The sequence below is a fragment of the Amborella trichopoda genome, chromosome 8, assembly GCF_054954075.1.
Source record: "Amborella trichopoda isolate Santa Cruz 75 chromosome 8, AtrichopodaSantaCruz75HAP2 v2.0, whole genome shotgun sequence".
Lineage (NCBI taxonomy): Eukaryota > Viridiplantae > Streptophyta > Magnoliopsida > Amborellales > Amborellaceae > Amborella > Amborella trichopoda.
In genome coordinates this window covers 30,245,480-30,389,658 of record NC_142343.1, presented here as the reverse complement: position 1 = coordinate 30,389,658, position 144,179 = coordinate 30,245,480, and the positions used below count along the sequence as shown (strand labels likewise).

The 144,179-nt window shown below is 35.2% G+C and overlaps 3 protein-coding genes, 1 long non-coding RNA gene and 3 pseudogenes across 58 annotated transcripts in view; 3 read left to right on the top strand and 4 right to left on the bottom strand.

Moving 5' to 3' along the window:
- Window positions 1-24,786: 24,786 nt before the first annotated feature.
- Window positions 24,787-39,318, bottom strand: LOC18423650 (tRNA-specific adenosine deaminase TAD1-like; annotated as a pseudogene). Its single transcript, XR_016061452.1, has 9 exons — window positions 39,059-39,318; window positions 38,350-38,470; window positions 35,375-35,461; window positions 34,892-35,298; window positions 33,208-33,535; window positions 32,425-32,544; window positions 31,948-32,031; window positions 31,486-31,604; window positions 24,787-28,626 (listed from the first exon to the last, which is right to left on the bottom strand). The product of XR_016061452.1 is annotated as a tRNA-specific adenosine deaminase TAD1-like (transcript).
- On the top strand, window positions 25,637-28,417 carry LOC18423649 (uncharacterized). Its single transcript, XM_006828247.4, has one exon. It carries the CDS (start codon window positions 25,637-25,639, stop codon window positions 28,301-28,303), a length of 2,667 nt encoding a protein of 888 aa, XP_006828310.2. The 3' UTR covers window positions 28,304-28,417.
- Window positions 39,319-42,918: 3,600 nt separating the features above from the next.
- LOC110008123 (uncharacterized) lies at window positions 42,919-56,287 on the bottom strand. Of its 3 annotated transcripts, XR_002282653.2 has the most exons (6): window positions 49,232-56,287; window positions 48,787-48,917; window positions 45,038-45,137; window positions 44,044-44,944; window positions 43,502-43,907; window positions 42,919-43,413 (listed from the first exon to the last, which is right to left on the bottom strand). It is a non-coding gene; the product is annotated as an uncharacterized LOC110008123 (long non-coding RNA). The 3 variants fall into 3 exon arrangements; XR_016061044.1 differs by lacking the exon at window positions 48,787-48,917; XR_016061045.1 differs by lacking the exon at window positions 49,232-56,287 and having other exon boundaries at window positions 48,787-49,215.
- A 10,660-nt stretch (window positions 56,288-66,947) lies between these two features.
- On the bottom strand, window positions 66,948-94,139 carry LOC18423653 (tRNA-specific adenosine deaminase TAD1). Of its 50 annotated transcripts, XR_016061021.1 has the most exons (12): window positions 93,943-94,125; window positions 93,232-93,355; window positions 90,345-90,532; window positions 89,606-90,175; window positions 88,012-88,187; window positions 87,861-87,943; window positions 87,077-87,196; window positions 86,241-86,328; window positions 85,973-86,091; window positions 83,063-83,567; window positions 76,330-76,420; window positions 66,948-72,360 (listed from the first exon to the last, which is right to left on the bottom strand). XR_016061021.1 is itself a non-coding variant. In XM_088874169.1 (10 exons), exons 1-9 carry the CDS (start codon window positions 94,100-94,102, stop codon window positions 85,981-85,983), a joined length of 1,620 nt encoding a protein of 539 aa, XP_088730295.1. In that variant the 5' UTR covers window positions 94,103-94,125; the 3' UTR covers window positions 66,948-72,360; window positions 85,973-85,980. The 50 variants fall into 50 exon arrangements, 28 of the variants coding, with proteins under 28 accessions (XP_088730295.1, XP_088730296.1, XP_088730314.1 ...); XR_016061023.1 differs by lacking the exon at window positions 83,063-83,567; XR_016061022.1 differs by lacking the exons at window positions 66,948-72,360; window positions 76,330-76,420 and adding an exon at window positions 80,599-80,793 and having other exon boundaries at window positions 80,896-83,567.
- LOC110008201 (uncharacterized) lies at window positions 80,812-83,355 on the top strand (annotated as a pseudogene). Its single transcript, XR_016061451.1, has 3 exons — window positions 80,812-81,683; window positions 81,810-81,923; window positions 82,181-83,355. The product of XR_016061451.1 is annotated as an uncharacterized LOC110008201 (transcript).
- Window positions 94,140-135,280: 41,141 nt separating the features above from the next.
- On the top strand, window positions 135,281-138,321 carry LOC18423654 (uncharacterized). The gene has a single exon (XM_020673759.2). The coding sequence runs from the start codon at window positions 135,577-135,579 to the stop codon at window positions 138,208-138,210; it is 2,634 nt and encodes an 877-aa protein (XP_020529418.1). The 5' UTR covers window positions 135,281-135,576; the 3' UTR covers window positions 138,211-138,321.
- Window positions 138,322-140,516: 2,195 nt separating this feature from the next.
- LOC105421518 (tRNA-specific adenosine deaminase TAD1-like) overlaps window positions 140,517-144,179 on the bottom strand; it is a 9,286-nt pseudogene continuing 5,623 nt past the window's right edge. Inside the window, exons 5-9 of the transcript XR_016061019.1 lie at window positions 143,420-143,591; window positions 143,269-143,351; window positions 142,502-142,621; window positions 141,165-141,303; window positions 140,517-140,814 (exon numbers count right to left, since the gene is read on the bottom strand). The product of XR_016061019.1 is annotated as a tRNA-specific adenosine deaminase TAD1-like (transcript). The remainder of the gene's footprint in view (window positions 140,815-141,164; window positions 141,304-142,501; window positions 142,622-143,268; window positions 143,352-143,419; window positions 143,592-144,179) is intronic.

Below are 144,179 nucleotides of genomic sequence, written 5' to 3'. Positions count from 1 at the left end.
GCACTAATATTAGGCTAAAAAGACAGGTAGAAAAAGATAAAATAACTGGTAAAAAAAAAACTAGATAATTTCCGTGAACAATTTGGATATGAGATCCTAGTCATTGGTTATAATTCTAATAAGAAGCATAAGGATAAATCATATAAAAAGAAAAATCTTTTAAAAATAAAACTTAAAACTTTTTAGAAGGAAAGATCCAAATTTCCTAAAGAAAGTGTTTCACCCCGCCACATATATATCCATCGCAATTTATTCAACGGAGCCACAATGAACGGTGTGTGGTCCGTGGCAGCTTCCTTGTGTTTTTTAACCACAACGGACCTACTATATCAGTTGCGGTCTTTTAATCCATGCTGTCCGAAAAAATCGGACAGTGCCGAGCCTATGGGCGAAAACACTGTTCATTTTCGCCCATAGTTTTGTGTTGAGCCTATGGGTGGAAAAGGTTGTTTTAATGTTGAAAACCCTCTAATGGATCATCTCGACATCGAGATATATGAATATGAAAAAAAAAACAAAAGAAAAAAATTTGAGCCCCAAAAATAGTGCATCTTGCAGCATATATTACCTAGACCATTCATTTTCAAGATTTTCATATATTTATATATCAACTTGATTTTAACCATTTTTTAGTTTAAAATTTTATAATAAGATATGAAAATAGATTTTTCAGATAAACCTAAGGATTTTTTACTCCAAAATTTTATGTTATAATAAAATTTGGAGGTACACGGGGTCGTTTGGGTACCTGAAAATCTACTACGTGATACTAGATTACAAGGAAATATGATATTTCCATTGTTTGGGTACAAAGAAATATGACATTTCTACTGTTTAAGTACATCTTAATAGTAAGGAAATAGAAAGAGATTACCCTAGATTACCCAAGATTTCTCAAAAAATCACTAAATCTATTAGGCGCATTGAGGAGTGAAAAATCTATTATCAACTTGATGGGTAATGTTTGGAAATCTTTGGCATGCGTCGCCCTATTCCCACTTAAACAAATATTTCAAAATCTATTACCGACTTGAGAGGTAATCTTTGGAAATCTTTCACGTGCGTCTCTCTGCCTAATCCCGCTTAAAAAAATATTTCCCTCTGTCAAGTCTATAGTGTATTGTCCACTCAAAAAAATATTTCCCTCTCTCAAGTCTGCGCTGTATTGTATAATTATTAAAGTAAGTAGAAAGTGAAAGTAGGGATATGAAAATGGGAATCTAAATTAATTTGAACAGTTGTACGAACTTATTGAGGAACAATTTTCTATTGCAATCATAATAAAACAATTTTTACATCCCTCTATCCCTAATTTGGATGGTAGCTAATAATTAGTAAGCGGGGAAATCTAAATTGATTCGAACAGGTGTAGAACTTGATAAGGGACAATTTTTTAGTGAAATCATAATAAAAAAATTTCTACATCCCTCTATCCCCAATTTGGGTTGTAGTTCTCATTTGAAACCTTTAGCTCTCATATAAAACAAAAATAATAAAAATAATAATTGGTAATCGATGAGAAATTACACAACACAATCATAATAAAAAATTTCACTCAACATAAGCCTAATAAGAGATTAGTAAAAGCTCAATTGAAATAAAATAATAATTGATAATCGATGAAAAATTACACAACAGAATCATAATAAAAAATTTTACACAACATAATCCTCATAAGAGATTAGTAAAAGTACAATTGAAATAAGATACATATTTGGTCTCCTCCAATGCTTCAAATTTTATACTGCAATTACCAAACCTTCTAGTTTACTAATCAAACTTCTTCCCATTTTTTAACTTATACCATTAAGATTTTGATTTGGTATCATAAATTTATTGCTTATTTGAAATTATATATAGAAAGACATTTGAAAGACTTCTATAATAAATAAATAAAAATAAAGCTTATCACAAAATTCCAATCATATTATTCCAATGACTTATCATGTTGAAACCAAAATCTAATCATTTTAACTAAACATAGCTATATTTTCATATCTGATTGGTAATGCATTTCCCATATTTCTTCGAGACATAGCCAACCAGTAGTAATGTATTTCCCAAGTTGCATCTAAATACTACCCAAATATTGACAATCCATTTGCAGATAATGTATTATGCAGTAATGTATTACGTCAGTAATGTATGTCACAGACAATACATTTCTAGGTATCCAAACGGCCCCTAATTAAAATGTTTAAGTTCACAACCTTATAGAAACCACACCCTTTAAAATAATATGATTTTGTTAGTATTTCTAAATTATTATTTTGTAGAAAGAAAGAACTTGTGGATCGAGTCGAAAAGACAATTGTTTCTGGCCGTTGGATTTCACGAGGTGGTTGAGATCAGTGTTCGAAAAACCGGTTGATTTAGCTGCTAACTGACCGGTTAGATTGGAACCGGCCAGCGACCGGTTTTGGTGGTCACCCGCTATTTTAAACGTTAAATAGAATATTACTACAAGTTTTATCAAATATATTATGATGGTTTATTGAATAGATTTAACAAATGTTTTTTATATGAATTAGGGTTCCATTTATATGAATTAGGGTTCCATTCCCGCCGCCAACTTTCTTTATGAATCAGGGTATTAGGGTTCCATTCCCGCCGCCAACATTCTTTTCTTTATGAATCAGGGTTCCGGTTCCATTCCTGCCGTCAGCATTCTTCCGAATCTTTACTTTTAAGAATTGTTATTTACTTTTAAGAATAGTCATTTCATTGGTTAAGGGAAAAGTTTATATAAGGTTGCAACCTTAAAATGTAGAATTACAATTGCACATCAAAAATCTATTGTAAAGGCTATTTTAATGTTGAAACCTCTATTTAATCATCTCGACATCGAGATGTATGAATATATAAAAAAAATATTTTTGAGTCTAAAAAATAGTGCATCTTGCAACACATTATCTAGTCCGTCCATTTTCAAGATTTTTATATGTTTATAGATCTCCTTGATTTTAACTATTTTTGGAGCTTAAAATTTTCTAATTAGATATGAAAATAGATTTTAAGATAATCCTAAGAAGTTTTTACAACAAAATTAGATGGTATGATAAAATTTGGAGGTGCGCCTTAATTGGATTGTTTAAGGTTGCAACCTTATAGAAACCGCACCCTTGGTTCAAAAACCATATGCCATTTACTACTTAGTTGGTAAAAATAAGGGTTTATAACATTTTTTTTTTTATTTTCTTTTAAGAGAAAAAGATCATTTTTTTTAAAAGATCATTTTCGTTAAAGAAAAGGATTATTTTTTTTGAAAAAAAGAGTTGGTCAACTCGATTTTCTTAATACTATTTTAATATTCTTTACATTATGGTAAAGCTTAAAAAATATTTTGGTCATTGATAATCAAGCCCCTTCTAGAAAACCGAAGTCTTTTCTTGTCCCAACAAAAGAAGATTATAGTTTCTAGGATATTTTGAAAAGGGTACAAAATAAAACATATACAAAAAAGAACCTTCAATATTTGAGCTAGAATATGAAATAAATGAAGTCAGGAATGAGTTGATAGCTTTAAAAGCAAGGGTTCAAATCTTAAAGTTAACTCAGAACCCTATCAGCGAAGCAATTGAAGAAGAAGAAGAAAAAAGATAAGGTGAATTTGATAATCTAATCACTGAATATAATATTCCTTTACCACCTGAAGTTGAAGACACCTTCCTAAGCTTGAAACCTCAAAAGCTAGTATGAATATAATAGAAAAGGTCCAAAATTGTAAATATGTATTAAAAATACCTATAAGATGAAATCGACTCGTTAAAATCCATTTTTTCATTAATTTTCAACTTCATTTGAGTGTGGTTTGTTTTAATTACATCCTTTATATGCTTTTCATATTTTAGTAGATTTTTTGTATCTTTTTACTTTTTTAACATTTTTTTAATGGTTCCAGAATTGTCCGGTTAGAGCGGTTGAATCAACCGATTTACCAGTTAGGCAGGTTAAATCGCTTTCAAGCCGTTGTCCGGTATACCGTTTTGGTTCGATTTTACAAACACTGGTTGAGAGAGTTGACAGGTGTTAAAATACGTGACTATTAGGTGTTTGGCAGTTAGTGATGTTTAGCTAGTTATAACTGCCCTAACGAATCATATCTCTCAACTCAAAAGTAAAAATTCAAGAGAAAAGAGTGTTCTAAAGTTGAAAAAGGTGTATGCATATAAAGAAAAGAAAATTCAAATATTAAAAATAGTATAAAATTGTAACAACTTATCTTGACTATCTATTTTCAAGTGTTTATAAATATGCTTCATTTGTATTTTTTTTGAAAATTTAAATTTCATAACTAGAGTTGAATATATATTTTCAACTCATCGGAAGATCTTTGACATGAAAACTACATCTTCCAATAAAATATAGATGAGCTCCTTACTTGAATAGTAAAAGGTCATCATCTTATACAAACATCACCCCTGATCTTACCCAAATTCTGGAAATAACTATTTTCTCTCTCTCTCAATAAAATTTTCAGCAATAACTATTTTCTTTCACTAGAAATAATGCAATTGCGGTGCAATAAAAGCTTAATATTTTTAGTGCAATAGTTATCACATAGATATTTTGTTGTTAGGTATTATGAGGACTAATTTACCCGGCACAACCCTATGCACCCCAATTTACCCGAAACAACAACTTAGTATAGCTAGAAATAGGAGGATCTATCCTTCCATGTAATTTTCAAATCCTCCACAACATGAAAATTTCAGCCCTCAATTCAGTCACACTTTTATTTTCAACAATTCAACACAATATTCGTTGGTGAAACAATGGAAATAACAAGTTTTTTAAAAAAGATAAGCCAAACTTGATTTATTTGTTGGGATGAATTTTAAAAGGTGGGAACCAAACTTTTTTAGTGACCAAGCGTAATGTCAGATTTGTCATCACCAATCAAAAACCAATTTACCATCACCGAGTGCAAGAGTACAGAGACCCCAAGCTATCCAAATTTGCACAAAGTGGTTCGAGTGCAATGATATTTGCAAGGGTCACATCCTCAATGCACACAATAATCTGATATGATACATAATCATTGAATAACTGACGATTTTTCATTTTAAATTATTTAGAATTTAAGCTCACTTAAAATAAGTTCATCTTCAGCCAATCGTGTTATAATCTCAACTCAAAAGCCATGTTCTCACTATATTAATAAGATTCGTTTTTCTCACTTTAAATAACGTTTTTTACCTAAATTTCTAGCAACAACTACTTTTTTCTCTCTAAAATAAATCTCTAGCAATATCTACTTTTTCTCTCTCAAAATAAAGAGGGTATTAAAGGCCCACTATTTTAGTGTATTTAGTAGACAAGATGTCATAGAGTTCTTCTGTTTTTAGGTATGGAAAGGACTGGTTTGCCTGATACAAACTTATGCACACTCATTTTAATCATGGGGTGTGATTTGTATAAGGTTGAGGCCCTAAACAATTAACTAAGGCGTACATTCAAATAGTATCAAAAGATGTCACTTCAATACCCAAAATCTTTATGATAACCTAAAATTTATTTTTATTTCTAATTATAAGATTTAAAGTTTAAAAAATAGTGTAGATCAAGCTGAGCACTTCAAAATCTTGAAAAGTTGACGATCTATATCATACATTACAAGGTGCACTATTTTCAAGACGTGAAATCTATTTTTTCTGTGTCCATGTATTTCAAGGTCGAGATGATCGGATTTGAGGGTTTTTCGACTTCAAAGCAACTTCTTCTAGTGAAGTCCATTTTTGAAGGCGCATCTTATTTTGATGGTTTGAGGACTTGATCTGATATAAACTCTTTCCTTTTTTGATGGTTTGAGGACTTGATCTGATATAAACTCTTTCCTTTAATCAGTATAGAGCAAATATGGTCTAGAGACAATACTTTATGGGTCGTTTGGGACCCTAGGATATGCAAATCCAGGTTTTGATGGCTTAAGGTTGTTTAGATGAGTTTTTGAGACCATATCCTAGATATCCAAATCCTCAAAACCACTCATGTTAAGCATTTGCTCATTCTAAAAAAAACTTGGAATGTGCAAATAGGGAAAGCTAGCTTTTTTTTATTAGGGTCCGTGCCTCCTCCCTCTTTTTTTTACTCCCTTCTCAAAATAATGATATTATTTTATAGTTATAATATTTTATATTAAATGTTTACTATTATTATAATAATAATAATAATAATAATAATAATTACTATTATTATATTATATAATTATAATATTATGTGTATTATTATTATTCCAAATATTTATCATAAAATATATTATAATATTATAATTAAATATATTATAATATTATAATTAAATATATTATAATATTATAATTAAATATATTATAATATAATCATAACATTAATACATTTGTGTATTATTATAAATATTTATCATTGAAAATTTTTAGTTAAATATATTTTATTATAATATAATGTTGTTTTCTTGTTATATTAATATAATATGATTTATTACTATATAATTATTATAATTGTGATTATTAATTATAATATTTATATGTATTATCATTTTTATAACATCTATTATGAAATATCATAAACGTTATGAATATTATATTTCAATAAGTATTATTAAAATATAATAATCCTATAATAATAATAATAATAATAATAATAATAATAATAATAATAATAATAATAATAATAATAATAATAATAATAAATAAATAAATAAATAAATAAAAATAATAATTACAATAATAATAATAATAATAATAAGAATAATAATAATAATAATAATAATAATAATAATAATAATAATAATAATAATAATAATAATATTATTATTATTATTATTATTATTATTATTATTGTTATTGTTATTATTATGGTTGTTATCATGATTGTTATTTTTATTGTTGTTATTATTATTTTTTATAAAATATTGTCAACAACATTAATATTAATATTATTATATCTAAACAGGGTATTTGTTATATGCCAAAGGCACCCAAACGACATCTATCCTTGAAGCATGTTTTACAAAATACTGGAATTTGCGTACCTAGGATTTAAATGCATGACCAGCTTTTGCAAATATTAGGCCCCAAATAGCCCATTAGCATGCTTGAAAATAGGAATATCCATCCTTATTTGTGATTTTAAAATCCTCTACAAAATTCCAGCCCCCATTTCATCCGCACCATTATTTTAAAATTAGGAAGTTGGTTATCATCCCTGCTCTTTAAAGGTCGTCTGACTTGATAGGACCCCCTTTTAGTCTTCAGATATGTATAAACCCCTTAGAGGAAGTTTGCAATTACCCTACATGCTATGTCCATTCCTTGCAGGAAGCTAGTCACTCTACATGATGCATCCATCCCTTGAAAAGGAATGAGTTACCCTACACAGTACTATAAACACCTATTTAAAGTCAACTACCCTATATCATCTCTAGTGATAGGGTTTTTTGTTATTCTTACTGTGAACCCATTTACCACGATCAATAAGATAGTTTAGAAATCAATGCAAAATTATATCTTTTGAATTAAACTAAAATAAGAATATAATGATAAACTCTCTATCCCAAACAATTCAACAATGAGGATTAAACACTAAGAAGAAGATCACCACCGCAGAGAGCACCCTAAAATTGCCAAATATAATACAAGCAACAAAAATAAAGAGAAGGCTATAAAAGAGCATAGTAATTGTGTTGTAATCCTCTTATATCTTTGTTGGTTTATAATTATTTATTTGCTGACAACTCCTTTTCACATAGTTGTTCTTCTTTCACATGATTAACCTTTTTACATCCTATTAAATGTTTGGTAGAAGGTTTTGGTGTGATAGTGAGGCTGAAAACGTAAGATTTTTACTAAGGTTTCATTTTCAATGATAAACAAGAAATGTAAAAAACAGTAGAGGGAGAGAATTGGGTGCCTTTTAAAAAACAGTAGAGGGAGAGAGTTGGGTGCCTTTTGGTAAAAATTGACTAGAGAATAAGGAAATTTTAAATGTTTATTGAGAGAAAATTATAGAGTGAGGAAGGCTGGGTGGGAAATTGCGTTTTTTATTTAATGCTCTCAAGTAAGAGCCATTTTATAGTTTTTATTTTTTTGTTTGTTTAATGAAAAACTAGTGATTATCGACTCGTTGGATATAGTCATCTCTATGATGAACCATGTAAATTCTAGTATTTTTTCTACGTTATTTCTTTCTTGCTTCTTTTTTTTTTCGTCGTAATTGTTGGTTGCTTGTTGCTAGATCTATTTTCACACTATTTATTTGTCAAAAAAATCAAGTCATTGGGTTTTAAAGCTGCCACGCACAACAATTGTATCTCAGGAGTATATGCTCGCCTAATTCCAATCGTGTCTTGATTTCCACCACTAGAGGGTATTTACTACATTGAGAATGCAAAAATTTCTCATACATTCGAGGTTACATAAAGAGTCTACCCACTAAACAAAAGAAGACCTCAAAATTCACTCTTTGAATCTATGTCCACAATTCCTTCTCTCCAACCCAAAGTTTAAAATAACGAATCGATCAAGATCTATAATCCGGCGTAGTGAACCAACTGATAAAAGAAAAATCGAGAATAAAAAAGTTTGGCTGATTCTTGGTTCTGACTGAATTGGATAGCTTTGTAAGATAATCGGGTAAAACGAGCCAGGTCTTAGAGGAACCGGCTGTTGGGTTTATGTGGCATTTAAGGGCCTTATGAGTGTGTATTGAAATCTTTTTATTATAGTGAAATATAAACTCAGTGGGAGTGTGGTCTCTCAAAGATCATACTAAGCGAATGATGTTTGCTTATACTGGACTGTGCTTATTGATCTAGGCCAATCGGTTGGAAAACCCAAGGTACCTGAGAATAAAGAATTAACCGAGGAGGGTTTTGGGTTAGCCCTTGATGCGGTCGGAGCTTATGCCTAAATGAGTGAGCCAAGGGACTGTGTGACCCTTGTGTGTGATGGTAGGCCTACTGAGACGGGGGTCAAAACCTCATCCATGTTCCATCCCACGACTTGCATATCGATAGATTGTTCGGAAAAGCTAGACATCCACCTTTGGGTGAAGCGTATGCATGTGCGAGAGATACCCGTATGCGTCATAGAGCTGTAGTCACATCAGATCGTGGTGACCTTGACTTGTCTCTAGGGGATGACTTGTAATCCACAGACTGGGATTGCGACCCTTTGATTCATCGGCCTGACTTTGGTGACCCGCTAATGAGCCCCTGCTTGGACTCTGGGTCATGGGAAACACTGGGTCAGTTCGATAAAGCTAGTGTTGCCTGTAGTCCACAATTGAAGGTGGAGTACTCCATAATTACAAATTGAATTCCTAAAACCATATGGATCATTTTCCCATCATATTAATTTAATTGTCTTCATTTTATTATTGAAATGATTTTAGTTTTATTATTTAAATTTTTATGAATCTCTCAATATTTTATTTATGAATTTTGGACTTATAAAAATACAATTATTGATTTTATAAAATTATAAATATATATATATATATATATATATATATATATATATATATATATATATATATATATATATATATATATATATATATATATTAATTTGTTTTAAAACTATTTATAAAATTCCATGTAGGGCACAAAGTGCACATGGGCCCACCATGTGGCATGTGGGTGGGAGGCCCACCATGTGGCATGGGGGTGGGGGGCCCACATGTGCCACATAGGGGTGGCACGCCCCACCCTTTGGATGCTTGTTATTTGCTTTGTGTTGAAGTCTTTAAGTTATGGTAACTTTGATTTGTGGCATGTGATCAAATCTTGGAAGGGAAATATTGACTATGACTTATTTTGTTTTATAGCAAGTTTGCTTTAAGCGGATATGGACAATTTGAATAGATAGTAAAAAATTGACCTCATCTTATTTATATTTGGTAGTATTTATTTGCTTGATAATTTTTGACATATCCTTATGGAATATGTGAGACGGAACATGCAATTTTATGGAATGCATGATATTTATTTTATTTAAATATATTGATGGGAAAATGGTTTAAAGAAAGGGGGATAATAGTCCAAGCATTTTTCAAAATGTTGATGACCCATTTATGGAATTGATGACTCAAATCTCTCACCCCACAAGTCACCTTGATCAACGGTCTAGATTCAATCTCCTGAAAGAGGCAAACTATGAGAAAACCCTAAGAAACCCTAAACCTAAATATTCACTATAAATAGGGGTGCTCTCCCCTATGTCTACACACCCTCTCTCTCTCCCCTAATCTCTCTCATCTCTCTCTCTCTCCTAGAGGGGCACGCCCTACTCTCTCTCCTCTATATTTCTCTTTCTAACTTTCTCTCACCAAAACTCTAGATAATATACTCTCTCCTCTATAGACCTAAGGAGAAACTAAGGGTTGGAAAAATTAGAGGGAGCCTAAGTTAATTTTGGGGCTTAAGGTTTATTAGAGATTTTAAGGGTGGTTACCTAGTTTGGCCGAAATCAGTTATCTCGGTTCGAGATTGAAGCTAGACCGCAGATCCAGTGCCATTGGATGTAGTGACTCGGTGTGGGGTGTAAAAACCCGGTTGAGGTAATCTCCGACATCTTTTATTTTATTTGCTTGATCTTAGATTTTATATTCTCTAACATAGTATTGGGTTGTATGAATGGCATCAAATAATTGAGGTTTATTTTATTGATGTGCTATTTATTTTTAGAATATTTATTCTTTGTAATAAGACCTTCTGTGAGTGATCTTATTGCCAAAAACATATGGGGTGATTATTAAAAAAAAAAAATTTGTATTTCTCGACAAAAGATCACATAGGTCTTTCTTTCATTGGTATCAGAGCTAGTTTTACTTGATTGTCATTAAGAGTCTTTTCTTATTTTTGCTTGAGAATAGAAATATATGGTTGATCGTACCTTCATTTCAAAGATCCTACAAACCGAAAGGTTTGATGAGACCAATTTTGTTTCATGGAAAAGAAAAATCAAATTTGTGCTCTATGAGGAAAACTTGCATGAGGTACTCTTTAAGGACCGACCTCGTCGTCCAATTGACGACTCATATCAAGTCGTTAAAGATGAGTACCCCAATTGGAAGAAGAGGAATTTGAGATGCAAACACATTCTTTTATTTGTCATGATTGACTCATATGCTTCTGAATATGAGTTAATCTATACTGCAAGTGAGATTTATGATAAACTTGAGAGAGAGTATGTTGAACCCTCTCTTATGAAGCAAACAATGGCGATGAGGAGGTATAATGAAATAAAGATGGCAGAAGGTACCAAGTTTGCAAATCATGTGCACGTGTTTCGTGCGCTAGTAAGAGAGCTAAAAGACACAGACATGAAACCTAATGAACCTATGCAAGTGACTCATCTTATGAATTCCCTTCCTAATTCATGGGAGACCTTCATATCTTCCATCTCAGCCAGAAGAAAAGCACCAAAACTGGAGGAGCTCATCACTACAATCAAAGCAGAAGAGGAGAGGAAAAATTCAAGGCAACTAGTGACAACAACTTCAAGGGAAGTTGTGCATATGATAAAATGTTCACCTTCTATTAAATTTAAGAAGGGAAAGGGAAGAAATCATTTTGGAAAGAAAAGAGATTTCAAAATGAGATATTTTGGAAATAAGGGAGCAAAGAGAGAGACTAGAACTTGCTTTATTTGTAAGAAAGTGGGTGATATAGTCAATAGTTGTCGATTTAACAAATCTGGAGGGACCAATAAAGAATCAGCATGTGTGGTTTTTTAGTCTATGCTGACTGACCCCTAGGGAGCCTCTTGGTGTCTTGACTCAAGTGCTACGGCCCATGTCATAAACGCCAAGGATGATTTCCGTTCTTTCACTCCCATGGGGCCAGGACAACAATATATTTACATGGGAGGAAATCAAAATATTGATGTTTTTGGGGTTGGAAATTTTGAGCTAAAACTGAAGAGTCGGAGCACCTTGATCCTAAAGCAAGCACTTTATGCTCCTGATATGAGGAAGTGCTTAGTTTTGGTTCCTAAGATGTTTATGGCTGGATTCATAACCAGTTTTATTGGGGAGAAAGTGGTGGTCAAAAAGGGGAAAGATGTGATCATGACTGGACGACTTGTAGATGGCTATTTACTATTGAAATTAAAGAGAATATTGCTTATATCTCGTCCCCTAATGAATTGGATGCTACTCTATGACATATGAGGTTAGGACACATTAATATCAAATACATGGAAAGAACTTAGGAGAAACTAAGGGTTGGAAAATTAGAGGGAGCCTAAGTTAATTTTGGGGATTAAGGTTTAGTAGAGATTTTTAGGGTAGTTACCTAGTTTGGCCAAAATCAGCTATCCCGATTCAAGATTGAAGCTAGACCACAGATCCAGTGCCATTGGATGTGGTGACTCGGTGTAGGGTGTAAAAAGCCCTGTTGAGGTAATCTTCGACATTTTTTCTTTTAGTTGCTTGATTTTTTATTTTATATTCTCAAGCACAGTATTAGGTTGTATGAATGGCATCAAGTAGTTGAGGTTTATTTTATTGATGTGCTATTTATTTTTGGAATATCTCTTGTTCGTAATAAGACCATCTGTATGTGATCTTATTGCTAAAAATATAAAAGGTGATTGTTATTATAAAAAAAAAAAAAGGAAAAGAAAGAAAGAAAAAAATTGTATTTCATGGCAAAAGATCACATAAGTCTTTCTTTCACCTACTTGTTCCCAATGTTTTACAAGAATTGAGTTGGCCCCACCCAATTCTTGATTTGGATCGAGCCAGTTCTGATCTGAATCACCATTTTTTCAAATCCTGCACCAAAGTTTGGGAGGGAAGATCTCATCTATTTGTGAAAGTAGGAGACGCCTTGTATGAGAAGGTTCAAGGATCTGGTGCACACGGCTCATCAGTGTTTGAAAAGGCGCCTTCCATTTATGGATGGCATGGTTAACTGATCCAAATGTGCAGAACAAGTAGGGGTGGCAATGGACCCGACCAAACTTGGGACCCGACGGGTAGACGTGACCTCGGGTTTGGATAAATTGGACTCGACGAGTCGGGATGGGTCGGGCCTGGGTAAAAAACCTAGACCCAAACACTATTCAGGTTCGGGTCTAGCTGGACCTGACCCTTACCCATAAACCGTTGGAGATTAAGTACTTTACTTTAATCCCTATTCATTTAGTTGTACTAAGGATTGATTCTTGCCAATTTTGACTGAATTGGACAGTTTTGTAAGATAATCGGGTAAAATGAGCCAAGTCTATAATCGGGTCAAACAAGCCAGGTCCTAGAGGAACCCGCTTGTTCCCAATGTTTTACGAGAAGTGAGTTGGCCCCACCCAATTCTTGATTTGGATCCAGCCAGTTCCGATCTGAATCACCAGTTTTTCAAACCTTGCACCAAAGTTTGGGAGGGAAGATATCATCTATTTGTGAAAGTGGGAGAGGCCTTGTATGAGAAGGTTCAAGGATTTGGAGCACACGGCTTGTGAGTATTTGAAAAGGCGCCTTCCCTTGATGGATAGCATGGTTAACTCATCCAAATGTGCATAACAAGTAGGGTGGCAATGGACCCGACCAAAATTGGGACTCGACGGGTAGATGTGACCTTGGGTCTAGATAAATTGGACTCGATCGGTCAGGACGGGTCTAGCTCGGGTAAAAAACCTAGACCCAAGGACTATTCAGGTTCGGGTCTAGCCGGACCTGACCCATACCCATAAACCGTTGGAGAATAAGTACTTTACTTTAATCCCTATTCGTTTAGTTGTACAAAGGATTGTATACAATAAGAACTTATAGTAATATTTAGCTATTAAATGACAAATCAAACGGCTTGAAATCTAATGGCGGTTGATTGTGCTCTTGTTGCCAGTACTATGGATATATGATAGTAAGAAAAAAGGCAAAAAAACAAAATGAGAAGCTCATAGTCGCCAGACTCGGGACTTGACGCGTAGAATTGGAACTTGATGGGTACGGGTATGGGTCCAATTTTTGGATCCGACAGGTTGGGTTTGAGTTCAAAACCCGGACTTGAGTACTATTCGGGTTCGGGTCCGGGTTCAGGTCCAGCCTGAACATTTAAAAGATTTTCTTTCGGAACACTCTTTTCTACTGATTTTTTTTAGGCACCATAAGGTCGCAACCTTATATAAACTTATGGAAAATTACAAAAAACCCCCAAGACCACACTTTCTATGCAACTTACCCCCAACCTAACTTTTTCTCTCACTTTTTCCCCAAAACAAACTATTCATGCAAATACACTCCCAAGGGAAAAATTTCATTTTTTTTAAACAGAAATTCCATTCCCGTACACAAAAATCTTTGGCCAAATTTGACATTGAATTTTGAACCCCAGTAGCACATTGTCAGAGCTCATCATCGCATTGCTGGACCCATTATTCCAGAAGCTTAAGTATTGGATCACCCTAAGACACCTACCAGATCGAAACTGAGTACTACCAGACCACCCTTTACATAGTACTAGAGCATTGGAATCCAGTAACATCTACTACCAGACTGCCCTTTGCAACTGCCAGATCGGTATAACTCCAAATTTTTACTATCGGACCGTACTTACAAAGTGCTAGAGCCCTGTAACTGTAGAAGTATCTACTGTTGAACTACCCTTTGCAACTGCCGGATCCTTGTGACTCTAGAAGTTTTACTGTCAGACAGCATTTACATAGTGCCGGAGTCTTGTGACTCCAGAAGTATCTACTGCCGGACCGCAATTATATAGTGTCGAAGCCCTATGACTCCAGAGTGCTCTACTGCCAGACCACACTGACAGTGCTGGAGCCCTGTAGCTCCAAAGTGTTCTACATTCGGACCGTACTTACACAGTGCCAGAGCCCTGTGACTCTCGAGTGTTCTACTGCTAGACGACACTTACATAGTGCTGGAGCCATTTAATTACAGTAACATGTACTACTGGAGTGCAAGTGTGATGTGCCAGACGACCTTGTTTATTTGATGGACCCCTTTTATTTTCTAGAAACTCTTTCTGCTGTATCGCCCTCATGGACTGCGGGACCCTTTTCTCTCTCTCTGTCCCTCCACCTTTTTTTTTTCTTGTTGCTTTTCAGTGGTGTTACAAGTTAAGTAATAATAAGGAGAACTAGAGTTACGTGTTGGCTTTAGGTGGTGGTGACACTGTTTTTAAGTGGTGGATGAATTTGATGTCTAAATCCGTTTTGTAATCACTAATAATTTGCAATAGAGTTGCAGTTTAGGGAGAGACCAAATATCATCATCATTGAGAGAAACAAAGAACATACATAACCAAATATTTTTGAACCATTTCTTTTTTTAAAAATACATATCAAACTAAAAAATACTTATCAAGTTAAACATCAAAATGCCTACCCACCATATCCTATATTTAACATCTGTTTCAAACATTCATATGAAATAAAAAAATACATATCAAATTCAACATCAAAATATATATCAACCATATCATTTACTTAACATATGTTTCAAACATACCAATCAAATCCAAAATACATATGAAACGTCACATCAAAATCAATATCAAACATATTCTTTACTTAACATTTGTTTCAAACATACATATCATACTTAAAAAATAAAGGTAAATTTCTCCGCCTCAACCCTTTTTTTGGCCAACAAAAATGCCCTTTCTCCTCACATCGGGTTCCTCCATAGTCCTTCCCTCTTGTGCATTCCCATCTCTTTGCGATCACAAATTCCACCTCGATTCCTCTTGTAACCCCGGTGCTTGAAACTGATCAATTTTTTTCTTTGTTCTCCTCTCTTTCCTCCTCGCTCTCACCATCATCGTGGCCTTCAACATCCTCTTCTCCATCATCATCATCCTCTTCGCTTTCTCTATCATCGTCCTCCTCACTTTTACTTTCCACTTCTTTACCCCTAGTTCGTGTTGTCTCCTCAGCCCTTGTTTCTACTGGAGTGTTGTTCAATAGCAGATTATGAGCTGCCTGTACAAAACGCTTGGGTTCATTGACTAATATTTCACCATTAAGTCAAGCATGTAGCATCTCTATACAGGTATGTTACTGCAAGTAGACAATAAAAAGATAGAATAGACTATTAATTTTATTTTTCAAAAGTTTAATACATATTAAGACAATAAAATAGCAAAATACATAAAATAAATAGTATACCCTATTGTCATCATGGCTTGTGAAGGATTGTACATGTGATTGAGATTGCAATGGGGGGAATATGGTTTTTTTTTTAAAAAAAATCTCTGCATAAACATGTTGTACCAGACCATATACTCTTTTGTATGCACTCCACCAAAATTATCCTGGGCTGCCTTAATAACATTACGTTCTCGTTGCTGCCAATCTTTTACCTGCATGCACAACTATTCAGCTCAATTTATGAGTTGTCTATCGACCTTTTCCCTCCTATCTCACTTGGGAGGCGTAACAGGAATCACTTGCACGTTCCCAAATTGGGAGGTGTAACAGGAATCCACTTGATACAATGACCCTAATGGAAAGGGATTGCTTTATGATCTTTCTCAGTTCATCTTGAGCGTACAAGGTAAGTGTTGTAGTCCAGGTTTCAGTTTGCAAGCTACGGGTGACCATTAGTTTCATAATTTGTCTCCTAATCAAGTCAACGCACTGGAGAATTAACATGTCTCGTGCTTCTAGAATCCACTTGTTATATGACTTAACCACATTGGTTGTTACTTGGTTATATAATTTATCCCTGAAAGTGTGGCCCAACGGGTCAACGGTCTAGCGATGCTTCCATGAACCACTTGAATACGTCCTTAGAAATTGATCTAATTTCACTCATCTTCTCAAAATACTCTTGTGACCTGTATGCTCTACATGCTCCGATAAAATATTTTACAACTGCCTTCTTAATATCATTAGGTATGTCTTCTACTTCATTCTTGAAATTTTCTGCTAAATGACGCTCACAGAAGGCCTAATGGCATTCTCAAAAACATGATAGACAATATCAACTATATCAGGGTGTTTATAAGACAAAAACAATGATTTCACGATATGTGCCAATAACAATACTTAGAGATTTAATGAACCATAATCGATATCCACAATAGCGAATGCAATGAGAAACATTTGTTCTTCCCCATCAAGTGAGTTGGCAGCAAGTAGAGTTCCAAGGTATCGTGCTTTCAATGGTGTCCCATCGAGAAATATAAGTGGACGAAATCCCCTTTTGAAACCATGTATTAAGCCATAAAAGCTTAAGAACAATCGACAAAATCTGCCATCTTGTCATACTTGTCTTGTCACGTAACTGCTAGGATTCGTCTCCATCACGCGTTTACATATGCGGGTAACTAATTGTATGCCTCCTCTTACAAACCATGTATGTCTTTGATGGCTATATCTTTCTCTCGCCAAGTCTAGCAATAGGGTAGCTCTAACCCATAATCTCGAGAGAAATCATTCATGATATCTTTGGCCTTATAATGTGCATTGTCACTTACTTTATCATTGATTAATGGTGCAACACATCTTTTGGAGGCTTTTTTCTGTATATCATTGTTTGTCTCAATATTACATGAGTGTTCTCTTTTCCATGTTTTGATGCTAAAACATTCGTTCTGCTAAACTTTGAAGCATATATCTCTCATTTGTATCCATCACCCTTGCATGTCGCCCTTATGCGATACCCCTCATTTTTAACAATACGGTATGTGAAATGGTGTGTTATAGCAAACTTGCTAAGGGCTTCTCGGAAGTCATCTAGAGATTCAAACTGTTGCCCTATACTGGTTAGTGCATCCTCCCATGATCTAAGCAACCTTGGTGAATTGCTTTGTTAGAAACAAAATACAAAAGCATTAGAGGATTGGGGGGTCTGACCTCTTCGATTACCCTACTATTACGTGTTGTACATCCACCCCTATGTTCACTCTATTTAAATACATAGATAAACACATTATTCTCGCCTTCATGTGCGTTCAACATCCTCTCAATATCATCATCAATGAAGAGGTTCAGAATAAACCTTTTATTTCTCAGGATAAAATACCTCAATGATATCAAGTGCACGTCAAGTGAGAAATGGCCTGCTATGTACTTTTGTATGTCATACCTAGTTCTACTGTCAATCATAAATGTACATGCATCACCACCAATATATTCTAAAGTCCCAACGACACTTGATCAGAGCTCTCCACCAAAAATATAATAAATCAATCTGCTATCATCTATTTTTTTATCCTACACAAGATTTGTAATAATTTACACTCCACACATTGCATTACAACATCTTAATATTGCCTTTAAACTTGCTCAAATTTGGTAAGTTCAAGCTAGATTTTTTAAAAAGAGCTACAATTAAATTTTAACAAAAGGTAGGCATACTGCAATCTTAACGATTTTACCCTGTTAATATCTCAATTTTTTAGTTAATGAGTGAAAATATTCTTGAAATAAAGAGCCTCAAAAGATGTGACCCAACTTTTAAGATGAACATGCAATTCAATGTTTTTACAATTAAAAAAACTAATTCATATCCAAGTTAACAGAGCTACTACTAAAATTAACAAGAGCTATATATATATATATATATATATATATATATATATATATATATATATATATATATATATATATATATATATATATATATATATATATATGTGACAAACTAATTTTAACAATAGAAATATAATGGATCATCAAATAGGAAACAATTGATGCAAAGAAAACCAACAGAAAACAAATATAGATAAACAAACCCAAAATTTACTACCACCAAGAGTATTCAAGCCCTAAGATCACAATACAGAAAAATAACAAACTCCATAACAAATAAATAAGAAAAACATTCAATAATTTTTAAGCCATGAGCAATCAATTTAAGATCAAACGACCGAATGATTTTCAATCTTCCTAGATAGTCACAGAAAGAACCAATTGATGCAAAGAAAACCAACAGAAAACAAATACAACAAAACAAACCCAAAATGTCCTACCACCAAGAACATTCTAGCCCTAAAATGACAATAGAAAAAATAAAAAGCCAAATTCCATAACAAATTAATAAGAAATTCTTCTATAAATCTTAAGTCATGAGCAATCCATTAGTTCATTGTCAAACACAATACATTTCGACAAATAAGAACCCAACAACATATTTGGGGCCGAGAGATTAATCTAAAAATCAGCTATATATTTTTTTGTAAGAAATAAGTAAATAACTCTTTCGTATCTTTGATGGGGCTGATTTGGGGCCGAGAGATCGAGCTAAAAATCGAGCTTAGGCTTTGGGGACTTGGGTTGAGGTGAAGAAACTGATAGTTGTTTCATAAAGAGAGGGCCCTGGATTCAAGGAGACAATAGAGAGAGAGAGGAAGAGAGAGAGAGAGGGTGGGACTCGGGCCTTCAGTCCTTCGAAGAGGGAGAGGAAGATAGCTCGGCCCGAGAAAGCGCGCGAAAGAGGGAGGGACCTCGGGCTTGGAGAGAAAACGAGAAAGAGGGAGACAATGTGAGTGAGTTTTGTGGACCGTGGGTCCTCTTTGCAGTAAAAAATTAGATCTTTCAGGGAAATGGGAGAGAGAGGCGTGGGTAAAGTAAGGGAGGGTAGTTGGGGGGGGGGGGTGGGTTAGGATATTTACTAAGAAACTATGTTATGTGAGAGAAAAGTGAGGTTGGGGGTAAGTTGCATAGAAAGAGTGGCCCTGTTTTGTTTTTTTTTTTGTTTTAGTTTCCTAAAATCTTTCCTTTACACATGCAACCACGGACATGGTGTGACTCTAATTGAAAGTTTCCATATTTCCACAATGGAAAAGATGTGAGTTTAGAAGACAACATGATGAAAATAGGAGATCAGATTATATGAAAACTGAAAGAACGACCTATGTGATCTTTTATTGGGGATTTTTTTTATTTTTTTATTTTTTTATATCACCCCTTTTCTTTTGGTAAAAGATCACTTACAGTTGGTCTTATTACAACAACATATACTTCAAAATAAAATCAACATGGTAATAAAACCAATAGCTTAAAACTTGATGCCATTGAAATAACTATGCACTATGCTTGAGAATAAAAAATAAGATTGCAAAAAATAAAAGAAAAGAGTGTCGGAGATTACCTTAATTGGGCTTATTACACCTCACACCGAGTCACCACCATTCGATGACGTGGGATCGACGATCTTGCTTCAATCTCAAACCGGAAAAGCAAGTTTAGGCCAATCCACACCAATAAAGCATGAACTCTTTTGATCACCAACTCAAACCCTAGGTGAATTCCTTTAGCAACTTAGTTTGAGAGAGATGGATTTTTTTTTTATAAACCCTAAAACCCTTAGCCATAAATCTATAGTTGAGAGATAAGAGAGTGAAAAATTCTATAACCTAAACCCTTAGGTTCTTTCACAATGAGGGAGAGAGAGAAATTTTTTTTAAGAGAGAGAGAGAGAGAAATTCTAAGTGGGATATAAGAGAGAAATATGGAATTAGGTACAAGAGATAAGGTGTAGAGATTTTGGATAGAGACAATCCCTTTTTTATAAGCTTTGAACAAGATTCAGATTTCTTAGGGTTTTCCTTGGCTTGCCTCTTCTTGTGAGATTGAACATTGACTGTCGATTAAGTGTGACTTGTGGGGTGAGAGAACTGAGCCATCCATTTCATAGATGGGCCATCAAGATTATGGAAGGTGCATGAACCCTTATCCCCCTCTCTTAAATCATTTTCCCATCAATAGAAAAATAAGTTAAATTAATTTTAATTAAATATTGTGCATTCTATAAATTAGCACATCTCTATACATATTTTCCATAAAATCTATCAAAGATATACCAAGTCAATATCTACTTTCATATTAAGTCAATATATGGTCAATACATAATCGATCCATAATTTGACCACATGTCACAATTTAAAGTTACTAAAACATAAGTTCACATGGACCACCAAACTTTCCATAAAATAGAAAGTAGTATGAGGTGCGGCATGCCACCCATGGGAGGCACATGTGGGCCCCACCTTCTAGAAACATGGTGGGTTCATGTGCACAATGGGCCACCATGATTATTTTTTTATACATTTAAAATTAACAAAATAATTTCTAGTGAATATTAAAACATTGTAAAATCAATCTCTTTAATTTCATAAATCCAAAAATTATAAATAAAATATCCAAAGGTCCATAAAAATTTAAATAATAATTCTAAACTAATCATTATCATAAAACAAACACATTTAAATTAATTTGATGGGAAATAGATCCATATGGTTTAGGAATTGAATCAACAATTATGGGGCACTCTACCTTCAACTGTAGACTACAGACCACACTTGCTTTATCAGACCGACCTAATGTTTTTCATGACCCACAGTCTAAGCAAATGCTCATTAGTGAGTCATCAAAGTCTGGCCGATGAGCCAAGGAGTCGCAATCCCAGTCTGTGGATTATAGATCCTTCCCTAAAGATGAGTCCAGGTCACCACGACCTGGTGCGATCACAACTCTATGGCGCATAGAGGGATCTCTCGCACATACATACGCTTAACCCTAAAAGGTGGATTTCTAGCTTTCTCAAACGATTTATTGATATGCATGCCATGTAATGGTATATGAATGAGGTTTTGGCCCCCGTCTCTATAGGCCACTATCACACACAATGGTCACACAGTCCCTCGACTCACTTATCTGGGCATGTTCTCCGACCTCATCAAGGGCTAACCCATGAACCCTCCTCAGTTTGTTCTTCATGTCTAGGTAACATGCTTTTTTCCCAATCGACTGACCTAGATTGTCAAATACAATCCGGTGTCTGCAAACATCATTTACATAATATGGTCCACGAGAGACCACACTTCCACTGAGTTCATGTTCTAATATGTCATTTCATTTTACAAGTACTCGCAAGGCCTTTAAAGGCCACATAAACCCAACATGGTCCTTAGGTTCAGGTCTATCCATCGAAGTGGTGATGACAAGGGAGACAAACATAGGAGCTTCCTCTATCTATCCATCGGCGTGCATTATCTCAACTTGATGGTGATAACAATATGGACTATTGTTTCTTTGTAGCCCATAATATTACAGTATCGAGACGGAAAACATAAGGATTTTTCATCGTTGTTGGCCGTTGGATCAATGTTAGAGCCAATCAACACCCTCCAACAAGGGGAATCATGTTAGATGGCTGCTCATTGGACATGAGTATTCCCATGTTCATTGATCCAATGGTCCACAATGTTGCAGTGGAAGGGAGGTTTAATGTAAGCTTCCTCTTATTAAATGGATCGGGTTTTGGTGTGTCAGCCAACAAACCTATTCAAAAACGTTGTCCTTCAAATATCCAGGTAAAGGGTGAATTCTAAACTCGAAATTTTACAGGTCGATAATTTAGATGACCATGATCATGATATGGAAAAAATTGAATTTTGAACATTAAAAAATGACTATCTAAGATATCGTTCTTGGATGGTTGGTCAGCATTCATTTCTATTATTCACAAATCATTATGTGCAATATTTTTTGGAGCTGCAAACTCGTAAATCTGAAGCGAATATATGTCTAGAAAGTTATACGTGTTTTAGATCCTAAATCCATTTCTAAAATACATTCTATAAAAGGAAGTGTATTTAATTATCTCATTAAACAAAGGGAAAAAGACATCCCACATTCATATACAATTTTGACAAGAGCAAATAAATGTAATATTTTGGAAAAGAGCTTGAGCTTAGTTGGTTATCACTTGACGATTTGCAACGCTACGTCCTAGACTCAATTCTTACCAAGGGTGGGGGTCCTCTCCCCATTGCCTCATCCAAACAAAAAAAATAGATGTAATATTTGTATGGGATTGTACAAGACAATTATTTTTGTTATAAGCATGTCACAGTCATTGCTAACTATTAAATGTCAAATTGGAGAGCTTGAGGTGTAACATAAAGTTTGAGAATTTTTTTTTGAGCCTTGAGTTTTGTCAATGACACACTTACAATCACCCACTTAAAAATCCGATGGACAAGAGCGATTGTGACGTCCTTGTATAAAAAACAAATGGTCTCTATATACTTTTGCTATTTGTAATGCTACAATTTGTTTTTTTAGTGTAGTGTTTTGGAGTAGATTACTGTTATTGTAGAATCCTCTCTTTTTTTCCTTTTTATATTTATTTTTCTTTTTGCAGTAATCTATTGATAGTAAGTTGTACAAGAAGTGATATATACACAATTGAAGTAAGAGAAACACAATGCTAAAGGTAGTAGAAAACTATATTAATGGACTGGGATGCGTAGCAAATATAGAAACGCTTTCCTTTAACCCCAAATGATATTCTGCTCCTTAGGGAGTATACATTTTCATTTACTGCCTCGGGTAAAACCGCACCTAGGATTAGTTTTAGGACCCATATTTTGGAATATAACCTTGTACAGATTATCCTCAATACCTTTTTTTTCTAATTGCACCCTCTAAGCACTTCAAAAAAATATGATGCCTCAAGATTGAATAGAAACTAACCAATTTTATAAGATGAGATCTAAGTGGCAGAAAAATCAAATTTCAAATTTTTATTTTTTGAGAATGATCATCTAGTGATTCTAAGGTTGTTACTAAAATTTCAAATTCAAAAAAATCCTCCCAAGTAGATCATCTGGACGAGGTGGTAGAAGTAAACTATGCTCTCGATAGAGCGTAGTATACATGCTCTTCTTTTAATTTTGAAGCCCAAATATAGGAAATTACTATATTTTGGTTATCTAACTTTCAAAAAGTCACAATATCTGATTATCATACTCCTCCATAGCATGATATAAGATGCTTCTGTAGGAGCATACTGTAAGACAACGCCCCTCAGTAAAAGTATAAATTGGGTGGATTTATTTGATCCAAAATTTTGGCTCCAAGTATCATGAGATGATTATTTTAGTTGAAAAAAATTGGATTTTAAGTTCTTTAATACCTAAATCTTGCCCTCCAAAAATTGGACGGCTCGTGTTTAATCTTGCAATGTTAATTTTTTGAGGCACATAGATCTACAATGTTTTTTCTTTTTCCCTTTAAATTGGTTGCTAGTTCTAGAGACTCTATACCCAAAAAGTTTAGGGGTCCAAAAACTATTCTTGAGTTTTTCCATAGGGAGCAAATAGAAAGTAGGTCCAAAAACATGTCATAGTTGGTAGTCATGATGCTATTCAATTTGCCGATGGGTACAGGCAGGTTAGTGCCAATTTTAAGGTCAAGGTCCTTATTGGAGACGGCACTTACAATATGCTCCTTTGGGAGTATAGTTTATTTCTACTCCTTCCATTGGAATACCGATTTGGGAGAAGTTTTTCAATATTAAATTTTGAGAACCACTTAAGAATCACTTATTAGATTATCTTCATAAACAAAAATTTAAAAATTTGAATTTTCTAACATTTAGATCTCACTATCTAAAAATTAGATGGCCTCAATTCAATTGCTAGACATTCTTTTTTCAAGCGCATAGAGGGGTAAAATTTGAAAAACAAAAAAGGTTAACCTAAGGCTTAAGAGATTATATCTCCAAAATTTGCCGTCCTGAAATTAAATCTAAAAGTCCTAGAGCTGCTTAAGAGGCGTATACCCGAGGGAGTAAACATATATTCTACTCCCGCAGGAAGAAGATATCTTTAGGCTAGTAGAGTCAAAAGCACTCATGTCTAGAATCCATTAAATGGATATTTGATAAGTCTGCATCTGATGGAGGCCCACAAAGAGGACTTGGACTTGGACTTGGTCCATAGTCGAGACTTGAGACAATAGAAGGCTGGCAGGGAAAGAGTTTTGGAATACAAGGAGAGAGAGAGAGAGATTAACCTTTTGGTCCATAACAACCCATAGAGAGAGAGAGGTTAACTTTTGGTCCTTAACAACCCACTATGAAATTCATTAAGCACACCAGTCATAAAACAATGTCAAAACTCAACTACAGCATGAATTTCACATCACAATGCCCAAAATGCCTTTCTTTTATCGTTCACCAATCCCTCACCAAATATACGAGTACCTAATCCCATCCTCATACCATGTTTATAGACCAAAAACATTACTTTTTAAAAGTAACATTTTTCTATGTTTACAATTAATCCATTGAGAACTTGGCGGCTTCAACCATAACAGTAAGGGAGTCTTCAAGTCGTTGTTCCACTCAAGTAAGCGCCGCCAGTCCCAAGTCAATTTTCACTATAATCATGACCTACCCCAATCAACAAGGCTCTTTCGAGCAGTGTACAGAAAATAGACTCGTAATTCGAAACCCCAAAAAAAGTGAGAAAAAGCTTTAAAAGGGGGCAATCTCTAAAAAAAACTTAAAAAAAAAAGAAAAGTCGAAAGGATTGACAGAATCATTAGGAGATAAAATTAGATGAAGAAAGGGGATGCAAAAGTGGATTTCTACCTTGAATACCTCAAGAAAATTTAGAAAAAAAAGAGAAAAATAGGAAAATACCCAAATGATATTAAAAACTAACAAAAAAACAGACAGACATGGACAAATTCCGGATTCCACATATGCTGCCATGATGACTTTGACAAAGGTTAATGCTCTCACAAACTCAGTAACAAAGACGGGAAAAATGCATGCCTAACCCGGCAAAGTAACCGTGTGGTAAAACTTAGTGCTCTACACGTTACTTCTCCTTGCATCTATAAATTCAGGCTCCTTCCTGTACACAGAGAAGCTAAAGTGAGTAACCATTTCGCAGGCCATGGAAATGGAAATGGAAATGGTGATGAGATTTCCAATTTTCATCCTCTTCTTCCAAACAATTGTTTTGGTTCCTCTAATCCAATCATCTGATGGTTTATCAGGAGTAGAACTAGAAACCCAAGCACTCTTGAATTGGAGAACCAGTCTGAAAAATCAGACCTTGGATTCATGGGTTTTCACGACCAACAATAAGACCAGCCATTGTGGCTGGTTTGGCATTCAGTGCAGCAATGGGGGAAGTGTAATTGAGATAAGCCTCTCGAATTCAAATCTCGAAGGTACTCTTGGCCGATTAAACTTCTCCTTGTTACCCCATTTAGTCCACCTCGATCTCAGCTGGAACTCTCTTGAAGGAACGATTCCGCCAGATATTGGTAGTCTTTTGAACCTCACTTTCTTGGATTTGTCTCATAATGAATTATCTGGTTCAATCCCGAATACGTTCTTTTCTGGTCTCAGAAAACTGCAAATCCTAAACCTCACCAGAAATCATATTGGAGGCCAAATCCCAACCAGTCTAGTGAACCTTACTAAGCTTCATGATCTTCGGCTCGGTTACAACTCCTTCACCGGTCCCATTCCTGAACAGCTCGGTTTTGTTTTCTCTCTCCAAATACTCGAACTCTATGAAAACCCACTTTTAGTAGGGCCCATCCCTGGTTCTCTAGGCCAGCTCCAAAAGCTTCAGAGGCTGGATATTAGTAGTTGCAATTTGAGTTCAAACATCCCACCACAAATAGGAGACATGAAAGAGTTGATCGAAATCTCTCTTTCTATGAACCTTCTATATGGCCCCATTCCTCCTTCCATCGGTAACCTAACCAAGCTCACCACCTTGGATCTCTCCTATAACCAGCTCTCAGGAGCTCTTCCTTCGGAGATTGGAAACTTGGGATTGTTAACATCTCTTGATGTGTCGAATAACACCCTCGGAGGCTCATTGCCGAGAACATTATCCCACCTCTGGAAGCTGGAAATGTTCTTTATCGAAAGCAATGTGTTCTCTGGCACCATTCCAGTAGATATTTTTGAGCACGTTCAATTGTTGGGGGCCGACTTGTCTTTTAATAGCTTCTCAGGTACACTACCTTTGGGAATATGTAGAGGGAATAAGCTCATAAATTTCTCGGCCAGCCACAACAATTTCTCGGGGCCCCTGCCAGAAGATTTGAAGAACTGCACGAGTGTGGCCTGGTTCGTAGTCGAGAAGAACCATCTCGAGGGGAAAGTTTTCGAGGCTTTCGGTAGCCATCCTGATCTAATGATTGTTGACTTGTCTGGGAATCAATTTTCTGGTTACATTCCAGAAAACATTGATGAAACAATGCCGAGTCTAACTTTCCTACAGCTAGGAAATAACCACATGGTGGGAACAATTCCCTCCACTATTCACAAGATGAGAGATTTGGTTGTTCTCGACCTTTCTGGGAACAACTTCACTGGTACCATCCCGACCTCACTACCCAATATGGGATACTTTATGATTTCTAATAACAACATCATGGGAACCATTCCCAACTCTGTGGGGAATATGACCAATCTGGTTGTCTTCGATGTTTCGGGAAACAGGTTAAGTGGTGTTATTCCTTCTGGCTTGGGGAAATGTCAGTCGCTTGAAGTATTGGACTTGAGCAACAATAATATGCTCGGAAGCATTCCATGGTCGCTTGGGCATTTAGGGATCCTTCGGAAACTGCAATTGAGCAACAATAGCCTATCAGGAGAGATCCCTTCATCCTTGAGAAACTGTTCTGGTTTAGAGATTATTGATCTTGGTGAAAATGGATTCTCAGGTGTTATTCCTACTTGGATTGGTGGAACCTTCTCATTACTACGCATTCTCCGTTTACGATCAAACAAGTTTACAGGTACAATCCCTCAAGAGCTGTCACTCTTGCGTTCTCTTCAAGTCTTGGACCTCGCAGTAAATAATTTATCAGGTGAGATCCCTCGGACATTTGACAACTTCACATCAATGGCAATCAGGCTACGAGACGTCCATAGCAGTTCCAATGGGGAGAATAATGAGGCAATGATTCTCAAGAAGTATTATGAGGAAACGGTTGTCATTGCCACAAAGGGGCAAGCCCTTCCATATAGCAGGACTCTTTCCCTGGTTACATGCATGGACATTTCGAGTAATAATATTGTCGGGATTATCTCGGAAGAGTTAACCCGCTTGGTAGGCTTGCTTGTGCTAAACCTGTCCAGAAATCACCTAACTGGGAATATTCCCAAAAAGATCAGTGCACTGAAGGAGCTGGAGTCGCTAGACCTTTCGAACAATCTACTTTCGGGTGGCATCCCACAAGGAATCTCGTCCCTGACATTCTTAAGCTATTTAAACTTCTCAAATAACAACTTATCCGGACCCATTCCCTCCAGCAATCAAATGGAAACTTTTCATGAATCGACATATTCTGGGAACCGATACCTTTGTGGCTTTCCGCTTCTTAAAAAGTGTGGAGTACCTACCCAGGTGTTGACTCCCATCCATAATGAAGATGATGATGATGATGTATTTGGGATTGATGTGAGTGCAGGTATGGGTTTCGGCGTAGGATTTGGTGGTTTTTTCTTTGTTCTAGCTGTCATAAGGCCCTGGAGCCATGCATATTTCAAGTTCATGGATCGTATTGTGAAGAAACTGCTACGGGCATCGTAGTGTTGTACTTCTACTGCTCACACACACACATACTCATGTGGTGATCAGATCACATGGCCTTGCACTTGCTTTGATACTTCGATTAGCAATGCAGAAACTTCTTTTGAGTCTCAATTGAATTGCTTCAACGCCAAGATACAAATCCCCATAATTATTTCTGAAATGTTTGGGTAACCTTGTGTGTTTAAGATAATGGTTGGCATTTGAACTGAATTATCAGTTGCAATCATCATGCCGGGCTTGCAGGCTTATAGAACAAGGAACTCTCCATAACAAACCAGAGGCTATTAACACTTCTTTCATGCCACGATTCTTCTTGCAGTCTGTAAAAGATATTTGTTTTGAAGCATTAGTCTATATATGAATTATAAATTGCAAAAGATTTTACATTGAAGTTTATCGACGCTTCTTAATCTATGCCTTATTGTGTTTGAGAAGCTAAATAATACATAATAATATAGTGTTGTATTCAACATAAAGGAACCTAAGGTCTTCTTTAATAAACCATATATATGAAAATAGACGTCTTCATTATCATCTGAGCCTTATCCCAACTATTTGGCATTGGCTAAAATGGGTCACACAAATATATACCCCTATTAAAGATTTCAAAAAGCCATTTGCCCATTTAGCCAATCCCTTGATAATTTATGATACTTAGATGATTGGTTAAATAAACCTTTACATGTGGAGCCACTCACATACAAAAAGCATGTGACTCCTTTCTCCAACGATCCGTATTCAGTAGGCTAGTATTAGTGAGAATGGAAACCACAACGTGGATGACTAAGGTATGGAGGTGCTACCACCAATTGAATAGCTTTTGTCGCGATGTCAACCAATTTATTTGTAAACTTTCCTTTACGAGTTAGGTTTACATTAAAATTGGGGCATGCCTTCACCTTATTGGGGTGTACTTGGGAAAAATAAAAGAATTGTATTTATTTTTATTAAAATGGCCAAGACTCTTCTGCAAGTTCTACGGGCAATCTGGTTATTTTTCCATCAAGAATATCTTTTTTTATTTTTATCAGGTGCATCCTAGGTGAGGTGTGCATAACCCAAATTTCACTGCAAAATAAATTATTGAGAAAAAAATAAAAATAAAATTATTTGAGGCATCAAATCAAGATTAAATGCTTAGAAACTAACTTTGAACAATAGGGCTATAGTTCTCCCAATAGGGTCACATATACTTTATATATAAGTAGAGCCACATGCAAAGGTTCCCCCCTTTTAAGGGTAACACAAATGGGAAATGACATCATGTCACCATTCCATTATCCTACAATGAACCAAACTTATAGAAAATCATGTTTGTGGCATTTGTATGACTTAAAATTTTGTATACACACTCCCTTCATCTCAATAATCAATCTCAAAAGAAAAAAAATAAAAATAAATATTTACACCCTATATATGGTCAAAATGAATCTCATCCAACAATGAATCTAGACCGTCCATTTGGTGAATTTCAACGTCTTGGCTTTTATGAATTCAAACTTAATTTTTGTTTCCTTTTAATGTTGTTAAACTAGTGATAATACATTTATCTAAAAAATTTGGAAAAAAAGAAAATCATTCTAAGGCCTAAATCTAAGTATATCACCAAAACGGACAACTTATGTTAATTGGGCTAAAAAACACTTTCTAAATTGCGTTTTCAATTGTTTTATTATTTATTTTATTTATTTTTGTGATTGCTCATTAGAATGAAAAAAGTGTATATTTTAAAATTTGGATCAAACAAATCCCTATCATGGTTTTTGCAGATTGCTTTATTATATTATTACACAACTGTTGTATGAAATCACTCAACAAAAAAAATGAGACTAAACATGGAAATGCATAAAAGTACCCTGAAGTAATATGGTCTTATTTTATATTCCTAATAAATAGATCCAAAATATTTAGTCCTAACTTTGAACAAATATGAAGTATATATTAAAGATATCAGATAGTATATAATGAGATCGCTTACTTTTAGTACAAGAGGTCACAATTACTTACACTCATCCAATGTAAGTTTCTTTTGAACTTTGAGTTTGGTCAATGAAATAAATGCAACCACCAAATTTCACATCCAACAGTCAAAATTAATTGCGACCACCTTGTACCAATGATAAATAGTCTCATCATATACTTTCCCTGAAAATATAGTTTCATTTTTAAATTAGATTTCCAATTACCTATTTTTAATTAGATGGCTATCTACTACAAGAAGAGATAAAATTAAATTAGATGAGGTATGTACACTGTGTAGGGCCCCTCAATTCAGACTTTTCATGAAACCTCTCATCTCACTTCAGGACTACCAATTTCTTGGAGCCACATTTGGCAGGAATGCAATTCAGAGGCTGATTCTCTAACAAAGTCAGGCGCTACTGAGTGAATTTTTTTAAGACAGCCCATACTCCTTTGGGGGTCCTTGCCCCCTCTTCTACTCAATGTGCAATCCATTTGTCCTTCTATCCCCACCCAAGGTGGTGGTTTTATAGCGCTCCCAGCTTGTTGGGCGGCCATTTTTTACTGTATATAGCTTCCAGATTCTAGGAACCTCATTTTTTGTACACTTATCTCATTTTAATAGTTCACTTTTTCAAAAAAATCTTCAATGTGATACATTCATGTAGGGAAACCAACAGCAAAACAAGTTGAGGCCAGCTCTTCTCTATTGACAGATTTTTCATTTTTGTACAGTCTGTTTCACATAGATTCAATTTTGTGAATGGAATAGTTTACGTACTTGTACATTTTGGGAAAAAAAAAAAAAAGTTCACAAACTTTTACATCCTTTTTTGGACAATTAATGGAAGTTAGGGTTATTCAAAAAAAAAAAAAAATCTATTTAAGTTTGACTAAATTTTTGAAGTAATTTTTCATATAATTAACAACCCTCCACCCCTCTCCCCCACGTATACTTGACTAGAGACATGAACAATAAATTTATAGCTTACATCGAGTTGGAATAAATAGAACCAAAAATGGAAAACGGTGATAAATTTGTTGCACAATGAGCTCCAAATGCCAATTTTCCAATCCATATTGGTTTTGTTGCAACTGAAGGTTATGAGACACAAGCCAGACAGTTATGTAGAAATAATGACTACAAGGTTTAGAAATTTAAAATAAGATGATTAATCAGGCCAGAAAATCAGTATTTTTATTTTTGTCTTCAGTACCTTCACAATCAAGATGAACAGAAGAACATCTCGAGATCTGGTGACTTCTGAAACCAGTTTGTGAAACATGGGCTGTTCTTAAAAATTCTGACAGCTGCTCTGTAATCTTTGGCCATAATCTGTAGGGAGTAAATTGACTCAGACATGCATGAAAGATCAAGATCTCTCTCTCTCTCTCTCTCTCATGTCCGTACCCACATATGTCTGCATACTTGGTGCATGATTGTGACTTGTGAGTGCGCCCACGTTCAAGTACAAATTTTGTACATGCAGCTGTGTGCATGCATGCACCCACACATACATGTCTTTGCTTACACTCACACATCAGAACAAGAGAACTATTTGCTGTAATATTTCTCTGATACATGTGAAATGGAAGAACGCCATACTATTTACATACTTGAATAAATAAGAAAGTAAGCCAATAAAACTAGCAATTAACAAAATAAAACCACATATTACCTTGAGCTCAAGATAAGAAAACATTTCCACTTTGAATCCGGTGGAAGAAACATGTACAAGTGACGCAAAAGCCTCCAAAAGCCGCTTCCAAGAGTAAAAACCACCAAAGAAATGAGAACAAAGAGCTCAAATGCTGAACCACCTTATTGTTCAATAAACTACCAATTATTCTGTTTTTCTTAAAAGTAAAAAGCATCATATTATTTTTTATATTTGGAATGAATGACTTACGATTTGATATATATATCTATATATATATATATATATATATATATTGACTGTTGTATATTAATAGATATACAGAGACAGACAGGAAATAGGTGCCCTATACAAAAATCCCTAGGGGTCTAAAAAATGCTGTATACCAAAATCGAGAAAATTATGTGGGATGCAAGCTTAAAAAATGCCTGCATCAAAAGGAGAAACAGAAAAAGTATAAATTTGACAAACAGCAACAGATGTGAACTGTCTTCCTACTTGCATAGAGAAGACTCTGTAGATGGGGATAGTGCCCCTTTCGTAGAGGTCCCTCGCTTCCTTCCTGTAGTTCCAAGAATGACCTCATGTAAGCCCAATCTGTTCCAGCAGATAGAATATCTACCACAAGAAAGTTCAAGAAATCAGAAGTCACGAATAATTAAGATTAACAAATGAAATTATTTGTAATAATTGAAAAAATTTGGAACATTGAACCCAATAAAGAAAAAAGATCCAATCACTAAGAAATCACGAATCATTAAGATCAATAAATTAAATTACTTGTCTTTTTGAATTACTCATAAAGTACGAGCAAACACAACTCTCATCCTATACTTGCTATTTATTTAGAACATTTATTGGGTAAGTACTAGGTAATGTAGATATTTCGAATTTCATCACATCATACAACAAAAATGTTAAATTTCAAAAAACATATCAACAGCATATAATGAAAAGTGTTGAGCATAATATTACTAAGGGACTATGAAAAACCATAGTCGATTAGGGTAATGGCCATCTGTTTATAAACTCTGACGGGGAAAGAGAGTGGGACCCACATAATTTTCTGGAGGGTCCAACTTTCTCTCTATTCTCTCCCTTTGTATCTATGATTTCACTGGACAGTCACTATCCAATGGACTATGGTTTTTCCATACTCCATTGGTGATTGGGCTATATTGTGATTTCCCATGTGGATATGTTCAGGTTTATCTCACATCACACAGCAAAGTATCAAATGTTTTTCAAATATATCATAATATATAGGAAAGTTTACCATACCCGCACGTTAAAATAGGTATGCCCAGTGGAACATTGAACTTGAAGAAATTCCTTTGGTGGAACCGGAGCTTGAAAAATCTTTTGCTGCCAAAAGGTAAATATTAGCTCAATTTTAATTCTCCTCTTTCATAACTTAGATATAGCACACAGACATTGTTCAGTTTGAAAGGACTCTGCAATTCCTTTGATATTGGAAGAACACGGAGATAAAGAGATTCCGCCAATTGATTCTCTAGATTCAAGCATTCAGCATTCTCGCAAGCTGGTTGCCCAATTGTGATTGAAGACATATATATCGGTTGCTGGATAAAATGAGAGAGTAAAGATCCTAGCAACCAGTTAGAGGAAGAGAGGATCATTAGAAATAAAACAATGCCTATAATTATGCATATTAATATAACATGCACGCAAACATATATATGCACACCAGTGTTACATAGACACGACACGGGTGTCGGTGTCTGGTAAGTGTCAGTGCCAGTGTCAGAGTGTCTAGTACATCAGGCCAAATAGCCAGTACTTCCCGACACATCCGTACATTCCTAATTTATAAACTCTTTTCTTTATATAAATATATATATATAATAGAAAAATAAAAAAGTTAGCAAAGTTAAATGGTATTTTGTTAAACAAAATAAAATGTGTAATACTAGAATATCTAAAGAAAATTTGAATAAAATTATTCTTTTAAAAAATTTATCTATTAACATGTCATACAATGAGTGGTAGGCAGTGCTGCATAAAAAAACCATTACAAACTTTGTTGTTAAGGAGAAAGATTTATTAAATATCATATATGTTAATTCTTATATATGTACCATTTAGGAGGCTACTACGCATGTGGTAAGAGTGATTAACTTGAATCAAGCTATCTGGGGTTCGAGCCACCAGGAAGGTCTTATGTGGTCTTCACTTCATTCCTATTATCCATCTGGTGGCATGACATCATTCAGTCATGCATGGATCACAGGTCATTATTCAAAGCCATGTGGGTAACAACTATGGCTAGTCACGTGGAGGTACCTCACTCATGTCACATGAGAGGTATGGCCTTTTTCCCTTGTGACAAAATGGGATATGCAGTGTCCACTCAGTTGACACTTCTATCAGATGTGTCGACACATACTGTATGACCAGGATATCGTCAGACACGCATTACCCATGTGTCCACAGAGCCTCAAGAGAAGAGTCGACGTAACACCGATGCATGCATGCATGTGCCCATAACCCAAATATATGATCCCACATAAGATACTTAATAAGAAATAACAATGAATGAGGGACCTGATATGAGGACACTTTGAGGCATACCTCAAAATGTGGTTCATCTAAATGCGCTTTTTGCTTAAGTTTCTATCACCAGATGAAGGGTCATAGGCGAAGCAAAACCTGTAGGTATATCAAAAGGATAAATAGAGAAACATAATCAATTAGTGTCATATTCGTAAAATGAAATGGATGGTGATCGGTGAAAAGTGGGACACAGAGAAGCCTGTTCTGGTGCGTCCCACACTCTCCATCACTGTTAATCATTTCAGTGACCATTGATGACAATTGAATGTAGTTTTCAATAATCTATTTGCTTATAGTATACTTTCTTCCTATAAAATAGATATTAATACAAGCTGTAATTTAATCCAAGTATAAGTCCATGATAGATGAACAAAAATAGAAAAGAACAGACCTTGAAGGCCAACAACATTCGAGTGGGCAATCTTGTCTGAACAGCTTACAGAAAGAGTTGTTTCACCACGACCAGGTTTTCTTCTAACCATTCCCAGGCCATGCAAATGAACCAACGAATGGAAAGGAGTGGCAAACACTCCATCTACGTCAATTGTCAAATTATCTGTTCTATGTAAGCCACTATTTTCCAACCGCCTCAACAAATAATCAGGAGTCATAGCAGAAGAAATTGCACCATTACGCTCTACAGGCAAAAGTCTGACAACTATCTCTCCATCTATTTTGTCTGCCATTTCTTTATCACTTCTATTAGCAACTCCCCTATATGGTGTTTGGAGTCCAGTTTTAGAAAAGTTTTCCCAAAATTCAGTAGAGCATTGTCCTGAAGATTCACAATTATTGTCCTAGTAGCTATGATTACTGTCAGGGGATCTACGAAAACCATGATTTGGCTGTACTTGCTGATTTTCAGTACTGTTACTTCGATCTTTGAAACAAGAGTGTGAAATCCCTGCTGGTTGGAGCAAATCCCATGTTGGCAACAAAGGGGAACGGGAAGCATCCCCACCTTCAAAAAACCAAAACAATAAAATGAGAAAGAAGAGATACAAGCAACATGTGATCAGATCAAACAATGATCATGACTAAAATGAAAACTCGTAGCAGATTCATGCAGTTAAAGAACTCAAATAGTCAAACACAAATAATAAAGTCAATGAAGAATTGAAGATAAGTTACAAGGCAATTGGGAGATATATAGATGTAACCGGTAGCCAGGCTTCATTTTATATTTTGCTTGACCAGACACATCACCAACTAGTTCTAACAGCAAGTCTAGGTGCTCATCCATCCACAATTGTTCACATCCAAGATGTTCGTTTCTCTTCTAGGCTTCATTAAGGCACACAATCTCTGCATAGAACTACCTGCCGTGAGCACGAAGCATTTCCTTAGCATGTATACTCCATCACCAAAATACAGCAGTCATGGAACATGCAATTCAATTAAAATCTATCCATTAGAGCACAATTTGTTCATAGTTTTCTGAATAAATCAGTATTTCAGAAGATTTTGAGTCGTTGGGGATGAGTGATGTAGGCAGCTTTCTGAAGTTGTAATAATCTTCTACTTGCATGTTTGTTTGGGGTGATTCAAAGTTCAAAATGAATAATTTTGAGTATTACAACCCTTAACTATGAGAATTTTTCCTAATTTGGACTTTTCGGAGATCATATTTGAAGGCTGCTTAGATAATTAGTGAAGAAAATTGGGCTAAGTAGGCTTAAGTTCAAATAGTAAATTTTTTCTTTATTTTATGTTTGTTTTTTTTTTTTTTTTTGCTGAGGAAGACAGTTAGTTTCTGGGTCTCATTTTTTGGAATCAGAGTCCTAAGTTTCTTGCTAATGTTGATAGGTTTCATTTCCTTCTACAAAAGTTTCTCTAATTGGATCCTTGGCTTCCTAAATATTTCCTAGTTTCCTAATTTTGAAATCGAATTTTTTTAGGTAACTTAGATTACATGAAGCACCACCCAATGACTAGATCAACTGAAGTTGAGAATAAAAATTCACTATTTTTCTTTTAAATGAATTAAAAAAGCTGGTGTGAGGCCATATTTGGGAGTGATTCCTTCACCTCGAGGAAAGATTCCCCAACTGTTTTTGTGGAGAGTGATTCAAGAGCTCTACCATAGGATTGAGAGAGTTTATCTAGAAGGTTAGAACCTTTTTATTCCCCTCTTCTGTAACATATTCGCCTTTTACAAGTGCCCACAATCGAATTCTTAATCTATCGTCCCCAATAAAATTGAGCCTTCCTAAGCAGTAATATCATAGCACAGCTTCCTAAACCTATCACCTAAACCCCTTGCCTATCAACCGTAAACTAGATATTACATCACCTCATCCCATTCAAATATATCAATCACCCTCGTTGGCATTTTTTAACAATTTCAACCCCATCATCACCATCTAATCTTAACCCAAGTTGTTGCCCTAATCACACCTAAACCTTCCCTATCACCTCATCTCCTAGACTTCCCCATTTAGACATTGAATTCCCCAAATCCTATTCGAACTAGAAGACCTGAACACCACCTTTACCCTGCGTTTCTATCTCGGTCGGAAATCAAAACCTTTACATCTCTCAAACCCTAATCTAACTAGAACACCAATCCAACCTCAAAACCCTTTTTTTCTAAGCCCACCTTAGGCGTTACACTCATGCAGGAGCCAAGCCCCTTGATGCTAGGCATCAATGAGGACGTTTATCAATGACTTCGCCAGCCCACATTGGTGGTATAACCACTCTGTGTTATTAACCATGAGTAGTGTGGATTGCAAATATCCAACTGCTGATTCATGTACCATAATATGCAATTATACAATCCCAAAACATAAATTCCATTCAATAGCTTCATGGAGACTCCTTGCATCCCTGGATGTCAATGGATTCTTGAAGAATTTGAGAACTACTCCATGTAATTAATGTATCTTGGATGCAATTCAAGAACAAAGGGAGGCCAATTCAGTGCCTGATTATCAGATATATTGGCTGAGAAGAGTGAGTCTAGGAAGCAAGTGCCATGGACCACAGGCCAATGCAAGTATGGACTCCAACTTTTGTAATGGTCTCTATTTTATTTAAGCTGTTATAGTACATCCAAAAGATGGATTAAAAAACGAACAGAAATGCTTCTCCAACTTTGATGATATCATCGTAGAAGTTAGATATAAACCAATCCGAATAATATTTTCTCTGAGGGAATAATTCTGATAGCTTGTTGTGGTTCTAATGAAACAAATAATTTAGCAATGTCACAAGCCATGAAAATTTTGTTAAGGGGATCATGATGTATTGCTTCACAGATATAGCTTCTCTTACACCCTACCTTAATATTAAATATCACTCCACTGTACGTAACTGTTTTTGTACTTTGAGTCAAATAATTAATAAACATGAATAAATCTATATAATTTTATTCTCTTTCTGTACCTTATGTCCATCTACTAGGCTACTTGACATATTATCAACATAAATTCAGTATTCCTGTATTGACTATGGTACATGAAGATCACTCAAAATAATTTTCATTACAAGCCTTCTTTTAAAAATAAAAAAAAAGCAAAAGAAACAAGAAAAGAAAACCACTAACAAAAATTTTAATATATAATATCAGATTGCATAATATCACAACTTATTCTCTTTTCCTACTTGTGCTTTCTTGACATCACAGCCCAACTAATATTCCATTACATCTCTTCCATACCCAGGGTCAGGAATCAATATTCACTCAATTTCTTCACCAATGAACTACACATATCACTTCTCGTAATACAATAAACATTCATGAATTTGCCTTTTTTTTTATTGGTAAATATTTGAGATTTCGCGCTAAATGATGTTTGTAGTCACCCCAAGCAAACCAAAATTGTTAAAACTGCAAACAGGTCAAACCTCAAGAGACATCTTCGTGCAATAGCTTCTACATGTGAATCATTCACAACATCACCATATCGACTCAAACGTGAGCTCCCAAGACACTTGGTTCCAGTTCCCATTGCTACAACTTGTAATTCTGTTAAAAAATAACAGAAAATATGCACGAAAATAAAAATTACAGACCCAAGACAAGGTTTACTTATTTATTGGTTTATTTTACAGATCAAAGTGAATGACAAAGGTTGTGTCAAGTTTCATGAAGTATACAACCAAAAGGGAATAACCCAAAAAGATAAAAAGAAAAAGGAGGAATATGATTAAGTTTTTCATAACAAGGAAGACAAATAAATGAAGAAGATTGCATTTCAGAAAAAATGCAATGCAAAATGCATGCCAAACAAGAAGAGGCTTATTGTCGCAATGTAAAAGCAACCGAAAAACGGAAAAAGCGAATGAGATACTGTCTAAACTGCAAGAGAAAATAAGGTCATGATTATTTTCTTTCTTTTTTTTTGAATAAATAAGGTAATGCTTGTTGGGTGTCATAAAATTTCTTTAAAATTCATAATACAGCAAGAACTTAAAAACTGCAAACTCTCACTAACTCTGGCACTGGATTTAGTAATATTTTCTCAACAAAGTTGTTAATTGACGCAATACTATCTCAACTATCAGTTAAAATTTGGGTTTTTAACGTAAACTTTAGGGCAAAATTGGGTCATACCATGAGATGGAAAAGACACGAGAAACGCTGCCAAAACAGTAGTTTGACGGCCTTGGGGCTTTTCCCTTTTAGAGAGAGAATACTTTCTTAGATACCAGCTCGCCCCACGGCTCTGAATACCAGTGACTATCTTCGCCAGCATCCATGTTATGGCTCATGCCAATGCAGCAGGAGCGGTCTAAATATTTTGCCTGCCGTGTACAGTTTACTCTTGAGGGATCACAAAATTGGCTAGGACCGGCAGTCGCAGAACAAATTATCGAAGGGATGCTATCGTACTTCAAAGCCCAAATAGAGTTTTCTATTTTTTATTGGGAAATTATGGCTACTATATCTATATTTTCAAAAAATTGGAAAAAAAATCCACCTTCTCAAAACCTCGTCCACACCACACCTTTTTTTTCTATTTTTATAAATTTTTAGACGAAACTACTTTTTACGATAGTCTTTGCACATTAAAAAGCATTACGGTATTTTTAATACGGTAATGTTTAGATACCTTTATACGGTAATGGGAATATCGTATTAATAAATAAAATTTGTACGGTGATATGGTTACCGTATTGTTTTTACAATGAATTATGGTACTCGTAGTACCGTAATACTTTCAAAATTATATACGGTAATAAAGTTACCGTAATACTTCCAAAATTATATTTTTTTTATAAAACCCTATTTTGACGAATTGTTTAGCACTTTCATCCTTTTTTATCTCTCTCATCCATTTTTTATCTCTCATCTATTTTCTATCATATCTTCTATTGTTTATCAATCTTTGGAGGAGGCCTCTGAGAGCATCAAATTTACACACCAACTGGTTTTTAGGTATGTCATCAAAATATTATGTTGTTTTTAGCATCTAAAAAAATATTATGTTGGATAAATAAGTTTTAGATTTATTTATATTGTTGTACAAATAATTTTAGATTTATTTAATGGTTGGCAATCAAAATAATGTTTTCCTATAACACTTGATGTAGTTTGGTTGGACATTATAATTTTTGTTTATATTTTGACAATTGTATTGCAATCTAATGTCCCTCATGCAACCTCCTTACTATTTGTAAGTATTTTGAACTTCTTATAAGTATTTTATTTATATTTCCATCTGAAATTTCTATGCAGTGATTCACAACGAATGTATTGCTGGCATAGGCGTACAAGATGAGCATGAATAAAAAATCGAGCAGCATATGGACGACATCGATCAGGTAAAAAGCCCCTTGAGGATTAACTGTTACAAAGTTGTACTTCAAGATGTTTAGGATTTTGATGATGTACAAGCATGCCGTAATCATCTTATTGATTATGCCATATCACAAAACTTCAATATGAAGTTTATAAAAAGCGATGGGAGACGTGTATGGGCAAGGTATGCTGCAGCTGAGTGTTCATGGAAAATGAGTTGTTAGAGGGTTAATACAACAAACTTCTTCTGGGTGAAGAAGTTCATAAACATGCACTCATGTGTCGACGAAATAATTAGGGTTCATCAGCCACTTGCTCAAAGCCACTGGTGGTAAACAAGATCAAAGACCGGTTGAATAATATGCCCAATCTTATATCTAGAGATGTGGTTAATGATATACAATGTGATCACGGTATCATGTTATCTTACCAACAAGCTTGGCGGGGCAAAGATGTTGCACAAACATATAAATGAAGGTTTTCATATGAAGTCATACGAGGATATCACTAAATATCTACATAAGATCCAAGTCACTAACCCTAGAATCTTAACAATTATTCAAACATATGATCATAATAGGGTTAAGCGTGTGTTTATAGGCAATCGTCCATGTTTGTATGGTTTTATGTTTGGTTGTAGACCGCTAATAGGATTAGATGAGAAATTTTCGAAGGGAAGATACAAAATGATATTATTGGCTGTATTTGGGGTAGATGCGAATGAAAATATATTTCCTATAGCATATGCAGTGGTTGAGAGTAAAAAAACACTAAGTTAGACTTGGTTCCTAGAGTTTTTGAATGAGTAGTTTTAAATTGACTATTGTCTCAGATTAAGCTTATGGGAGAATTTTCATAGAAGATGGCCATATCCCTAGAATGGAACGGCATGCTTACATCGAAGGATCAAAAGGTAATAGACCTGAGGAGGGATAAGTCCAAATTCCTTCATACAGTCACATGGGCACATGATAGTATGTATGAGATCATTGCGGATAAGAAATATGCTCTTAATCTAGCAACTCATACATGCAGTTGTCGGGTGTGGTAGGTTAGTGGGTTGTCGTGCAATCATGCAATCGCCGCTATAGATCATAGACATGAAGATGTTATAAATTTTTGCGGCGTTTATTTCACTGTACCGTGGAGCACATTCCATTCCCTTCAACCCAATGCTTGATGTACTAGAATTGCTAGAGATTGTCTATAAAACTATATGCCGCCAGCTGTAAGGTGAACCACGGGTCGGACAAATAAACATCACAGGCAAACAGAGTACATAGAGATTAGGCCTCTTTAGTGTAGCCGATAAGGGGTTGTGGGCCATAACTAGAAGACATGTAAATCAAGTATATAAAATAATGTAAATAGGCTATTAGTGTCAGTTGATCTTTTTTTGATATGTCATTTTGTAAAGAGGCCAATGCTGATATCAAGCTATCCAATTTCACATCAGATGGTTATAATTAATTAAGCTATCCAATTTCAAGCTAAATGGTCTCTTTAAGCTATCCAATTGGAAGGTGCGTCTTACTTTGATTGTTTAGGACCTTAGCTACATACAAACCACACGCTTACCCGATTCATCTTCAGTTATGGAAGTCTAACAAAAAGAAAAGGAAATGGTAAATGAACCACACATAGGTCAAATATCAAGCAAACGATTCTACAGAGTAAATGCACTCTGTACCATTTCAGGATGATGATGAAATCTCAATATAAAGTTTTCTGTTTTTTAAAAAAATTCTCATTATGGTCTTGTTAGTACTGTAATGAATGTGAAGATCATCACGGTACTAACAATACCGTAATAAGCATTACGGTATTGTTAGTACCATAATGCTTTTAAACTTCATTACAGTCATAAAAAGACCGTAAGTTCACCGGTTTTCCAGTAGATTTTTTACCATTACGGTCTCTTTAAGACCGTAATGTATGTGAAGATCATTACAGTACTAATAATACCGTAATGAGCATTACGATATTGTTAATACCGTAATTCTTTAAAACTTCATTACGGTCATAAAAAGACTGTAATGGTGAAAAGTTCACTTGATTTCCAGTAGACTTTTGACCATTACGGTCTTTTTAAGAGCATAATGTATGTGAAGATCATTACGATACTAACAATACCGTAATGAGCATTACGGTATTGTTAGTACCGTAATGTTTTTAAACCTCATTACGATATTGTTGGTACCGTAATGCTCTTCACATGCATTACGGTCTTAAAAAGACTGTAATAAGAAAAAAAAAAAAATTAAACTTTATATTGATATGTCATCATCATCTTATGGTATAGAGTGCATTTACTCTATAGAAGGGTGTGGTTTGTATATTGTGATATTTGACCTATACATAAGGGTGTGGTTTGTATCACTTGCTTAATATTTGACCTTTACACTGTAGAATCACTTCCATAACTGAAGATGAATCAGGTAGCTTGAAAAATCTTTGTGGTAGCTTGAAAATTTATTTTCATCTCTAATTATGAAATTTCAAGCTTAAATAGTGTATATCAAGAAGATCTATGGACTATGTAATGCATCTTAAAGTGTTTTATGAGTTGCTTCAACTACAAACTATAAGATGGCAAACCTTGCTGACTTTAGAATGTCATACATGTGATGTACCTAATATATTGATATACAAAGCAATTCACATACAAACCAATTGACATACAAAGCAATTCACATACAAATAAAACTTCTCAACTATAGATCTAGCCATGTACATAAAACTATATAGGCACTAATGGCCTCTTTACATAGTTTAAACACCACTACTGGCTTATTTACAATTATGCATTCAACCATGCATCCAGCCAAGTACACATCATGAATGCTTTTGTCATACTGGTAGCTTCTCAGCCCACTGTGGTAACTGCAACTCTGTATCAGAGCTGCTCTGCTCCCGTTTTGCAACACGATGACACAACTCCCATCTGGGCTCCTCTAGTTGAATCGGTGTGGGGATGGGTTTTGTATTACTTGGCCCCTTATCTGGTCGAGAAGGATGTCATACTGGCACGTTATCATCCAGCTCATCATCAAAATTCCCCTGCAACTTTTGGGTCATACATTTTAAGCACGTCTAATGCTTCCCCAATTAGGTTTAAATTTCTTGAATTGCAATAAAAGTTGAGTTGCATGACTGATGTCCTTAGGCTGCATCAAGTCATATAAAATATGAAATTAGATTATTGAGAGTTCTAAATTGCATCAAGTCATATGAAATATGAAAATAAATTATTACCATTCTATCTTCAGCATTATAACCTCGAGATGTGTATTTGGATGGATGTTTTCTAAATGGATTATGGATTAGGGGTCTAGTCATTAGCTTGTACCACTCAATGTATTATCGTGTCGGCTTCCCATTGAACATATATTCATCTGCCTAACAATATAATCTAAGCGATGCGTCCACATATCTATTTTATCTCTTAGCTCATCTCCCTAGTTGTCAAAGATCTTCCCCATTCTCTCCCTCCTCTCCTATTGCAAGGGATCTGCAGGTTTCATTTGGTGAAGTCCAAACTGCCGTAGCACAAGATCTGGCATATACTCCTCATAGATGTGTCTACATATGAGGTATGTGCCACACAAAACAGTCTGATAGACACGAAACCCATAATCTTTGTCCTCTGCAGTTTTCTCTCCTGTTTTAAGATAATCATCGTATGAGGTCCATATGACCTACGTAAAAAATAAGATAATTTTTAATATAAATAACATGCATCTAAAATTAATTAAATTATAAATAAACAAAACAAAATATAACTATATTATACTAACATCATTTATTCGCCCGTTATCAAGCTCCTGTCGCCCCACGAGACCAAAGTTGTGAGTGTTATCTCATTCTTTAGGAGGGGCCCACCTGAGGGATCTAGTTTGCCCTGTACTTATTTTTTTTGGAATTAGGTACAACAATTGAAAATGCTCATACGCCCAACACTAGATTACATATATAAAAAAATAAGAATCACAACAAATATCTATCGAACTTTAAAAAAAATATCAAAACACTAAGATACTACCACTATTAGCAAGAGAGTTGCCGATCCACTTAGGTGTTGATGATCAGCATGAACAACCTTAGACAAGGCTCGAAACAAAAACGCTAACACAGTTGCACCCCATGCATACTGACCAACTACATCGATATCCTCAAAAAGTTGTTAATGGATGGTAGGAACCGGTACCATAAGTGAAATCCGTAAATATTGTGCACCCAACTAGATATAAGAGGTAGGCACGAGTGTATCGTAGAAGAGTAGCGTGGTTATGGTTTTATGGTAGCCGCTTAAACGTGTTCCTCAACCATGTCAATTGGATACTGGAATGACTACGACTAGGTGGCAGCTGTCATATCATACAGACTATATGATCCTCGTAGTTCTCCACTCTTCACGATTACAACTACACCAGTCACCTTTAACCGAAGAATTTTTCATGTATCTTCAAGTGTAGGCATCATCTCTCTGATGTCTACATTGAAGTGCCCCGTGTTCGTCTCTACGCGCCACTTCTCGATAATTGTAGATGATGTGCCACGGTCATGCTGACTCATCAACACTATGGTCAGGTGATACAATCCTGATCTTCTGACCAAATCAATTTGATCGTTGTTCGTTAACGGTCATGAAGAATTTGCATTGGGCTTCTCATCAATTATGAGGGTATTTTCCCAATCCTGAAATAGAATTTGTCATTTCAGATACTAAACTATATATATTGATTAACTCCATGATAGACAAATAATATAATTTTAAATACTTGTACATACATCTCTTCCCAAAGCTTATGTGATATATGTTCTCTTTGTCTAGTGAACAATATAAGAATCTCAGGACCTCCAGGGAAGGGTGCATCTTCTGACATGATCACTGTTCAAAATACCACCATACATAAAAAAGGCATCATAAATAAAAATTCCATGAATTTGGTACCTATATTTAAAACCACTATATCTACAACTTAGACTCTATTCCAAACTAGAACTCATGCTATCAAAGAAATGCCATAAAAGTGTTATTTTTATTTTGTCTTATTGTGATTGATATATGCTAGTTTAGGTTGCACAAAATGCAGGGAAGGATTACCAAATAAGGTAATGACCTTATGTCAAAACATGTCGAACATTTCGACAAGGATTTCAGGCTATTTCGAAAATGATTCATATGTTTTTTGTAGTTTTATTTTGTCTTATTGTGATTGACATATGCTAGTTTAGGTTGCACAAAATGCAGGGAAGGATTACCAAATAAGGTAATGAACTTATTTTTCATCCAAAATACAGGATACCATTACACAAGCTTGAACAATATTTAGTTTCAAATCAAATATTAAACTTTTATTGATCATAAAGCCATAAAAAAAAACCCAAATTTTGATCTCTAAAATAAATATACACCCTAATCTAACAACTATTTCTTACCTCAAATATGTGATGAGGGATAGAGAGATTGAGCTCTAGAAGACCGTAACCAGCAGCCTTCTAATGGCAGAATGAAGATTGTACTTGTTTGAACAAATACGGCAGAGCAACAGAATGAGGGTTTTGCTGTTAGGGTTTATACGCCAAACTACTACAGCAATGCGATTGCCGTAATGAATGTTGAAACATTATGATATTAAGAATACCGTAATGCTTTGTTTTCTCATTATAGTACTATACTTATCGTAATATTTTTTTAAACTATTACGGTATTAAAAATACGGTAGTAATATCTTAATTTGTTATGGTAATTACATTACCATAATGATTAATAATTTACGGTACAAAGACTACTGTAAAGGGTAGTTTCATCCAAAAATTCACGAAAATAGGGAAAAAGGTTGTGGGCGAGGTTTTGGGAAGATTTTTTTTCCAATTTCTTTAAAATATAGGTATATTAGCAATAATTATCTTTTTTTTTATTTTATAAAAATTATATTTATGTGAATTTGAATTATAGTTGTATTTTTATTTGGGCCAACCAAATAAAATAATAAAATATTTGAACCAAAATATTGACGAGAATACCCTTAAAACCAATTTACAAGTAATGTGGTCAACTTTTTTGTTGAAATCGATTTTATTTTTTATTTGGTAATATGTAAATTATCATCATCGTAGTTTTTTTTTAATGCACGAATCCTGGTCTACCATTCTGCCTTATTTCAGGCCATACCCTCAGCGAGGTCATAAGTCCCCATAGTGTTTGGAGTACTACCAACCATTTCGTTTTGAGCCTACCCCTTGTCATTTTCAATCCTTCCACTTAAACTAACTTGCACCTCTTGACAAATGTTGTATTGGGTCAATGCCACACATGGTCAAACCACCTAAGTCTACTCTCTCATCTTATCATCTATTGATGCTGCAGCTAAACTTTGTCGAATGAATTCATTTCGGATTCTATTTTTTTTTATCTTGTCACTCATCCATCTCAACATCTTCATCTCCGCTACACTATTTTATGGGCTTTTTTTTTTCCGCTCAACATTCTGTGGCATAGAGTAAAGTTGGTATCACAGTTGTCCTATAGAACTTACCTTTCAACGTCATTGATATGTGGTAATCACATTTGATAATATTTAAATGAATATAATAAATAAAATATAAAATTCTTTTGTGATTGTTTGATGTGACCATTTTTAATCTGAACCGTTAAAATGATGCTTCTGCACCCTTCCATGACCCACAAGATATGGACAGGAGAGCTTCTCATTAAGGAGATGCTTCTGCACCCTTCCATGACCCACAAGATATGGACAGGAGAGCTTCTCATTAAGGAGAGTGCTTGGTGAGTCGCTACCCAATGGAACGCTTAAAAAGAAAAAAAAAGATAAAGGTTTAGATGAATCAGCCGACACATCAATTTAACACGTCCTCTCTCCAAAATCTATTTTAAAGATGGATTTGAGATTCAGAATTGGAAAAAGTTTATATAAGGCTGTAACTTTGTACTATAGAAGTAATGTGTACCTCAAAAATCCAATACGGAGTGTTCCAAAGTTGGAAAACTTTCCTATTAATCATCTTGATCTCAAGATTATGGTGAAAAAAAAAAATTCCAAGTTGTAAGAATAGTTCATCTTGTAACAAGTTATTTAGACTATATATTTTTTAGATTTTGAATATTTTACAGATTTGCTCAATTTGTAACTTTTTAAAAATTTTGAATTTCGTAATTAATGTTGAACATAAATTTTCAAAACACTACATTTTTTGTTTTTTTTTTTAGACAAATTCAAACCACTATAAGGTTTCTGATGCCAGAACTACATATTGTAGCAAAATTTAGAAGTGCAAACTACTTATATCGTATGCGGTGGGTACAATATACAAATATCACCTAGCACAAGTTTAGAGAATGAAAATCTCAATCATGATAAGTAGGAACTTGAAATAAATACATAAATTTTAAAAATAAAAATAAAGTTTTTTTGACAGTTTCTGACAGGGTTGATTTTCAATTTTTGTGGGGCTACCATTTGTTAACGTCCATCTTCAATGGATGGACGCTATTCTAACAGTGTATCCTTTATGCATAAAATAGTTTTCCAAAAAAAAGAAAAGATGATTCAACCAAAATTCAAAATGAATGGTCTAAAAAAAATTAAAATTTAGAAGAATCCTATTTATTTTTAAAAATTTAAAAATAGTCTCATATATTTTAAAATTGAGTGTGGTTTCTATAAGGATGCAACCTTAAATAATCCAATTAAGGTGTACCTCCAAATTTTATCATAACATGTATTTTTTGTGAAAATAATTCTTAGAATTATCTCAAAATCTATTTTCATATCTAATTATAAAATTTTAAATTAAAAAAATAGTTAAAATCAAGCAGATCTATAAGCATATGAAGATCTTGAAAATGGATGGTCTAGATCATGTATTGCAAAATGCACTATTTTTGGGACTCAAAATCTTTTTTTTCTTTCATATTCATACATCTCAATGGCGAGATGCTTCATTAGAGGTTTTTTTAACATTAAAATAACCTTTTCCGATGGAATTTTGAGGTGCATCTGTAGTTCTACATTTTAACGGTGCAACCTTATATAAACTTTTCTTTTAAAATTTACACTAAAGTCCCATTTTTTATATTATAAAGAGTATTTTAATTTCATTTTTTATTCTATATATTTGATTAAGTTCAAATTTGGTATATCCATATTTATCACTATCATACACTTATAAAAATATTTAAAACATAATTTGAAATGGAACTTGTAGCTTTAGTTATTGTTCGTTTATATTTGTAAAATACTGTTTTATTCAATGTTGTTGGAGAAAAGATAATCAGGGTTTGTAGAAGAAGTTGGCTGGTGTTTACTCTCACAAATTGGATTCTATTGAAGAACATATTTTTCAACTTGAGGTTGAGACAGGGGACAAAAGCTTCCGATCTTGAACACTTTCAAAAATTGAAAGTGATGGATGAGAAATAAAGGATAAAGATAAGATAGTGATATTGTTGTGTGCATCACCAGGGTGCTAAGATGATTTGATGACAACTATAAGTGGCACCAAGAAGGACTCACTTGATTTGAGTATGGGTTCTAGTGCATTTCTTGTCCATGAACTCCAAAAGAAGCATCTCTGGTTGAACATAAGTTGGAAGTGCTCATGAGAAGGGATCAATCAAATGACTGGGGTAATTCATCTTGAGAACCTTCAAGAAGCAAGTCCATGACCCAATCACAGTCCATTGTTCTGATAAACTACTTTGTTTGTTGGGCATGTTGAAAGTAAGACCTATGTTTCTTTTTGCCGGTGGATATAAATTTTTTTTTTTAATCATCTCTTTTGCTTTAGCAAAAAAGATCACTTACAGATGGCCTTATTAGAATCAATAAATATTTCAAAATAAAGGCATCTTAACAATAAAATAAAACTCAACCACTTGATGTCATTTATACAACTAAACACTATGCTTGAGAATAAAAAATAAATTTGTATGAAATAAAAGAAGATGTCGGAGATTACCTCAACCGGGCTTATTACACCCCACACCGAGTCACGGATATCAGATGGTGCGAGATTAGTGGTCTAGCTTCAATCTCGAACTGGAAACGCCAATTTCAGTCAAACTGAGTAAGCACCCTTAAATCTCTAAAAAAACCCTAACCCCAAAACTAATTTAGGCTTAACTCTAATTTTCCAACCCTTAGTATCTTTAGATCAAGAGAGAGAGAGAGAGGGAGTAGGTGGCCTAGGGTTGGGGCGTGCCCCCTATAGGTCATAGGGGAGAGAGAGAGGGTTAAAGAGAGAAATCTTGAGGAGAGAGAGTGGGGCATGCCTCTCTAGGAGAGAGATGAGAGAGAGTTCTCGGAGAGAGAAGGTGTAATAATCCTAAAATTTAAAAAAAAAAAAAAAAAAAAAAAAAAAAAAGCTTTTATAAGTGATGGTCCATATAAGTATGATGGTCCTTAGGGATCATCACCACTTTTGTTAACCTTTTACCTTCCCTTTTAACACCTCCCTTGGTTGGATGGGACTTAAAGCATTTATGTTTAATATAAACGTTACACCTCGTGTATGAGGTGTAACTTAATAAAATATTATTATAAGGTGTTGTAAGAGTTTAAATACGAGAGGCGAGGACTCGCACCTTAGAAAATTTTGAGGACTCTTTCTCTCTAGCTGAATTTTTATTGGAAGCTCCCTCTCAAAATATTTTAGGTAAGTGACTTCATTATCTTGAAAAATAATCCGTTCTTTTTAAAAATGAAATGAAATAATTATTTATGCTTATTATCATGATCTTTAGGCGCGATAAATTTTATGCGCAAGCTAACTCATTATTTTGAAAAATAATATTTTTAAGAAAATTGTGATATTTTATCTATGTCAGAAATTCTAAATGCTGTAAATTCTTAAAAATAAATTTATTTATTTTTCTTGTCTATTGTTAGAAAATTTTAGATACTGTAAAATTATTAGAAATAAATGTGATACTTATGCTGTTAGTAAAATTGTGACATTTCTTTCTACTGTTTTTGAATATTTAGACATTGTAAATTTCATGTGCAAATGACTACCTTATTATCTGAAAACTGATATTTTTGTAATTGATTATAGCATTGTTTGTGAAATATTTATTTCTGAATTGACATCTCATAAATTGTGATAATTTCGTATTCTTGAAATTCTATAAGAGTTTTTTTATACATATTAAATTGTCAATTATGCTAGATTGTCTTTACGAACTGCTACCTTTCTAAATTTGAGCCCAAGATATTTGATTGGTTATTTTTGAAAGTGACTGTTATTAATGGTTTAAGTTAAATTCATATTAATGATTTCAGTGATATGCTGAGTACATGATATTGCTGCTTTCGAATGTTCAAAGAGATTTAGAAATATTTTAAGTATGCAAGTGGACTCATCCGGTTCGTCGGTGAGGTATAAGTGGACCTATCCGGGACGCCGGTATGGATTAAGTGGACTCATCCGGTACACCGGTGAGGTATAAGTGGACCTGCAGGGATTAAGTGGACTTATCTGGGATGCCGATAGGGATTAAGTGGACCCATCAGGACGCTGATGGGGTATATAGGTGACCTACTTGGGACGCCAGTAGGGTAATTTTGTTAAATCTTTTGAATTATGCACTGCCGATAAAATGTTATATGCATTTCAATCATTTGGATTATGTTTAATTGTGAATTTCTGAAAGTGAAATTGTTATCTATAAATGCTAGTGCTCGCATTGTTTTTAATTGACCTCCATTTTGAAAGTTCGTTTATATCTTCTAATCATGATTATTTTGTTAGGATTATGATGATCACTTACTGAGTAGCCAAACTCATCAAACTATGGTAAACATTTTTTTAGGCTAACTGCGGTTTTATTTTGAGTACTCGTCAAGTGCAACTTTGGAAGATATTGTAGTTGTGCCTAAGCTTTCTTTTGTTACTTTGTAAGAATTCGCCACTGTAAATTTGTCTTATCAAGAGATGTATATATGTTTTGACTGTCACATCTCAGGAATAACAGTATTGTAAATTCTTGGGGTATGACAATTATGGTATCAGAGCAATAGGTTAAAGATTCTTAGGAAATTTTTTAAAAAATATACTTAAAATCACATTTATTACGTGTACAGACTGGGACGAAGTCATGATCCAGAATAGCTAAAGCTATTATGGAAGGAATTCACAAAGCTTTGGAAAGTATGGTTACTCTAATGCAACATCAGATGGAAAACAACAATTCACCTAAGCAGTCAGTCACGGGAAATGGTGGGAGTGATATCGAACAATTTAAGAAATTGAACCCACCTTCTTTTAAGGGTGTTGTAAACCCACTGGAAGCCGAGGGATGAATTATGCATATGGAGAAAATATTCAAGGTAATGGAATGTCTTGATGATAAGAAGGTGGCCTTGGCAATTTTTATGTTAGAAGAAGAAGCACAACATTGGTGGCGAATGGCAAAATGAGTATTGGTTAAAGAAAATAAACCCTTAACTTGGGAAGTATTTCTAGAGACATTTAATGAAAAGTATTTCCCAGATTTTATTCGAGACAAAAAAGAAATAAAATTTCTGGAATTAATCCAAGGAAACGGGACAGTAGCACAGTACGAGGCTAAGTTTACTGAATTGTCCAGGTTTGCACCACATATGATTAACAATTTGATAAGAAAGGTGAAGAAATTTGAAAGGGGTCTCAGGCCAGCTATTAAAAGCAGAATATCAATCTTAAAATTGAGAACTTATGCTGAAATAGTGGATCGAGCCCAAATTGTTGAAAAAGATTTCGAAGATTACCAAAAGACGAAAAATCAGAAAATCCATGTTAGACCCACACCATCTAATCGACAACAATTTGAAATGACAAACAAGAAGCCAAGGCCCTTGCCACTTCAAAGCCCAATAGAACCATATAAGAAATGTGGGAAAAACCATGAATCCAGCCCTTGTTATTGGAATACCGGAGCCTATTTTAAATGTGGAAAATTGGGGCATCATATTAGACAATGTCCTAACTTACAGATGCAACAGCTTCCAAAGCAAGAAGAGATAGCTCAAAAGCCTCAGATAAAGGGAAGAGTATTTGCGATCACCGAGCAAGATGCTCAAGCCTCAAAATCAGTGATCCAACGTACTCTTATTATTTTCCAAAAAGTAGCTCATGTTTTGATTGATCTTAGATCTACTCATTCATTTTTGTCATCACACTTTGCATGCCACTTAAAGGTAGAACCAGAACAATTAGAATACATTTTAGAGGTAGCCACACCGATGGAAAATTCAATTAACACCAATATAGTGTACAAATCATGTGTAATAAAGATAGAAGAAAAGGAACTGTTGGTTTATTTAACTGAAAATTCAAGATTTTGATGTAATCTTAGGCATAGATTGGCTTTCTGCATACCATGCAAGTATTGATTGTTATAAGAAAATGGTTACCTTTAGTATTCCGAATCAACCAGTATTTTACTTTAATGGTATCAAAGAAGACTCCCCATCATATTTAATCTCCTGTATTCGAGCTAATCGTCTTCTTCGAAAAGGGTGTCAAGGTTTTCTTGCCTATAACAAAGAAGATAGGAAGGAAGAGATAAATTTGGATACCACTCCGGTTGTCCGAAAATTTCTCGACGTTTTTCTTGAAGAATTGCCAGGATTACCGCCTGAAAGGGAAATTGAATTATTGTCAGGGGTGGCCCCAATTTTTAAGGCACCTTACAGAATGGCTCCTGCAGAACTTAAGGAACTTAAACAACAATTAGAAGAATTATTAGATAAAGGTTTTATCGGGCCCAATGTGTCACCTTGGGGTGCTCCGGTATTGTTTGATAAAAAGAAAGACGGGATCATGAGATTGTGTATCGATTATAGACAGTTGAACCAAGTGACAATGAAAAATAAGTATCCATTACCTAGAATTGATGATTTATTTGACCAATTACAAGGATCACAAGTATTTTAAAAAATTGATCTTACATCTGAATACCATCAGCTTAAGATTAAAAGTGAAGATGTTCCCAAGATAGCTTTTAGAACAAGGTATGACCATTATAAATTTTTAGTCATGCCTTTTGGATTAACCAATGCACCGACTACATTTATAGATTTGATGAATTGGATCTTTAAGCCCTTTTTGGATAAATTTATTGTGGTATTCATCGATGATATTTTAATTTATTCCAAGAATCAGAAGGAACATGAGCAACATGTAAGAATGGTATTGCAAATATTAAGAGAAAAGAAATTGTACGCCAAACTTAGTAAATGTGAATTTTGGCTTGAACAAGTGACATTTTTAGGACATGTCATATCAAAGGAAGGTCTATCAGTTGATCCTTTAAAGGTTGAAGCCGTTGTGAATTGGAAACAACCAAGTAATGTGACTGAAGTTCGAAGCTTTTTGGGATTAGCAGGATATTACAGAAAATTTGTAAAAGGATTTTTTCGAATCGCAACCCCATTGACTCGGTTGACACAGAAAAATGTCAAATTTGAGTGGACAAGTGAATGTGATGAGAGTTTTCAAGAACTAAAAGTTTGATTAACTTTAGCACCTATTTTAACTATTCCTAAGGGGAGTGAGGGATTTGTGATTTATAGTGATTTTCACATAAAGGCTTGGGCTGTGTATTAATGCAATATGGGAAAGTAGTGGCACATGCATCCAAATAGTTGAAAGAATATGAGAAAAAATATCCAATTCATGACTTGGAGCTGGCTGCAATAGTATTCGCTCTAAAAATATGGAGGCATTATCTATATGGTCAGCAATTCGAAATATACACGGATCATAAGAGCTTGAAATACATATTCTCTCAAAAGGATTTAAATATGCGGCAGATAAGATGGATGGATTTATTAAAAGATTATGATTGTACAATCCATTATCATTCAAGAAAAGCTAACGTTGTGGCTGACGCTCCAAGTAGAAAATCTACGGGAGTCTTAGCTCATCTAATGATCCAAGAAATGAGATTGTTAGAGGAAATAGTGGATTGGCACTTGACTCCGTCCATTAATGGTGTGGTAAGTATGATTGCCAACATTAAGGCAGAACCCCAACTAATCCAACAGATCCGATCGACACAAAAGAAAGACCCTCAGCTTATAACAATTATAGAAGAAGTGAAGCAAGGAAAAAGAGATTAATTCTGTATATGTAGTGAGGATTTGCTAAGATTCAAAGGTCAGGTTTGTGTCTCGAATGATGAGAGTGTGAAGAAAACTATTTTTGGAAGAAGCACATCACTCTCGTTATACAATACATCTCAGAAGTATTAAAATGTATCAGGACCTGAAGAAAACCTTTTGGTGGAATAATATGAAAAAAGAGGTAGCACTATTTGTGTCTAAGTACTTAACATGCCAGCGAGTAAAAGCTGAACATCAAAGGCCCGCTAGGTTGTTGCAGCCTTTACCCGTGCCAGAATGGAAGTGGGAGCACATATCTATGGATTTTTTCTCTAACTTGCTTAGAACAAATTCGAGACATGATAGCATTTGGGTCATTGTGGACCTTCTGACCAAAGCTGCTCATTTTCTGCCGATTCGCACGATGTACACTTTGGATCAACTGGCCCAGTTGTACATTAAGAAAATAGTGCGGCTGCATGGAGTTCTGGTCAGTATTGTATCGGACAGGGATAGTCGGTTTACTTCTAAATTCTGGGCTAGGCTACAGTCAGCCATGGGGACGAGACTCACCTTTAACACTGCCTTTCACCCCCAAACTGATGGACAATCGGAGAGGATCATCAAAACCTTAGAAGATATGCTGAGGGCCTGTGTCATTTACTTTACAGGAAGTTGGGATGACCATTTACCCCTGATTGAGTTTGCTTATAATAATAGCTTCCAAGCCAGTATTCAGATGGCACCATATGAAGCCCTGTATAGAAGAAAATGCAGGACACCCATTTGTTGGGACGAGGTGGGTGAAAGAAAGCTTTTGGGGTCAGAAATTGTCCAGATAACCACAGATAAGATAACATTATTTCGTGAAAGGCTCAAGACAGCTCAGAGTCGGCAAAAGAGTTATGCTGATAACCGAAGGAGAGATCTTGAATTTGAGGAAGGTGATCGAATTTTCCTAAAGATCTCACCAATAAAAGCCATTATGAGATTCGACAAGAAAGGAAAGCTAAGCCCACGTTACATCGGACCAATTGAAATTCTGGAAAGAATTGAACTTGTCGCTTATAGACTTGCCTTACTACCTGAATTGATAAATGTCGATAATGTCTTTCATGTATCTTCACTACGAAAATATCAGCCCGACCCATCCCATATATTGAAATATGAACCTTTACTGATCAGGAAGGACCTATCCTTCATTGAGCAGCCAATTTTGATACTGGATAAAAGGGTGCAAGTGTTGCGCAAGAAGGAGATTCTTTTGGTCCGTGTATTATGGCAGTACCAGTCAAGAGAGGAGTCGACTTGGGAACGAGAAGACGATATCAGAGAAAAATATCCCTATCTTTTTCAATAATCAGGTAAAAAAATTTAGAGGACTAAATTCTTTAAGGGGGGGAAGAATGTAATAATACTAAAATTTCAAAAAAAAAAAAAAAAAAAAAAACGAGAGAGAAAATAAACTTTTATAAGTGATGGATGGTCCTGAGGGACCATCACCACTTTTGTTAACCTTTTACCTTCCCTTTAACACGTCCGTTGGTTGCGTGGGACTTAAAAGATTTTACGTTTAATATATACGTTACACCTCGTGTATGAGGTGTAACTTAATAAAATATTATTATAAGGTGTCGTAAGAGTTTAAATACGAGAGGCGAGGATTCCCACCCTAGAAAATTTTGAGGTCTCTCTCTCTCTAGCTAAATTTTTATCGAAAGCTCCCTCTCAAAATATTTTAGGTAAGTGACTTCATTATCTTGAAAAATAATTCGTTCTTTTTAAAAATGAATGAAATAATTATTTCTATTTATTATCATGAATTTTAGGCGTGATAAATTTTATGCGCAAGCTACCTCATTATTATGAAAAATAATATTTATAAGAAAATTGTGATATTTTATCTATGTTAGAAATTTTAAATGCTGTAAATTTTTAAAAATAAATTTATTTATATTTCTTGTCTATTGTTAGAAAATTTTAGATACTGTAAAATTATTAGAAATAAATATGATATTTCTGCTTTTAGTAAAATTGTGAGGTTTCTTTCTATTGTTTTTGAATATTTAGACATTGTAAATTTCATGTGCAAATGACCGCCTTATTATCTGAAAACTGATATTTTTGTAATTGATTATAGCATTGTCTGTGAAATATTTATTTGTGAATTGGCATCTCATAAATTGTGATAATTCTGTATTCTTGAAATTCTATAAAAGTTTTTCTATACATATTAAATTGGCAATTATGCTAGAATGTCTTTACGAACTGCTACCTTTCAAAATTTGAGCCCAAAATATTTGATTGGTTATTTTTGAAAGTGACTGTTATTAATGGTTTAAGTGAAATTCATATTAATGATGTCAGTGATATGTTGAGTGCATGATATTGCTGCTTTCGAATGTTCAAAGAGATTTAGAAATATTTTAAGTATGCAAGTGGACTCATCCGGTTCGCCGGTGAGGTATAAGTGGACCTATCCGGGACGCCGGTATGGATTAAGTGGACTCATCCGGTACACCGGTAAGGTATAAGTGGACCTGCAGGGATTAAGTAGACCTATCTGGGACGCCGATAGGGATTAAGTGGACCCATCAGGACGCTGATGGGATATATAGGTGACCTACTTGGAACGCCAGTAGGGTAATTTTGTTAAATATTTTGAATTATGCGCTGCCGATAAAATGTTATATGCATTTCAATCATTTGGATTATGTTTAATTGTGAATTTCTGAAAGTGAAATTGCTATCTATAAATGCTAGTGCTCGCATTGTTTTTAATTGACCTCCATTTTGAAAGTTCATTTATATCTTTCAATCATGATTATTTTGTTAGGATTATGATGATCACTTACTGAGTAGCCAAACTCATCAAACTATGGTAAACATTTTTTCAGGATAACTACGGTTTCACTTTGAGTACTCGTCAAGGGCAACTTTGGAAGATATTGTACTTGTTTTTAAGCTTTCTTTTGTTACTTTGTAAGAATTCTCCACTGCAAATTTGTCTTATCAAGAGATGTATATATGTTTTGACTGTTACATATCAGGAATAACAGAATTGTAAATTCTTTGGGTGTGATAGAAGGTGTAGTGAATAGGGGAGGGTACACCCCTATTTATAGTACAAAGTTAGGTTTAGGGTTTCTCACAGTTTGCCTCTTTCTTAAGATTGAATATGGACTGTTGATCAAGGTGACTTCTGGGGTGAGAGATCTAAGCCATCCATTCCATAGATGAGTTATCAACATGGAAGGTGCATGGATTATTATTCCTCTTTCTTTAAACCATTTTTCCATCAATTTATTCAAATAAATTAAATCTATTAAAATATCATGCATTCCATAAAATTGCATAATCCATCTCATATATTCCATAAGAATATTTCAACAGATATCAAGTTAATATTTACTATCTTAATTAGATAAGATATGATCAAAATATACCATATTTCAATTTGATCATATGCATCAAGATATACTTGCCAAAAATAGATTTCTTGATTTCGAAGCAATGAGAAGGAAACATGCAAGGGGTGGGGCGTGCCACCCATATGTGGCACATGTGGGCCCCACCCACTCGTCACATGGTGGGCCTATGTGCACTATGAGCCCCCATAAGATTTTACAAAAGAACTTTAAAACATTATTTGAATTTTATAACTTTATAAAATCAATTGCTTCATTTTTGTAAGTTCAAAAAACATAAATAAAATATTAAAAGATTCATAAAAAAATCAAATAATAAATCTAAACTAATTTTTATAATAAAATGAACATAATTAAATTAATTTGATGAAAAATGTATCCATATGGTTTAGAAATTCAATCTGCAATAATGGGGTACTCTACCTTCAATTGTGGACTATAAACCACGCTTGCTTTATCGAACCGACCCAGTATTTTCCATGACCCACAGTTCAAGCAGGAGCTCATTAGCGGGTCACCAAAGTCTGGTCGATGAGCCAAGGGGTTACAATCCCGGTCAGTGGATTACAGATCCCCTAGAGACGAGTCAATGTCACTACGACTTGATGCAACTACAACTCTATAGTGCATAGGGGTATCTCTCGCACATGCATAAGCTTTACCCAAAGTTGGATATCTGGCTTCCCCGAATAATCTATCAATATGCATGCCACGTGATGGATCATAGATGAGGTTTTGGACCACGTTTCTATAGGCCTACCATCACACACAAGGGTCACACAGTCCCTGGGCTCACTTATCTAGGCATAAGCTCCGACCTCATCAAGGGATAACCCATAACTCTTTTTAGTTTATTCTCTATGCCTCGATAAATTGAGTTTCCAACCAACTGGCCTAGATCGTCGAGCACAATCCGGTATCAGCAAACATCATTTGCTTAGTATGGTCCTCGAGGGACCACATTCCCATTGAGTTTATGTTCCACTATAATAAATGTTTTTCATTACACACTCACAAGGCCGTTAAAGGCCACATAGACCCAACATCTCCCATTTGGCATTTGAAAGCGTTACATTCCCTCTTCCTCACTTTCTCTCATCTCCATCTCTCTCACATGTCTTACAAAAACATTAGGGACAACTCCCTTAGTCAGAGGATCTGCAATTATAAAATTTGTAGATATGTAGCTGATCTCGATCTCTTTCAATCTCACCTCACTTCCAAGGTGGATAATGTCACTATATCTTATTTCTTTTACTTCCAAGAAACCGCACTCCCTTCAAGCATAAACACATACCTAGATGTAGACTTCACGTCATCTGGATCCGCGAGATAGATTGCATCTGAATATCCCTCTATTACTATTTCAAGTATCCCTTTATATGTGAGCGCATAGTTCATGGTCCCCTTTAAATATCTGAAAATTCTTTTTACTGCTTTCCAATGCTCATTTCCTGGATTGCTTTGGAAACGGCTCACCAGATTCATGATGAAGGACAAGTCAGGCCTTGTTCCCGTCATGACATACATAAAGGACCAAACTGCGCTCATGTATGGCACTCTCTACATGGCTCTTATATCTATGTCTTCAGTAGGACACATTTTATTACTAAGCTTCGACTTTTTGTCAATTGGGGTAGACATAGGCTTACACATACTCATATCAAACTTTTTCAGTGTCATCTTACAGTAGGTTGTCTGGGAATGTTGGATAGTCTTTTCTCTCATATTTCTTATTATCTTGATGCCCAACACATATGAAGCTTCTCTAAGATCTTTCATATCGAAGTGTTGTGCAAGAAAATTTTTTGTCTCTACTACTAAGGCAATTGAGCAATTAACATATCATCCACATATAACGATATAAAGATCACATTACTCCCACTGACCTTTTGATATATGCTATAATCCTCATTATTTGTAGAGAAACATGTAAGAGCAAGGGTCTCTTGAAATTTTTTGTACCATTGTCGCGATGCTTGTCTCATGCTATAAAAGGATTTATTAAGTTTGCATACCAGGTTCTCTTTCCCTTTCTCCTCAAATCCCTAAGGTTGGGTCATGTAAATTTCTTCTTCTAAGTCTCAATTTAGAAAGGTTATTTTGACATCCATTTGATGAACCTCAAAGTCAAAATGGGCTGCTATAACTATAAGGATTCGGATGGATGGATATTTGGCAATACGAAAAAAAGTTTTCTCATAATCTATCACTTCTTTCTGGATTAAACCTTTTGTAACCAACCTAGCTTTGTATTTTTCTATTTTCCCTTCAGAGTTCAACTTTTTATTAAAAATCCACTTACAACTAATGACCTTATGTTTTCGAGGTAGATGTATTAATTCCCACACATGGTTTTGGTTAATGGAAGCATACTCATCTTTCATGGCTTCTACCCAGTATTCCCTTTCAGGACATGATAAGGCTTCATGATAGGTTTTAGGCTCAAAATATGGATCTTCTCCAACTCAATCAAAATGTTCCACAAGGTAAACAAATTGTTCTAGGTACAGAGGTAATCTACTGACTCGGTTACTTCGTCTTGGTTAGGGTAACGACTCACTTTCTTTAGGGGGATCAGTTTCAGGTTCAGGTTCTCGAACTACATCATTGTCTTTCGCCTCCTCAAAGAAGTCGGCTTATTTTTTACTTACCCTTGCTTCAAGGAATTTTTCCTCGAAGAAGTGAGCATCGCGAATCTCAATGACCGCTCTTGTTTCAAGGTTGTAGAATAGATATACCTTACCATGATCTGGGTATTCAATGAAAATGGATTTGACAGTCATGGGTTGCAATTTGGTTCTATTTTGGTATGGGATAAGGACATGGGCTGAGTAACCCAAAACTTTCAGGTGATCAAGGGAGGGAGTACGACATGTGAAAATTTGGCGAGGAGTAAGTGTGGTAGCATTTTGTGGGAGTCCGACTAGGGAGGTAGCATGTCATCAACACGGCTTTTCCTCAAAAGTCTAAGGAGAGATTTGCATGCCTCATCATACTCCTTACCATTTCAACTAAGGTCCTATTTCGTCTTTTAGCTACACCATTTTGTTCAGGAGTATAAGGCATGGTGTATTGATGGATAATTCCATTTTCAATGCAGAGTTCTTTGAAAATGTCAGATAAATATTCCCCCCCTCTATCGATTATAAGGACTTTGATTTTCAGGTCGGTTTGATTCTCTACCTCGGCCTTATATTCTTTAAATTTTTTTAGGGCTTCTGATTTTGTATGAATAAGGTACATATAGTTATATCGAGAGTGGTCATCTATAAAAGTGATGAAATATCTTTTTCTACTTTTGGTGGTCACATTTATAGGTCCACATATAGTTGGTCCCATCAAACCTTTCGATTTTTAGGATCTCTGAGATGAAGGTACATGCAGCCATATCTTTCTATTCTCAAGCAAAAATAAGAAAATGTTTCTAATGGCAATCAAGTAAAACTAGCTCTGATACCAATAAAAGTAAGACCTATGTTACCTTTTGCCGGTGAATATAATTTTTTTTTTAATCACCCCATTTGCTTTGGCAAAAAGATCACTTACAGATGGTCTTATTACAATCAATAAATATTTCAAAATAAAGGCAACTTAACAATAAAATAAAACTCAACTACTTGATGCCATTTATAAAACTAAACACTACGCTTGAGAATAAAAAATAAATTTGTATGAAATAAAAGAAGACGTCGGAGAATATCTCAACCGGGCTTATTACACCTCATACCGAGTCACCAACATCTGATGGCGTGGGATCAGCGGTCTAGCTTCAATCTTGAACTGAGAAAGCCAATTTTGGTCAAACTGAGTAAGAACCCTTAAATCTCTATAAAACGCTAACCTCAAAATTAATTTTGGTTTAATCCTAATTTCCCAACCCTTAGTATCTTTAGGTCAATAGAGAGAGAGGGAGTAGGAGGCCTAGGGTTGGAGCGTGCCCCTTATAGGTCTTAGGAGAGAGAGTGTTAGAGAGAGAAACCTTGAGGAGAGAGAGTGGGGCACGTCCCTCTAGAGAGCTGAGAGAGAGAGTTATGAGAGAGAGAAGGTATAGAGAATAGGGGAGGGTACACCCTATTTATAATATAAAGTTAGGTTTAGGGTTTCTCACAGTTTGCCTCTTTCTTAAGGTTGAATATGGACTGTTGATCAGGGTGACTTGTGGGGTGAGAGATCTGAGCCATCCATTCCATAAATGGGCCATCAATATTATGGAAGGTGCGTGGACCATTATCCCCCTTTCCTTAAACCACTTTCCCATCAATATATTTAAATAAATTAAATCTATTAAAATATCATGCATTCCATAAAATTGCATAATCCATCTCATATATTCCATAAGAATATTTCAAAAGATATCAAGTTAATATTTGCTATCTCAATTAGATAAGATTTGGTCAAAATATATCATATTTCAATTTGACCACATGGATCAAGATATACTTACCAAAAATAGATTTCTTGATTTCAAAGCAATGAGAAGGAAGCATGCAAGGGGTGGGACGTGCCACCCATGTGTGGCACATGTGGGGCCCAACCATTTGTCACATGGTGGACTTATGTGTACTATGTGCCCCCATGAGATTTTACAAAATAATTGTAAAACATTATTTGAATTTTATAACTTTGTAAAATCAATTATTTCATTTTTATAAGTCCAAAAAACATAAATAAAATATTAAAAGATTCATAAAAAAATCAAATAATAAATCTAAAATAATTTTTATAATAAAATGAACACAATTAAATTAATTTGATGGGAAATAGATCCATATGGTTTAAGAATTCAATCTGTAATAATGAGGTACTCCACCTTCAACTGTGGACTACAGACCACACTTGCTTTATCGAACTGCCCCAGTGTTTCCCATGCCTCACAGTCCAAGCCGGGACTCATTAGCGGGTCACTAAAGTCTGACCGATGAGCCAATGGGTCGCAATCCCAATTTATGGATTACAGGTCCTCCCTTAGAGACGAGTCAATGTGACTACGACTTGATGCGACCATAACTCTATGGTGCATAGGGGTATCTCTCGCACATGTATACACTTCATCCAAAGGTGGATATCAGGTTTTTTCGAACGATCTATCGATATGCATATCGTGTGATGGATCATAGATGAGGTTTTGGCCCCCGTCTCTGTAGACCTACCATCACACACAAGGGTCACACGGTCCCCGGCTCTTTCATCCAAGCATAAGCTTCGACCTCATCAAGGGATAACCCAGAACCCTTCTCGGTTTATTCTCTATGCCCAAGTATCTTGGGTTTTCCAACCAACTGGCCAAGATCGTCAAGTACAGTCTCGTATCAGCAAACATTATTTGCTTAATATGGTCCCCAAGGACTACACTCCCACTGAGTTTATGTTCCACTATAATAAATGTTTTTCATTACACACTTATAAAGCCTTTAAAGGCCACATAAACCCAACACATGTGGCATGCCCCGTAATATAAATGAAAATTTTTTGGAAGAGAAAAAGGGGAAATCCCTTAGAAGGTTCCTGTTTGGAACCCAAGGCCAAGACGATGCCAATAAAGTTGTAGAATAAACATTTAAGTTATGTTGAGGATTCCCCCCTCCCTCTCTCTCCCTCTCCCTCTCTCTTCAGGGTCCTAGTGCACTTTAGGTCCTCTGTGCATTGGATATTAAGAAATCCATTGTTCAAGGGATTGGATGAGAATTTTCTGTTCTCCCATATTGCAATTGTTTGTCTCACATTTGCAGGACATGGGTTTCTGTGTATGTATACATGCATGTGTGTGGTTTCCTGTTTAATTACTTGACCAGACCTTAATTTTGCATAGCTATTCTTTAAGGATGTTACTTGTTTACTATCTTATATTGTTTATCAGGTTTTGAGAATTAAATGAGAATAGTCATTTTTTTGTCAATATTTTATTTCTTTCTTCCTCGATATTTTCATCGGATGGGTTTCTTCTTCTTCTCCATTTTCCTTATTATTGGATAAAAGATTACATAAAAGATAGGTTGATGAAGGAGTCCATCACGTACCGGGCATTTTTTAAGCCAAATTGAATAATATTAGGGAGATGTAGAACTTCTCTAGCCAGGAATTGATGCAAGGCTTGTTGGTTCAAACAATATGAACAAGCATAGCAATTGACTCATTGGTTTGTGATATATCTACCAATATATCCTGGTTTTCTTGAATATTAATTATCAAACAATATGAAGGAGCACAATAAAGGCCTTAGTCATTGTACAGTGAACACAATACTGGCCTCACTCGTATACATGTCAATGCTTTAAGATATTGATTATTTGAAATTTTGACTTAATGGAGTTGGGATTTATTGAGGGCTTGCCCTTAGTTATGGGAAAGGTCTTTATACTTTCCCTACAGCATAGAAGATCTATGTTTTCTCTACCATCCAGCCGCCAACTTTGATCAAGAGAGCCACTCACCGTTTGCTCTTAGATCTGTATTTCAAAGCATTTTATTTTTAGTTTTTTCTTATACAAATTTTATGATTATGACATTTGGTACGTGCCATCTTCTCATTGTGACACACCTATAAAAAATATTAAAATTAATTTTTCGATAAAATATAATGACCAAAATACCCCTTAAATCTTTCAATGGTATTTTGATCATTTTATTTTATTGAGAATATATTTTTTATATTTTTCACTAGTGCAAGTTTAATAGACGATTGGACGTCCAAAATTTGGTGTCAAAATAGTTTATAGAACAAAACTTAAAAATAGAATAGTATAGAGACATGATATTATGATTGGAGCAATCTTAACCCTCCATTCAGAATGAACGGTTGGATAAGGGGAATATATAAGTTTTATGCTGTAGGGGAAGCATAGAAAGCTTGCCCGTTAGTTAAACAATGTGCCTCATTGTATTTCTATTTGCCTATTGATGCTTTAAATTGATTTGGTTTTCTTGATTTTTGACTTTCTGAATTCAAATTTAATTTATGATGTTATCATGAACAAATTTCTCAGAATGTCACTTCTAATTTGGGTATTTAGGTTAGTGGATGCCTGGTTTTGTTGGTACTTAAGTGTTTATCCATTTATTTTCCCATGCATTATTCTCACTCATTTTTCTTGAAATTTGATCGTGTTTGAATTTGGAGTTTTTTTATAGCAATTTACCCAACAAAAAAAAAAGGAAATAGTTTCTTATAGCATGGGTTCACTACTTTAATGGTTTGATGTCTACATTATAAGTCTTGAATTTTCAATTATTTGGTCGTGAGTTTTGTTTAAAGGACTGGGCTTTACTGTACGATATGTTTTATATAATAGTGAGAATACGGAATTTAATGAATGATAAACCACTTTTTACAATCAAATCCAGAAAGATCTTACAAAGAAATCCTCTCTAATATGTTCTTCGAACTAAAACAATTACAATTTTGATAGAGAATAGTGGGCCCACCAAATTCCAATATATCAGAAAAGCTGACTTGAAATTATACAAAAGACAAATAGAAACTAAGAAGCATGAAAAATAGATATAATAGAAAATAAACTAAAAACTAAAAACTGAACTAAATTAAAGAAAAAGAAAGAGCACCTCGGCTAGGCGGGTTGGCTTGAGATACTTGGAATCTGGAGTTGAGACCCGTATCAGAACGTGAGTTGATTTACTTTGTCTTCTTTCTCTTATTTTAAAAACTTAAACTGAACTATATCGAGGATATATTCTTCTTAGGATTGGATGGCTTAGGGTATGTTCTTTTTGAGGCTTTTCTCAAATTAGGGTTTGTAGAGAATCAATAACTAGGATTTGAGACCTAGGGTTAGGATTCTAGGGTTGGGACTCGAGCCTAAGGGGTTTCTCCAATTAAGTTGAGATTGTAGGTTTTATTCTAAAAGGGAATAGTGGGGGGGTTTATATAGGAATTTTGGTAAGCTCCAGTTCAATTAGGATGATGTGTCCTAGGTTATCTTTAGAATTCTAAATCTGATAGGATTAGGCCTCTAAGGCTTCTAATTGGGTCAATCCATCATCAAAACAAAATTGATGCCTCTCTATAAAGTCAAAATAAAACCTAAGACCTCGTCACCTGGTTAGAATTTTATGGACTCCAGAACCGTAGTGATACATGTCACTAAACCAAGCCTTGCTCTTAATGATTCTACAGACTATCTAGTTCTATCTAGTTCAGTAGGGTGGTAGTCTGATTAAATTCGGGCTTGTTTTGGGGTTTGCGATTGGGAGTTTATGAGGTTTTTGTGTTGTTCTGAAAAAATCGAGAACAATTAGCTTATCTTCAGACATATTTGGATAAGTTTACATTAATGTAGCTAGATTAGGTAGTTTTCCTAAGGATTATAGATTAGGTTTTCCTAAGGATTATAGACTAAGTTAGGATATAGTAGGGTTCATCATCCTAGTATGGTCCGTAGGTTATAAGGTTATAGGTTTATGGGAATTTAGGGTTTTGGAAATCAATCAATTTCATAGTAGGTAGGGGTGGCAATAGATCCGGACCCGGCGGGTATATCATGAGACGGGTTTGAGTTTGGATCCAAGTTTTGGACCTGCAGGTAAGGTCAGTTTGGATCCAAGTTTTGGACCTGCAGGTAAGGTCTGGGTCCAATATATGATACTCGAGAAATCTCGGGTTTGGGTCCGGTTATAGCAATACCCGACCCAATAGGTACCCGAACCCATATTTATTGTAATATAATTTAACTTTTGTTTTATTATTTTATATATAATTTACATTTTTAAACCACTCTTTTATAGAACTTACATCGTAAGGTTCTATACATATTTTTGATGTGGGATTAATCCTACACATACAACTACTTTTTTTTATTTTTTTTATTTTTTTATTATCTATCAATATAAGGCATAAAATAATTAATGAGATGGTTTAACAAGAGTCAACATACACATTAAAAATTAATGTGTCTGTGCAGGCTGGCATGGAATTCAAATTTAAAGTGTATGGCAGGCTGGGCATTCAGAGAAACTCACCCAAAAAAAGAAAGAGACAGAGAAAGTGCGTGGCAAGCTGGCGCATTCAAAAATTTAAAGCGACTAAAAACGAGCGAGAGATAGAGAGAGGAAGGGAGTAGGTGGGATTAATCCCACATCGAGGACATGAATAAATTCTAAGGAAGTTAAAAGCTATAAAATGGATATGGTGTGCAAGGTCTCATTGCTCAAAAGAAACCTGTTGGGGCTAGATTAGAGACTGATTCGGATGTGAGTTAAAATTTAATTTTATTGTGCCTTGATTACGTATCCATAAAAATTATTACGGTTTCGGTTTCGGGTTCGGGTTCAGCAAGACCTCTAGGTTTACTGTTGCCCTTGTTTGTGCACCATGTACCTTATTCAAGGTTTAGCCCTAGTTTGTGTGCCTGTTGCCCTTGCCCTTGCCCTTGTTTGTGAGTTTGTTGCCCTTGCCCTTGTTTGTGCATCTTGTACCTTGATCTGCGAGGAACAGGCACATAAATTTGTGTGCCTTTGTTTGTGCACCTTGTACCTTGTTCTGCGAGGAATAGGCACATAAAGCAGAGGTGGGGACTTTTGAATCTTGCACCTTGTACCTTGTTCTGCGAGGTATAGGCACATAAAACAGAGGTGGGGACTTTTGAATCTTGCAGGTGGGATTTTTTACTTGAACTTTATTTCTCCAAACAGGATTCCATAGAATATGGTCTTATGCTTTCTTAATTTCTCGATTTTGGTTTTTAAACTTGTCTACTGTTCCTTTGATCCATTTCCCCTCTTAGGTTTAGAGTTTACTGTAAGACTCTTACTACAAAGGTTGTTTTCTTCCTCTTTTTTTTTTTTTTTTTATATTCTTTTTTAAAATAATTATTAAAGATTTTCAGCTCATTCTTCAAAGCTGTTAGGGAAGGTCAAAACGTGGTTACATTATGTACGGGCTTTCTTACTCCTTTTTTTTTTAAAAAAAAATTTATTATTAAGGATTTTCAGCTCATTCTTCAAAGCTTTTAGAGAAGGTCGAAACATGGTTACATTATGTACGGGCTTTCTGACTCCTCTTTGTAGACACCCAGTTTTGAAATTGACATTTTTCTCTAAATTTTTAGATAGTAAGGCATAAAAATGACTCTTTAAATCATACAAAAAGCCTTAGAATGAGGCATTCGATCCCTAGGGGCACACTGGTTCCATAGGCCACAATAAACCCCAGTCATCCCAAACTACAATCCAACCTAAAATAATCCAAAATTGTCCCTAGGACCCATAAAATCTAGCCTTAGGAAGCATAAATATTCAAAATAGGTAGATTTTCGATAGAAAGCAAGGAGAAATTTAGAAAATCAATTAACAAAGTAAATTTGAACGAAATTGACAAGTAAATACCCGCAAAATCAAAATATCAAGAAAGTCTACGTCTTGCAGAGTCAGTTAGCCATTCGCGACACAACTTGTGGGATAGAAGTTGTAGACTACGCGATGCAGGTGCAACATGGCTAGTTGTTGCTTTTGATTGGTGTAGATCACCACCTTCTAGTTTCTCATACCCATTTGTTTATATTAACTCTTATAATTTACCCCTAAACGACAATCAAATTAAACCCAAATCCCAGGCTGACCTAAACCATAATCCTAACCCTCAAAACCCTTAAGCCCTGGTATATTTTTAGGAGCCTCAAACTTTGATTTTCCAGCAACCATGATCACCTATTTCTAGGAGAAACCCATTTATCCTCAATTACCTAATATTAAACCGCAAAACTTTATTGGCCTCTTCAATCCAACTCATTCAACATCCAAAATAAGTCACTCATTAAACGAAGAGTTCATTCTTTCAAATCAGGCTCTGATCGAGGCTTCTATTCTCGCCCAGCCAGGATGTCTTGGCCGGTCTATTGTAGCACTAGTTCTTGCTTTCGGCATTTATTTCAATATTTTCGACTTTGATGTGATTACATTTGGCACTACCGATGATTCAAAGAGGGATTGATCTCTTAAGTGAGATCTGATTACCTTTGGGTCGGAATTCAATAGGACCTCACGTATAATAAGTTAATTACGTGTAGGGTGAATTTGCACCCGTTTTGGTACCAGATTGGGCTTGGATTCACTTGTATACACTTTCTTTTGATAAATATTTTTAGAGAATTTAAAAACAGAAGGGATTTTGAAAAATAGTGCTATAAACTATAAAACTTCAAAAGCATACAACTTGAAATTGCCCCTAAGATGGAGTTTCGAAAAAAAAAAAAAGTTAAGACAAAAAAAAGACAACAAGGTTAATTCATCCACCGTGGAGCATCTCTAAAATTTCTCAATAAGGTTTGAAAATAAAAAAATGCATACAAATTTTTTTAAAATTTTTAAAAAACATGGGTCTTACGATTTGGTAGACCTTTGGCTGGGACTTTCAAGACTCAGAACCATGAAGTACTCTTTCATCTTCAAATCTCAGCTCGTCTCCTAGCCCAAAGTCGAGTGCTTTTGAGTCTTTGAGCAAAATGCTAGTCTCAAAAAATGCAAGATATTTCCCGTTAGGCTCTTGGAATCTCCTTGGACGTCCAATTTCATTTCTCCACCACCTATCTTTTGAAGTTCAGATGGTCGAGGCCCTTCAGGATTACTTGGAGATTTCCTTAACAATGATCTGTCATACTACCGCCCATGAATGTTTAGCACATCGAACAAACATTGACTTGAAATTTCTAGGACCTTCGTCATTTTTTTCTCCCTTTAATTGATTTTGGAGAAATTTTGAGCGGCTTTCGCCTTGCTTTGTATTTTGTAAGCCTCCTTAGCTTTTGGATTTTTTTGGGGAACTTTTGAGTGCCTATTGGTTTTTGCTTTGAAAGTTTCAAACGTCTCTCTCTCTTATATTTCTCTTTTTTTCCTTTTTCCTTTTTCCTTTTGCCCGCATTGGGGTTCCATTTAGGTTCTGAATCGGCCAGCCTTTTTTAAAAATGTTTGGGTTTCTTTAGGGTACGATTGGCTCATATGTAAATACTGCACAAAAATACTTTCATATGAAAGTGCTATTACAAATATTTGGTTCATGCCTATAAACGTGTGAAAATACATTCCATGCAAAAGGTTCTTACTATAATATGGTTGTTGGGGTTTTTTTCGCTATTTAAAGGCCGTACAAGAGCATGTAAACTTTTGACTCTAGGGATATAGTGACTCTAGCGGAAGTACGGTATGTTGAGAACGTATGCATGTTTTGTAATGTTATGACTCAACCGGGTTTAACGGTTCAGGCCTAGGATAGAGTCTTAAAACCCTTTAGCCCAAGGTATGAGGTACAACCATTGAAGATTTGCAGGGTTAACCCTTGATGATGTCGGAGAGATGCCTAGGGTGGTTTGTTGGCTAGGAGACTTCCTAACCCCTATGTGTTGTTGACGGGCTTAAGAGGACGAGGGCCGAATCCTCATAATTGCCATTGCACAACATTTATATATGATAACCATGTTTGAGAAGTGATCCATATGTCTGTAACATGTACATGTACAGAAGGACAGATGTGCACCATTGCGGCAGTGTGCATTTGTCCAGAGGGACATGACTTGTGCTTGAGGGGCCATAGACTAGAACCGTGTAATCTTTATTTATTAGCTCACTTAGATGGACTAAACATGAATCTCTGTGATAGGTTGTGGGTCATGGGTTCTATTGAGCTGGTCCAAGAAGATTATTGAAGTTTACGGTTGCTTACAGAAGAATCCTGGTTGGTGATGGATTGGATGAACAATTCTGCAATTCCAAATGGTTAGGAAGCTGATGTCTAAAGCTTCAGTATCTAGAGCTTCTCTCCAAATCCTCTCATAAAAGTGCCAAAGTTGGGGACATTGTTTATTTGTAGGGCAGTCTCGTTTTCTGGAATCTAAGCTTGATTGCTAGAAGGGTTAATTTGGTGGTTGAGAGTTTGCTTACTCAGCTCATGGCCAAGTTATATGATTTATGTCTTGCTCCTGCCCGAGGGGACATGGTCATTTGGGAACTGGAACCCAGTGGTGTTTTCTCAATCAAGTCGTTGTATAATTGCCTACTAGTGGATAGATTTATCTCTCTCAATTTCTTTTATTCAAAGGTCCAGGGGTACGAGGCTCCTCTTAGAATGAGAGTCTTTTTATGGCTCCTTAGTTGGGGGCATATTTTAACCATAGACCAACTGCGCATTAGGGGGTGGCCATTGTAAATGCTTTCATTTTGTGTAAACAAGATGCAGAGAGTGTGCCTCATGTCTTTCTCACTTGCCCTTTTGCTCTACAGTTTTGGGATTTACTTCTCGCTAAATGTAATTGGTTCTGGGTTATGCCTTCCCACATCCAAGAAATTTTCCAGCATGGCTGGACTTCTTCATTCTCAGAACTGGGCCTTGTCTTGTGGTGTATTAGTGCGGCTACAGTCATATGGTCCATCTGGAAAGCAAGGAATGCTAGATGTTTTGAGGGAAAATCAAGAAGTGTGGATCATCTTATTTCTTCCATCTTGCAAATTATTGTCTGTTGGGCCCAGGTTTAACCTCACTTTATGCAGATCCAAAAGGAGTTTTTTTAGTCATATTTTAAGGAGCTTTTGACTTTCAAGAAAAGGAGAGTCATTAAGGATAGTAGTTGGTTCCCTCCACTGAGTGAGTGGGTGAAGCTTAACTTTGATAGTAGTGTGAGAGGTTGGTTCCCTCTACTGAGTGAGTGGGTGAAGCTTAACTTTGATAGTAGTGTGAGAGGAAATGGTTAGGTGGCACATTATGGGGGTCTACTTAGGGATAGCTCTGATTAGACCATTTGGACCAATCATGGGAATCTACACCCATGCTCCGCCAATGAAGTAGGTCCTTCTTCATGGAGTCAGCAGACTTGCAGAAGACTATCTTAGGGTGGTCATTGAAGGAGATTCTCTTAATGTGATTAAGTGGTGTAGAGACCCAACCACCATCCCTTGGCAATGGACTCAAATAAAGGAGCATATCCATCTTCATCTCCTTGGGCAGGAGGTTCAATTCATCCATGTCTTTCGAACGAGAAATGGAGAGGCTGATATGCTCTAGCTAGAGGAGTGGAGCCGTGATTTTTATTTCTCTCATTTCTTTCCCTCTTTGCTTTTTTCTTTTCCTTCTTTTGTGATTTTATCTTCTTCCTATCCTGTTGTACTGATCTTTTCATTTCATCAATGAAAATTCATGGTTAACTGTTTAAAAATAAAAAAGGTTCATCTGTTGGATCCTATGATTTGCATTTCCTGGGTTAGATCCAGAAGAATATGTCTGGCTTCATTTTAAAATTTAAACCATCCATGTGCAATGTGCAAATCCTCCCAAAAGTTCTTGTTATCCTGAATAAGCACACCAGAGAAAAAAAAAACTATATTGGCATATCCACAATATGCAACCTAATGGAAAATGGAGATGGTGCGTTGGGGGCACTACTACCAAGAGAGAGAGAGAGAGAGAGAACGGTTAAAAAGAGGAATGACATGCTTAGGGAGGGAACGAGCAGTGTAAGAACAAAATAGGACATTGTTAGAAAGAGAGGTCACAATTAAAGAAAAGTACCATGAAAGAAAAATACTTATCTCTATATGTACGTGAAGTCCCAATCAGCTCTCCTAACTGTTGATCCTATGCATAACATCCAAGGCAAAGTAAACCGCATCACAATTAGAACAGTCAATTTCACCAACAAAAAGCAGATTCGTATTGATGGAAGGAACACGGTAAACATTTATCCGAGAGATCAGATGATGTAATAATTGAGCCAACCTTAGAAATTTTCATAGTAGCACTATCATCAATATGAGTAATATCAGAAAATGGTTTACAATTAAGTAGAATAGACTCATTAATTGTCTTATGATGAGAAGCACCAAAGTCTATAAACCAAGAAGCTGAAGCTGTTTTACTTGAAAAAACAAAGGCAAACATATTGGACAGTTGGGTTGTGAGAGCAATGATTGAAGCAAAAATACTCGGATCTCATCCCGAACATAGTCCTAGTCTATCTTGCATTTCGCATCGCGAATTATGGACCTGTTGCCGCAGAAGATCATCACATACCCTCATCACATGGGGTCGTTTCTTCATGGGCTTAAAGCAATTCTTTAATCAAGTTGCTCCTTTATGTAGCCATACAACTAGCACCACACATCCAAGTTTCATGGGTGAACAACAATATGTTGTTCTAGCTGGCCCATCAAACACAAGCTGGTGCTCCTACTGGAATATTGACTATATTTGGATCTTTCATAACAGGATACCGGTATATCTGAATATCCAAGTAGCTAAAAATAATCAATGGGATTGTTAATACCTCCCACTCAACATAACACATAAAAAATATTATCTCAGCATTCACAAGCCTATGTCATGATATAGTATAGCAAGTCTCATACCAAACAATAACTCAATGCCCGTTTGGTTTCGTAGAAACTATTTTTCGAACCACAAAGATCAACCACACTAGTCTCTTGCTTGTAAACTCATACAAATCACATTATCTAATCCACACATCACGTGCCAAGGAGACCTAACAAGATGGTCATTCTATGACATACTCTATGGTTCATGGTCTTAGATAATCGAGGATTCCAAAGAACTCAAAACCAGGTCATATAATCGGTACTATGAAAACATGAGTCAAGACATTTTGGTAATTGAAAATAGTGTGTAGATTAATGATACCTTTCACATATACATAAAATACTTTCAAGAACCAAAGTTTTTTATTTTATTTTATTATTATTATTATTATATCAAACCTCTTGATGTGATATATTTTCACAAACAATAATTATAAAATAGCACAGTGGTTTTGAAAAATGATTTTTCTCAAATACTTAGTGGACCTCGCAAGACTATGAGGTTTTCTCAAAATCATATCCATAGACTTAGGTTTTTCATAAATGATCATATTTAAAATACATACTTAGTCTTCATTAATCATTTTAAGGCATTCACCTTTAATTACCTATCAAGTCATGTAAATGGCCGCAAAAACAAATCATAACGTCCATCTTGTAATTTTATCCAAAATAAAGCATGACTACAAAATGGTTATAAAAATCTTAACATAACACTTCTTTTTGGCAAATATGGAGATCTTATCATGAGATCATCATCACATGCAAGACATTATATTACTGGATACTATTAAGAGGATGGTCACTAAGACCGGCTTCCATCTGAATACTCCCTTCGTGCTTACATGTTTGAATGAGCCTCACCCATCTCTCGTGTTTTATACTTAGGCTCATAGTCCTTGATCAAACCACATCTCCATGTTTATCACTACTTTAAGTAGTTCTTATAAGCACAAGGGGGTACTAAAACACAAGGTATTAAGAAAAATTAGCTCTTTCAATTATGTTAGCACTTATTGCCTAATGTTCATACACTCCATACATATTCATAAATGAATAGCCAAAATATAATCAAAGAAGTATATTAAAATATAAAACAAAAAGCAATTTGAATCATCTTTTCCCTATATGACCTTACCATGTAATGTGAGATATATTTCATACATCAAAACTATGTAGTGTGGTATCTGAGTTTTCTTGATTCTTTTTTTTTACTTGATGACGAGTTTTTTTGTACTTGAAAGAACACACAACTGATGAAGAATCACTCAGTTATCATCTTTACACGTCGATGAAGCATCCACCACTTCGGCCTTTGGATTATCTTATACATATATAAATGAATACTCTTCTTCATCCCGTCATTCCAAAGATCACAAATTTAATTCTCCCACTGATCTTTAGAGTTTCTATGCTTCCACCAAGTCTCTCTACAAATCCCTACGTTGCGGAAAAACCAAGATGCTTTTACAGGTATTATGTTTCTTCTGCTTTATGTGATTCCTAGATTGAACACTCTTCCCTTAAAATGTCAAATCACGCCAACCTTGTATTATCTATCTCTGAAGTTTTACTGTTATAAATCATACTCATAGCACATTATAAAACTTTTGAACAAGCCCTAAAAGAGTTTCCATATAAGGAGTACAAAGATGTACCTTAACATGCCACATCTTTTAATTTATTACATAATGGAAGATGAACATCCCATGATACAAATACAATATCTCTCAATACATGAGGAGTTTATCTCTGAAACTTTTTTAGTATTGAAATAGATTCAAAAAATAAAAAAATATTGCTCAGTTCCATCCTTAAATTACAACATTTAGTGAGTCTTCGATTTATTGACATTCATATCACAATATAGTTTCCACAATAAAAAATTGGGTTGCGCACCTCTCAATAAAATAATTGTTCCTCTCAATCCACAAAGGATTTTTTCCTGAAACTTTTCTGTTCAAAGCTAGACTCAAAATCAAAGCATAACATCATGGTGTGAATCCTAAATAATATTTTTTTAAAAAAAATTTAATAATTGACATTCACGTTATAAATATATCATAATGCAGAATTCCAAGATGAACACTCTCTAGTAAAATTGTTTTTTCTCTCCACCCTCATAGAGTTTTCCTTTCAAACCTATTTTGTTTGAAAGTACAACAGAATGGTAAAACATATATTTTTACAGGCCTCAAATCACTCTGTTAAATAGGCTTGAAAAATATAGTTATTCACATCTCAGTGAAGACACACCAAACTGTAGAAAATTCAAGATGATCTCTCTCAAATCTAGAATTTTTATTCCTTATTTCCCATAGATATATCTCTCTCAAATAACTTTTATTAGAAACTAAACTCAAAATGATGGTTTAGAAACTTGGTGTAGGCCATAAACATTTTGTTAAGTATATAAATTCAATCATGACCTCCAAGTCATTGAAACTATTTTTGTTATAGAAAATAGCACTTACGCACCCTTCAATAAATTGACTATATCTTTCAAACCACAATTCTTCATGAAACTATTTTTTTTTTAATGTAGACTCAATTTCATAAGTTGTAATTGAATTTCAGCTAAAAATAAAATCATATGATTTGTGGGAAAATTCATGGAACCCAATAGACAGTTCTTGGATTTTGCGGGAATTGACGCCCTTCATTGATGTGTCCATAACTTTCAATTTCCCAAGGATCTCCTATGGAAAATTTACAGGTAGATCCTACTCTAAAAAATACATAATATCACTTAGTATTCAAAAGATAAATGCCTTATTATCTTTTTCATATCATTGTTCCAAAATAGCACAAAATACCTTATTATGTATAGTGTTTTTTCGATGTTTGAACATGCCGATAATTCTTCCAGATGTGTATCACTTGACCACAAAAGTCCTGGGCTTTCTTGTATTTCATTCTCTAGTCACTAAATATAGTGAAATAAATAACTAGGGAAGCAAATAGATCTAGCTCTGATACATATGAAAGTTGGACTACATGCCAATCAGGGTGTATATAATTTAAAAATTTTCTTATTCTTACATTGGCAAGACCACTCACAATGTCCAATTACAAATAAATAACTCTTGAAACAAATAAATAAAAGAAAAGAAATACGGTTCTCACTTGCTGTCACTATTGAATACAATTTCTTAAATCAAAACCTTAACTCATTGCTTTATGAGAAGAGATGACAATATTACAAGTAAAAATTTGGAAAAAGTAAAATTACCGGAGATTATCTCAACCGGGCTTACTACATCCCACACTGAGTCTCCTCTTTCTGATGATGCTTGGGATCTATGATCGGTCTCTTGATTTTCCTATATATGGAAAAACTTTATCAATAGCATATGAATCTCATTTTAGAACCAATAAAAGGTAGGCTTGGGATCCAACCCGTATGAAATAATTTTCCAATAGAAAGTAGGCTAGGAGTAGCAGCAAAACCTTTTACAATCGACTATATTACCGGGTTCCGCTTTTTGACCTAAACCCTCAAGGTCACATGATATAGACATATCATAGTTGGAAGTCATGACGCTATTCCATTTGCCGATGGCTACAGGCAGGTTAGTGCCAAAGAAATTTTATTTTATTTATGAGTTGCAGAGTCCACACAAAAGGTCAAGGTCCTCATTGGAACCCGCACTTACACTATGCTCCTCCTTTGGGAGTACAATTTATTTTTACTCCCTGAATTGAGGAGTTTTTTAATATTGAATTTTGGGAACCACTTTAATAAATAAAATAAAAAATTTAAGTTTTTTAACATTTAGATCTCACCATCTAAAACTTGGACATCGATTCAATCCCGAGACATTATTTTTTTATTTTCTCAAGTACATGGAGGGGTACAATTCAATAAAAAAAAGAAAGAAAAAGAGTTAACCTATCGATTAAGAAATTACATCTCAAAATTTGAGGTCCTAAAATTAAAACTAGAAGTGCTAAAGCTGCTTAAGAGGCATATACCTGAGGGAGTAAATGGACATTCTAGAATAAAATATCTTTTGGCCAATGAAGCCAAAAGTACTCCTGCCGTCTAGACTCCATTAAATGGATGCTTGGTAAGTCTTTGCATCTCAAAGAGACACACAAAGAGGACTTGGACTTAGTCCATAGTTGTGACTTGAGACTTGAGACTTTAGAAGACAGGCAGGGACAGAGTTTTGGAATACAAGTGGAGAGAGAGAGAGTTTAATGTTTTGGTCCTTAACAACCGGGAGAGAGAGATTAACCTTTTGCTTAACAACCCACTAGAAATGCATTAAACACTTCATGAAAGTTGGACTACGTGATCAAACAGTGTATATAAATTAAAGGGTGTATTTTATATAAGGTTGCAATCTCAAACAATCCAATAAAATTGGACTATGCGATCAAGCACAGTATATATAAATTAAAGGGTGTGGTTTATATAAGGTTGCAATCTCAAACAATCCAATTAAGGTACACCTCCAAATTCTATCATAATATGTAATTTTGGCGTAAGAAATTATTAGGATTATCTGAAAATCTATTTTTATATCTAATTATAAATTTATAAACTCAAAAAATAGTTAAAATCAAGTAGATCTACAAAACTATGAAAATCGTGAAAATTGGCGGTCTAGATAATGTGTTGTAAGATGCACTATTTCTGGGACTCAAAATCTTTTTTTTGTCATATTCATACATATTTATGTCGAGATGATCAGCCAGAGGGTTGTTAACATTAAAACAATCTTCTCCGATGAATTTTTGAGATACATCCGTATTTCTACGGATGCAACCTTATATAAAATTTTTCCTAAATTAAATTTTTTTTTATTTTTCTTATTCTTACACCGGCAAGACCACTCACAATATCCAATTAGATACAAATAACTCTTGACACAAATAAATTAAAGAAAAGACACACGGTTGACGGTTCTCACTTGCTACCACGAATACAATTCCTTGAATCAAAACATTAACTCATTAGTTTATGGAAAGAGAATATCAAATCACAAATAAATATTTAAAGGAGTAAAATTGCCTGAGAGTACTTCAACCAGGCTTAGTACACCTCACACCGAATCTCTTCCTTCTGATGGTATACGAGATCTATGATCAGTCTCTTGACTCTCCTACATATCACAAAACCCTCTCAATGACATATGGATATCAAATTAGAACCAACTACCTCTCAATGAGGTATGAATATCAATTTAGAACGAACTACCAAAAGCCTCAATACCTTAGTCTTACTCAAACCCCTTTGGCTTGATCTTTGGAGAGATAAAAACTAAATCAAAGAGAGAAAGAGAGATCTATTAGCAAGGGATCCTTCCTTTGCTACCCAAAAATCAAACCACCACAATCTAACTTTGGCTTGGGCGTGCCAACTAAAAATGAGAGAGAGATAACTTGGGGATGTCTGCCTTGGCTTCGAGAGGTTTTGGTTGGAACGTGCCTCCTTCGAAAAACTTGAGAGAGATATTGAAGCCCTAAGTGGGGCGTGCCACCTAAAGAGAGATCTTTGAGAGATAGATAAACTTTAGAGAAACCCTTGAAGAGAAAATAGGTGCAGAGAATTTATTTGGTGGGAGAGACTATTTTTATAGATTTTCTATGCATTTGGGGTTTGCCTCAATTCGTAGGACCATCAATCTAGGGATATTTGTGGGGTGAGAGATTTGAGTCATCAATCTTTTTGATCCATCAAGATTCAAAGATGTGAGCTAGAGCCTTATCCTCCATTTCCTAAATCTATTCCCATCAAATCTTTAAATAAAAAAGGTATATATCTTCATTTATATTTTAATATATCTAATCTTTATTTCTTGGATCAAACAATATTGATTCAAAGATTTACTAAATATTTTAAATACTCAATGGCTATACACAAAAGATAAGCCAACAAATAAGGGGATAACTATCACCCAATCTTGGCGAACAAGTTAACAAGGTAGTGTTATAGGTGGGGCCACATGGGCCCTACTGAATCCCACATGTTCTAAATTGGATCATATATTTATAGAGGGTCCCATATAATTTTAAAATATATTTTATTTTGTATTTAAAATTTGTAAATATTATATTTTATTTAAAACATTGAAAAATTAATTTATCTTAATTTATAAATCTAAATGACAAAAATAAAATATCAGACGATTCATAAAAATTCAAATAAACATTCTAAAAATCATATATCGTAAAATTAATTAAAACTAATTAATTTTGATGGGATTCAAATATACGGGAGGACTCCACTTTCAACTGCGGAACACGATCCACTTAGCTTTTTCAAACTGACCAAACAGTTCCCATGACTTACAATCTATTGCAAGGGCTCATAATTGGACCACCAAAGTCAACCAATAGACTAGGGGAAACAATGCTAGTTTATGGATTTCAAGTTCTCTCCTAGAGACAAAATCATGGTCATTCAGACCATGATGCAACTATGACTTTATGGTGCATAGAGGTAATCTTTCGCATATATACACGCTTCACATTCATTGGTGAATCTCAATACAGCTATCTATATGATATAATGATGAGGGTTTTAGCCATGTCTCTAAAAGTTATTCATCATATGCAAAGGCCACACAGTCCCTCTTGCATCTTGACATACTTCGACCTCATCAAGGCCTAACCCATTATATCCTTCTTGGTAGATCCCTATGCCCATGTATCTTTGGTTTTTTCCAACTTAGCTGACCTAACACGTTGAACCTAGTTCGAGTATCGACAAATTGCATTTGCCCAGTATGGTCCACAAAAAGACCATACTCCCACTGAATTTATGTTTGACTATATAAAATGTTCATACAAGCTTTCATAAGGCCTTTAAAAGCCACATAAACCCAACACTCCAATCCTAAAACAATGTCAAAACTTAATTCATAAATTTCACATCACAATACCCAAAATGTCCTTCTTTTCTCGTTCACCAATCCCTCACCAAATATACGAGTACCTCACCCCATCCTCATACTATGTATATAGACCAAAGACATTAATTTTTAAAACTAACATTTTTTCTATGTTTTCAATTAATCCAATTAGAATTTGGTGGCTTTAACCGTAACGTACGGAGACTCCAAGTCATTGTTCAACTCAAGTAAGCTACGCAAGTCCCAAGTCAATTTTCACTAAAATCATGACTTATCCCCATCAACAAGGCTCTTCGGAGCAGTGCACAGAAAATTGACTCCGCTAAGGCACTCATACTCGGCTCAGCCATGGAGCTCGTACTCAGCCGATGGCCGAGTTAAGTAACTCGATCGAGTTAGGTAAACCCCAAAAAAAAATAGAAAAAAAGCTTAAAAAGAGGGGAAAATCTCAAAACAATTTTAAAAATAAGAAAAGTTAAAAAGGATTGACAGAATCAATACGAGATAAAATAAGATGAAGAAAGGGATAAAAGATGCATTATTGAAAAAGTGGATTTATACCGTGAATACTACGGGAAAATTTAGAAAAAAGTGAAAAATATGAAAATATCCAAATGATCCTAAAAACTGTCAAAATCTTTTAAATAAATATTTCTAACCATTATGCTAGTGTTTTCTTATCTTTTATATATTTTAATTTTTATTAATATTTTTTAACATTTACTTCAGCCTGGCGAGTTGTACACCTAATTCGCTAAGAACTTGCATTTGTCCGAGTTACTTGGCCCAATCAGAGTGTACTCAGCCGAGCCCCAGCACACTGCTTCTAAATCCTGTCATCACAAAAGGTTATGCTCTCACTTTTGAATTGGAAAACCAGTCTGAAAAATCAGACCTTGTATTCATGGGTTTTAAAGACCAACAATAAAACCCACCAATGTGGCTGGTTTGGCATTCAATGCAGCGATGAGGGAAGTGTAATTGAGATAAGCCTCTCGAATTCAAATCTCGAAGGTACTCTCGGTCAATTTAACTTCTCCTTGTTATGCCATTTAGTCCACCTCGATCTCAGCTGGAATTCTCTTCAAGGAATGATTCCGCCAGATATTGGCAGTCTTTCGAACCTCACTTTCTTGGATTTGTGTCATAATGAATTATCTGGTTCAATCCCGAATATGTTCTTTTCTGGTCTCAGAAAACTTCAAATCCTACCTTACTAAGCTTTGTGATCTTTGACTCGGTTACAACTCCTTCACTGGTCCAATTCCTGAACAACTAAGTTTTGTGTTCTCTCTCCAAATACTTGAACTCTATGAAAACCCACTTTTAGTAGGGCCTATCCCTGGTTCTCTTGGCCAGCTCCCAAAGCTTCAGAGACTGGATATTAGTACTTGCAATTTGAGTTCGAACATCCCACCACAAATAGGAGATATGAAAGAGTTGGTTGAAATCTCTCTCTATGAACCTTCTATATGGCCCCATTCCTCCTTCTATTGGAACCAACTCTCAGGAGCTCTTCCTTCTGAGATTGGAAACTTGGGATCGTTAACATCTCTCGATGTGTCGAATAACACCCTCGGAGGCTCATTGCCAGGAACATTATCCCGCCTCTGGAAGCTGGAAATGTTCTTTATCGAAAGCAATGTGTTCTCTGGCACCATTCCAGTAGATATTTTTGAGCACATTCAATTGTTCCGGGCTGACTTGTCTTTCAATAGCTTCTAGGGTACACTACCTTTGGGAATTTGTAGAGGGAATAAGGACATAAATTTCTCAGCCGCCCGCAACAATTTCTCGGGGCCCCTGCCAGAAGATTTGAAGAACTGTACGAGTTTGACCTGGTTCGTAGTCGACAATAACCATCTCGAGGGGAATGTTTTTGAGGCTTTCAGTGTCCATTCCGATCTAATGTTTGTTGACTTGTCTGGGAAGCGATTTTCTGGCAACATTCCAGAGAACATTGGTGAAACAATGCCGAGTCTAAATTTCCTATCTGTAGCAGATAACCATATGGTGGGAACAATTCCTTCCACTATTCACAAGATGAGAGATTTGACTTCTCAACCTTTCTGGGAACAACTTCACTGGTACCATCCCCACCTCACTACCCAATATCGAATACTTTCTGATATTTAATAACCACATCATGGGAACCATTCCCAACTCTGTGGGAAACATGACCAATCTGATTGTCTTCGATTTTTCGGGAAACAGGTTAAGTGGTGTTATCCCTTCTAGCTTGGGGAATTGTACTTATCCCTTCTAGCTTGGGGAATTGTAAGTCGCTTGTAGCACTGGACTTGAGCAACAATAATATGCTCGGAGGCATTCCATTGTCGCTCGAGCATTTAGGGATCCTTCAGACACTGCGCTTGAGCAACAATAGCCTATCAGGAGAGATCCCTTCATCCTTGAGAAACTGTTCTGGTTTATAGATTATCGAATTTGGTGAGAATGGATTCTCAGATGTTATTCCTACTTGGATTGGTGAAAGCTTCTCATCACTACGCATTCTCCGTTTACGATCAAACAAGTTTACAGGGAGAATCTCTCAAGAGCTGGCACGCTTGTGTTCTCTTCAAGTCTTGGCCCTTGCAGTAAATAATTTATCAGGTGAGATCCCTCGGACATTTGACAACTTCACATCAATGGCAATCAAGCTAAGAGATGTCCATAGCAGTTCCTATGGAAAGTATAATGAGGAAATGATTGTCATGAAGTATTATGAGCAAAAGGTTGTCATCGCAACAACATGGACATTTCCAGTAATAATATTGTCGGGATTATCCCGGAAGAGTTAACCAGCTTGGTAGGCTTGATCGTGCTAAACCTGTCCAGAAATCACCTAACTGGGAATATCCCCAAAAAGAGCAGAGCACTAAAGGAGCTGGAATCACTAGACCTTTCGAACGATCTACTTTCAGGTGGTGTCCCACAAGGAATCTCGTCCCTGACATTCTTAAGCTATTTAAACTTTTCAAATAACAACTTATCAGGACCCATTCCCTCCAGCAATCAAATGGAAACTTTTCATGAATCGACATATTCTGGGAACCCATATCTTTGTGGATTTTCGCTTCTTAAAAAATGTGAAGTCCCTACCCAAGTGTTGACTGCTATCCATAATGAAGATGATGATGATGTATTTGGGATTGATGTGAGTGCAGGTATGGGTTTCGGCATAGGATTTGGAGGTTTTTTCTTTGTTCTAGCTGTCAGAAGGCCCTGGAGCCATGCATGTCTCCAGTTTATGGATCGTATTGTGAAGAAACTGCTATGGGCATTGTAGCGTTGTATTCTACTGCTCACACACATACTCATGTGGTGATCAGATCACATGGTCTTGCACTTGTTTTGATACTTCGATTAGTAATGCACAAACTTCTTTTGAGTTTGAATTGAATTGCTTCAAGGCCAAGATGCAAATACCCCTAATTATTTCTGAAATGTTTGGGTGACCTTGTGTGTTTAAGATAATGGTTGGCATTTGAACTGAATTTTCAATTGCAATCATCATGCCGGGCTTGCAGGCTTATAGGACAAGGAACTCTCCATGACAAACCAGAGGCTATTAACACTTCTTTCATGCCACGATTGTTCTTGCAGTCTGTAAAAGAATTTTTTTTTGAAATATTAGTCCATATATGAATTATAAATTGCAAAAGATTTTACATTGAAGTTTATCGACGTTTCTTAATCTATGCCTTATCGTGTTTGAGAAGCTAAATAATACATAATAACATAGAGTTATATTCAACATAAAGGAACCTAAAGTCTACTTGAATAAACCATATATATGAAAACAGTCGTCTCATCATTATCATCAGAGCCTTATCCCAACTATTTGACGTTGGTTAAAATGGATCACACAAATATATGCCCCTATTAAAGATTTCAAAAAGCCTTTTGCCCATTAAGCCAATGCCTGATAATTTCTGGTCCATGCTTAGACCATTGGTTACATAAACCTTTACACGTGGAGCCACTCACGTACAAAACAAATATGTGACTCCTTTTCCCAACATTCCGTTTTCTTTTTTTGGGGTAATTTAGACAGACCCCAACCCGTTTTTTTCAAATAATTTAGGAGTTAGTTTTTCGAAAGTGTTAATAGATTGGTTTCAGCAGAAATGAAAATCATGGTGACTAAGGCGTGGGGTCCTACCAACAGATTTATTTGTAAACTTTCCTTTACAAGTCAGGTTTACATTAAAATTGGGGTGTGCCTTCACTTATGGGGCGCACTTGGAAAACATAAAAGAACTGGACTTACTTTTATTAAAATGGTTCTAGTGGCAATCAGGTCATTTTTCCATCAAGAACATCTTTTTTTATTTTTATCATTTTTATCAGGTGCATCCTGGGTGAAGTGTGCACAACCCAAATTTCACTATAAAATAAATTATTGAGCAAAAAAACAAAAATAAAATTCTCTTATCCATCTAACTAAGATAAAACGCTTAGAAACTAACTTGGAATAATATGGCTAAAGTTCTCCCAACTATCCTTCGAAATCGGACAACTACGAATAGAGTCGCATATATTTTATATGGAAAAAGTTTACATAGAGCACGAGGCTCTAAACAATCAAATTAGAGGGCACCTAAAAAATTTCACTAGAAGAGGTTACTTTGATCTCCAAATATCCTCAAATTGATCATCTCGACATCAAGATGCCTGGACAACAGAAAAAAAATGGATTTCAAATTTTGGAAATAGTACATCTTGTAATGCATTTTTTGACCATCAATTTTCAAGAGTTTTATAGATATGCTTGATCTAAACCATTTTTGAAGCTTAAAATTTTATAATTAGAAATGAAAATATATTTTAAGGCTGGCAAAGATTTCCAGAATTGAAACCATATCTCTCAGACACTATTTGAAGGTGTGCTCTACTTCGATTGTTTAGAGCCTTACAAACCACACCCTAGGTAGTGCCACATGTAAAAGTTTCCCACCTATAAAGGTAACAGAAATTAGGTTAAAAATGGGTCTATACATGGAAATGCATAAAAGTACCCATATGTAATATTATTTTATATTCCGTATAAACATATCCAACATATTTAGTCCTAACTTTGAACAAATATGAAGTACATATTAAACATATAGTTTCTTTTTTAAATTAGACTTCCTATTACATATTTTTAATCAGATTGCTATCTACTACAGGAACAGACAAAAATTGAATTAGATGAGGTATTTACACTTTGTAAGGCCCCTCAATTCCTCATCCCACTTCAGGACTAAAAGTTTCTTCGAGCCACATTTCGGCAATGCAATTCAGAGGCCGACTCCCTCACAAAGTCAGGCGCTTCAAATGCTAGTGACCGAGAGAATTTTTAAAGACTCGGTCCAGGAAACTCATTTCCGGATTCCAGCAAACTCATTTTTTGTACACTTACATCATTTTAATTGTTAACTTTTTCAAAAAAATCTTCAATGTGATACATTCATGTAGGGAAACCAACAACAAAGTAAGTTGTGGGCTCTTCTCTATTTGTGACAGATTTTTCATTTTTGTACAGTCTGTTTCACATAGATTCAAATTTGTGAATGGAATAGTTTACATACTTGTACATTTTCGGAAAAAAAAAGGTTCACAAACTTCTACATCTTTTTTTACACAACTAATGGAAGTTAGGGTTATTCAAAAAATAGAATAAAATCTATTTAAGTTTGACTAAATTTTTGAAGTAATTTTTCATATAATTAACAACCCTCCACCCCCCTTCCCCACATATACTTGACTAGAGACATGAACAATCTAAATTTGTAGCTTACATCCAGTTGGAATAAATAGATCCACAAACGGAAAACCGTGATAAAATTTGTAGCATAATGAGCCCCAAATGCGAATTTTCCTATCGATATTGGTTTTGTTGCAACTGAAGGTTAAGAGACACAGGCCAGACAGCTATGTAGAAATAACAAATTCAAAGTTTAGAAAATTAAACCAAGATGATTAATCAGGCCAGAAAATCAGTATAATTATTTTTGACTTCAGTACCTTCACAATCAAGATGAACAGAAGAACATCTCAAGATCTGGTGGCTTCTGAAACCAGTTTGTGAAACATGGGCTCTTCTTAAAAATTCTGACAGCAGCTCTGTAATCTTTGGCCACACCCTGTACGGAGTAAATTGAATCAGACATGCATGAAAGATATCTCTCTCTCTCTCTCTCATATGTCCATGCCCACACATGTCCACATACTTGAATAAATAAAAAAGTAAGCCAATAAAACTAGCAATTAACAGAATAAGACCACATATGACCTTGAGCTCAAGGTAAGAAAACATTTCCACGTTGAATCTGGTGGAAGAAGCACGTACAAGTGAAGCAAAAGCCTCCAAAAGCCGTTTCCTAGAGTAAAAACCACCAAAGAAATGAGAACAATGAGCTCAAATGCTGAACCACCTTATTGTTCTTTTCTTTTCAATAAATTAATATTATTCCTTTTTTCTCATAAGTAAAAATCATCATATTATTCTTTATATTTGGAATGAATGAATATATATATATATATATATATATAGGGCAGTGATTTCATGCAACGCATGTATTATAGTGTAATGCAACCATACTTATAGAAAACCATGTTTGTGGACGTCACAATCATGGAATTGTCTACAAAGAGACCATTTGTCATTTGAACATGGAGGTCACAATCATTCTTACTCATTAGTTGTCAAATTGGATGGCTTGAGATATGTCATGAAGTCCGAGAAGTTTTTTTTTTTGGAACTTTGTATCTATTCAATGACAATGACACTCTTACAACCACCCATTTTGAAATTTAAGGGACAAAAATGATTGTGATCTCCATGTACAAAAGATAAATGGTCTCTTTGTGTGTGTGTATATATATATATCAAGTTGACTACTGTATTAATAGATATAAAGAGATACAGATAAGGAATAGATACAAAATTTAGGCAAACCTAGTAACTGGGTGCCCTATACAAAAACCCCTAGGGGCCCAAAAAATGATCTACACCAAAATTGAGAAATTTATGTGGGATGCAAGCTTAAAAAATGCCTTCATCAAAAGGAGCAACAGAAAAAGTATAAATTTGACAAACAACAACAGATGTGAACTATGTCTTCCTACTTGCATAGAGAAGACTCTGTAGATGGGGATAATGCCCCTTTCACAGAGGTCCCTTGCTTCCTTCCAGTAGTTCCAAGAATGACCTCATGCAAGTCCAATCTATTCCAGCAGATAGAATATCTACCACAAGAAAGTCCAAGTAATCAGAAGTCATGAATCATTAAGATTAAAAATGAAATTATTTGTAATAATTGAAACAATTTGGAACATCGAACCAAATAAAGAAAAAAGATCTAATCACTAAGAACTCACGAATCATTAAGATCAATAAATTAAATTACTCATCTTTTTCAATTACTCATAAAGCACTAACAAACACAACTCTGATCCTCGCAATACTTACTATTTATTTAAAACATTACTGGAGTAAGTACTAGGTAAAGTAGATATTTTGATTTTCATCCACATCATACAACAAAATGTCAATTCAAAAAACATATCAACAGCATATAATGAGAAGTGTTGAGCATACTATTTACCAAGGGACTATGAAAAACCATAGTCCATTAGGGCAATGGCCATCTGTTGATAAACTGAGATGGGGAAAGAGAGTGGGACCCACAAATTTTCTCGCGGGTCTAACTTTCTCTCTATTCTATCCCTTTGTATCTATCGTTTCAGTGGACAGTCACTATCCAATAGACTATGGTTTTTCCATAGTCCATTGGTGATTGGGCTATATTGTGATTTCCCATGTGGATATGTTCAGGTTTATCTCACATCACACAGCAAAGTATCAAAATTTCTTCAAATATTACACAACATATAGGAAAGTTTAACATACCCGCATGTTAAAATAGGTATGCTAGTGGAACATTGAACTTGAAGAAATTCCTTTGGTGGAACCGGAGCTTGAAAAAACTTCAGCTGCCAAAAGATAAGTATTAGCTTGATTTTTATTCTCCTCTTTCATAACTTAGAGATAGCATACAGACATTGTTCAGTTTGAAAGGACTCTGCAACTCCTTTGATATTGGAAGAACACGACGATAAAGAGATTCTGCTAAGTGATTCTCTAGATTCAACCCTTCAGCATTCTCGCAAGCTGGTTGCCCAATTGTGATTGAAGATATATATATCGGATGCTGAATAAAATGAGAGAGTAAAGATCCTAGCAACCAGTAGGAGGAAGTGAGGATCATTAGAAATAAAACAATACCTATAAAGAGAAAGATATCTGCATATTAATATAACATGCATACAAACATACATATGCGCACTAGTGTTACATAGACTCCGACACGGATATCGATGTCTAGTAAGTGTCAGAGGCAGTGTGTGTAGTATGTCAGACCAAATAGCCAGTACTTCCCAAAACGTCCGTACATTCCTATAAACAATTTTCTTTATATATATATATATATATATAAAATAAAAAAATAAAGAAGTTCGCAAAGTTAAAATAGTATTTTGTTAAATAAGATAAAATGTGTTACACTAGAATATCATAGAAAATTTGAATAAAACTATTCTATTAAAAAAATTATCTATTAACATATCATACAATGAGTGGTACAGTGCTGCATAAAAAAACCATTACGAACTTTGTTTTTAATCAAGCCATCTTGGATTCGAGCCACCAGCAGAGTGACTGCCTAGAATCAAGCCATCTTGGGTTCGAGCCACTAGGAAGGTATTTTGCGGTCTTCACTTCAATCCTATTGGTTATCACTCTAAGGCCCGTCTGGTGTCATGACATCATTCAGTCATGCATGGCCCACAGGTCATTATTCAAAGCCATGTGAGTAACAATTATGACTAGTCATGTGGAGGTACCTCACTCATGTCACATGAGTAGTATGGCCTTTTTCCCTTGTAACAAAATGGGATATGCAGTGTCCACTCAGATGACACTTCTATGAGATGTGTCGACACATACTATATGACTGGGATACCATCACACGCATAACCCACGTGTCTACAGAGCCTCAAGGGAAGAGTCGAGGTAACACTGATGCATGCATCACATGCATATGCATGCATGTGCCCATAGCCAAATATATAGTCCCCGCATAAGGAACTTCATAAGAAATATCAATGAATGAGGGAGGACCTGATATGGAGACACTTTGAGGCACACCTCAAAATGTGGTTCATTTAAATGCACCTTTTGCTTAAGTTTCTATCATCCAATGAAGGGTCATAAACCAAGCAAAACCTATAGGTAGTATTAGATATGAGGTGCGGTTCCCTCAATTCAAAACAAGATGATTTCATTCTTTTAATATGATGCATGAGTTGTCTATCAAAAGGATAAATAGAGAACCATAGTCCATTAGAGTCATATTCGTACAATGAAATGGATGGTGATGGGTGAAAAGTGGGACACAGACAAGCCTGTTCTGGTGGGTCCCACTCTCTCCACCACTGTTAATCATTTCATTGACCATCGATGACGATTCAATGTGGTTTTCAATAATTCATTTGATTATAGTACACTTTCTTCCTATAAAATAGATGTTAATACAAGCTGCAATCTAATCAAAGTATAAGTCCCTGATAGATGAATGAAAATAGAAAAGAACAAACCTTGAAGGCCAAGAACATTCCAGCGGGCAATCTTGTCTGAGCAGCTTACAGAAAGAGTTGTTTCACCACGACCAGGTTTTCTTCTAACCATTCCCAGGCCATGCAAATCAACCAGCGAATGGGAAGGAACGGCAAAAACTCCATCTACATCATTTGTCAAATTATCGGTTCTATGCGACCTACTACTTTCCAACCCCCTCAACAAATATTCAGGAGTCATAGTAGAAGAAATGGCACCATTACGATCTCGAGGCAAAAGTCTGCCAACTATCTCTCCATCTATTCTGTCTGTTATTTCTTTATCACTTTTATTAGCAACTCCCCTATATGGTGTTTGGAGTCCAGTTTTAGAAAAGCTTTCCCAAAATTCAGCAGAGGATTTTCCTGAAGATTCACAGTTATTGTCATAGTAGCTATGATTACTGTCAGGGGATCTACAATGGCCCTGATTTGGATGTACTTCCTGATTATCACTGCTGTTACTTCGAGCTTTGAAACAAGAGTGTGAAATCCCTGCTGGTTGGAGCAAATCCCTTCTTGGCAACAAAGGGGAACTGGAAGCATCCCCACCTTCAAAAACCAAAACAATAAAATGAGAAAGAAGAGATACAAGCAACATGTGATCAGATCAAACAATGATCTTGACTAAAATGAAAACTCATAGCAGATGCATGCCGTTAAAGAACTCAAACAGTCAAACACAAATAATAAAGTCAGTGAACAATTGAAGATAAGTTACAAGGCAATTGAGAGATATATAGATGTAACCGGTAGCCTGGCTTCATTCTATATTTTGTTTGACCAGACACATCACCAACTAGTTCTAACAGCAAGTGTAGGTTCCCATCAATCCCCAATTGTTCACATCCGAGACGTTCTTTTCTCTTGTAGGCTTCATTGAGACACACAATCTCTGCATAGAACAGCCTGCCGTGAGCAGGAAGCATTTCCTTAGCATGTATATTCCATCACCAAAATACAGAACTCATGGAACATGCAATTCCATCAAAATCTATCTATTAGAGCATGATTTCTTAAGACTTATCTGAAGAAGTCAGTATTTCAGACAGATTTTGAGTCCTTGGGGGGTGAGTGATGTTTCTGAAGTTGTAACCTTTTACTCGCATGTTTGTTTGGGGTGATTCAAAGTTAAAAATGAATAAATTTGAGCATTGCAGCCTTTAACTCTGTGAATTTTTCCTAATTTGGACTTTTCAGGCTTCAGATCATATTTGAAGGCTGCTCAGATAATTAGTGAAGAAAATTGGACTAATTAGGGCTTAAGATTAAATAGTAAAAAATTTCTTTATTTTATGTTTTTTTTTTTTTTGAGGAAGACTGTTAGTTTCTTGGTCTCGTTTCTTGGAATCAGAGTCCTTAGTTTCTTATTAATGTTGATAGGTTTCGTTTCCTACTACAAACGTTTCTCTAATTGGATGCTTGGCTACCTAAATATTTCCTAGTTTCCTAATTTCAAAATCTAATTTTTTTAGTTAATTGTAGATTACATGAAGCACCACCCAAGTTAGGAGTAAACACCCAATGACTAGATCAAATGAAGTTGAGAATAAAAATTCAGTACTTTTTTTTTAAATAAAAAAAAAAAGCTGGTGTGAGGTTATATTTGGGAGTGATTCCTTCACTTCGCAGAATGATTCCTCAACTGTTTTTGCGGAGAGTGATTCTACAACTCTACCTTAGGATTGAGAGAGTTATTCTAACAAGTTAGAACCTTTTTTTTCCCCTCTTGTGTAACATATTGCCCTTTTACAAGTGCCCACAATCGAATTCTCAATCTATCGTCCCCAATCAAATTGACCCTTCCCAAGCAGTAATATTATAGCAGAATTTCCCAAACCTATCACCTAAACCCCTTGCCTATCAACCGTAAAGTAGATTCAAATCTATCAATCACCCCCGGAATTTTCTAACAATTTCGACCCCATGAACACCTAATTTTAACCCCAGTTGTTGCCCTAATCACGCCTAACCCTTCCATATCACATCATGTTCGAGCCTTCCCCATTTAGATATTGAATTCCTCAATCCTATTCGAACAAGGAGACCTAACCACCCTCATAACCCTATTTTCCTAACTCTGTAGGAAATCAAAACCTTTACATCTCTCAAATCCTAACCTAACTAGAACACCAATCCATCCTCAAAACCCTTTATTTCTAAGCCCATCTTGGGTGTTACACTCATGCAGGAGCCAAGCCCCATGGTGCTAGCATCAATGAGAATGTTTATCAATGATTTCGCTAGCCCACAAGGGTGGCTCCTGTATGCAACCCAACCATGATAAGACCATATCAAAAAATTGAAGGAAATTATATTATGATACAAGTAACAAACCGATGATTGCTACATGTCATCTCCATCATTAGTACTCAACAAGGGATTATGGAGATTGGCCACAATTTCTCTCTGTCCACTCAAGGAGGAAAATAGTTTATACCCACTCTCTGTTATTAACCATGAGTAGTGTAGATTGCATGTATCATACTGCTGATTGTATGCAACATGTACCATAATATGCAATTATACAATCCCAAAACATAAATTCCATTCAATGGCTTCATGGAGACTCCCTTGCATCCATGGATGTCAACAGACTGTTGAAGAATTTGAGAACTACCCCATCTAATTAATGTGTCTTGGATGCAATTCAAGGACAAAGAGAGGCCGATTCCGTGCCTGATTATCAGACAGATTGGCTAAGAAGAGTGAGTCTAGGAAGCAAGTGCCTTGGACCACAGGCCAACACGAATATGCTTATTATGGATTCCAACCGTTGTAATGGTCTCTATTTTATTTAAACAGTTATAGTACATCCAAAAGATAGATAAAAAAATGGAACAGAAATGCTCTTCCAACTTTGATGATATCATGGTAGAAGTTAAATATAAACCAATCCGAATAGTATTTTCTTTGAAGGAATAATTTTAATAGCTTGTTATGGTTCTAATTTAACAAATTATTACACAATGCCACAAGTCAGGACACTTTTGTTCTGGGGACCATGATGTATTGCTTGACCGATATAGCTTCTCTTACATCCTAACTTAATATCCAATATCACTCCATTGTAAGTAACTGTTTTTGTACTTTTGAGTCAAATAATTAATAAACCTGAATAAATATATATAATTTATTCTCTTTCTGTACCTTATGTCTATCCTAATTGACATATTATCAACCTCAACCTAAATTCGGTATTCATGTATCAACTATGTTGCATGAAGGTCACTCAAAATGATTCTCATTACAAGCTCTCTTTAAAAAAAAAGGAAAGAAAATGAAAAAAAGAAAAGAAAAACAGCAACAAGAAGTTCAATGCATAATATCAGATTGTATAATATCAATTCTGGTTCTCTTTTCCTTCTTGTGCTTTGTTGACGCCACAGCATAACTAATATTCCATCACATCCCTTACATACCCATGGACAGGAATCAATATTCACTCAATTTCTTTACCAATGAACTGCATATATCAATTTTCCTAATAAAATAAATACTCATGCATTTGGCTTTTTATTATTGGTAAATGCTCAAGATTTCTCACTAAGTTATGTTTGTAGTCACCCCAAGCAAACCAAAATTGTTAAACTGAAAACAAGTCAAACCTCACGAGACATCTTCGTGCAATAGCTTCTGCATGTGAATCATTCACAACATCACCATTTCGACTCAAATGTGAGCTCCCAAGACACTTGGTTCCAGTTCCCATTGCTACAACTTGCAATTCTGCTAAGAAATAACAGAAAAATTGCACGAAAATCAAAATTACAGACCCAGGACAAGGTTTACTTATTTATTGATTTATTTTACAGATCAACATGAATGATAAAGCTTGTGTTGAGTTTCATGAAGCATACAACCTAAAGGAAATAACCCAAAAAAAGAAAAAGAAAAAGAAAAAGGAGGAATATAAATATATTTTTCATAGCAAGGAAGGCAAAATAAATGAAGAAGACTGCATTTCAGAAAAAAATGCAATGCAAAATGCATGCCAAACACGAAGAGCCTTATTCTCGCAACGTAAAATCAACCGCAAAATTGAAAAAGAGAATGAGATACAGTCTAAACTGCAAGAGAAAATAAGGTAATGATATGTTTCTTTTCTTTTTTTTCTTGAATAAAAAAGGTAATGCTTGTTGAGTGTAACAAAATTTCTTTAAAATTCATAATACAGCATGAACTAAAAAACTGCAAACTGTCACTAACTCTGGCACTGGATCTAGTAAAATTTCGTTCTTAATAGACGCAATACTATCTCAACGATCAGTTATAAATTGGGTTTTCAACATAAACTTTAGGGCAAAATTGGGTCATACCATGAGATGGAGAAGACAGGAGAAACGCTGCCAAAACAGTAGTTTCCCGGCCTTGGGGCTTTCCCTTTTTAGAGAGAGAATTATAGAGAGAAAATACTTTCTTAGATACCAGCTCGCCCCAGTGCTCTGAATACCAGTGACGATGTTCGCCAGCATCCATGGTTGTGGTTCATGCCAAAGCAGAAGGAGGGGTCTAAATATTTTGCCTGCTGTGTACAGTTTAGTCTTGAGGGATCACAAAATTGGCTTGGACTAGTAGTCATAGCAAACTTCAAATTGAACATAGCATCTTATGGCCCAAAAAGAAATTTCTATTTTTTATTTTATAAAAATTATATTTATATGAGATTTAATAAATAATAAAATAATAAAAAATATTTGAACGAAAAGATTGAACAAAATACCTTAAAACAATTTAAGAGTATTTTGGTCAACTTTTTTTTTTAATTAAAATAGTTTTTATTTTTTGTTTGATAATATTTAAATAAAAATAATAAATTTCTTTTGTGTTGTTGGATGTAGCCACATCAAAACGATACTTCTGCACGCTTCCACGACCCACAAGATATGGACATGAGAGCTTCTCATTAAGAAGAGTGCTCGGTGGGGGCAATAAAAAAATACAAACAAGGGAGGAAAAAAAAAAAAACAAGGTTTATATGAGTCGGCTGACTCGTCTCTACATAAATAGGTAATCTCTCCAAAATCTATTTTAAAGATGTATTTTAGATTCAGAATGCGAAAAAATTTATATGAGTTGTAGCCTTGTACTATAAAAGTAATGTGTACCTCAAAAATCTAATACACCAAAGTGTTCTAAAGTTGAAATTTTCCTATTAATCATCTTGACCTCCATGTGCATGGGTAAAGAAGAAAATAATTTCAAATCTTAAAAATAGTTCATCTTATAACAAGTTATCTGAACCGTTTATTTTCAAGATTTTGAATTGTTTACAGATCTACTCAATTTACAAATTTTTAAAATTTTAAATTTCATAGTTAATGTTAAACATGAATTTTCAAACCACAATAAGATTTATGACGCTAGAACAATATCTTGTGGCAAAATTTAGGCGCGCACCGTACTTGTATAATATGAGGTGGTTACCTTATACAAACCCAGCATAATTTTAGAGAATGAAAATCTCAACCATGATATTTAGAAACTTGAAATAAATAAATAAATAAATTCTAAAAATAAAAATAAATGTTGTTGACAGTTTCTAACCCAATCGATTTTAAATTTTTGTAGGGTTACCATTTCTAACATTCATCTTCAAGATGGATGAAGGGACGCTATTGTAGAAGTGTATCCTTGAAGCATAAACTAGTTTTCAAAAAAAGAAGAAGAGAAAAGATGATTCGACCAAAATTCAACTTGAATAGTCTAAAAAAAGATTTCTAAAAAAAAGAAAATTTTTAGAAGAATCCTATTTTATTTAAAAAAATTAAAAATAGTCTAGTATATTTCAAATTTTATATATTCAAGTCCAGCATAAAGTGTACTTTAATTTATTTTTTAATTTACATATCTGATTAAGTTCAAATTTGGTATATTCATACTTCTCACTATCACACAATTGTAAAAAGTATTTTAAAACATAATTTGAATTGAAACTTATAGCTTTTGGTTATGGTATGTTTATATTTGTAAAATAGTGGTTTGTGCAACATTTTAGGAGAAAAGAGGGTCAAGGTTAGTGGAAGTTGGCTACTGTTTACTCTCACAAATTGGATTTTATTGAAGAAAATGTTGCATAATTTGAGATTAAAACAAGGACAAAAGCTTCTGATCATTTGAACACTTTCAAAAGTTGAAAAATAAAGATGAAGATAAGATAGTGATATTGTTGTGTGCATCGCCAGAGATTTGGTGGCAACCATAAGTGGCACCGAGAAGGACTCACGTGATTTGAGTATGGGTTCCAATACATTTCTTGTCCATGAACTTCAAAAGAAGATTAAACAAAAGTTGGAAGTGTTCATCTTGGGAACCTTCAAATCGCAAGCCCATGATCCGATCAAAGTCCATAGTTCTGATAAACAACTTTGTTTTTTGGGCGAGCATTTTTTTGGAAGTGGAAAAGGTAAAATCCCTTAAGGCTTATTTGGGAACAAGGAATTCTAATATTTTAGATAATACCAAGATCCACCATTTGGATTGCTTAATGACTACGATATTTAAAATCAAGAAAATCAAAATCATGAAAATAAGGCCTACTTTTCCATAATTTCATTTCCACAATAAAACCTGTTCCTTTGAATTTCCAAGCCCCATGGATTTCCCTCATTGGCTCCCTCAACCCGAAACATAAAAAACATTTGGTAGGTATTAAAATTTTAGAGAAAGAAAGTACCTAATTTTTTTTAAAGAGAGAAAGTATCTTAAAATTTTTAGAGCGAGAAACTATCTTAAATTTTAACTTTTAAATAGAGAAGTATGTTAAAATTTAGAGAGAGAAAGTACCAAATTTTTTTAGAGAGAAACTATCTCAAAAAATTAGAGAGAGAAACTATCTCAAATTTTAAGTTTCAAAGAAAAACTATCATATTTTAGAGAGAGAAACTATCTCAAATTTTTAGACAGATAAACTATTTCGAAAATTTTAGAGAGAGAAACAATCTTCAATTTTAATTTTTAGAGAGAGAAACTATATCAAATTTTAGAGAGAGTACATAAAAGTTTTATATATAGAAACTATCTCAAAATTTTTAGAGAGATAAACTATATCAAATCTTAAGTTTTAGAGAGAGTGTATTCTTAAAATTGTAGACAGAGAAATATAATCAAACTTTTAGAGAGAAACTATTATAAATTTTAGAAAGAGAAACTGCCAAAAAAAATTTAGAGAGCGAAATATATCTAGTTTTTTAGAGAGAAACTATCTCGAACTTTGAGTTTTAGAGAGAAAAAAGATATTAAAATTTTAAAGATAGAAATTATGTCAAATTTTAGAGAGAGAAACTATTGCAAAATTTATGTTTTAGAGAGAGAAAGTATCTTAAAATTTTAGAGACATAAACTATAGCAAATATTAGATAGAGAAAGTACATGAAATTTTTAGAGAGAGAAACACTCAAAATTTAAGTTTTTGGAGAGAGAAAGTATCTCAAATTTTAAACTTTAGAGAGAGAAAGTATATCAAATTTTAGAGAGACATTACATCAAATTTTAAATAGAGAAACTATTTCAAAATTTTAGAGAGAGAAACTATCTCAAACTTGAAGTTTTAGAGAGAGAAAGTATGTTAAAATTTAAGAGCATAACTATATCAAATTTTAGATAGAGAGTATATAAAAATTTTTAGAAAGAGAAATTATCGCAAAAATTTTAGAGAGAAATTATCTCAAATTTTAACTTTTAGAGAGAAACTACTTAAAAATGTTTAGACAGGGAAACTATATCAAAATTATTGAAGAGGGGAATCATCTCAAGTTTTAAGTTCGAGAGAGAGAGAGTATCTTAAGATTTTAGAAAGAGAAACTACATTAAATTATGGAGAGAAAAAGCACGTAAAAATTTTAGAGAGAGAAACTATCTCAAAATTTTTAGAGAAACAATTTCGAATTTTAAGCTTTGGATAGAAAGTATATTAAACTTTAGAGAGAATAATCATATCAAATTTTAGAGAGAGAAACTGTCTGACAATTTTTACACTTTCCCAAATTTTGAGTTTGAGAGAGAAAGTATATTAAACTTTTAGAGAGAGAAATTGTATCAAATTTTGTTACCAAACAATGGACATGGAAGTGATTGCAAGGAATCTATGAATTTTGTATAGTTTATCCCAGTGTTTTAAAAAACGCCGAGTCCAACTGGACTCTCCCGGTTCGACTCGGGAATCGACATAGTTCGTGCCGGTTCTGGTATTTTACACGGAATCGCCCGATTCCAGAGAGAACCGGGCGATTCTGTATAGTAAATCGTCGATTCACTGTACCAAATCGGCGAGTCTCGTGAAGAACACGGGCTGTACAGTGTTCTTCACGGGTTTCTTCAAATTTTGTTCTTTTTTTATCATTTTTCTTCTTTTTTTTGCCATGTGATCGAATATTCAAGCTTTATGTAACTTTTTTCAGCCTTTTCATGCATTAAATGATGGAAAAATTTCAATTTTTTGATCATGAAAGTTGCGGGTTTTATGGTTTCCATTCTTCGTTTTGTTTCATACAAAATAGGGCATGAATCTGTGAAAAGTTTGGGGCATATTGATCGTAAATGTGTTCATTACAAATTTCTATTACGAATTTGTGATTATCTTTGAGAAAAATAGATTAATTTGGAGATTGAAGCCCACAGTTTCATGAAACCAGATAAGAACTCTACGTTTTTTTTTTTTTTTTTCACTATTTGATCAATTTCAGTCCATATTTTGAAAATAATCAGTTAAATTTGTAGGGTTTTAAATCTTTATCGTGTCTTTTATCATTTACTATATTCAATTTTATTTAATTTACTCAATTACAGCCTGAGTTTTTAGAAGCACACAGTGATGTCAATGAAAAAAAAAAAATTATGCTGTTTTTTTTTTTTTCCGCCTTCGATTTATTGTTCACGATATATTACAAATAATGTGTTAGATTTCTAGAGTTTTGAATCGTTATAATCTTATTTATAATCAGATGTATTCAATTTGAGCTTCATTTTTTAGATTCAATGACTGTTGTCTGTGAAGAACTGCGTTTTTTTTTTTTTTGCTCAATTTAATCGATTTGATTTGATTTATTGATGATAATGTGTTCATAATTTAGGGTTTTGATTCCTTTTAGTGTTGTTTATCAAAACATGTACTAAATTGGATGTAATTTATTCGTTTGGAGGTGGATTTTTTAGTTGAAATGGCTGATGTAAGGTGGCTCTGTGAAGAACAATTTTTTTTTTTTTTTGTAATCCATGATCGAATTTTTTGAAAATTTGTGATTTTGTGAAAATATGCGAAAATCGTGACAAGGTTTTGATTATCATGAGGTATCAAATCATATTTTTAATTTTATTGTTTGAGTTTGCTGTACTTTTTTTTTTTTTTTTTTATCCATGATCAATTTTTTTTGAAAAATGATGATTTTCCTAAAAGATGTGAAAATTGTGACCAGGTTTTGATTATCATGAGGTATTAAACCATATTTTTAATTTTTACTGTTAAAGGTTTTGTTGAAAAAATTGTATGTTGATAGATTATTTATGCAAAAAAATGTATGCTATTATATTTTTAATGCAAAACTGTTTTTTTTTTAATTTGTTGTTAATGCATTTTTTAGTTGGAATGACTGATGATAGGTGGCTCTGTGAAGAATTGTTTTTATTTGTTTTTTTTTTTAATACATGATCAATTTTTTTTGAAAAATCGTAATTTTTCGAAAAGATGTGAAAATAGTGACCAGGTTTTGATTATCATGAGGTATTAAACCATATTTTTAATTTTTATTGTTAAAGTTTTTGTTGAAAAAATTGCATGTTGATAGATTATTTATGCAAAAAAATGCATGTTATTATATTTTTAATGCAAAACCGTATTTTTTTAATTTGTTGTTGATGCATTTTTTTAGTTACTAATTGTATGCTTTATTGTATTCCATATATATTGATATACTTATTCCATGATAATTTTATGTTTATCCTTTTGTGTGATGTAAATTAAATGGTAAATAGTAGTTCATGCAGGGAAATAACATATCAATATTCACATATTCATGCAAAGAAATGAAAATTCTTAATGGAGTACCCTCAATTTCTTATTGAATTCCTAAAAGATAATATTTATAATGAATTTTAATAATTTTTTCGGATTTTTTTTAAGCTTTAATCTGACCGATTCAGTCAATACCCGATCCAGATCGTCGATTCGCCGATTCGGATCGGTTTTTGAGGTGCCCGATCAGGGTCACCGATCCACTTTTTAAACCATTGGTTTATCCAAACAAGAGATTTGAAGAATTCATGACAAAAATCCTTCATTGAAAATCCATAGATTTCCTTGGATTTCAAATACCTAGCCAAACGAGCCCTTAGAAGGTTCCAGTTTGGAACCCAAGCAAGGCCAATAAAGTTGTAGAATAAACATTTCAGTTACGTTGCAGATGAGTTTATATTATGAGATGCAATCCCTGAAAGTGCAACCAATGTGATCTGGACAGGGGATTTTTTTTTTTTTTTTTTTCTTTTCACCCATTTTCTTTTCTTTTCTTGTGGCAAATATCACTTGCATGTAGTATTCTTACAATAACTCTTGTTTCAAATAAAATAAAAAATTACAAATCCAAGATCTTAAAAACGTTGTTGCCGTTAAACCAATTTTCTTTAGTCAAATAAAATAACCACAAATCTTGTGCTTGATAATATAAAGATTGTGCAATTAAATATGCAAGAAATAAAAAGAAAATGTCGGAGATTACCTCAACCGGACTTATTACACCTCACACCAAGTTACCGCCATCCGATGGTGAGGGATCGACGGTTTTCGTTCAATCTCAACTGAGAAAGCTAATTTCGGGCAAGCTCTTCAAAGAACCCTTACAGTCTTCATATGATCCTTAGATTCAATTTGTCAAAATATTACTCCAATAATTCCCCTTTCACTATTTTATTTTTAAGCCCTAGGTATAGAACAAATATTGGAGAGAAAAGGGAGAGGTGTGTGGCTTTGAAATATGGGAGAGAGAAGAAAGAGGTGCGTGCCTTGAAATATTGGAGAGAGAAGAAAGAGGTGTGTGCCTCTTTTTGGAGAACCAAGAGGAGATATTGGGGAAATAAGTTAGAGAGAGAGAGAGAGAAATAAATGGGAGCATGCCCCGTTTAGGATAAAGTTGATGAGGGAGAGTGAGAGAGAAGAAAGAGAGACGCGTAAGTGAAAAGAGAGAAAGGTCCGTTATTTATAATGTTGGGGCTATGACTCTCATTGCTTGCCTCACAAGATTGAATCTGAATCGTCGATTAAAGGTGATTTGTAGGGTGAGAGATCTGAGTCATTCATTTCATAGATGGGCCATCAATATTACGGAATGTGTTGAACCATTATTTCTCTTTCTTTTGACCATTATCCCATCAAATAAAAATTAATCAAAAAAATATTATATTTATCTAAAATATATCCATAAGCCTCATCAGGCTTTCTAGAAGATTTTACTCAAGTCCCCCCCGCGCACCCTAAATAAAATTTGGGTATAGTGGGCCCATGTACACAATGAGCCCCTAAAAATTTTATATATTTAAAAATAATAAAAAATAAATTTTATAATATTATTTAAATATTTAAATAATATCTTTAATTTTATAAACCTAAATTTTATAAATAAAATATCCAGAGATTTATAAAAATTCAAATAATAATTTTAAAATAATATCTACTATAAAAAAAACATAATTAAATTAATTTGATAAGAAAATGATCCATATGGTCAATGAATTAAATTAATAAGATGGCACTCCACCTTCAACTGTGGACTACAGGCCATGCTTACTTTATCATGCTGACCCAGTGTTGCCCATGACCCATAGTCCAAGTAAGGGCTTATTAGTGGGTCACCAAAGTCTGGTCGATGAGTAAATGGGTCGCAATCCCAGTCTGTGAATTTCAAGTTCTCCCTTAGAGACGAGTCAAGGTCACCTGGACCTAATACAACCATAGCTCTATGGCGCATAGGGGTATCTCTCACACATGCATACGCTTCACCCTAAAAGGTAGCTTGCACGCTTTCTCAAATGGTCTATCAATATGCATGCCATGTGATGGTATATGGATGAGGCTTTGGCCCCTGACTTAGGCCACCATCACACACAAGAGTCACACAGTCCCTCGGCTCACTCATCCAGGCACATACTCTGACCTCATCAAGGGATGACCCATTAGAACCCTTCTAGGTTAATTCTCCCTGGTAATATAGGTTTTTTTCAACTGACTGGTCTAGATCGTCAAATACAGTTTGGTATCTGTAAATATTGTTTACATGGTATGGTCCACGAGGGACCACACTCCCGCTAAGTTCATGATCCACTATATCAAACGTCTCATCACAATCACCCATAAGGCCTTTAAAGGCCACATAAACCCAACATCTCCAACTTGGCCTTTGAAGGCCTTACATTCTTTCTTCCTCACTTTCTCTTATCCCCATCTCTCTCTTCCAATTACAATATCTCTCAATACATTAATCATGACTTTCGCCATCAATCATTTCACAAAAAAGAGTCATAGAGGCAATGTCTCTTTCTCTTTGTTGCTCGGATATCATCTCGAAAGTCATCATAGTCCATCTTTCATATCGCAACGTGAATCCTCATCGCATGAGGTCGTATCTTCAAAGCTTAAAGGAGTTCTTTAAACAAGCCGCTTCTTTCTGTAGCCATACAACCAGCGCCACACATTTGGGTTCCATGGGTGAATAACACCATAGTCTGTTGTTCCAGTTAACCTGTCAAACACTAGGTGCTCCCATTGAAATATGTAGTTTTATACTCATAAAGTTATTATAGAATCGTGACTCTCTTTTACATGCATATCGCCGCCATGTTGTCACAAAAAATTCTTACTGTCTCACAATATACGGGTTGAAAATCAAGTCGATTAAGAAATTTCTTAACCCATACGGCCTCCTTGGCCACCAAATAGCGCGCCACGTATTATACATCCAGGATGGACATTGCCACCGCTTTTCCAAAAAGTTGTACTCCCTCAAAACATGAACATGTATCCAAATGTAGACTTCACATCATCTGGATCATTGAGATAACTTGCATCTGTATATCTGAATATCTAAGCAGCTAAAAAAATAACGTGGGACTATAGCAGCTCTTACTCAATTATTGCACATACAATATATACATTCTCAACATTTTTATGCTTATGTCATGAGGTAGCATAGCAAGTCTCATGCAATAAGTAATTCAATGCCCATTGATTTCACAATATGCAAAACCTTTATAAACTACAAATGTTCAATCACTATAATCATCTTGGTAATAAATCCTACAAACCAACTTATCTGATCAATATAACATGTGTCAAGGAAGCCTAGCAAGACAGCCTTCCTACAACATTATAGTTCAAGGTCTTGGTTCTAAATATTTACAAATATGAGTCAAGGTATATGGGTAATTTAAAACCTGTGCATGACAGTCTTTCTCCTAATTTTATAAATACCTTGAAGACATAATGGTTTTCACCTTTTTTTTTTAAAAAAAAATAACTATATATATCATAAGCAATGGTTAGATAATAGTATCGAGTTTTTCTCAAAACATCCAATTTAATATTAAAATATATGTTTAGTCTTCAAAAATCATTTTATCGCATTTACCTACCAAGTCATGTTTACAACTATAAAAACAAACCATAAAGTCCATATTACAATTATATTTAAACAAAGTATGACTAAAAAATGATTATCAAAATCTTGACAAAACTTTTTTTTTTGGCAAATATGGAGACTTTATGAAGATATTATCATCACATGTAACACATCATATTAGTGGATATCATTGGGAGGATGGTCACTAAGATCGAGTTCCATCAGAACACTCCCTTCGTGCTTACATATTTGAATGAGCCATACCCATATCTTGTATCTCATACTTAGGACTCAAAGCCCTTGATCAAATCACTTCTCCATGTGTATCACTACTTTAAGTAGTTTGTACTCTTAACACAAGGAGGCACCATAATACATGTTATTCATAAACATGCTCATTCAAATTTGTCAGCACATATCTCTCAATGTCCATATACTCCACATATTCATAAAACAATTAGCCAAAATATAATCAATAAAAAATAATTGAATCTTCTTTCCCTATATGACCTTACCATGTAATATGATATATATTTCATACCACAAAACCATGTAGCGTGGTACTTGGGCTTTCTTGATTCATTACTTTTACAATCGTTTGGCGATATTGAAATAGCACATAACTAATGAATAATATATTGGTCTTTGATTTCACATGTCACGATGTATCCATCTCTTCGGCAGTTGGATTCTTCCGTGAATAACACTGTGAAAAAAAACGTATTCTTCATCCTTTCAGCTCACTCATCCGGGCATATACTCCAACCTCATCAAGGGATGACCTATTAGAACCCTGCTCGGTTAATTCTCTATGCTCGGATAACATGGATTTTTCCAACCGACTGGCCTAGACCATCAAGTACAATCTGGTATCTGTAAACATCATTTGCATAGTATGATCCATGAGGGACCATACTCCCATTGAGTTCATGATCTATTATATTAAATGTCTCATCACAATCACTCATTAGGCCTTTAAATACCACATAAACGCAACAATCCCATGAACAATTGTAGTTGGATTCGTCCCTCCCTCTCTTCAAAATTCATGTGTACTCTAGGTCTTCTGTGCATTGAACATTTTGAAGAAATCCATTGTCTAGGGGATTGGATGAGAATTTTTTGTTCTCCCATATTGCACTTGTTTGTCTCACAATTACAGAACATGTGTTTTTGTGCATGTATGCATGAATGTGTGTGGTTTCCTGTTTAACTAATCGCCCAGATCTTACTTTTTCATAGCTATTTTTTAACCCATTTGGATAGGAGGAAATTAAGAATCTTAGATATTTGAAATCCAAGAAAATCTATGGATTTTCAATATCATAGATTTTTTGTCATGGATTCCTTAAATCTCTTGTTTGGATAAACTATAAAAAAATTCATGAATTCCTTGCAATCACTTCCATGTCCATTGTTTGGTAACAAAACTTGATAATTTATCTCTCTAAAATTTTTATATACTTTCTCTCTCTAAAACTCAAATTTGGGATAGTGTATCTATTAAAATTTTGAAATAGTTTATCTCTCTAAAATTTGATATGGATTCTCTCTCTAAAATTTAATATACTTTCTACCCAAAGTTTAAAATTTAAAATTGTCTATCTAAAAATTTTGAGATAATTTCTCTCTCTAAAATTTTTAAGTGCTTTATTCTCTCTAAAATTTAATATAGTTTCTCTTTCTAAAATTTTAAGATACTCTCTCTTTAAAACTTAGAACTTTAGATAGTTCCCTTATTCAATAATTTTGAGATAGTTTCTCTCTCTAAACAATTTTAAATAGTTTCTCTCTCTAAAATATGATATAGTTTTGCTTTCAAATTTGAAGATATTTTCTCTTTGTAAAAGCTAAAATTTGACATAATTTCTCTGTAAAATTTTTGCAATAGTTTTTTTTCTAAAATAATTTATGTACTTTCTCTCTCTAAAATTTGATATAATTACTCTCTTAAATTTTAAGATGCTTTCTCTCTCTAAAACTTCAAGTTTGAAATAGCTTCTCTCTCTAAAATTTTGAAATAGTTTTTCTCTTTAAAATTTGATAGTGTCTCTCTAAACTTTGATATACTTTCTCTCTCTAAAGTTTAAAATTTGAGATACTTTTTCTCTAAACTTAAATTTTGAGATAGTTTCTCTCTCTAAAAATTTCATGTACTTTCTCTATTTAAAATTTGATGTAATTTATGTCTCGAAAATTTTAATATACTTTTTCTCTCTAAGACATAAATTTTGCGATAGTTTACCTCCAAAAATTTTGAGATAGTTTCTCTCTCTAAATTTTTTTAGGTAGTTTCTCTCTAAAAAATTTGCTATAATTTCTATTTTTAAAATTTTAATATGTTTTCTCTTTCTGAAATTCAAAATTCGAGATAGTTTCTATCTAAAACTTGCAATTCGAGATAGTGTCTCTTTAAAACTTGCAATTCGAGATAGTTTCTCTCTCTAAAAAAAGATTTCTCTCTCTAATTTTTTTCCATTTCTCTTTCTAAAATTTATTATAGTTTCTCTCTAAAGTTTAAGAATATTTTCTCTCTCTAAAATTTAAGATTTGATATAGTTTCTCTTTCTAAATTTTTTTGAGATTGTGTCTATTTCTAAAACTTTTTAAGTACACTCTAAATTTTGATATAGTTTCTCTCTCTAAAAATTAAAATATGAGATTATTTCTCTCTAAAATTTTTGAAATAGTTTCTCTTTAAAAAATTGAGATAGTTTTTCTCTCTAAAAATTTGCATGTACTTGTCTCTCTAAAATATGATCGTTTCTCTTTAAAACTTAAAATTTGAGATAGTTTCTCGCTCTAAAATTTTGAGATAATTTAACTCTCTAAAAAAATTTGGTACTTTCTTTCTCTAAAATTTTAACATACTTTCTATCTGTAAAAGTTTAACATACTTTCTCTTGCTAAAAGTTAAAATTTGAGATAGTTTCTCTCTCTAAAATTTGAGATAGTTCATCTCTTTAAAAAATGTAGTACTTTCTCTCTCTAAGATTTTAACATGCTTGCTCTCTCTAAAAGTTAAAGTTTGAGATAGTTTTCTTTTTAAAAATTTTGAGATAGTTTATCTTTCTACAAAATTTAGGTACTTTCTGAAAGAAAGACCTATATAATCTTTCATCGGAGAAATACAAATTTTTTTTGTTTTTAATAATAATCACCCTTTATAATTTTGGCAACAAGATCACTCACAGATGGTCTTATTACAAACAATAGAAATTCCAAAAATAAATAACACATCAATAAAATAAATCTTAATTACTTGATGACATTCATACAACCTAATACTATGCTTGAGAATATAAAATAAAAGAACAAACAATTAAAAGAAAAGATGACGGAGATTACCTCAACCAAGCTTTTTACACCCCACACCGAGTTACCACATCCAATGGCGCAGGATCAACGGTTTAGCTTCAATCTCGAACCGAAAAAGCTAATTTTGGCCAAACTAGATAACCACCCTTAAATCTCTACAAAACCCTAACTCCAAAATAATTAGGCTCAAACCCTAATTTTCCCAGCCCTTAGATTAGATCATGAGAGAGATAGTCCCTATGTTGGGGCGTGCCCCCTAGGGTCTTTTTAGTAGAGAGAAAACTTTTTAGTAGAGAGAGAAAATCAAAGAGTAGAGAGAGAAACGTGGCCTCTAAGGAAGAGAGAGAGTTTATGGGAGAGAGAGGTGTGTAGAGATGAGGGAGAGCACCCTATTTATAGTGAAATTTAGGTTTAGGGTTTTTTTAAGGTTTCTTATAGTTTGCCTCTTTCTTGAGATTGAATATGGACCGTTGATCAAGGTGATTTGTGGGGTGAGAGATCTTAGCCATCCATTCCATAGATGAGCCATCAACATTTAGGAAGGTGCATGAACCATTATCTCCATTTCCTTAAACCATTTTCCCATCAATATATTTAAATAAATTAAATCCATTAAAGATATAATGCATGCCATAAATTGCATATTTCATCTCATATTTTCCATAAGAATATTTCAATAATATCAAGTCCAGATATTCCTTCAAGATAAGATATAGTCAATATTTCTTAATCAATATTTGACCATATGCTACAAGATATAGTTACCATATTTAATAAACTTGAAGACAAAGCAACAAGAGAAGGTATCCAAGGGTAGGGCGTACCACCCATGTATGGTATGTGGGGCCCCACCTAATACCCACATGGTAGGCCTATGTGCACTATGGGCCCCCATGTATTTTTTTTAATAAATATTTTAAAATTAAACAAAATGAATTTTAAAACATTATAACTTTGTAAATTAATAATTCATTTTTATAAGTCCAAAAATAAGAAATAAAATATCAAATGACTTATAAAAATTCAAATAATAAATCTAAAATAATTTAATAATAAAATAATACAATTAAATTAATACGAAGAGAAGTGGATTCATATGGTTCAAGAAGTCAATCAACGATCACGGGGTACTCCACCTTCAATTGTGGACTACAGACCACACTTACTTTATCGAACCGACTCAGTGTTTCTCATTATGACCCACAGTCCAAGCAGGGGCTCATTAGCGGGTCACTAAAGTCTGGTCGATGAGCCAAGGAGTCTTAATCCCAGTCTGTGGATTACAGGTCCTCCCCTAGAGACAAGTTAAGGTCACTACGACCTGATGCGACCACAGCTCTATGACTCATAGAGGTTTCTCTCGTACATGCGTATGCTTCACCTAAAGGTGGATATTTAGCTTTCTTGAACGATCTATCTATATGCATGCCGTGTGATGGAACATGATTGAGATTTTGACTCCCGTCTCTGTAGGCCTACCATCACACACAAGGGTCACATAGTCCCTCGGCTCACTCATCTAGGCATAAGCTCCGACTTCATCAAGGGCTAACCCAAAAACCCTTATCGGTTTATTTTTTATGCTCAGGTACCTTGGGTTTTCCAACCGACGGGCCTAGATTGTCAAGCACATTCCGGTATCCACAAATATCATTTGCTTAGTATGGTCTTCGAGGGACCACACTGCCACTGAATTTATGTTCCACTATAATAAATGTTTTTTATTTATTTAGTGGATACTTGGTTGTGCTTGTACTTATGTGTTTATTCATTTATTTTCCCATCCATTATTCTCACTCATTTTTCTTGAAATTTGATCTTGTTTGAATATAGCAATTTACCCAAAAATATAAAAATAAAAGAGGTTCTTATAGCATGGGTTTTACTGCTTTAATGGTTCGATATCTACATTACAATCCCTTATCATTACTTATTCTCTTGAATTTTCTCTCTTGAATTTTCAATTATTTGGTCGTGCGTTTTGTTTAAAAGACCGGATTTTACTGTACGAAATGTTTTATATAATGGTGAGACTAAGGAATTTAATGAATGATAAACCACCTTTTACAGCCAAGTCCAGAAAGATCTCGAGAAGAAATTCTCTCTAATCCGTGCTTCAGAATAAACAATTAAAATTTTTGACCGAGAATAGTGGGTCCATCAAATTACAATAATGAGAAGATGTATCTGCAAACATAGATCTTCTCCTCGCACACCATTAGCAAAGCCGACTTGAAATTACACAAAAAATAAATAGAAATTAGGAAACACAAAAAATAGATAAAATAGAAAATAAACTAAAAATTAAACTAAAAGTAAAGAAAAAGAAAGGGCAATTACCTCAGCTAAACGGGTTGCCTTGAGACACCTGGAATCTAGAGTTCGAACACATATCAAACCGTGAGTTGATTTACTTTGTATGCTTTCTCTTGTTTTCAAAAATTAGCTGAATTGAATTGAGGGCATGTTCTTCTTAGGATTGGATTGCTTAAGCCATGTTCTTCCTAAGCCTTTTCTCAAATTAGGGTTTGTAGAGAATTAGGGTTTCAATAACTAGGATTTGAGATCTAGGGCTAGAACTCTAGCCTAAGGGGTTTCTCTAATTAAGTTATGAGGTTTTAGGTTATGTTCTAAAAGGAAATAGAAAGGGGGTTTATATAGGATTTTTGGTGACCTCTAGTTCAATTAGAATGAGGTGTACTAGTTTATATGTAGAATTCTAAATCTGATAAGGATTAGACCTCTAAGGCTTCTGATTGGGTCAAACCCATCATCAAAACAAAATTGAGAAGTCTCTATAAAGTAAAAAAAAGACTTAAGACCTCGTCACCTAGTTAGATTTATATGGACTTCAGAGTTGTAGTGATACATGTCACTAAACCAAGCGCTGCTCTTAATGATTCTAGAGACTGTCCAGTTCAGTATGGTGGCCGTCTAATTAAATTTGGACTTGTTTTGGGGTTTGTGATTGGGTGTTTTCGGAGGCTTCTATATTGTTATGAAAAAGTCTTGAACAATTAGGATATTTTTAGAAAAATCGGCGAGTCGCAACAGACTCGTAGGAATCGACACGGGAATCGGTCACCCCCGTGTCGATTCCTGTGGGTTTGTGATTGGGTGTTTTCAGAGGTTTCTATGTTGTTCTGAAAACGTCTAGAACAATTAGAATTTCTTGTATATTAAAAATCAGCGAGTCGCAACGGACTCGCTTGAATCGACATGGGAATCGGTCACCCCGTGTCAATTCCTGTGTAAAACCGGGTATCGTCTGATTCTAGCGGGAAATCGCGTTCTGAACTGTGAGAGTCTAGAGACTGTCCAGTTCAGTATGGTGGCAGTCTAATTAAATTTGGACTTGTTTTGGGGTTTGTGATTGGGTGTTTTCGGAGGTTTCTATGTTGTTCTGAAAAAGTCTAGAACAAATAGGATATCTTCAGAAAAATTGACGAGTCGCAACGGACTCGCCCGAATCGACACTAGAATCGGTCACCCTCGTGTCGATACCTGTGGGTTTGTGATTGGGAGTTTTCAAAGGTTTCTATGTTGTTCTGAAATCGTCTAGAACAATTAGAATTTCTTGTATATTAAAAATCAGCGAGTCGCAACGGACTCGCCTGAATCTACATGGGAATCGGTCACCCCCGTGTCAATTCCTGTGTAAAACCGGGTATCGTCTGATTCTTGCGGGGAATCGCGTTCTAAACAGTGAGAGTCTAGAGACTGTCCAGTTCAGTATGGTGGCAGTCTAATTAAATTTGGACTTGTTTTGGGGTTTGTGATTGGGTGTTTTCGGAGGTTTCTATGTTGTTCTGAAACAGTCTAGAACAAATAGAATATCTTCAGAAAAATTGGCGAGTCGCTACGGACTCGCCCGAATCGACACTAGAATCGGTCACCACCGTGTCGATTCCTGTGGGTTTGTGATTGGGTGTTTTCAAAGGTTTCTATGTTGTTCTGAAAACGTCTAGAACAATTAGAATTTCTTGTATATTAAAAATCAGCGAGTCGCAACGGACTCGCCTGAATCTACATGGGAATCGGTCACCCCCGTGTCAATTCCTGTGTAAAACCGGGTATCGTCTGATTCTTGCGGGGAATCGCGTTCTAAACAGTGAGAGTCTAGAGACTGTCCAGTTCAGTATGGTGGCAGTCTAATTAAATTTGGACTTGTTTTGGGGTTTGTGATTGGGTGTTTTCGGAGGTTTCTATGTTGTTCTGAAAAAGTCTAGAACAAATAGAATATCTTCAGAAAAATTGGCGAGTCGCTACGGACTCGCTCGAATCGACACTAGAATCGGTCACCACCGTGTCGATTCCTGTGGGTTTGTGATTGGGTGTTTTCAAAGGTTTCTATGTTGTTCTGAAAACGTCTAGAACAATTAGAATTTCTTGTATATTAAAAATCAGCGAGTCGCAACGGACTCGCCTGAATCGACATGGGAATCGGTCACCCCGTGTCAATTCCTATGTAAAACCGGGTATCATCTGATTCTTGCGGGGAATCGTGTTCTGAACAGTGAGAGTCTAGAGAATGTCCAGTTCAGTATGGTGGCAGTCTAATTAAATTTGGACTTGTTTTGGGGTTTGTGATTGGGTGTTTTCGAAGGTTTCTATGTTGTTCTGAAAAAGTCTAGAACAAATAGGATATCTTCAGAAAAATTGGCGAGGAGCAACGGACTCGCCCGAATCGACACTAGAATCGGTCACCCCCGTGTCGATTCCTGTGGGTTTGTGATTGGGTGTTTTCAGAGGTTTCTATGTTGTTCTAAAACGGATCGGCGAGTTATAACGGACTCGCCTGAATCGACATGGGGTGACCGATTCTTATGGGTTTGTGATTGGGTGTTTTTAGATGTTTCTATGTTGTTATCGTATAATAGAATATCTTGTGTTTTAAAAATCGGCGAGTCACAACGGACTCGTCTAAATCGACACGAGAATCGGCCACCACATGTCTATTTTTTTTGTAAAACCGGATATCGCCCAGTTCTAGAAGTGTATGACATCATAAGATCAACATGAACAGCCCATATAACGTGACGCGCAGACAAAGAGGAACCATCACACCTTGCAGGTGGCCCCCATTTTAACCAACCCTTTGCAAGTGGGGCTATTGCAAACCTTTATATACACGTTTCATCCCACATCCCTTCGATGTGGGACAATTCACAATGCCCAACATTGCACCAAATCCCCACGCTCTTCTCCCACTGAAGTCAACATTAAAAGTTCCTCTCTCTCTAAAACATATTAACGTTCTTGTCTCTCTATCTTTAACAAACGCAAGCATCTCTCTCTAAACATACCAATATTCTTGTCTCTCTATCTTTAACAAACGCAAGCATCTCTCTCTACCACATACAAAAAAAAAAAAAAAGTTACCTTGTCAAAAAAATAAAATAAAAGTTATCTTGAAAAAAAATAAAAATTACCTTGACAAAAAATAAAATTACATTGACAAAAGAATAAAAATTACCTTGACAAAAAAATAAAAATTATATTGACAAAATAATAAAAGTTACGAGGGCAGCACCATCTTCTTATTTTTCTTGTCAAAAAAAAATGAAAAAAGTAATACAACAAGTATTTATTATGAAAAAATAAATAAAAAATAATACAACAAGTATCATGCTTTTCAAGCATGCATTTGAGCTGCGATTATTCTAGAAACCTAAACAAATTTGATTTTTGAAACTTAAAAAATTTGATTTTTGAAAAATTAAAGTGTTATTACGAAAATTGGTATGAAATTCTAATAATTTCTACATTGATAATGAAATCTTCTATTTTATTTATTAATTTATTTGCATTATAAATTGTGTAACGTACTATTTTTTTTTTACAGTTGTCAATAATATAATTTAAATTAGATGATATTGTAAGATATTTTAGATTTGTTATTATTTTTATAATAAAATAATTATAAAATATAAACCAACAATTTCAATTTCAGTATATAATATTATAGTTGGCTATACTAATTTTGGATTATAGCTAGTTAGGTTTTAGTAATTTGGGTTTTTTTTTAGCCGATTAGGGTTTTCTGCCAATTCAAGTTTTTGGTGGCCATTTTGTCATCGATGGAATCCATTCTTTGTTGTAGCCTATGTATGATTTTATACTGCTTCCATGATAATTTATGATTTTTCTTTTGTGTGATACAAATTTAATGGTTAACATAAATTCATATAAGGAAAGAACATCTCAATATTCGTATATTGATGAAATAAAATGAAAGTTAATAATGTAGTACCCTTATTTCTTATTGGATTCCTAAAAAACAACATTTATAACGAATTTTAATAATATTTTTGGATTTTTTTTTAGGTTTATTCCGACCGATTCCCGATCTGGATTGCCGATTCACCAATCTATATGGGTTTTTGGGGTGCTCGATCCGGGGCACCGATCCGTTTTTTAAACCACTGCTTCAGAAATATTTGGATAAGTTTACGTTAATTTAACTAGATTAGGTAGTTTTCTTAAGGATTATGGACTAGGTTAGGATATATTAAGGTTCATCATCCTAGGATGGTCCCTAGGTTTTAAGGTTATAGGTTTATGGGAATTTAGGGTTTTGGGAATTTTGGAAATCAGCCAATTTCATAGTAGGTCTACAGTTGCCCCTCATTAGTACACCTTGGTCTTCGAGGAATAGGTGTGTGGGAAAGAAGTAAACTCCTAAAGCAACTTTTGAAAAAAAATGCAAGTGTTCCTAATATAAAATGGTTCGCGGGTGCACCATTTTTGGGACATCCTGGAGATACGACATCATCCAACTCAGTCCCATGGGGCTTTTTATTTCCCCTCCTAGGGTTTTTCGACTTGAACTGTGTTTTGATGTTTTTTTTACATTGTCAATCATTGGTGTCCAAACTGGATTTTCTGGCCATGGAACACGATCAATTTTGGTTTTTGAATTTGTCTACTCTTCCTTAAATTCCATTTCCCTCTTAGGTTTAGAGTTTACTCTTAACTCTTACTAGGAAAGCTTTTTTTATTAAGCAATTTCAGCTCATTCTTTAAAGGTTTTAGAGAAGGTAGAAACATGGTTACATCATGTACGGGCTTTCTAACTCCTTTCTGTAGACTTGAAATTGACATTTTTCTCTAAATTTGTAGATCTCAAGGCATACAAATGACTCCTTAAATCATACGAGAAGCCTTAGAATGAGTCATTCGACCTCTAAGGATCACACTGGCCCAATAGGCCACTGTAGACATGAGGGTGCATCCCTAGTGTGGGGGAACACCTATGTGGACCACACCCCATTCATTTTTTGACTTACGTTGCACCTCTTCATGAGGGGGCTACCCTCCCATGAATGGAATGCACCATGCACCATAAGGGTGCCCATTCATGAGGAGGTTACTCTCTCATGAATGAGATGACCCTTTCTCTCATTATAAAAGGGGGAGGGGTGTAGGTTTCTACACACAATAACACACACACGAGACATGTGTGAGAGGTGTGAGAGCTCCCATTGAGAGAGAGAGAGTGAGAGAGAGATAAAGAGACTACAATCCCTCTCTCATTTGAGATCTAAGGAGAGATCCGGCCCTGAGAGATAAAGAGTTGTGTGTGAGAGTCGAGCTCAGATTCCTTTTCAATCGCACTTGTTGAGAGTATTTGTGAGCTTCCACCTCGCTCGGGATTTAAGGTGTGAAATAGATTTCGGCAGCTCTAGTAGTTGTTGGATGTGTCTACGTGAGTTGATCATTCTTCTTTGCATTCGTTCACCAAAACTGTTTTGCGAGCACTCAGGTATGATACTTGGTTCCTGATTGTTTTATTTTGTTTCCGCTTCGGTCGTTAGACCACATTTTTTCCAACATTTGTATCAGAGCCATCATGGAATCAAGTTCCCAATTGTGCCCACATTATCGTTCTTGCCTTACTTGTAAAGGCTTGGCTATGGTTGGCCTATGATGTTGCAAAGTGCATATGGTGGTTATATTAAGACTATTGACATGTACACTATGTAACCATATGTACTGACCACATAGTCGTGTTGGCCTTATGCATGGGCTATGCAAGTTGAGGCATCCTAGACCATGAGAATCATGGCTAACTAGGCCTTATATGCTAAGCTGTGCATGGTGGACCCTACTCTTTTTTTTTTTTTTTTTGTATTTTAAGGCTGCATAAAAGGGCATTTTTTTTAGTGGGAGTGCATCTAAGAAGGTGCACCGCTTGCAAATTATGAGATATTTGAGATGCTAGATCCAAAAAAGAAACTTGGTATTAATTATACGCAAGAGTTCAATGTGGCCATGTAAAATTTTCATATCAAGACTTTCAAGGGTCAAGTTTTTTCAAATAGCTTGACAATTAACAAGCGTAAAAATGATAATCTAAGTGCAATCATGTATCAAACAAACCATGAGACATCCATATTAATCGGTACAATTCTAAATGAGAAATGTACACTTGAACACCTAACTACCATTAAGCAAAAACCTGAACAAGGTGCCATTGAAGAACTTGTCCGTGAGTATGAGGCATAGGACAATGTTGACCGTAGCACTTGCTTCACTTTGCTAAGTGCTATGGGTGATGACCTCATTCGTGAATTCGAGGGATTCACCATGGCGAAGGCCATATGGGATACGCTTCAGCAGAAGTATGCTGGCACTTCCGCTGCTCGGTTATGACCCTTATCTATGACTTTTAAGAGATAAAAAATGCCTCCAAATGTGTCAATGGTAGACCACCTCTGAAAAATCTTTCAAATGATACGTGACCTAGAGGCAGCTGGAAACAAACTTAGTCACGAGCAACATATGCTTGGATTGCTTAGGTCTCTTCCAGAATCTTGGGAAAATATAAAGTCATTGATGTTGCATAATGAAGCTGTAACAAATTTTTTCCAACTTTCTCATCACCTTGAGATAGAGGTTGAGTTCTGCTCATCTTCTAGGGCGGAACAACTCTAGTTGCCCAGTCAAGCAGGCCTCGAAGTTGTAAACCTTGAGGTAAGTTCAGTAATGGCACACCTCAAAGGAAGGAGAAACCTAAGCAAGTGGCTCAGGAAAACAACAAGGTCAGGCATGGATACGGGAGGCGCACAAGGGACAAATATGAAATAACTTGTTATAATTGCGAGAAGAATGACCACTATACACACAAATATCCTGAATCTAGAAAGGTACGAACTGATTTCCTTAGCTATGCAAATGTTTGCACTCAGGTTCTTGTTGTTCATTCACAATTTACTGAGTGGATTGTGGATTCAGGAGCAACAAGGCATATAGCAAGGGATCGAGAAGGATTCATTGAGTTCCAAACTTTGCCGGTTGGAAGTCAGAAGATCTTCATGGGGAATTGCACATTAGAGAATGTGTTAAGGGTTGGAACTTACCAACTCCGATTCTGAAGTGGCCGGACCTTTCTTCTCCATGATGTCTTCCATACTCTCGGAATGAGAAAAAGTTGCTTTCAGTTCTATGTCTAGTTAGAAACGGTTGATTTATCAATTTCATGCTTAATTATGTTACCTTTACATTTCCAGATGGTTTTCACTATTATGGCCAGATAACGAATGACTTGTTTATTTTAGATAATGATGATATTAATTTTTCACTTCCTTCTACCTATACGATATCTTCATCCTTTTTTACCTCTTCTATTGCACACAACTCCATAATGTGGCATGCTAGGCTTGCCCATATAGGAAAAGATAGGATGATCCGATTAACCAAAGAAGGATTGTTGCTTTTATTCAAAATAGACTTGCCTATCTATGAACCATGTATAACTGGAAAATGAACTAGAAAGCCATTTCCTAAAGTAAATAGAGCAACTAGTCTTCTAGATATAATCGTTCTGACATTTGTGGTTCATTTAATGAGATGGCCCATGACGGTTCCTGTTATTTTATCATATTTATCAATGATTATTCTCGCTATGAGTATGTATAGCTAATATCGCATCAATCACAAGCAATAGATTGCTTTAACCGTTTTATGCTAGAGGCTGAAAATCAGTTGGACAGAAGAATTAAGGTTCTTTGCACTGGTCGAGAGTGAGAATACTTATCTGATCAACTTAAGAAGCTTTGTGAGAATAAGGGAATCCGAAAATAAGAGACGATGTCCTACACTCCGTAACAAAATGGTGTTGTAGAAAGAAGGAATCGTACTTTGTTGGACATGGTGAGGTCTATTATGGCTCACGCCAACCTCTCAATATCATTTTGGGGAGATGCACTCCTTAATGCGATGTATGTCCTAAACATAGTGCCTAAGACCCCTTATGAGTTATGGACAGGTAGAAAGCCAGATCTTTCTCATTTACGTCCTTGAGGGTCAGTTGTACATGTTCACATCCCTTCTCAATTGACAGGGAAACTATACAGACGGTCTCTCGAGTGCATTTTTGTTATATATTCTGAGCACTTGAAGGGATATGTATTTTGTCAAGAACGTGATGATTGCAGAATGAAGAAAATAGATCTCGTGATGTAGATTTTATAGAGACTAAATTCCTTAATAGGAAGCGGTCTCGTATGTTTGACGAGCTCTATGGAAAGCCGGAATCTCAGACTGACATTAAGATAGGTCCTTCACTTGAGGGTAATAGTGAGAATCTTCCCATGATTGTCAGTGATAGTGGGAGTGGGCCACTAGTTGAGAATGAGCATATGACCCATATTAAGTCACCAACCATGCTAGAGACACCTATTGAGAGTGGATCACAAGCCGAACTTCGAATAAGTCAACGTGGAAAAGTTCATCACAGATACTTTGAAGTAGAGGGTCTCACATGCATTTTACTTGATGTTGATGAACCTAGCTCATTCCAAGAGGCCTTGAATTCTCCTGTTGTGGACCAGTGGATGTCTGCTATAAAAGACGATCTTAGTTCTATAGAGCAAAATCAAGTTTGGGAACTTGTGGGTCTTGAAAATCAAGAGGAAGGAAAATGGAACTATAGATAAATATAAAGCCCGCTTAGTGGCGAAAGGGTTCTCACTCAAATTGAGGGAGTAGACTACGATGAGACATTCTCCACGATGGTGAGAATGACATCGATTCACTTAATCTTAGAAATCGACACACATATGAAATGGATATGAAGACTACTTTTCTGAATAGTGACTTGATGGACAAGATCTATATGGAGCAACCTAAAGGTTTTGTAGCCTCTAGCCTTGAGCGCAAAGTGTGCAAACTTAAGAAGTCTATATATGGTGTCAAAGAGTCATCAAGACAGTGGTATATCAAATTCCATAGGGCTATAATGACTTATGCTTTTGAAATGCTTCAAGAATACCATTGTATATACATTAAGAAGTACAAGAAAAACATCCAGATATTGTCTTTGTATGTTGATGATATTTTATTACCTGAGAATGATCTGGAGCAACTTGTTACCACGAAGGAGTGGTTGTCATCCAAATTTGAGATGAAGGACATGGGTGAGGCAAGTTACATACTCGGTGTTAAGATACATCAAAATCGCTCTCAAAGGTTTCTTACTATGTCACAATAAACAAATATCCAAAGGATTATTAAGCAATTTCGTATGCAAGACTCGAAACCCATAGATACTCCAGTTGAGAAAGGGCATACTATAAGTCTTGACATGTGTCCACACACAGAAGCTGAGAGGAATAAAATATCCCATGTTCAATATGCAAATGCAGTTGGTAGTTTGATGTACGCAATGCTCGGCACGCATCTAGATATTCTCTATGCAATGGGTCTTGTTAGCCGATACCAGAGTAATCCAGGACAAGGTCATTGGCAAGCAGTGAAGAGGATTTTTCGATACCTTCAGGGAACCTTGACTCAAATGCTATGTTTTCAAAGAACCGATTTATGTTTATGGGGATATAATGATGTTGATTGGGCAGCAGGCCTAGATGAGCATAAATCGACTTGAGGTTATGTCTTCCTGCTAGGAGGCGATGTAGTCTCATGGTGTAGCAAGAAGCACTCCTGTGTCGCTCTCTCCACTATGGAGTCTGAATACATTGTTTGTAGTAGAGCAGAACAAGAAGTCGTATGATTGAGAAGATTCCTAAGGAACTTGGGTGTTATTATGACAAATAATGAGTCTGTCACTGTATTTTGTGATAATACAACGGCACTTGCTATTGCGAAAGACCCAAAGTATCATGAAAGGTCAAAACATATTAATGTTAGAGATCACTATATTTGAGACATTATTGCACATAAACAGGTGGTGTTAATTCATATTCCTACAACTAAAATGGTGGCGGATCCGCATATCAGACTCACGTAAGAACTATGGAACTCAGGATCGTATGAGTTTAGAGGATCTTGATACACTATTATAATGAAATATGGATGTTATTTTATGTTATGATGAATTGTTTGTGCATTTTAATTCACACACAGCAGATATTATCATTTAATTCATCAGTAGGCTAAAGCTCACTACTCACACGAGCTACGCTCAATATCTGGGATATTGGAGGATGAGATATATACATGGTGTATTTATCGCCTCGACCAAGGGTTCGAGATGAGATTCCATAAGGGAATTGACATGATCTATTTAAATTAATGTCCCAACGATCATGTAGACTGTAAGTAGCCAAGGATTAACATCAGGGATGTTCAGGTTGACGCATGGATGTGACTGTGGGGCGCTAGATGGCGACCAGTTGCATAGCCGTGAAAAGATTGTAACCTGCATGGTGCAGATTCCGATGCATATTTGATGTGATCCACCATGACGTTTGATTCATACCACACGTGTTATATTAGTGACCAAAACACCTACTCGTGTGGAAAAAGATGATCGTGTTCTTTTTTGCCATTGTGCGAGGCTAATATGTAGGTGACACATGATGCCCTCATAGACCTTAGACTACATTAGGAAACTTTACTTCGATGGGTTTCGAGGCTCATACTTGAGATCTCATAAGGAGAGATTCGGCCCTAAGAGATAAAGAGTTGTGCGTGCGAGTCAAGCTCGGATTGCTCTTCAATCGCACTTATTGAGAGTATTTGTGAGCTTCCACCTCACTCGCGATTTGCGATGTAAAATAGATTTCGGCAGCTCTAGTAGTTGTCAGACGTGCCTATGTGAGTTGATTAATCCTCTCCACATTCGTTCACCAAAACTGTTTTGCGAGCACTTATGTATGATACTCGGTTCCCGGTTGTTTTATTTTGGTTGCGCTTCGGTCGCTGGACCGTATTTTTTCCAACAGCCACAACAAATCATAGTCATCCCAAATTACAAGCCAACCCAAAATTATCCAAAATTGTCTCCTAGAACCATAGAATCTAGCCTTAAGAAGCATAAATATTCCAAATAGGGGGGTTTTCAATAGAAAAGTAAGGAGAAATTTAGAAAATCAACTAACCGACTAATTTTGAATAAATAAGACAAGTAAATACCTACAAAATCAAATCCCAAAGAAAGTCTACGTCATGCAGAGTCAGTTAGCCATTTGCGACACAACTTGTGGCATAGAAGTCGTAGACTGCGCGTTGCAGGGTGCAACGTGGCTAGCTATCGCTCCTGATTGGTATATATCACCACCTTCTAATTAATCATATTCATTTGTTTATATAAATTCTTATTTTTGACCACTAAATGGTCGACAATCAAATTAAACCCAAATCTTGGGCTGACCTAAGCTCTAATCCTAACCCTCAAAACCCCTAAGCCCTAGTCTATTTTTAGAAACCTCAAACTCTGATTTTCCAGAAACGATGATCACCTATTTCTCAGAGAAACCCATTCACTCTCAACTACCTAATATTAAACCGCAAATCTAGAGGCCTTTTCAATCCAACTCATTCAAGAAATAAAACAAGTCATTCATTAAAACAAGAGTTCAATCATTCATAATATTTTGGGTGCCTAGCCAAAATGCCTTGACCGGTCTGTAAGTCCTTTATTTTGCTTTATTTTCAATTGTTATAGTATTTTCTTTCGATTTTCAGCACATGATATTGCATCTTGCATTTATTTCAATATTCTCGATTTTGATGTGATTACATCCAACACTACCGATGATTCAAAGAGGGTTTGATATTTGAAGTGAGATCTAATCACCTTTGGGTTGGAATTCAACAGGACTTCACGTATAATAAGTTCACTACATGTAGGGTGAATTTGCCCTAGTTCTCGTACCAGATTGGGCCTGGATCAACTGTATACTCTTTCTTTTGATAAATGGTTTTAGAGATTTTAATAACAAATAGAATTTTGGAAAATAGTACTAGGTGTTGGGTATTACGATTTTAACAAAAAAATTAAAGTTTTAGAAATCATAAAATATAAAACTTCAAAAGCATCCAACTCGAAATTGCCCCTGATGAAGTTTTGAAAACAAAAAAAAAAAAAATTTAAAATTAAGAAAAGAAAAATGCAACAAGGTTAATTCATCGACCGTGGAGCACCTTTGGAAAATTTTCTCAGTAAGGGTATTGAAAACAAAAAAAAACAAGAACAATTTTTTTTTAAAATTTTTAAAAAACGTGGGCCTTACGGTTTGGCAGACCTTTGGCTGGGACTTTCAAGACTCAAAACCATGAAGTACTCCATTTTCAAATTTCAGGTCGTCTCTTAGCCAAAAATCTAGTGCTTTTGAGTCTTTGAACAAAATGGTGTCTCGAAAAATGCAAGATATTTCCTGCTCGTTCTTGGGATCTCCTTGGACTTCTAATTCCATTTTTCCATCACCTATCTTTTAAAGTTTAGATGGTCGAGGTCCTGCAAGATTACTTGAAAATTTCCTAGAAAATGATCTGTCAGACTACTGCTCATGATTGTTTAGCACATCGAACCAACATCTACGACCTTCGTGATTTTTTTTGAGATGTATTGGCTTTAGAGAAATTGATCGGCTTTTGCTTTGCTTTGTATTTTGTTAGCCTCTTTAGCTTTTGGATTTTTTTTCGGGGAACTTTCGAGCGTCTGTTGGTTTTTGCTTTGAAAGTTTCAAACCTCTCTTTTTTTTCTCTCCCTCTCTCTTCTATTTTTTTTTTTTTCCCTATTCCATTTGCTCGCATTGGGTTCCATTTAGGTTTTGAATCTGGCAGCCTTTTGTTAAATGTTTGGTTTCTTTTGGGTACATTTGATTCATATGTAAATATTTGCACAAAAATATACGTGATATTACAAATATTTGGTTCATTCCTATAAACATGTTAAAATACATTCTATGCAAAAGGTTTTTATTATAATATGGCTGTTGAGGTTTTTTGCTATTTAAAAGCCTTACAAGAGCATGTAAAATTTTGATTATCATGATATATTGACTCTAGTGGAAGTAAGAACGTAGGCATGTTTTGTAATGCTATGACTCAATTGGGTTTACCGGTTCAGGCCCATGATTGAGTCTGAAAACCCTTTAGCCCCAGGCATGAGGTACAACCATAAAGGATTTGCAGGGGTAGCCCTTGACGAGGTCGGAGAGATGCCTAGGGTGGTTTGTTGGCCAGGAGACCTTGTGACCCTGTGTATCATTGGCTGGCCTAAAAGGGCGAGGGCCGAATCCACATAATTGCCATTGCACAATATTTATATATGATAACCATGTTTGATAAGTGATCCATACGTTTGTAACATGTACATATGCAGAAGGACACATGTGTACCATTGCAGTAGTGTGCGTTTGTCCATAGGGGCATGACTTGTCCTTGAGGGGCTATAGACTAGAACCATATAACCTTCATTTATTAGCTCACTTTGATGGACCAATCAAGATTCTATGTTATAGGTTATGAGTCATGGGTTCTATTGGGTTAGTCTAAGAAGTTTACTGAAGTTTACGGTTGCTTATAGTAGAATCATGGTTGGTGATGGATTGGATGCACAATTCTAGAATTCCAAATGGTTAAGAAGTTGTTGTCTAAAGCTTCAGTATCCAAAGCTTTTCTCCAAATCCTCCCATAAAAGTGCCATTGTTGGGGACATTGCTGATTTGCACGGTAGTCTTGTTTTTTGAAACCTAAGCTTGAATGCTAGAAGGGTCAATTTGGTGGTTGAGAGTCAGTTTACTCAACTTATGGCCAAGTTATATGATTTTTGGCTTGCTCCTACCAGAGGGGACACGGTCGTTTGGGAACTGGAACCTAGTGGTGTTTTCTCAGTCAAGATATTGTATAATTGCCTACTAATGGACATATTTATCCCTCGCAATTCTTTTCTCCAAAGGTCCTGGGGTACAAAGCTCCTCTTAGAGTGAGAGTCATGTTATGGCTACATAGCTGGGGGCATATTTTAACGACAGACCAACTGCACATCAGGGGGTGGCCATTGTAAATGCTTTCATTATGTGTAAACAAGATGTGGAGAGTGTGTCTCATGTCTTTCTCACTTACCCTTTAGCTCTATAGGTTTGGGATTCTTCTCGCTAAGTGCAATTGGTTCTGAGATATGCCTTGCCATTTCAGCATGGTTAAACTTCTCCATTCTCAAAATTGGGTTTTGTCTTGTGGCATATTAGTGTGGCTGCAATCATATGGTCAATTGGAAAGAAATGAATGCTAGATGTTTTGAGTGCAAATCAAGAAGCGTGGTTCATCTTGTTTTTTCCATTCTAAAAAGTATTGTCTGCTGGGCCCAAGCTCAACTTCCCTTTATGCAGATCCTAAAGGAGTTTTTTGAGTCACATTTTAACGAGCTTCTGACCTTCAAGAAAAGGAGAGTCATTACGGATAGCTGTCGGTTACCTCCACCGAGTGGGTGGGTGAAGCTTAACTTTGATGGTAGTGTGAGAGGGAATGGTCAGGTGGCACATTATGGGGGTCCCCTTGGAAATAGCTCTGGGTAGACCATCTGGACCAATCATGGGAATCTACACCTATGCTCGGCCCATGAAGCAGAACTATGAGCCCATGGAGTCAGTAGACTTGCAAAAGACTATCTTAGGGTGATTATTGAAGGAGATTCTCTTAATGTGATTAAGTGATGTAGAGACTCAACCACCATCCCTTGGCAATGGACCCAGATAAGGGGGCATATCCATCTTTATCTCCTTGGGTGGGAGGTTCAATTCATCCATGTCTTTCCATAGAGAAATGGAGAGGCTGATGCTCTAGCTAGAGGAGTGGAGCTGTGATTTTTTTCTCTCCCTTCTTCCCTCTATCTGCTTTTTTGTTTTCCTTCTTTTGTAATTTTCTTTTCTTCCTTTCCTGTTGCACTAATCTTTTTATTTCATCAATGAAAAATCGCTATTAACTATCAACTGTTCAAAATAAAATAAAAATCTGTTCAAAATAAAATAAAAAAAAGCTTACCTGTTGGATCCTATGATTGCATATCATGGGTGAGAGCCAGAAGAATATGTCCGGCTTCATTTGAAAATTTAAACCATCCATATGCAATGTGCAAATCCCCAAAAGTGCTTGTTATCATGAATAAGCATACCCGAGAAAAAAAAGTTATATTGGCATATCCACGATATGCAATCTAATGGAAAATGTAGATGTTGCGCTGAGGGGACTACGGGAGAGAGAGAGAGAGTATGATTAAAAAGAGGAATGACATGCTTAGGGAGAGAACGAGCATTGTAAAAACAAGAAAGAACATTCTTAGAAAGAGAGACGTCACAGAGAAAAGTACCATGAAATAAATATAATTTTCTCTATATGTATGCGTGGTCACAATCAGCTCTCATAACTGTTGATCCTATGTGTAACATCCAAGGCAGAGTAAACCACATCGCAATTAGGACACTTAATTTCACCAACATAAAGCAGATTTGTAGTGATGGAACCTAATTTCACCAACATAAAGCAGATTTGTAGTGATGGAAGGAACACAGTAAACGCTAGAGACCTTCAATTTATTAGAGGCATCAGAGGATGTAATAATTGAGCCAACCTTAGAAACTTTCATAAAAGCACTATCATCAATATGAATAATATCAAAAAATGCTTTACAATTAAGTAGAAAACCCACAAGGGTTATCACATAAAAGCACCATAGTCTATAAACCAAGAAGCTAAAGTTGTTTTACTTGAAAAAATAGAGACAAACATGTTGGAAAATTGGGATTGTGAGACCAATGATTGAAGTTGTTCCATTGTAGAAGCGACAAATGGCAAAGCAACACTAGTAGCCTTTGATGTTGCACCAATGCCAAATTGATGTAGAAGTGACAGATGGCGAAGCAACACCAGTACCCTTTGATGTTGCACCAATGGCAGGTTGAACAGGATTGCTCCCCTATGAATGTTGGCTCAACTCTAACACATTTGCAACTATATGTTTCTTCTTCTTCTTTGGACATGTAAATCTCACATGCTTAAGTTTCTTACAGTAATTACATCTAATAGAGGACATGCCCTTGTGGGGTACATAAGAAGAATTATGTTTAGGGTCTTTGTATTCTAAATTTTGAGTTGCGATAAAATTGCTTCTCCCACTAAAATAATATAAGAGACATAATCTTAGTCTCTTATGCAATCAACTAAAAAATAACCTGAGTTAGAGTGGAAGAGTGGCTCTGTACAGCATCACATTCCTAGTTTCTCAAATTCTTGCAGAAGTGCCCTTAGGAATTCAATATCTATGAACTCATTTCATGAATTTTTTTTTTCAATCTTTATACTGGCTCATAAGTGATTTCAAGTTCCATAAGTGCTAGAGCGTCTCAAAGCACCATCATGGAAGAATAAAAATCTTGAATGAATCGAGCACTTTGTCGGAATGAATGAAGTTCCTATACTTACTGATACTTTCTTTCCCAGTTAGATTAATGGTAGATTCTTAAGAAAAACCCACAACTCTCGAGCACTTTCAAAATCACTCAAATTGATACCAATATTGCTTTTCACATACCCCATTAGTTAGGCTATAATCTTAGGATTGTTGATTTCCCATTCATTTAGTTTTTAGGGTCATAAGATTTTCGTTTTCAATTCCCATGTATATAACCCAAAAGTCCCTTCCCATGAATAACATCTCTCATAAAAGAAGCCCAAAAAATATGGTTATTCCTATTTGATTTACTGGAGCCATTTCAGATTAATCCATATGTAATATAAAAATATTGTAACAATGATCAACTAAAAATAGGTGCAAGCATGAAACTAAACGAAAACAATGATCCTGAAATAGGTGCAAGCTCAAAGGCCAAAATAAGTGACAACAATAAACTAAAGGACAAAAAGTTGATTTAAAGAAGTCTCATTTAGTACTAAGAGGAAGATATTAGATGGTAGAGATGAAACCTTAAGTTGGGTTGGGATCCCCCTACCAAGATGACAAGAGAGAGAGAGAGAGAGAGAGAGAGAGTGGCAAGAGAAAGATCACGAGAAGATTTCTTGACCTCAGGCAGATGCAGTTTTGTTTGCTAGAAAACCAGTAAAGAGAGATCAGACAACGAAGGGGACCTTCAGATACGCAGAACATCATCGAGGGAAAAACGCCATATCTGTCATTTAAAAGAGTGCAATGTTAGATTTAAGACTGGATCTCAGGGGGCGGAAGTTCTGCAAGAGGTGTTTTTTTGTTGTTTTTTTGGTCGATCGGTGGTTTTCAAAGGTGGCCGATTTCATAGGGTTATTATGCTGGTGGTTTTGACAGACTTAACAGGCCATGCTCTAATATCGTGTGGAAAAAAACAAAGAGTTTTCTCTATATTGATCTTGTTTGAAAAGTTCTATATATATGTTTATAGTAGTGGGTGTTGAGGATTGATGTCTTGTATTACGAAGAAATAGATCTATCAAGATAGAGTTAAAGAGACAACTCCGGAGGGCCGAAGGCCCAAAGGGCTTGAGGCTTAGATTCGACCCCTGTGGGGTTCGGGGGCGGCAGCACCCAAGGAAAATATCAAATATCCGTACAAGGGTATTTCGATAATTTGTACCATCTATCTGGGACTCGATATATATCCATACATGGGTATTTTGGTAATTTGTACAAGACTCTATATATATTGTGGCGATGAGCGTTAAGGGTTAAGGGAAAAAACGCAGATTGCTTTGTAATCAGAGAGAACAGAGAGGCGTGAGGAAGAGAGTTGTTGTAACCCTATTCTCCATTGCCAATAAATAAGCTTTCATAGCCCGTGGGCACGTTGTCAAACCACGTATATCTTTGTGTTGTGGTTGGTTGTCTATTTCTTTTGTGTTTGTTTCTTTTTTCTTATTTTCATAAATTGTTTTTCGATTCTACAGTGGGCACATTACACAAAATGTGAAATATACAAAAAGGGAAATGTGAAATATACAATACGGCTTCAACCTTAAAATGTAGAATTACAGATGCACCACAAAAATATATCAGAAAGGTTGTTTTAATGTTGAAAAACTCTCTATTTGATCATCTCCATATCGAGATGTATGAATATAAAAAAAATAGGAGTTATTGAGTCTCAGAAATAGTACATCTTGCAACACATTATCTAGACTTTCTATTTTCAAGATTTTCAAATGTTTATAGATCCATTGATTTTAACCATTTTTTGAGTTTAAAATTTTCTAATTAGATATGAAAATAGATTTTAAGAAAATCCTAATAATTTTTTACTAACAAAATTACATGTTATGATAATATTTGGAGGTACGCCTTAATTGGATTGTTTAAGGTTGCAACCTTATAGAAACCGCCCCCATACAAAAAATGGAAAGAACATATAAGAGAATATATCACAGCTTGTATAAGGAAAGAAATGAAAAGAAAATATATACACACAAGTATAAGGTGTAGAGATAGGGATAGTTTTTAGGATAGTTTTTAGTTTTAATTTTAATTTATCTTCTATTTGATATAGATATCTCTCTTGATAAGACTAGATTAGTTAGTCATTATCGATAAGCCGTATATTTATACGGGACTTTGTATATTCTTGACAATTAATCAATATACAAAGATTTTTCTGGAGGATTCAAAATCTTAACATGGTATCAAAGCCAGGTTAGCAACCTCGTTCTCGTATGATTCAACAACCAAAGAAATTGCAATTGTGTTTTTTTATAGAGAGATGCTCGAACTTTATCCTTGAAACTCATTGGCGTAGCAAACCCTAATTGATTCTTATCCGAAGCTGCTCGATCTTTGTCATGAGGCAGAAACCCTAATCTATCCCCATCCAGAGTTGCTCGATCTTTGTTTTTGCAACTCAAAGGCTGAAACCCTACTTGATCATCAGTTAAACTTGCTCGATCTTCATCTATGGAAATGGAAACCAGAAAGTTTATTTGTATTGTTATCTGAGGCCATAAGCGTCTGCAAAAGGTCCCTTGGAAACTGCCTATGAGGTTTGCATCCGTTAATTTTTGTTAACACACGCCTTCGCAAACCTTCGTTAATATCTTTGCTATGCAAACTTTTGTACGCAAAAACTTATCCAATATGATTTGCATCTTTTAAGATCTTGTAACACGCTGCCTTTGCAAAATTTACTAATATCTTGGCTTTGCAATTTGGTTTAATGCATTCTCAAGTAGCGTTACATTTTACATGTTTGCAAATATGGATTGTGATCTCTTGCTCAAGTCCATAGGGACCATATTATTTCAAGACTCTTGAGGATCATATTATATCAAAACTAGCATCTTATATCAAAACTCTTGAGTGATACAATTTACACATGGCTTCTTAAAAAGGAGATGTATTGGCTATAAAACTTGATGGGAAAAACTATTCTGATTGGCGATTCCATTTTCAATTTTTTGTTGAAGGGAAAGGTTTGTGGAGGTATGTTGATGGCACTGAAGCTAAACCTAAACTGGCTACACCCAATACTAAAGATACCCAACAATGGAAAATCAACAATGCAAAAATTATCTCATGGATCCTCGGCTTTGTAGATCTGGATATTGGAAGGCCAATGAGAGGCTTCCGTACTGCAAAAAAAATATGGAAATATTTGAAAATTTTTTATCAACAATCAAATCTTGCAAGACGCTTCCAAATCAAGTATGATATGTTTTCTTATAGCCAAGGGGAGAAAATCATTCAAGAATGTTAAGCTGGTTTCATGAACTTGTGGACATAATATGAATATGTAAACTTGAAGGTATCACTAGTGCTTGTTGCATTAAGAGCTTAATGGACATAAATGGTGACAGGAAAGTGATGCAGTTTTTTACGAAGTTGTGCCCAAACTATGAGATTGTTCGAGCCAATATTTTGAATAAGATCCATCACAAAAAGATCCATATTTGCTGCAATGTTATGAGTGTAAAGAATGTGGTCATATAACATACTAGGGTAAGAAGCAAAAAATTTGTACTTATTGTAAACGTGCTAGGCATATTATCACAGAATGTCGAAATCTTTCTCAACGAGGCAACCGAGCATTCGATATACGCAAACCTTTTCACAAGGCATACCAAGCTGCTAATGATGCTTCCAAGGGACTAAAGGTAGAAACCCCTCCATCCAGCACTATTCATGACCTAAATACGACAATGTCCCAGACATGATATTCAACAGTTGGTACAAAACGATGTATCTACGGCTATCTCTTCTGTTTTTTATATTATGGGCTTGTCTGGTATGAACTCTTAACTATCCCGTAGTGTAAACCCCTTTTGGTTTATTGACTCGAGTGCCTCTAATCATATGACTGAAGTACACACAAGTTCAACATCTAATAAACCATACCAAAGTAATAGTCAGATTCTCACTGCTAATGAGGAGAAACTGAATATTATTGGTACTGATAATATTTCACTTTCTATCTCCCGTAGTACACCTTTTCATTTACGTAGTGTCCTCCTCACACATCTATTATTGGAAGCAAATGAGTCTTTTTTGTGAAGCTTAAATCTGATAGAAGGATCGAGCGATATAAAGCACGATTAGTTGCTCAATGTTACAAACAGGAGTATGGCATAGACTATAATGTTGCTTCTGTACAAACCGTAATTGCCCTCTCTACTATTCGTCAGTGAACTATGTCTCAAATGGATGTGAAAAATGCATTTCTCCATGGACATTTGAAAGAGACAGTATATATGCGATCTCCGCCTGGTTATTACAATGATAAATCTATGGTATATCATTTGAAAGAGCTCATTGCTCTTTCAAACATAATGACCAAAATACCCACCAAAACTTTTTGGGGGTATTTTGGTCCATTTGTTTCATGTACAATATTTTTTTGATTGTTTTAGAAGATTCACTATTTTTGATACACATAAAATTTCAAGTGATTTGGATTTGTAAAAAATAAAATAAAATTCAAGCACTACCGGACAAACAAAATACCCTCCAAAATTTTTCGGGAGTATTTTGGTCAATTTATTTCATGTAAATTTTTTTTTTTATATTTTTTGAAGATTCACCTATTTTTTGATAAACACACGTCTAAATTTTTAAGTGATTTGGATTTGTATAAAATAAAATAAAATTCAAACATTACCGGACATCTGTGATCATCAGATCGGCCTAGATTCAATCTGGGCCGTTAGGCTCATATGTTCAATGAGCTAGTGGGCTAATCCTATCTTTTTCCTATGCATTTCTCCATGGACATTTGAAAGAGACAGTATATATGCGACCTCCTCTTGGTTATTGCAATGATAAATCTATGGTATGTCATTTAAAAAAATCATTGTATGGTTTAAAACAAGCTCAAAGAGCTTGATTTGAACGATTTCGACAGGTCATTCTGCATGCTGGATCGAAACAAAGTGCTCATGACTATTCACTATTTACTCATCATTGTTCTTCAGGAATAACAATTTTTCTCCTATATGTTGATGATATTTTCATCACATGAGACAATCTTGATAATATCAAACACTTGAAATAGCTTCTCAGTCAATCATTCAAAATAAAACATTTGGGTTCGTTAACTTATTTTCTTGGACTAAAAATTCATTATTCTCCTAATGGATACATAGTTAACCAGAAAAAGTACACCAACTTATCTGATGAGAAACGAGTGGATACATCAATGGAGGTGAATGTAAAATATAGAAAGGATGATGGAGACAAATTTCTGGATCCTACTCTTTATAGCCAACTGGTTGGGAGTCTACTTTATCTCACTATGGCTCGTCTAGATATTTCTCATGCAGTTCAGGTCGTTAACCAATTTGTTGCTAATCTTCGTCGCATCCACCTCTTTGTTATCTATCGTATCATTCGTTATCTACGGTGTACGTACCATAGATGTATATTATTTTCTTCTAACTCTTCTCTCCAGTTACGAGCCTATGCTGATGCGGATTGGGCAGGATGCCCCGATACTAGACGTTCAACCACTGGCGGATATTCTCTCATATCATAGAAATGTAAGAAACAACAAACTGTGTCTAAATCTTCTGCAGAAGCCAAATATCAAGCAATGTCCTCAGCTTGCAGTGAAATTATTTGGTTGAGAGGCCATTTACAATACCTCAATATTCTTCATCGAACTCCTACACCATTGTATACTGATAATATGAGTGACATACGTATTGCATCAAATCTAGTGTTTCATGACTGCACAAAGCATATAGAAGTTGATTGTCATTTCATTCGTGAAAAATTTATGGCCAGAGAAGTTACTCTCTCATATATTACCTCCCAACAATAACTTGCAGATATCTTTACCAAAGCAATGACTCGTGCTCGTCATTACTATCGCGTTGACAAAATGATGATGTTCACCCAACCTCAGTTTGAGGGGGAGTGTAGAGATAAAGATAGTTTTTAGTTTTAATTTTAATTTATCTTGTATTTGATATAGATATCTCTCTTGATAATATTAGATTAGTAAGTCATTATCAATAACTGATAAGCCGTATATTTATACGGGACTTTATATATTCTTAACAATTAATCAATATACAGAGATTTCTCTAGAGGATACAGAATTTTAACACAAGGTTTGGAGAAAAAGTGCACAATGAGAGAGAGCAAATGGAGAAAGAAATCATATAATTAGAAAGAGAAAAGACGTACTGAATGGGTGTTATAGAGAGAAAGGGCATGGTTAGAGAAAGAATTTAGAGAGAAAAATGACACAATTAGAGAAATTGACAATTCAAAAGAGAATGGAGTTAGAGAGAAAAAAGGCGCAATTAGAAAGAGAAATGAGCACTTAGATAATTAGTTAAGTTAGAGAGATAGTGTATATGGTTAGATAGAGAGAAATACATAGTTAGAAAGAGATGAGTTAGAGAGAGGTAAAATGCATATTAAAAAGAAGATGAGTGAAAGAGAGGGAGGTGTTAGAGAGAGAGCGGGGACAGTTAGAGTGGTGTGAGAGACAAGGAGATAGAGAGTAAAAGTTCGTGTAGAGAGAGATAGGGAATACTTAGAAATAAAAAGGTTTAGAGAGAGATGACATGATTAGGGAGAATGGAGTTAGAAAAAAGGGAGATGGGAGGGTTAGAGAGAGTAATTAAAGAAAAAGGATGATGGTGCTGTCTTATGAATTTTATTTCAAGGAAAGATTTTTTAACGGTAGACAATAAGAGATGAAGGATAATGTTTAATGTATGCATTCTTTGTAATGAAGATGGAGAAAGTGGTAATCACGTCTTTTTACATTGTCCTTTTCCATTTGGATTGTGGTGTTGGGTGCTTCAATTGATGGGGATGTAAATAGTTTTTCCTAGTTCATATGTTGAGATTTTGGAACAATGGGATGGTGGGAGCCTTTCAAAAGTAGGGAGAATAATATAGTAGATTATTAAGGTGGTGGTTTTATGGGAGATAGGGAAGGAAAGAAATAATAGAATTTTCAAAGCAAAATGAGTGGTGATGAATGCATTAAAAAGAAGGATCATTCATCATATTTGGAGTTGGTTTTTTTATTGGGAGTTGATTTTTTATTACAAAAGAGGGATTTGAAATATCATAAGTGGATATTTTAGTCAATCTTTCAAATTTGATTCGACAAAGGATGTTTAAGGTTTGACCAAGGAGTGTGTGGAGGCCTCCAACTAATGGAATACTTAAGTTGAATTTTGATGGTAGCTCTGTAGGGAATCCTGGGATAGCTGGGTATGGCAGTGTTATAAGAAACTCCAATGTTGAAGTGTAGTTATGTTATGCAAAGCCTTGTGGAGTGACATCGGCAATACTGCAGAGATAGAGGTTCTGCTACAAGGGTTGCATCTTCTATTTGAGTGATTTAGGTCATGGCCTTGTATTGTTGAAGGAGACTCCATGAATATTATCAATTGGTGTAATAAGGAGGCTAGGGTGTCATGGAAACTGAATGGCAAGTGGTTGGAAATCATGGATGTTATTGGTCAGTTGATAATCTCTTTCAAACATGTGTATAGAGAGACGAATTTCATAGCGGATGAGTTGGGAAAAAAAAAAAAGGCTCAATTGAATGATTTGGCAGTTGGTGAAAAGTTGTTTCTTTAATTTTATTTTATTTTTTTGTTTTTATTGTAAAGTTGTGAGTGATTAATGAAATCATAGTACTCTTGTCCAAAAAAAAAAAAAAGGGAGAGCAATTAGAGAGCAAGGATACACCAACTAAAATAGCAAAAATCAGTTGTTTTTCATATTTAAATCAAGTTAAGTCGATCGTTTTCTATAATTAAATAAATTTAAATCGATTTAGAATTAAATAAATTTAAATTGATTTAATTATTCTCATATTTAAATCAACGTAATATGATTTAACCATTCAAAATTTTAAAATGTAAAATTGAAACCCATTGTGATGTGACTCGGTTCAAGCTAAGGACTCGGGCGTAGCCCAAACTGAGTTACTCGGGCGAGCATGAGTGACTCGCCTGAGTAGTAATATCTTAAAACCATAACTAGCAAGTCTCCATTTAAAACACGATTTTTCCAAAAAGTCTGATTTTTCAAAATCCATTAAAAACTCCCGAGTTTTTCAAAAGATCTTTAAACAATCACTTTTTTTAATAGAACCAATATAAATCCATATTTTACCTTTTTAAAAAAAAACTTATTCCCCATAAATTTATTTCTTCATTAACTTAATCATATTGAATTTTGATATAAAGATAGGCACATTAATAGTGTGAGTAAATTAAGAATCTTTATTTAACAAAAACTTTCACAAAAAAGTTCACCAAAAAGTTCCCTTAAAAAACGTATATGGAAAACATAGGCAATATGTTCGCCAAAAACTAAGATATCAAATTAATCGTATGTCTCAATAATAGGTAGAGTTAAAAGAAAACTTTTTTTAATAAAAGTAGGTAGAGTAAAAAGAAGAATAACTCGATGAAAACCCCCTTTTTTTTTCCCTTAAAAACTGGAACGTTGTTATAAAGAGCAAGAAAGAGATTCAATCATACTAAAGATTTAGGCAGCTAAGAATTTAATGTGAAATTTGAATTTGCTTACATTTGTTGTTTTCTTTATTCACAGAGAATATTGATTAACTTCACCCTAAAAATAAGTATTCATAGACCCGCAAGATCAATATTATTTTTTAAGTTTCAAATTTTATTATTTGTATTGAAAATTGATTTTAGAACCATCATGAAGATTTCTTATGCTCAAAGTGCTTTTCCTTATGAGAATTTTCCTTATGAGAATTTGAGGTGAAGCTTTATTTTGGTTCCATAAAGCCTAGGCCCTACAGAAGCTTCATCCTTATCTTGATTATATTAGTGGGTCTCACTTTTGACTCAAAACCCTCATGATCACATATCCAATATCATGTCATAATTGGAAGTCATGATGCCATTCAATTTGGCAATGGGAACAAGCAGGGAAATGCCACAGAAATTTTGTTTTATTTTATATTTATGGGCTGCAGAGTCCACATAAAATGTCTTTCTTGGAGCCCGCACTTATACCATGCTCCCTTTGGAGAACGGAAGACACACTTTGGAGTAAAAAATATTTGAAATTTTGAGTTTTTAATATTTAGATCTCACCATTAAAAAATTGGATACACTCCATTTAATCTCGAGACATTATTTTTTCAAGTGCATAAAAAGTATAATTCAAAAAAAAAAATTAATTAATCTATAGAGTAAGAAATTACATTCCCAAATTTGAGGTCCTAAAATTAAATCTAAGTGAGATTTTACCCAAGGGAGTAAAATATCTCTTGGCTATTGGAGTCAAAAGTATTCATTATGTCAGGCTCCATTAAATGAATGCTTAATAAGAATGTGCATCTCATAGAAACCCACAAATAAGACATGGACATAGTTCATAGTTCAGACTTGAGACTATAGAGGACAAAGGCAGGGAGAGAGTTTTAGAATACAAAGTGGAGAGAGAGAGAGAGAGAGAGAGAGAGAGAGAGAGATTAAGCTTTTGGTCCTTTGCAGCCCACTATGAGAGAGAGAGAGATTAACCTTTTGGTCCTTAACAACCCACTATGAAATGCATTTAGCGCTCAGTCATAAAACAATATCAAAACTCAACTATATAGAGAGAGAGAGATTAACCTTTTGGTCCTTAACAACCAAGAGAAAGAGAGGTTAACCTTTTGGTCCTTAGCAACCCAATATGAAAAGGTTAATCCTAAGCAACCCAGTATGAAAAGCATTAAGCACTCCAGTCATAAAATAATGTGCCAGTATCAATTCCACTTGAGAATTTGGTGGCATCAACCATAACAGTCAGGGAGTCTTCTAGTCATGGTACCACTCAAGTAAGCGCCACCTGTCCAAGTTCAATCATGACCTACCCCTATCAACAAGGCTCTTCGAAGCAGTATACAAAAAATCAACTCGGCTCAAGTACTCATACTCAGTTCAGCCAAGGTGCTTGTACTCGGCCATTAGCTGAGCCAAGTAACTCGGCCAAGTTGGGTAAACCCCTAAAAAAAAAGGCTTCAAAAGGGGGGGAATCTCTAAAAAAATTTAAAAATAAGAAAAGTTAAAAGGATTGACAGAATCATTAGGAGATAAAATAATATGAAGAAAGGGATAAAAGAACAGTTCGTATCCCGCACCATAAAAAACGGAAACACTCGGACAAATTCCTGATTCCACAGATGTTGCCATGATGACTTTGATAAAGGCTATGCTCTCACAAATTCATCAACAAAGACTAGAAAAATGCAGGCCTAACCCACTAAGTGACTGTGTGGTACAACTCAGTGCTTTACATATTACTTCTCCGAACATCTATAAATTCAGGCTCCTTCCAGTACACACAGAAGCTAAACTGAGTAACCATTTCTATGGGCCATGGAAATGGAAATGGTGATGACATTTCCAATTTTCATCCTCTTCTTCCAAACTATTGTTTTCATTGCTCTAATCAAATCATCTGATGGTTTATCAGGAGTAGAACTAGAAGCCCAAGCACTCTTGAATTGGAGAACCAGTCTGAAAAATCAGACCTTGGATTCATGGCTTTTCAAGACCAACAATAAGACCGGCCATTGTGGCTGGTTTGGCATTCAATGCAGCGATGGGGGAAGTGTAATTGAGATAAGCCTCTCAAATTCAAATCTTGAAGGTACTCTTGGTCGATTTAACTTCTCCTTGTTACCCCATTTAATCCACCTCGATCTCAGTTTGAACTCCCTTGAAGGAACGATTCCGCCAGATATTGGTCGTCTTTCGAACCTCACTTTCTTGGATTTGTCTCATAATGAATTATCTGGTTCAATCCCGAATACATTCTTTTCTGGTCTCAGAAAACTTCAAATCCTAAACCTCACTACAAATCATATTGGCGGCCAAATTTCAACAAGTATTGTAAACCTTACTAAGCTTCGTGAGCTTCGGCTCGGTTACAACTCCTTCACTGGTTCTATTCCTGAACAACTAGGTTTTGTCCACTCTCTCCAAATACTCGAACTCTATGAAAACCCACATTTAGTAGGGCCCATCCCTGGTTCTCTTGTCCAGCTCCAAAAGCTTCAGAGAATGGATATTAGTACATGCAATCTGAGTTCGAACATCCCACCACAAATAGGAGACATGAAAGAGTTGGTTGAAATCTCTCTCTCTAAGAACCTTCTATCTGGCCCCATTCCTCCTTCTATTGGTAACCTAACCAAGCTCACCATCTTGGATCTCTCCTATAACCAGCTCTCAGGAGCTCTTCCTTCTGAGATTGGAAACTTGGGATCGTTAACATCTCTCGATTTGTCGAGTAACACCCTCGGAGGCTCATTGCCGAGAACATTATCCCGCCTCAGGAAGCTGGAAATGTTCTTTATCGAAAGCAATTTGTTCTCTGGCACCATTCCAGTAGATATTTGGGAGCACAATCAATTGTTGGGGGCCGACTTGTCTTTCAATACCTTCTCGGGTACACTACCTTCAGGAATATGTAGAGGGAATAACCTCATAAATTTCTCCGCCAGCCACAACAATTTCTCGGGGCCCCTGCCGGAAGGCTTGAAGAACTGCACGAGTGTGATCTGGTTCGTAGTCGAGAATAACCGTCTCGAGGGGAATGTTTTCGAGGCTTTCAGTGTCCATCCTGATCTGATGTCTGTTGACTTGTCTAGGAATCAATTTTCTGGCCACATTCCAGAAAACATTGATGAAACAATGCCGAAACTAAATTTCCTATCTGCAGCAGGTAACCATATGGTGGGAACAATTCCTTCCACTATTCACAAGATGAGATATTTGGGTCTTCTCAACCTTTCTGGGAACAACTTCACTAGTACCATCCCCACCTCGCTGCCCAATATGGAATACTTTCTGATTTCTAATAACCACATCACGGGAACCATTCCCAACTCTGTGGGGAACATGACCAAACTGGTTGTCTTAGACGTTTCAGGAAACAGGTTAAGTGGTGTTATCCCTTCTAGCTTGGGGAATTGTAAGTCGCTTGAAGTATTGGACTTGAGCAACAATAATATGCTCGGAGGCATTCCATGGTCGCTCGGGCAATTAGGGATCCTTCAGACACTGCACTTGAACAACAATAGCCTATCAGGAGAGATCCCTTCATCCTTGAGAAACTGTTCTGGTTTAGATATTATCGATCTTGGTGAGAATGGATTCTCAGGTGTTATTCCTACTTGGATTGGTGAAAGCTTCTCATCACTACGCATTCTTCGTTTACGATCAAACAAGTTTACAGGGAGAATCCCTCAAGAGCTGCCACTCTTGCGTTCTCTTCAAGTCTTGGACCTTGCAGTAAATAATTTATCAGGTGAGATCCCTCGGACATTTGACAACTTCACATCAATGGCAATCAAGCTAAGAGACTTCCATAACAGTTCCCATGGGAAGTATTATGAGGAAAACATTGTAATTTCAACAAAGGGGCAAGCACTCCCATATAGCAGGACTCTTTCCCTGGTTACATGCATGGACATTTCTAGTAATAATATTGTCGGGATTATCCCGGAAGAGTTAACCAGCTTGGTAGGCTTGATCGTGCTAAACTTGTCCAGCAATCACCTAACTGGGAATATCCCCAAAAGGATCAGTGCACTGAAGGAGCTGGAGTCTCTAGACCTTTCGAACAATCTACTTTTTGATGGCATCCCACCAGGAATCTCATCCCTGACATTCTTAAGCTACTTAAACTTCTCAAATAACAACTTATCAGGACCCATTCCCTCCAGCAATCAAATGGAAACTTTTCAGGAATCGACATATTCTGGGAACCCATATCTTTGTGGATTTCCTCTTTTTAAAAAGTGTGAAGTCCCTACCCAAGTGTGGACTACTATTCATAAGAAAGATGATGATGAGGTTGGATTTGGGATTGATGTGAGTGTAGGGATGGGTTTCGGCATAGGATTTGGAGGTCTTTTCTTAGTTCTATCTGTCAAAAGGCCTTGGAGCCGTGCATGTTTCAAGTTCATTGATCTTATTGTGAAGAAACTGCTATGGGCATTGTAGCACATGCACACACACACACATACTCATGTGGTAATCAGAAAGGTCACATGGTCTTATGCATGTTTTGATATTGTGATTAGTAATGCAGAAACTTCTTGAGTTTGAATTGAATTGCTTCAAGGCCAAGATACAAATATCCCTAATTATTTCTAAAATGTTTGGGTGAACCTGAGTGTTTAAGATTATGGTTGGCATTTGAACTGAATTTTCAGTTGCAATCATCATGTCGGGCTTGCAGGCATATAGAACGAGGAACTCTCCATGGAAAACCAGAGGCTATCAACACTTCTTGCATTCCACGATTGTTCTTGCAACTGAAAATATAGGAACCTGAACCCTCATTCATATGATAATTATTGCTGCACTACTTTTCCTTGACATATATTGACACATTCATTAGATCTTTTCCAGTCTCTATACGATTTTGTTTTTTGAAATATCAGTCTTTATACGAATTATAAATTGCAAAAGATTTCACGTTGAAGTTTATCGACGTTTCTTAATCTATGCCTTATCGTGTTTGAGAAGCTAAATAATACATACAACACAGGGTTGTATTCAACATAAAGGAACCTAAGGTCGACTTGAATGAACCATATATGTACATCATCATCCTCATCTTAACCTTATCCCAACTATTTGGGGTCGACTAAAATAGTCACACAAATATATGCCCCTTTAAAGATTTTGAAAAGCCATTTGCCCATTGAGCCAATGCCTTCAGAATTTCTGGACCATACTTAGACCTTTGGTTACATAATAAAGCTTTACTCCTTTCCCCAACAGTCCAATTTGGATAGCTTTTGTCAGGACGTCAACCAATTTATTTTTAAACTTTCCTTTACAAGTCAGGTTTGCATTAAAATTGAGGCATGCCTCACCTTACTGGGGCAGACATGGAAAAAATAAAAGAACCGCATTTATTTTTATTAAAATGGCCAAAATACCTCTGCAAGATCTAGGGGCTATCTGTCATTTTCTATCAAGAATATTTTTCTTTATTTTTATCAGGCGCATCCTGAGTGAGGTGTGCACAACCCAAATTTCACTACAAAATAAATTATTGAGAAAAAAACAAAAATAAAATTCTTTGAGGCATCTAACCAAAGATTAAACGCTTAATAGAAACTAACTTGGAACAATAGGGCTAAAGTTCTCCCAACTATCCTTCCAAATCAGACAACTACAAATAGTGTCACATATATTTGATATATAGGTAGTGCCACATGTAAAGATTTTCCACATATAAAGGTATCAGAAATAAGGTTAAAAATGGGTCTATTCATGGAAATGCATAAAAGTACCCTTATGTAATATGGCTTATTTTATATCCCAAATAAATATATCCAAAATATTCAGTCCTAACTTTGAACAAATATGAAGTACATATTAAAGATATAGTTTCTTTTTTAAATTAGATTTCCTATTACATATTTTTAATCAGATTGCTATCTACTACAGGAAGAGATAAAAATTGAATTAGATGAGGTATTCACACTTTGTAGGGCCCCTCAATTCATACTTTCGACAAAATCTCTCATCTCAATTTGGGATTAACAGTTTCTTAGAGCCACATTTGGCGGGAATGCAATTCAGAGGCCGACTTGCTCACAAAGTCAGGCGCTTCAGATGCTAGTGACTGAGTGAATTTTCGAAGACTTCAGTCCATACTCCTTTCAGGGGTCCTTGCCCCCTCTTATCCGTAATGTGCAATCCTTTTGTCCTTCTATCCCCCACCTAAGGTGGTGGTTGTATAGCACTCCCAGCTTGTTGGGCAGCCATTTTTCATGTATATAGCTTCCAAATTACAGGAAACTCATTTTTTGTACACATGCCTCATTTTAATAGGTGACTTTTTCAAAAAAATCTCCAATATGATACATTCATGTAGGGAAACCAACAGCAAAGCAAGTTGTGGCCAACTCTTCTCTATTTGTGACAGATTTTTCATTTTTCTACAGTCTACTTCACATAGATTCAATTTTGTGAATGGAATAGTCTACATACTTGTACATTTTCGGGAAAAAAAAAGTCACATGCTTTTACATCTTTTTTTTACACAACTAATGGAAGTTAGGATTATTCCAAAAATAAAATAAAATCTATTTAAGTTTGACGAAATTTTTGAAGTCATTTTTTCATATAATTAACAACCCTCCACCCCCCTCCTCCTCCCCCTCCCACTCCCCCTCCCCCACCCCCTCCCTCTCCCACATATACTTGACTAAAGATATTAACAATCGAAATTTGTAGCTTACATCGAGTTGTGGAATAAATTGATCCACAAATGGAAAACCGCGATAAAATTTGTTGCACAATGAGCCCCAATGCCAATTTTCCAATCGATATTGGTTTTGTTACAACTGAAGGTTATGAGACACAAGCCAGACAGCTATGTGGAAATAACGAATACAAGGTTCAGAAAATTAAAACAACAAGATTAATCAGGCCAGAAAAGGAGTATATTTATTTGGGACTTCAGTACCTTCACAGTCAAGATGAACAGAGGAACATCTCAAGATCTGGTGGCTTCTGAAACCAGTTTGTGAAACATGGGCTGCTCTTAAAAATTCTCACAGCAGCTCTGTAATCCTTAGCCATACTCTGTACAGAGCAAATTGACTCAGACATGCACGAAAGATCTCTCTCTCTCTCTCTTACACACACACACACAAGAGTCTGTGCCCATACGTATCTACATACTTGGTGCATGATTGTGATTCATGAGTGCGCCCACCTACAAGCCCATATTTGGTACATGCAGCTGTGTGCATGCAGGCACCCCAAGCATGCATGTCTTTGCTTACACACACACATCAGACCAAGATAACTATTTGCTGTAATATTTCTTTGCTATATATGAAATAGAAGAACACGATACTATTTACACACTTGAATAAGTAATAAAGTAAGCCAATAAAACTAGCAATTAACAAAATCAGACCACATATTACCTTGAGCTCAAGGTAAGAAAACATTTCCACTTTGAATCCCGTGGAAGAAGCACGTACAAGTGTAGCAAAAGCCTCCAAAAGCTGTTTCCTAGAGTGAAGTCATTCATTCCAGCTCACCCCTCCCGGGACCCTACATAGGCTGGACCAACACCGGGTTACGGCCCTATTTGGAATGAATGACTTACAATTATATATATATATATATATATATATATATATATATATATATAGGAAAAAAATTGGGTGAACCCACTAGCTCAAAGGAAAAAATGAGCCCAACGGCCCAGACAGAATCTGGACCAATCTGACGATCACGGATGTCCTGTAGTGTTTGAATTTTAATTTTTTTTCTACAAATTCAAATCACTTGAAATTTTAGGCGTATGTTTTTCTCATCAAGTTACACCTAATAAAAATATAATGAAAAATAAATTGACCAAAATACCCCTGAAACTTTTCAGCGGTATTTTGGTCAATTTATTGCATGTAAAATATTTTTTTGCTATTTTTCGAAGATTCACCTAATTTTGATGTACATAGGCTCCAAATTTAAAGTGATTTGGATTTTGTAGAATAAAAATTAAAATTCAAACATTACCGACATCCGTGATCGTCAGATTGGCCGAGATTCAATCTGGGCCGTTGGGCTCATTTTTTCCTGTGAGCTAGTGGGCTCACCCTAACATCTTATATATATATATATATATATATATATATATATATATCAGTTGACTATTGCATTAATAGATATAAAGAGATAAGGAAGAGAGGCAAAATTTAGGCAAACCCAGTAAATGGGTGCCCTATACAAATGTTGTGAGATTCGCTTCGGAGTCTTCTTTGGTTTGGTGAGAAAAATAAAACAAGCCGGTGCTTCGACCGATTAGGGGAAAAACTTTGGAAGTTTTATTTTAATTTAATATAAATATATTCGATATTTATATACAAAAAAATATACAAATAATGGAAAATAAAAAATAAAAAATTACTTTTATATAGATATTTCTTTTCTTGCCAAAGCAAACCCGAAGCTACCCAAAGCAGACCCAAATCTAACCAAAGAAACCCGAAGCGGCCCGAATCTAACCGAAGAGGTAGCACCAAGCTTCGCTTCGTTTTGGTTTATGCCTAAAATCCGAAGGCTTCGGCCTCTTCGGCCGAAGCGAAGCAAATTTGATAACACTGCCCTTACAACCCCTAGTGGCCCAAAAACTGCTCTACACCAAAATCGAGAAAATTATGTGGAACGCAAGCTTAAAAAATGCCTACATCAAAAGGAGCAACAGAAAAAGCATAAATTTGACAAACACCAGCAGATGTGAACTATGTCTTCCTACTTGCATAGAGAAGACTCTGTAGATGCGGATAATGCCCCTTTTGCTGTGGTGCCTAGCTTCCTTCCGGAAGTTCCAAGAATGACCTCATGCAACCCCAATCTGTTCCAACAGATCGAATATCTACCACAAGAAAGTCCAAGTAATCAGAAATCACAAATCATTAATATTAACAAATGAAATTATTTGTAATAATTGAAAAAATTTGGAACATCGAACCCAATAAAGAAAAAAGATCCAATCACTAAGAACTCACGAATCATTCAGATTAATAAATTAAATTACTCATCTTTCTCAATTACTCATAAAGTACGAGCAAACACAACTCCGATCCTAGCAACACATACTATTTATTTAAAACATTACTTGAGTAAGTACTAGGTAATGTAAATATTTTGATTTTCATCCACATCATACAACAAAATGTAAAATTTCAAAAAACATATCAACAGCATATAATGAGAAGTGTTGAGCATACTATTATCAAGGGACTATGAAAAACCTTAGTCCATTATAAACTGTGATGGGGAAAGAGAGTGGGACCCAAGTAATTTTCTGGTGGGTCCAACTTTCTCTTTATTCTATCCCTTTGTATGTATCATTTCACTGGACAGTCACTATCCAATAGACTATGGTTTTTCCATATTCCATTGGTGATTGCGCTATATTGTGATTTCCCATGTGAATATGTTGAGGTTTATCTCACAGCACATAGCAAAGTATCAACATTTCTTCAAATATATCACAATATATAGGAAAGTTTACCATACCCGCATGTTAAAATAGGTATGCTAGTGGAACATTGAACTTGAAGAAATTCCTTTGGTGGAACTGAAGCTCGAAAAAACTTCAGCTGCCAAAATATAAATATTAGCTCGATTTTCATTCTCCTCTTTCATAACTTAGAAATAGCGTACAGACATTGTTCAGTTTGAAAGGACCGTGCAACTCCTTTGATATTGGAAGAACACGATGATAAAGAGATTCCACTAAGTGATTCTCTAGATTCAACCTTTAGCATTCTCACAAGCTGGTTGCTCAATTGTGATTGAAGATATATATATCTGTTGCAGGAAAAATGAGAGTAAAGATCCTAGCAACCAGTTAGAGGAAGTGAGGATCATTAGAAATAAAACAATGGCTATAAAGAGAAAGATATATGCATATTAATATATCATGCATGCAAAAATACATATGCACACCAGTATTACATATCTAGTAAGTGTCAGTGTTAGAATGTCTAGTATGCTAGGCCAAATAGGCCGTACTTCCCAATACGTCCGTACATTCTTAATTTATAAACTCGCACCTCCTAACAGGAGGTGCGAACTAGTGCAAGTGGAAGGACTGAAAAAGGCAAAGGGTAGGCCCAAAAAGACGTGGTTAGTCCGAAAAAAATATGGGGACTTATAAGCTCACTAAGGATATGACCTTTACTAGAGCAGAATGGAGAACCAGGATATATATATATATATATATAAACGATCAAATTTGAGCCTACCTCAAAAAATTTATTAGAAGATGTTGTTTTGATGCCCAAATATCTTCAAATTGATCATCTTGACATCAAGGTGTATAGACATGAGAAAAAAATGGATTTCAAGTTTTGGAAATAGTACATTTTGTAACGCAGTTTTGGACCATCAATTTTCAAGATTTTCAAGCTTTCATAGATCTGTCT

Excerpts from the sequence above, each read along its gene's own strand:
- LOC18423649 (XM_006828247.4), top strand. The coding sequence starts at position 25,637 with ATGGAAATGGAAATGGAAATGGTGATGAGATTTCCAATTTTCATCCTC.
- LOC18423653 (XM_088874169.1), bottom strand. The coding sequence starts at position 94,102 with ATGGATGCTGGCGAACATCGTCACTGGTATTCAGAGCACTGGGGCGAG. Across the intron at positions 90,176-90,344 it reads ATATATCTCTCAATTGCCTT|GTGGGGATGCTTCCAGTTCC; the intron begins GTAACTTATCTT and ends TGGTTTTTGAAG. Across the intron at positions 87,944-88,011 it reads GTCCTTTCAAACTGAACAAT|CTGAAGTTTTTTCAAGCTCC; the intron begins GTCTGTATGCTA and ends ATCTTTTGGCAG.
- LOC18423654 (XM_020673759.2), top strand. The coding sequence starts at position 135,577 with ATGGAAATGGAAATGGTGATGACATTTCCAATTTTCATCCTCTTCTTC.